This window comes from Xenopus laevis, chromosome 4S (assembly GCF_017654675.1).
Source record: "Xenopus laevis strain J_2021 chromosome 4S, Xenopus_laevis_v10.1, whole genome shotgun sequence".
Lineage (NCBI taxonomy): Eukaryota > Metazoa > Chordata > Amphibia > Anura > Pipidae > Xenopus > Xenopus laevis.
In genome coordinates, this window is record NC_054378.1 from 110664062 (window position 1) to 110808240 (window position 144179).

The following is a 144179-nucleotide window of genomic DNA, read 5'->3' on the forward strand; positions in this document are numbered from 1 at the left end:
CTTCTAAGAGACCAAAATGGAGCCCATGACTTTTACAAAATCAAAATTGAGTTGATGACTTGTAGAAAAATAAAATGGAGTTGATGACTTTTATAAGAAACCAAAATGGAGTTCATGACTATGTTAGATCAGGTGTCCATAATCAACAGATTCAAAAGGCCTCAAATGCACCATTTCTTATAAAAAAAACCTTTTGGTGCTCTTACACTTCCCTAGGTCACAGTAATAGAAGTACTAGCTCTTAGGAAACCAAAATGGACTTGATGACAATTAAGAAAACCACAATTGAGTTGATCACTCTTAGGAAACTAAAATGGAGTTGATGACTCTTATAAAACCAAAATGGAGTGGATGACAATTAGGAAACCACAATGGAGTTGACTACATTTTAGATCAGTTTTCTATAATCAACAGACACAGAAGGTCCACCATGCACCTTTTCATAGAAGTGACGGCAACTCAAAAATGACAGCACAAACATCCTAAAAATGTTTCCATTTATTTAATATTCCAGTCATATTTTTCTACATGGGATTCATTAGCATATAATTAGCATATTGCATCAGACACACGGCTGGAGCAGTCTCCATACACAACATTGACAATATTTATAGGATACAATTATTATTATGCAGGGACAGCCAATTAGTGGTTCCTCTACTGTTAACTGGCAACACCATTGAAATAGAAACAGCCAATCAGAAGTGGCTGAAAGACATGTGCTTTTCTGTGGCGACCTGACAAGTCATTATAGAAGAGTCTGTACAGCTGCGTTATAGGCCAGAGAGTGGCATAAGGGAACAGCACATGAGTATCTTGTCAGAGAGGATGCAGAGCCATAAGCACAGTTTGTGTACATACAGATAAGGTATATTGGACTACAGTACCCAGAATTCATTGCAGACAGTGCTACATACACATGACTTTTAGATTGCTAATGGAAGGATAAATACTATAGTATAAATAGCAAAGGTAAGTAGTTCCAGCTGCATAACAAGAAATATATAGCAGTAGTCAGCCCTTCTACAGCATTTCATTTGAAACGGGCCCCAAGTGCCTTTGGATATGAAGCTTTAAACTGAACATGCTGTAATATACAGTACTAAGGCTGGTCAAATCAATCCAAGTTGACGTTCAATTTGTAGTCCTTATAATGCTAAGTGGACAACTCCTTGCCCGTATTCACTGGAAGTGGCAGAGCCCTAATACAGTGTGGTCAATTTAATGTTTCCTAGCTACATTTTAACCAATATGTTCTATGCAACAGCTAATTAAACTTTCTTCTCATTTATATTTAGCTGTGACGGCCCAGCACATTCCTAACACAAAATCAAATGGATCCCTTTTGACAAAGCAAAAGATTGGCTGGAGCCTACGAACCCTCTTAGTGGTATGGTTAGACAGGCGGACTATCAGCCTACCCTGTATCCAATAACCTGCAACAAAGGTGGGTTGTCACAAGTAGTGAGGGGTGAATCTGATGCGTTATGCTTCGCTGAAAATTCGTGAAATGGCAAAAAGTTTGCCAAATGCATTGAAATCAATGGGCGTCATATTTATAACGCTCAACTTTATTTTTACTGTACATTAAAGTCTATAGGCATTTTTCACAGTGAAACACATGAAAAAGTTTGCTCATCCCTAGTCGCAAGCATGTCTTGGTTCTGCTTCATGAGAATATTAAGGACTAAGCGGGTCCCTTTAAGTAACTGAGCCCCAATGTGCCTGCCAATCAGCTGCAACAATGGCAGCTTCGTTCCAGAAGAAAAAACAAATTTGCCCCTTAAGATAAAACTCTCAGTTCATGAGCCTAAAAGCACTGGAAAATCTAGCCGGCAAGAGCACCTTGTCAGCTGAACTAACCAGATGGATGGAGAGATGTTGAATTAGGTGGGGTAATTTAGGCTGGTTTATGCAGCAAGGTATCCAGATAGAGCACCACTTTGGTTTATTATGGCTGCTGTGGCCATAATATGTGTAGGTATTTGTATGGTGACTATACAAACTTATTATCTGCTTTTTCTTCTTCCGGCTTCAGACCGACTGTAATTAGACATGATGTGATGATGGCACCCTGCCAGATCTACATGCCACCCACAAGAAGGGCACAGAAGGGAAAAGGCTGCTCGTACTTTGTTTACTCGTGGCTTCAAGAGCAGGAGTGACAATTATAATAATCATCACAGTGGAGACAATATAGTTCAACCAATCCCAGGTGGCCCATCCAATGTGGACATTTCATTTTAGAGGCAAAAAACAAGTGGGATGGTGCTAGATAGATGATGGATAAAATCACTCACATGTCACAGGGTTAAACATTGTGCTTTGGCACTCAGTCCCCCCCCCCAGCCATAACCTCTGTATAGCAACGGCTGGTTCATTACTCTGATTAATTAACACTTTCACTTCCAGGAGGGATTTGCAGCAAAGACCTGTTGGGCATTTCAGAATTAACCAAAGCAGCCCAGGTCTGAGGGCACTTGTGGAATTTGCCGATCTGCTTGAGATATTACTGGTTTTTGTGCTTTTAATAAGCATTTTTGGCTTCAGTCTGGGTATGGCATGTGCACATATATTGTCTATGTGTGACCCTCCTGTTTAACTCCCAGCACTTTAATTTCTGCTGGGAAGTGAAGTTCAAAACAGCTAGAGGGACACAGGGTAGACATAGATGATATACCCCAAGCGTCACATCCCTACATATATATATATATAATATATACATACATATATATGATGTCACACAGAAATAAAACCCTAGCATTCTGGTATCTGAATCTACAGGTGTGAGCACCATTTGTATTTATGGCACAGATAGGCATGATGTAGAACAACAACTTCACGGCTAAAGATGTTCTGAGAGGTATAGTTCAATAACATCTGGAAGGCCACAAGTTGCCCAAACATGATTTAAGAGGCCCCTGGTTCATCAACTACAAATTCTAAACATGTTTTATTTGCAGCATTTATTAAGTCAATTAAATGCATGCTTTGTATATGCTAATTGCTACATCCATATGCTAGCTTGATAGTTTGAACTTGATGAACACATGTCATTGTTCAACCTGTGTTACTATGTAAACTCTAAATCATTCTCAGTGTGTTTCTTTTGCCAAAAATAAAAACATGCAAGTAAGTGAGGGGCAGTGCATGGAGCAAGGCCTCATGCACAGAAAACGTGCATTTTGCACTAGATATATGGAGTGCAAAGACGGTCTGCATCCCCACCCAGGCCTCCTACGCAGAACTTAACGTGCAACATTGGGACCTGAGCCAGATCACGCAATGCAAAGCACAGAAGTAGTATCAGGTATCAGTTAGGAAGCAAATCCAGGCCAGGCCTTGGGGATCTTACAGGATTTTATAGATTTTATCTGCGGCTTAGCACAACATGCCCCTGAATGATGTGGTTATTAGCAGTGCCAACCCCTCAACAGTCTTGGAGTTGGAGGAAAGTTCTGCTGATTGATTTGTAAGTTATCACTAGAATGCAGCTAATCAATGTGATTCAGTAACTTACAACACACCATAATAATCTATACAAATAACCTTGTAAATAATGCCTAGTGATGTCATCAGTTATGAACGTTGCTCGGTGATGTCACTTGTATCAAAAGACACTCTCTACTTATTAACGTTTTAGTTATTTTTTGATTTCAGATTTCAGAGCTGTTTAAGTTTTTAAAATCTGCCAATATAATGAATTTATTAACAACATCGCCATTTTTTGATTTCAGATTTCAGAGCTGTTTAAGTTTTTAAAATCTGCCAATATAATGAATTTATTAACAACATTGCCACCAGCTGGTCAGTTCTTCTAATTATACAGTCAGAGAGAGATAGGCGATCAGAATACAGAGAAGTGTTCTGATGTTGCTCTGCTTAGGAAAGAGATTAGAAATCCCAAGACCTTTCACATCTCCTTCCTGAGCAAAATCTATTAAACTGGCAGTTAATAAAAAGCTTAGCTCTGAAACTGAAAAAAGAATTCACGTAAATTGCAAAAGTGCCTAGAAAAAGCGCCCTGAGCAATTTGACATAATTTTTTATGGTTTACTTATCCTTTAAAATATGAGAATTCTGTATACAAGAACTTTATTCTTTTATATGCCTGTGGATTTCGTTGGTGATTCCAGTTTTATTATGGAGGGAGGCGCATTATTCCCTATACAGTATATCTGTAGGTTTGTCTACTTGTCTGTATTTACCAGCCTGGTGGGTAAACACTTCCTGGATGTCAAGGTTATCAACAGAGAAGAAGGATAACAGAGACAGTTGGTATTTCTTTCGAAAAAAGAAGCTAACTAACTTATCTGTTGGCCTGTAAGGGTGCCCTGTTGTGGAGGGCTGGCTCAGAGACAGGCGCTAGTATACACTCCAGTGTTGTATCTATAGCAGTGACTCTCAACCTTTCTTCTCAAGGTCCCACTAGCCCATTAGAGTCAACACCTGGCCCTCACCCATGTCACAAGCAAAACTCAGATTAGATTGAGTGTACAATACCAGAACAATCAGAGCAGTGGTTTGGCACTTTAAACAGGAATTATACACAAGTTACACAAGCTACAGACAACCATGAAGAGCAAGGAGACCACATGGACCTCACCGTTTTAGTCCTCACCAGCTTAGTGTGTGTCTCAAGTGGTGTTTCTGCACAGCAGTGTGTTATGGGTAGATTTGCGTGTGCCCCTTATGCTTCCTCCAGAACTGTGGTCCCAAGCTTTATACACCAACGCCTCACATGATCATCGTAGTCAACACCCAATGAACTATATTATACATTTCTTACACAGAACTAGTTATAAGTAGAAGTGCAATGGAATTGGTTCTTTGTAGCAGTAGTGGCCGTCGTGTATAATAATCTAGAAAAGTTCCAGACTGTGCTTCACCTCCCATCCTGGGAAACAAAAGGCTTAAAGGGTAGTTCATCTTAAAAGTGGCCTTTCATTTGTTGCAAACAGTGATATTCTATGACTGCAGTCTTTGTGGTTTTCTTTTTTTTGCTCTGCAGTATTCAGGCTTGAAATTTAACTATCGGGTGGGCTACGGCTTGATTACCCTAGCAACCAGGCTTCAGATTGGAGGTTCAACTCCAAATGGAAGCAGGAATAGTAGTAGGCCTGTATAGAAAGTTCAGCAATAAAACAAATAATAATAAAATACAGTCAATCTTTTTTTTTTTTTTTGTTTAAGTCAGTGACCCTAATAACCAGGGAGCATTTCAGTAGACTGCCAGAACACGATGGCTAACGGTTCATAAAAAATACATAATAATAAAATGAAGACCAAATGAAAAGTTGCTAAGAATAGGTCCGCCTATAACATACTACAAATTTATTCAAAGGTGAATTTCCCCTTTAAATATTCATCTAGCTATAGTATCTTGAATGTCTTGAAATGTTATTTGGAAATGAAGCCCATTGCCTATAAACAAGGCAAGAACATCAAGTCTAATAATGTGTCTCATTGCAAAGAGCATCACAAGGCATCGAAACCAAGGTCGGGCCACATTCTGATGCATTTTGTACTCATTGGCACCCATTGCCTGAACCAGGTTAATGGAACAGCTGTTCAAGTGCCCTTGTCATTCATATAAATAGGAAACACTCTACTTATGGCAGATATTGGTGATGGTGCCCAGTAACTGCCTTATGTGCCATAGGCCTACACCTGTTCAGACTTTAGGGTGCTTTGCAAACAAACAACGGCATAATGCAATGATAGGTTCAAAGTTCTGCATCTTGTAACCCATAGCAACCAGCTGTTTGCTTTTAAACAGCAGACCGGCAAATTCTACCTATAGATTAGTTGCTGTGGGTTAATTGACCTGAAGCAAACTATGCACTCACATTTAGGAGAAACAAGGTTTCGTTAACCAAACTCAAGTCCCAGACGCATTAGGAAGGTGTTATTGGATTACAATTAGGAGGAATTGATAAGGTAGATTTACACTATATATATATATATATATATATATATATATATATATATATAATTACTTGGTGAGGGCAGCACTCCGCCTTTGCAGCATTCCTCGGGTGCACGGTAATATATAGTATAAGCAAAAGGAAGACCAGCAACACCGAGATCTCTTGTGATATAGTCAATTTATGTTGTGAAATCACATGCAAGCCGACGTGACGTTTCGGTCCACACAGGGACCTTTATCAAGGTCCCTGTGTGGACCGAAACGTCACGTCGGCTTGCATGTGATTTCACAACATAAATTGACTATATCACAAGAGATCTCGGTGTTGCTGGTCTTCCTTTTGCTTATATATATATATATATATATATATATATATATATATATATATATCTACACATATACAGTATATTACCTTTCCAGTGGCAGCACAAACAGCCTTTTTTGGAACTCAGTTCAAGCATAACTCAAATTATCCTACGTTCAACTACTATACATATATGTGTTTATATCTGTGTTTATATATATATATATATATATATATATATATATATATATATATATATATATATATATATATATATATATATATATATATATATATAGCCTCTGGCCTACACATGGTTAATAAGAGAACTAATACATAAGAGTAAATCTGTACAAAGTTACAGGCAGAGGGGGCAGCAGGAGCCTCTAACCCTCTCATGACAGCCACAGTCCAGAGAACAACATACAGATGGGCAATTTATTGGGAAACCCACAAGGCCAGGCTGAAAAAAAAGGCATTTGTGTGACCCAGTTGAATAAGAGCAAGGTAAAAGAGGTATAAACAAGATAAATCAAGAAGAAATATGCCATTCCACAGGTACTTCTCATTTGTTACATTCATTGCCATTCTCTTAGTGATAATCCATGGTGTCCAGGAACAGTCCAGAGGGAAAAAATAGCCTAGACTGGACCACTCCCTCCAAAATTCTCCAGCATATCCAAGCAAACACACGCACAAAATGCAGCGTCATAGAGTAAAAATTGTACTGAGTCTTAGTGCATCTTAAGGCCAACTAAAGATTTAAGAATCACTATGGTACAATTCTTTGAGATGAAGAGGAGATGATGGTTCATGAGATGAGTCCACGGAGAAAAGTTCTGCGGAAAGATGCGTACGAGATCCAGTGTGGTACATATATTTGTAATGAGAAAACGCTGCTTAGATTTGTATATGAACTATGCACAACTGAAGGAAACAGGGCAACCCAGCTGACATACATCTATATGAATTTATCATAGTGGTAACAAGGGTGAGATAAACATTGTACAATGCGTGCGTGGTCTTCTGTGGCTGGTTGTATGGAGCAAGGTCGTGTGAGACTGGGTGCGTGGCATAGTATCCTGTGTGATTGGGTGCATGGAGTAAGATTTTATATGATTAGGTGCGTTGTATAATCTTGTGTGATTGGGATGTGTGTCGTAAGATCTTGTGCGGTTGGGTGCGTGGATTAAGATACTGTGTGATGGGTGCATAGCACAGGATCCTGTGTTAGAGATCTTGTGTTATTGAGTGTGTGACGTAAGATCCTGTGTGATTAGGTTTGTGGCATAAGATCTTGTGTGATTGGGTGCGTGGCTTAAAGGAGAAGGAAAGCTACAGAGGCATTTTATTGCCAACAGATTAGCTGCAATAGTGCAAGCTAGAATGCTATATTTATTCCGTAGAATATTTTACCATACCTGAGTAAAAAGCTCTAGAAACTCTCTGTTTGTTTAGAATAGGAGCTGCAGTATTAATGTGGTGTGACATCACTTCCTGCCTGAGTCTCTCCCTGCTCTGGACTCAGATTACAGTAGAGAAGGGAGGGGTGGGGAGAGAGGAGCAAACTGAGCATGCTCTTGCCCAGGGTAATGAGGTTTAAGCTGAAGGCAGGAAGTCTGAGACAGAAGCCCATGAGTACACAATAGAAGGAAAGAAATGTGGTGTTTCTTTTGACAGAGGACTCAGAGCAGCATTACTTTGGGGGTTTACTGGTATATTTAAATGGACCTTTCTGATAAGGCTTACTTTGTTTTAACCTTTCCTTCTCCTTTAAGATCTTGTGTGATTGGGTGCGTGGTGTAAGATCTTGTGTTATTGGGTGTGTGGCGTAAGATCTTGTGTGATTGGGTGCGTGGTGTAAGATCTTGTGTTATTGGGTGCGTGGCTTAAGATCTTGTGTGATTGGATGCATAGCATAGGATCATGTGTTTGAGATCTTGTGTTATTGGGAGCATGGCATAAGATCTTGTGTGATTGTTTTGGGAAAGACATGGATATTGTTTTATTAAGGGCATAATCGTTAGTTATGTGGAGTGCTGATAACGCACCTATCTAATGAAGCCATGGAAAAAGGTTGGCACAAGAAGTGACCCTTTATGGATGGTTCCATGTTACTGGGCACATGGACAAATCCTGAGTGATGTGGTTATAAGTGCATGAAGAGACTATGAGATATGTACATGGGATTGGGTGTCTAAGGATCCATATGCCTGGGTGCAAGAACAGAGAGTGGAGGTATTAGCAATAGACTCTGAGACTGGGGGGAGTCACATGTAGGAAATTTATGAGTACAGTATGTACATAGGTACAGGAATTCTATCTATCACTACTGGAACTGGCTTGAACTGAAGTTCTTTCGGTTTCTGTGTCTCCTGACCCAGTTCTCATTTATACTATCCAGAGTATACCACAGATCACACAGGAGGATCCACGATATTGGGGTCTGGAGGCATTTACATGGTTCCTGACTTCTCAGATGGGTTGCTGGGGAACACCTTTTCTGTTGGTGTTAGTGCCGGGCTTCCGACACCAGAGCTGCTGCTGCTACTAGACCTGTGTTGGACCATGGGCCGTGCCGGCCTTACAGGTGGAGGACGCAGCTGAGACCCTGCAAGACGTGCCGACAGAGCAGGCTTAAATGTAGTCATCATCTCTGTAGTAGTGGAGTTACTCCTCCTCATGGCAGCATCAGGGTCACGGATCATAATGGTGTGCAAAGGACTAACCGGTTCAGAATTGGGAGTGCCCAGTGCAGGGTGTTTCATGGGTTCCAGTGTGTCCAGAACCACATCAGGGGCCTGCTTGGCCGTGTTTTGCCTCTCCAGCTCACGCAGCTCATTCAGGGCTGTGTTCATTGTCTTTTCAATGTCCTGAACACAATACGATTATATGAGAAAATCAAGAAAAATAAGACCACCCAAGAGACATACAAAACAAATGGGGTTATGTAATTAAAGGCACTAATTTTGCCCAGGGGCAGTAACCTATAGCAACCAATCAGCAGGTAGAATTTCCTGGCCACATGTTTAAAACATCTTATTGGTTGCTACTGGTTACTGCTCCTGGGCAAACTTAGTGCCTTTTATTACATGTGGGGGATGGACTCACCCAAGTCATGTTCATATTCAGTATATGCAAGTATGGGATCCGTTATCCAGAAACCCATTATCCAGAAAGCTCCGAATTACAGAAAGACCTTCTCCCATAGACTCTATTTTATCCAAATTTTTAAAAATTATTTTCTTTTTCTCTGTAGTAATAATAAAACAGTAGCTTGTACTTGATCGCAATGCAGATATAATTAATCCTTATTGGAGGCAAAACCAGTCTGTTGGGTTTATTTAATGTTTACATGATTTTCTAGTGGACTTAAGGTATGATGATCCAACTTACTGAAAGATCTGTTATCCGGAAACCCCCAGGTCCTGAGCATTCTGGATAACAGGTCCCATACCTGTTTCAGAAACAGTGCATTCTAAGCCTAACAATAACATTCATGATTAATGCAGCTTTTTACACTAGGGGGCACACAAACCGAATACCAGAGCTTATGCTGGAAATATTTATTGCCTATTAAATATTATTATTATTATTATTTGGGTATGGGTTATTATCCTACCTCAGCTAGAGCTTCAGCTTCTAAAGACTTGTGGTCTCCAAGACTGCTGTGTCTGGTACCTCCTGTTACTGATCGCAGGGAGATTCCGTCAGTCAGACCCTTCCTCTCAGGATAATTGATACTCCCGGCACTGCCAAAAGTTGCCATCCGGCGCTTCTCTGGACTATCCACCCTTCCTCTATTTAGCGACAGTTTGTGTGGGCTGCTGGGGCAGGCGGCGGCTCTGGGAGGGGTATCTATACAAGGACCTAGAGGTCTGGGGGGACTGTGGTTGTCACCACCACTTCTTCTTCGTGGTATGGCAGCTCCATCAGATCTTAGTCTCACCCTGACATAGAAAAGGGTGCAAAAATAGGTTAATGGAATGGGTATATGCAACTGGCACAGCATGAATGGGCGAGTTATATTTGTCTTAAAGGAGAACTAAACCCTAGAAATGAATAAAGGCAAAGATACCATATTTTATATACTGAACTTATTGCACCAGCCTAAAGTTTCAGCTTGTCAATAGCAGCAATGATCCAGGACTTCAAACTTGTCACAGGGTCACCATCTTGGAAAGTGTCTGTGACACTCACATGCTCAGTGGGCTCTGAGCAGCTGTTGAGAAGTTTAGCTTTGGGGTTGTCACAAATGATCAAGCAGAAAATTGGTTGGCCTGTAATATAAGCTGATGCTACAAGGCTGATTATTACATTCTGATGCTAATTGCACTGGTTTCTGTGCTGCCATGTAGTAAGTATCTGTATGAATTACTAATCAGCCTTATATTGTGACATTTCTATTCTATGTGTACTGTATATTGTGAGTGGCTCCCTAAGCTCAGTAAGCGACAGCAGCACAGAGCATGTGCAGTGAATCAGCAGAAAAGAAGATGGGGAGCTACTGGGGCATCTTTGGAGACACAGATCTTTACTGCTAAAGGGCTGTGGTTGCCTTGGGCTGGTACAGAAGCCCAAAACATAATGTACAACATTTCTAGCCTAATTCTTTAGTTGAGCTTTACTTCTCCTTTAAAGGGTCAGGAGCATGAACAAGCAAGATTGCCCTCAAACCGACTCAATTATCACCAGTAATTGGTGAGAAATACCTGGCTGTGATAAACATTGATCAGAAATGTTTGCTTTATCATTTCTTAACATAGGCCCCTAGTGCCTGCTATAGGCAGAGTGCACGCCAAGGACAATTTATAACTTTCTGACATTCAAACAGATGCCTAGTTGGTGTGGGCCCCTGCCTAGCAACCCAATAGCAATTTATAACTGCTTAGCTGCAGTACATCACGTTATTCTGAGAGTACCTGCCCAACACTCCAGAGAAGCTGTATTCCTGCAGGTGCTCAGTAGGCGAGTGGATATCATTTTTGGAGGAGGCCTTATCATCCAGTAGGGGTCCACTGCTGGCCTCGCTGTCTGCCTTCTGGCTTAGGCTGTCTGAAAATGCATCATCCCTACAAGAAAAAAGGATCAGGGTTGATGGCAGAATGCCTGTAAAATATGCAGCTGCAGAAACACATGGAACAGTCAACACCAGCACACGCTGTCCTCTCTTCCATGAATGCCCAATGCACAGTATACCTGAAGGATCAGCACCCTCTGCAAATAACCATATCTAAGGAATAGATACTGGCACAAGCTGGCTAATACAAGCGGGGTATCATCTGTATTGCATTAGCCATGTTGTTCCGACATCTGTTCCTCTTACAGACTATAACTCACATAACAAATAGACAAGCAGGTACTCACAGATCCTGCACCACGATATACTGATGAGGTATAAGCCCATCTACCCCATTGTGTCGCCCTTCCCACCAGTCTTCAGAAGCGCGATGGTAAAGAAGCAGGGATGCCCCCTTTTTAAAGGACAACTCTCGGGGCGTCCGTCCCATGTAGTCAAACTTAGCGATGGCCTCAATCTGCTCCACCTCTGAGGATAAACCAAAAGCAAAGGTGATTATAAAGAACATGAAGACATAATGCAATATAATGAGTGAGATGACTGTCATTTATTCAATCCAAGTAACATTGTCATATGTACCTTTGAAAGCAAATCACGCACATTTAGCATTTAAAAAAAGTAACACCAAGACAGTTTGTTAAAGTAATGAAACTATAAGTTACTGCTGCCCTGCACTGGTAAAACTGGTGAGTTTGATTCAGAAACTCTACTATAGTTTATATAAATAAAGTTCTGTGTAGCCATGGGGGCAGCCATTCAGTCTGTAAAAAGGCACAGGTTATATAGTAGATATCAGAAAATATCTGTAGAATACAATGGGACTCTATCTGCTTATCTGTTCTCTGCCTATATCTTTTCTCCTTGAATGGCTGCCCCCATAGCTACACAGCAGCTTGTTCATATAAACTATAGTAGTGTTTCTGAATCAAACTCACCAGTTATACCAGTACAGAGCAACAGTACTGTATATTTTTAATACTTTAAAATACTTTTATTTGTTGATGTTACTGTTCCTTAACAGTAGTGGTGTCCAGGAGACAGAGACATTGCTACATTATACTATGCAGAGGAAATAAAATCACCTTTAATTTATTATATATTGATATTACAGGTATAGGACCTATTATCTGGTATTTTTCTGTAAATTGGGTTACCATACTTAAGATTACTGGGTTAAAGGAACAGTAACATCTAAAAATGAAAGGAATGACAATATATGTATTGATGCCCCACACTGGTAAAACTGGTGTGTTTGTTTCAGAAACACTACTATAGTTTATAAAACAAGCTGCTGTGTAGTCATGGGGGGCAGCCATTCAAGCACAAGTTACATAGTAGATAACTGATATGCACTGTAGACTCCCATTGTATATTACAGAGCTTATCTGTTATCTGCTGTGTATCCTGTGCCTTTTCTCCCTTTTCAGCTTTGAATAGCTGCCCCCATGGCTACACAGCAGCTTGTTTATGTAAACTTGTTTATATAAACTATAGTAGAGTTTATAAAGCAAACACACCAGTTTTACCTGTCAGGGCAACACTACGTAATATTTCCATTCCATTAAAACACTTTAATTTTTTGGTGTTACTGTTCCTTTAAGATATAAAATAGGTGATATCCTCCCTGTTATGTCTGTATTAGGGTCCTTCATACAGAGTAGAGGATCCGTCAAGCCTTCCCAACTTTATACGTCAATAACAAATCTCACTTCTGGAAAACCTGTCAGTCATACAGTCATCCGTTTATTGCGCAGTGCACGACATGTTTCAGATCCAAAGATCCTTCATCAGGTGCTCAGGGTAAGTCTTATCAGATTCCTGCACTTTCTGATACTCATCAAGAAAAGGAGAAACTGACCAGCTTATAATAAACATTTCCTAGAAAACAAAGGGAGTCTATATATATATATATATATATATATATATATATATATATATATATATATATATATATATATATATATATATATATATATACAGGTATATGATCCCTTATCCAGAAACCAGATATCCAGAAAGCTCCGAATTACGGAATGGCTGTCTCCCATAGACTCTATTTTATCCAAATAATCCAAATTTTTAAAAATGATTTCCTTTTTCTGTGTAATAATAAAACAGTAGCTTGTACTTGATCCCAACTAACATATAATTAATCCTTATTGGAAGCAAAACCAGCCTATTGGGTTTATTTAATGTTTAAATGAATTTCTAGTAGACTTAAGGCACAAAGACCCAAATTACGGAAAGATCCGTTATCCAGAAAACCCAAGGTCCCGAGCATTCTGAATAACAGGTCCCATACCTGTATATATAAAGGGAGTCAATTGTAAGCTCTTACCTTCATCACTAGTGTGAGGCTCTGTACCATTGTCGTGATCACCCTCATCAATAGCACCCGGCTCACTGTGGGGGCTGTCACTGTAATAAAACATAAGCTCTATTACATCCAATATCCTCTGGCATCTCACTGGTTAATAAGCTGCTAGCAATCATACGAGAGACAGCATTGTACACACAGTGCCCTCTAATTATACCGTTCGTCAGACACTATTAATTAATTAACTGCAATATATGATTTGTCATTTGCTCATCTAAAAATAACTCTATTTCCAGCCATACACTGTAGCAAATGAGAAGAAACACATTTAACGGAATATTCTGCTCTATAAACACAACGATAACCTAATACATTTCTCAATAGGGCACACTGGAAATAATAACCATATAAATTGCATGTTTTTACATCAAAGCACATTGTTATAGCACTAAAGGGCTGTCAGCACAGTTTCTCCTATGAGTAGGATTCATGATATATATGGTTTTATTTTACACTGCTGATATAATAAATGTGTAACAGCAGCGCCTCCGACTGTGTAGTCTGGGCAGGGGCCAAACAGAAGTTTCTGATGCAGGAGATGTCTTTTGATGCTTTTCTGCTCGGTTTAAAAATATCATGTTGATATCACGAAATCTAAAAAATAAAAAAGTGCTAGCAATCTGACACTACAAGATATAAATTGTGCGCAAGAGCAAAGCACAGTATGTAATAACACAAAGGAACCCCAGATTTATCCAATCGAAGATGAGTTCTGTTCTGAGATTTCTTTGTTTAGAAAGGACATCAGAAACCACAGTATCACATCTTTCCTAACAGGGGAACATCAAAAACGTCCTTTTTGTTTCTTCTGACAAGTTATTCAATTGAATTATGGTCAGAAACTGACCAGCAGGTGGCGCTGTTGTAAGAAAATTCATTATTTAAGCAGCACATATTGTTCTTATTATCTTGCAATCTAAAAAAATGTGAACAATCCAGGGTACAATTAAAATAAAGTGCTCACCAGTAATCCTCTCCTCCGGTCATGCATTTTTCATACACTGGCCCATCCAGCTCACGATGACTTGGGTAAATGGATTCTTGGCTGATGATGATGGTTTTGATGACCTCGTTGACATGCGCTTGGCAAGACACAGGATCTTGCCCATCTGGGATGGGCATCAAAGTTGGTCCAAAACAGATGGCTAGGTTGTATGGATCCATCATGTTCTCATCGCTGTACTGTGATAAACTGTGGCACATTTAATTGAGATACCAGTCACTGAGCTGCTGAAATATCAACTTTTTATATCAGCCAAAAACAGATCACTTTATTTAGCTGCTCAGCTATGGGCAAGCAATAAGGACTGTTGGCATGAGTTAATAAGTCATGAACATACAGTAGGTCACATTAGAGGGTTTTCTGCACCCATCTATGAGGTTAAATTCCACACTATACCTGACATACAACATTTAACCACAATATATTGACCATATACATAATATGCATATGATCTGGCCATCTGGCATGAGTTTCTGAGAATTACATATGTACAGGATCTATTATCCAGAATGCAAGGGACCTGAGGTCCTTTGAGACAAAGCTATACAAAATGTGTTACTCTGCCCACTTATTAAAGCACACGTTACTTCATTTATGGTAGAAGCAAATACCCTCCTAAACCACTTCGTACACAGAACAGACAGCTAAAAAGGAACCGAAAAATCCTACACAAAAATGTCTTCCTGAAATCTCCCATAAATTGGTGTCACAGTATGGAAACATTTACACTATTATGGCTGAGTGGGATTATAATAACGCAAGCAATCTGGTATCTCCTTAATAGCAAAATGTGAGAAGCATGGCATTCCTGGAGATGCTGTATGAATAGCACTAAACAGATTGTAGACTGAATTTCGAGACTAAAAATAACCCTGGAAACAGCTCAATATGTTGTTCTGAGCTCAGGGAAATATTATATCTACAAGCGTAGGCCGACATGGCAGTGTATATATTGTCGCTATCAATTGTACATAGAAATTCACTAGAAGAACCTGCCATTCAAGGTAATGCTAGAAATGTATAAATAGGACGGTATTTTAATCTCTAAAGCTGAAAATGTCAACTTTTAATAAATAAGAGTGGATTTACGTCAAGCGCTATCAAATCTGTCACTTGCAACTGAATGTTTAAGCTTTGAGGGTGAGACCACCTGAGATGAAACATTGGCCCATTACCATTACATACACTATCCACACTATAGAAGTGACTGTGCTCTGGGAGAGTGGTTTAATAGGCTTCTTTTATCTCAGTGTACACCCCCACCTCAGGTGTAGAGTAAATCAATTGAAATTGGAGTTACTGAGAGAAACAGCCAAGAATGCAGTGCTTGCTGCTAATTGTGCTTTATTGCCACGACATGTTTTGGGCTCAAGGCCCTTTATCAAGTGTGAACACTTGATAAAGGGCCTTGAGCCCGAAACATGTCGTGGCAATAAAGCACAATTAGCAGCAAGCACTGCATTCTTGGCTGTTTCTCTCAGTAACTCCAATTTCAATTGCATTACATACACTATGTACTCCCTTCCCTGGGGTGAATAAATCAATTGTTACCCCAGGGGTAGAGCTGGGTTTCTCTGTACTGCCTGCTCTAGACCTTTTCTCTTACATATAGTTAGGCTTGGGGTGCAGGGTTTGTATATACATGGAGTTAAGGGAGGTCTTACCACTGCGAATATCTCTATGGGCCTGTAAAAACATGCCCCCTTTTTTTCCCGGTATCCCGCCGTCCCAGTCCAACCCTGTTCAGAAACTCTACTATAGTTTATATAAACAAGCCGCTGTGTAGCCATGGGGGCAGCCATTTAAAGGAAAACTATACCCCCAAAATGAACACTTAAGCAACAGATAGTTTATATCAAATTGAATGACATATTAAAGAATCTTACCAAACTGGAATATATATTTACATAAATATTGCCCTTTTACATCTCTTGCCTTGAACCACCATTTCGTGACTCTATCTGTGCTGCCTCAGAGATCACCTGACCAGAAATACTACAACACTAACTGTAACAGGAAGAAGTGAGGAAGCAAAAGACACAACTCTGTCTGTTAATTGGCTCACTTACATGTGGTTTGTATGTGTACACAGTGAATCTTACGATCTCAGGGGGCGGCCCTTATTTTTTAAAATGGCAATTTTCTATTTATGATTACCCAATGGCACATACTACTAAAAAAGTATATTATTATGATAATGGTTCATTTACATGAAGCAGGGTTTTACACATGAGCTGTTTTACTCAGTATCTTTTAATAGAGACCTACATTGTTTGGGGGGGTATAGTTTTCCTTTAACCACAGGATACACAGTAGATATGAGATACATTTTGAAGGATCCCATTGTATACTACAGAGTTTATATGCTATCTGTTGAGTATCCTGTGCCTTTTCAGGTTTAAATGGCTGCCCCCATGGCTACAGAGCTGCTTGTTTACAGTATATAAACTATAATAGAGTTTATAAAGCAAAAACACCAGTTTTACTAGTACATCGCAACACTACAATATAATTGATTTATTTTAAAATACTTTACTTTTTTACTACTACTAGAGTAAAGTAGGACATTGTTTCAACCTATGTGGATATGCTCTTTAAAGTTTAATATCTATATAATGAAGGAAACGATAAAAGTACAAGTACTGGAGACCAATAGAGGACCATACAACATCTAACTTCAGCTGTCAAGGAGGAAACTGGGAGACGTAGAACAATAAAATCTGGAGACTTACAGGTAGCTAATGATATTGAACGGTCAGCTGATGTTCATGATCACCCCATTTGTGTAGAGATCAGCACAAGGCATTACTCAACCCATATCTGGAAACTCTGGATCTTTAGGGTAGGAAACTTTGGGCGACTTCGGAATACGAAGCGCCGTGTATGCTTTAGCGCATGCGATTTTAGCCGGTGCAAGACAGAGGCAAGGCGTTCAGGGAGATTGGTCACCGCAAAGACGGGGGCGATTAGTCGCCAGGCGACTAAATCTCCCTGAATCGCCCATTGTGCCCCTACCCTTAATGTTAAAAAATCTACATTGTGTCAAATCTAGTAGCAACTGGAATGAAGATAAACACTTACTGGTTGAGGAAGGCAAAGAGGTATCTCATGACCACCAGGACGGACCTGGGCAACGTGATGAGGATCTGACGGATATGATGTGCCCTCTCTGAAGGGTTCTCTATCTCTGATACAAGCAAGTCACAGAAAGACACTTGTTATGACAATGAGGCAGCACTGGCTGAACAGTTCCACCTGAGTCACAGTAACGCTGAGCAAACATATTGACCAAAGGGTTTATACTGAGAAACAGGACAAATACTGAGATGCTAAACAGACCGAATATTTCTCACATAGCTGTCAGGTTCACTATCACTGTCATACACTGTCTTATGTTTATACAACAATGCTTAGGTATAGGATCGTCTTAAACACATTAAGTTGACTGCGGTAACTAGATACAGTGAGCTATAGAGCTTCTAACTCAGGGATCCCCAACCTTTTGAACCCTTGAGCAACATTCAGAAGTAAAAGGAGTTGGGGAGCAACACTAGCATGAAAAATGTTCTTGGGGTGCCAAATAATTGCTGTGATTGGCCATTTGGTAGCCCCTATGTGGATTGTCAACCTATATTGAGACTCTGTTTGGCAGTACATCTGGTTTTTATACAACCAACACTTGCCTCTAAGCCTGGAATTCAAAAATAAGCTCCTGCTTTGAGGCCACTGGGAGCAACATCCAAGGGGTTGGAGAGCAACATGTTGCTTGTGAGCTACTGGTTGGGGATCACTGTTCTAACTCAACCTAATCTAGACATGTCGCAAAGAAATACTAATAATGACCAATGTAACGCTAACTGATATTTGGATAAATAAATTTTAAATAGATGAGGCCTGAGCCTTGCTATACTATACTCTATATACTACTATACTATAGAGATTTGGCAGGGGGTACCTCTGCCTTTTACATATTGTTATATCCAACTGGGAGCACTCAGACCTAGTTTTATGTGGACAGTGAGCACATAAAATGAGCAACGTTTTTCAAGTAGACAGAGTATTTGACTTTACAGATACTTACTGATTGTTGACATCAAGTCTTGAAACCTTTCCTTAGGAAAGAGTGGGTTTTCCAGGCCTCGGAAGTACAGCTTCAACACACCTGCCACCGAATTAATGTCACGCTCACTGTGATCTTCCACAAGTGGGTCTTCACCTGATCAGAAGACAACAGCATAAGTCTAAAGCTGGCCATAGATGTTGAGATTTTTAAAAGATCAGATCCTGATCGTGAGACCACGATCTTCTCAGAACGATCGTACGAATTGACCATCAACTAAAAAGACCAATTTGGCAGGAAAACAAAGGGGAGCTGCCTGCTTGGCCCTGCAAACATAGAGAGATTGCACTGGGACCGACAAAGATTTTTTGACCTGGCCGATCAATTTCCCGACAGATGTCGGCCGAAAAATCATAAGATGTACGATCGTTCGAATACCACTAACCGCACGATAATTTCGAAGGATTGGTCGGACTTCCCTAAAATCGGTCGTTCGGCAAGAAGAATCGTCGCGTCTATGGGGAGCATTACTGACACCTTCCTAATCTCAGCACTCCCTGTGCTTAACCCAGAGAAAGTATTTTACACACACTGATTAATTAAACCATTCCTTTTACACACAGTGCACTTCAGATTTACATATAACAGCATGATATGGCTACAGACAAGGACACAGTCACCTCAATTAATTACAATCAGTGTACTTATAATCACCTTTGTTCATTATTACAAAAAGAAAGTGACTCCAGCTGGAAGATAAAAGTCATCTCTAACTCTCTAATCTAATTGGATATATATAGGGCGGTTATCACTATAAAAAAGTGTCCATTTTAATGTTCTGTCACTGGTCCAGCCTTGGCAAACACCTGGCCAACTCAATGGTGTGACCCCCAAAGAGCGAATTGTGGGAGTCAGAAATAGTTTTGCCAAGGCTTTCAGACAATATTAGATCCTGTTAATATTTTAATCATCACCCCAATCTATTTCTTTCATTGTAGCAGGTTCTCATAAAAAATCAAGTGTTCAAAGTAGAGTTCCCCCAACTATAGTCCAAACGTAATATTATCTATATTTATATGTATTCAATAAACTGCTTGGCAGAAGCTTGCTGTACTAGTAGGACTGATGCCTAATTAGGCTGTTTTAGCCTCCCAGCAAGTACTTTGTGCCATCTTTGGAAACAGTACTTACAGATAGTGTTGGCAGCTTTAATGGGCATCTGGGGACCTTATGTCTTACCTCTTTCAAATGAATTCTTGATGTCATTAACTTCAACCTGAGAGCCTGGAACTCGAAAAATCCCCTGTTGCTGGAGACCTGCAAGAATATGAGGGTATCATTCAGAGGTACAGAGCTTGCACTCGGTATAACCTAGAGCAGTGCTGTCCAACTTCTGTGGTACCAAGGGCCGGGATTTTTCTAGCCATTTTTCTAGCCTACGTGGTGGAGGGCCAATAATGGAAGCCAGTGTTGATGACTCCCCCTTTTAAACCACACCCATTTAAACCACACCCTTGTTATCTCAAGAGCTTTTAAGACCATGTCCACATTAATGGCGGTAGCACATCAAAAAAAAACAATTGGCTGGTGCTCACTGTAGTCATATGTGAAAAGATGAAGTCATACCCTTAAATATACCATAAACATACCTTAAATCCATATGCAGCATCCTCCCCTGTTGATAACACAGCAACCCCCCCCCCCACCCCAGCACATGATAAAACTCCTTAGGGGCACCTAACAACAATTTCCAAATGCTAACAAACCCTACCAGGCTTACATCCCACAGGTAGTGTAGGGCAAGCACAATAGGGCACACACGTGAAGCATAGGGCAGGCAGAGTATGGCACACACAGGTATTCGTTCATATTAACATTACATTTATCCCTATTAACTTGGAATAATAAAAAAAACAATAATGAATGTACATTTAAAGTTGATAAGAATAGCACTCTCGTCAATTTTCACTTATTTTAAAGACTTACTTTATCAACATTATGGGTATTCTTCTAGAGCTCAAATAATTAGCATATAATGCTCAAAAGCCATGAACGACCAATTAAAAATATATTCTTATAAATCATGCTTAGTAAGTTTGTAAGAAATCTGGAATATCCAGCTGCAAACGGCACAACGGAGTTATCTGCAACAGCAGTAGGCTGGGAAAGTTTAATATTTAAACATTTTTATCTCAGGAATGACCCTTATCATTTCATCAACTTGAATCTGATTATAAATATTGTCTAGACACTGACAGTGTGCTCTGTCAACACTGCTAAAGTTACTGAGCCCCAAAACACTGATTTGTGCCCCCAAAACTACAGCAAGATGACCTTATATGCACAGATATTTTAGAGCTGCAGATGTCAAGGTATCAGTGGCCCTCTATATTCTTGCCAACACCTCCATGCTCTCCCAGCAGTGACAGGGTAAGTTTCCTCTATTGTTACATCTCAGCCTACTTGTCAGAAGCAGACGCACAACAATCTTTTTAACTTATAAGACTGGAAACACATCAAACACAGACGTTGGGGGGTTCGCCTTATAGTATATTTCATAGAGCAGGAGATCTAAAATGCAGAACTCACCATATAAGTTGATGTACCGAATGCAGCTCTCCACCACCAAAGGAATTGCCTGCCCAGAGTCCTAGCAGAAATACAACATGGATAATAATAACTCTCAGCTGCCAATGGTGAATACCCACATGTGTATGCAAATTCTATGTTCAAGTGAATATGTGCTTAAGCGAACCCTAAAACAGGTTTAAACCATTGGGAAAACTGCTCTGTTTGATAGGGCCAGTGGGGGTTAAACTTTGGAATATAACTTTTGTAAAGCACAGTTTGGCGTTTTACTACCTTTGTATATGTCATGGAAGGTGAATGGTGGGAACTAGGGGGCTATATGGGGTCTTCGGAGTTATTCAACAAGATCGGAAGCCTTTCTGGTTGAAGGCCTTCTACAAAACTTCAACTGCTTCATTTAATGGTGAACCAATCTAACTGGATTTGAGTATTGTGACCAAACAATGGTTATGTGGACCACCATAAAGTAAGCTAGTGGCCCTATGAATTGTTATAGTACCTGCATTCTGCTCCGGGCATTCCTTCTTCCTCTGATGAAACCAACATACACAAACACACAGCAGCAGCAGCGCAGAGACATAGATAAGAAAGGAAGCGAGAGTCAGAGAAAAGCTCTAAGACACAGAAATAGACAGGAGAAATCTGGGGCGGGTGTTGCCCCACCAGCAGAGATCCATCGGGTAAGAAAGAACCAGCAGAACATAAAATGTGTTTATGCTGCCCCAGTACAGAAGAACTGTCATACTTGCAAAGGCTACACTATGGAATGAAACAATAAATCTATATATGGTCATATCCTAGAAGAGACATGATGTTGCTTTTATTTGTATTTAGAAATGCTCCCATTAAAAAAAAAAAAAAAGGAAAATTCAAAATACTCATAAACTCGGGGTTAGGAAGGGGTGGATTCAAAATGGCACTAGCAAAATAGAATTTTAATTTAAGAGAAACTTAATTTTGGAGATTGACGAAATCTCAAACGAAGCAACTAATCAATCAGCCCCGGTGTTCTTACCATCAAGACAATTTTAGAGGGAATCAGTGAGGTGCTGATTGGGTTGTAAATAATAATTTCCATCACCATTTAATCATTAATTGTATCTAATGATAATCTTTAGTATCTGTGTGTTTATTTAATAAATGCTTGCATATTGGTGCCTCCATGACAGGTAGGTAGTGTACAATATGAGCAGGGGCCAAATATAGGCCACTGTATGAGTTAACTTGCCTTCAACATAACTATTGACTTTACCCTGTAAATGCTAGCAAGCCTTGGTAAAATAAACAACAAGATTACTGCTGACAATGTACAGGGTAAAGTCAGTGGTTTACCTGAAGGGAGGTGACAATAAGTGAGAGCTGACTCATACAGCCTGCCTAGATTTAGAACTCTTCAGCTCCCAGCAGATGTCACTGGGAAAGCTATATGTAATTAGGCATAAAATAAATATACACAGACACTAAACTGAGAATTTACTTTATTTAAAGGGGTTGTTCACCTTTTAAATGCTTTTCAGTTCATATTTTTCGCCGGAAAGTCTTTTTTTTGGGTTGCATCCATTTTTTTAACTTTTACCTTTTTTCCCAAATTGAAGTTTAAAGTTTAATCTTCCTGCCTCTGGTGTTTTAGTCTGGCAGCTCAATAATCCAGGCTCAGATTCAATTTACTACATTAGTTGATACATTTCTCAGCAGCATCTGTCGAATATCAGCAACTATTGTATCAATTCTAACAGCTGCCTTTAATGAAACTCCGGGATTCTGGGCAAAGATAACAAATGCACTAACTAATGTATCAATGTAGAACAGTTATACCCCCCCCCATTGGAAAGACACAAGAAAATGAAAATTTAAACTTTAAATAAATAAAATAAAAAAGGTTGCCAGTAATAGTAAATTGAAGAAAAGTCTTTATTTCTGATAAAAACAGCTGAACTGAAAAAAGTGCTGGAAGGTGAGCAACCCATTTAAACAGCATTTAATTGGACACACATTTCAATGTGGTAAAAAAATATTTGCATACAATAGGCACATGATAGATCTGTAAAAAATCTGGAGAGCTCAGAGATATTTAAAGGGGACCCGTCACCCAAAAAAAATATTCAAAATCCTATTTTATCACATTAGTCAAGCAAAATTAACTTTAATTACTCTATATAAATTATTTGAATCTTGTTTCCTTCAGTCTGGGAATTCATAATTATAACAAGCAGGCAGGAGCCATTTTGTGGACACTGTTATTAAGACAAGCCTTGTATCATCTCAGAATCTTGTTTGTGCACCAGAATGGGGGACCTAATGTCCATCCCCATGCCCTGGTTACACAATTAACGGGGGAATGTGGGGAGAGCAGTGACATCTAGGAAGTACTGAATGGAAAGTGAAAGTAATTGTCTGCCTAAGGCATAGAGGAGGGGCAGGCAATATTTGATTGACAGCTGAGATTTTTAAATGATCTTACAACAGCTATGAATGCTTTAATAAAAAACAGAAATTGGATTTCATGTTTAATTTGAAAAGGACTTTTATTATACAGATTTTTGTGACAGATCCACTTTAAGAGAAGTCTCTAGGATTTTAGAATATAATGAATCATTTAAAGGCATATATCTAGGTACTAATGTTCCCTGCGCTGTCCTAAGTCAGTCATAGTGCTGTTACCCTTACATCCCAGCATAACTTTGCCTGGTGCAAATCATCTAAAATATACTGAAAGCATTGAGGCCGTTTATGAGAACCCTGGTGTACAAACGATAGCTCAGGGCTTGGGGCACAGAAGTGAACAATCCATAATTAAGCACAAGGAAAATGTTGTGCCAGACTCGGGGAGAGTACAACTAGGCAAAAGGAGGATGTCAAAACTTTGTTAGGAGAGGGCTGTTGTATGTGTTAATTAGTCCCAAGCCTTGCATACAATTACTGATCGTTTTATACATAGTAAGTAAGGTTGAAAACAGACACATGTCCATGAAGCTCAACCTTTTAGGTTTATATATAACCTGCCTAACTGCTAACAAAAAAACCCCTGTTTGAAGCAGGGTGGGGCAAGCAACTCCCCCCGCCGCGTTGAGAAGGGAGGGTGGAGCACAGGCAGCAAGCGAACCCAGACTAGGGCTAGGCAGAAGTCTTCAAAAGTTACCTGCCCAGCACCTCCAACCTTTGTTGTGCCCTAGGCAGGTGCCTCTACTGCCTACCACTAGTTCAGGTCCTGGTTTGAAGCCTCTCCAATTTGCCTCAGAGGGGGAAAAAATTCCTTCTTGACTCCAAGATTGCAATCGGAAAAGTCCCTGGATCAACTTGAGCTATGAGCTACAGGGTCACCATCAGGGGGGGACAGGGGGGAGAGTTGTAGGGGGCCCGAGGGTAAGGGGGCCCGGCCACGCCACACTTACTTGATTAGTCTGGCCACCCATCTTTCTGAGAGCTGCTGACTTCGGGAAGGCATTGGATGTTTAAGGGGCCCTGGCCACCAATTTTCTTATAATGTGGGGGGGGGGGCTGGCCACCAATTTTTTTTCTCATGTGGGGTCCTAGCCACCAATATTTTTTAATGGGGGGGTCCTGGACACAAATGTATTTTTATGGGGGGCCCAGACCACCAATATCTTTTTATCTTTTATTAACATGTGGGAACCCTAGCCACCAATATTTTTTTTTACTGTGTGGTGGGGGGTGGACCTATGGGGTGGGGAAGGCGGACCTGTAAGTGGGGCTTGCGGTGGGCTCAGCCCAGGAAATTTTGTCGTATGGGGCCCTGTGATTTCTGATGTCGGTCCTGAAGAGCTTTCTTCCATAACCCTGTATGCTAGTGATGTGTGGGTCGGGTGGGTTCGGGCCAACTCCTGCACAAAATCTTCAGGACACAGTTCCAGCTCAACCCGCACATCACTACGGTATTCCCTCACTTGCTAAAAAGTCATCCAACCCCTTTTTAAAGCCATTTAATGTATCTGCCTGTACAACTGATTTAGGGAGAGAATTCCACATCTTCAAAGCCCTCACTGTAAAAAAAAACCATTGAATATTTATAGCATATCTATTGTACATAGGGTTGCTAGCTTTTAGCCTGGGGGCAGGGCCGGAACTAGGGGTAGGCAGAAGAGGCAGCTGCCTAGGGCGCAAAAGGGAGGGGCGCCAGGCAGGTACCTCTTCTGCCGCTTTTCCCTAGCTCAGCCTCCGACCCTTGTGTCTTTCTTCTCCGGCAGCGCCTCTGGTCTCTTTAGTGTGTGCGGCTGCGCTCTTCCTTGCATACGCACGCGCACATGTCCTCTGGCTCGCCGGCAGCCTCTATGATATACTTTGTGTGCGCATGCGCCTCCGCGTCTGCGCGTATGCACGCATGCATGTGCTTGAGAAGGGGGAGAAATAGCCGGCCGGGTTGCCTAGGGTGCCCTGCAGGCTTGGCCCGCCACTGCCTGGGGGAGACCGGGCAGGGGGCGGAGTCGTGACAATTTGTGGGTGGGCAGTGATGTTGGGGGCGGGACTATGAGGTTTGTGATTGAACAATCATCGTATCAATTATAGGGAATCCTGCCAGTTTTTTCTAATTTGGAAAGCCAGGCAGGCAGTTTTGACACCGGCTGCCCTTCAATATACCGGCTGTTCTGGTCAAAACCGGACAGGTGGCACCCTAATTGTACAGCACCAATATGGATGACATGAAATATGGACAAATATATTTACTGGGAATATTTTTCATGAGACTTCCTTTAAGCCTGCTCCAAATATTTATTTTTCCAGTGTCCCTCTCTTTTTTTTATCTCTGGCCACTACTGGGGGGTGCCACTAGCTGACACACAGGCGCGTAGAGGAGAATCCACAGGACAGAAGAAGATACATAAAGACTGAGCTCAACACACAGGGCCAGCAGTGAGAAGGGAGCGGTGCATAGAAAGTCAGAGGCAGCAGAGCAGACTCAGTCCTCACACAGCACCTTCTGCTGGTACCTTAATGAACAGCTCCATGTCTCCATGAAAGAGCTTAAGGCTATAGGATGACCGAGGCCGGGGTTTCCTCATTTTCTGGGGTTTAGGGGGAAGTAATGGGGGCCTGGTGGAAAGGGAACAACGTATCAAATACATCAGAGACAACATATGGAAATGTCAGCAGCTTTCAGTTCTGCATTCTAAATACGAACCAGGACTTAATACCATACGTATGGCCTACGTAAAGGGTTGGATCACCTTTAAGTAGTGATGAGTGAATCTGTCCCATTTCTCTTCGCTAAAAAAATCTCGAAAAAAACTCATGAAATAGCGAAAAGTCAATGCTTTTTCTTATGACAACTTTTTTGTCTCTGCAACAATTTTGTCGCTGCAAATTTATTGTCGCATCAAATTTTGCCGCTGCAAAATTTTGCCACAGTTTTTGCAAAAAAAATTTCGCCACGAATCCATGCCTGCTAAATAAATGTGCTCATCACTATCTTTAGGGTAATATTTAGAATGACTAATTCTAAGCAACTTTGGTCTTAATTTTTTAAATTGTTTTTGTGATGTATTTGCCTTCTTCTTCTGACTCTTGCCAGCTTTCAAATAGGGGGTCACTGACCCCATCTAAACAAAACAAATGTTCTGTAAGGCTAGAAAATGTATTGTCATTGTTACTTTTTATTACTAATCTTTCTGTTCAGGCCTCTCATTCATTTTCTAGTCTCTTATTCAAATCAATGCATTTCAAACTGCAGAGCTGTTAAATAACTCAAAAACCATAAATAATGAAAACCAGTTGAAAATTGTTTCAGAATATCACTCTCTACATCAGTGATCCCCAACCAGTAGCTCGTGAGTAACATGTTGCTCTCCAACCCCTTGGATGTTGCTCTCTGTGTCCTCAAAGCTGGTGCTTATTTTTTAATTCCAGGCTTGGAGGCAAGTTTTAATTGCATAAAAACGAAGTATAGTGCCAAGCAGAGCCTTCTATAGGCTGCCAGTCCACATAGGGGATACTAAATAACCAATCGCAGCCCTTATTTGGCACCCCACGGGACTTGTTCATGCTTGTGTTGCTCCCCAACTCTTTTTACATTTGAATGTGGCTCACGGGTAAAAAAAAGGTTGGGGGTCCCTGCTCTACATCATACTAAAAGTTAATTTAAAGGTGAACAACCCCTTTAATGGGCCAGGTGTCGGTGGGCAAAAATGACACATGTGTAACACACACTTTAGTGTCTAGGATTTCTTACCACTTCCAAGGCGTAACCAACTTCTAACCAGTAACTAACAATAAGTAACCAGTAATGTATCAGGTAAATGGTCAGAAAGTATAACAGACTTGTAGCAGTGATAAAGCATTACATGTGTTCAGATCTGCTTCCCAGGTTCTAGAAAGTAACACTTGATAACAGGCTTACCTAGTGGTTCCATAGTCTGCTCGTTCTCCTGGAATGAAAGCAGATGTACATTTATCAATAATTACAGGTGTTAAAATCATACAGGCCATTAAAAAGTACGACCACGAGGCTAATACATCTTCCCAAGGATCAATATATTCTAGCACCATTTGTACACTATCAAACATTATAACCCTGTCCAGGCAGTCCAGAGCCAGAAAATGTGCATTTGCTATTGAGTCTCTCACCTTCTCCTAGAGTCTGTTTCAGAAGGTCGTGTTTGGCCTGAAGCTTTGTGATGAGGTTACTTCCATTCAAGTACTCTTTAAACTTCTAGAGGTGAGAAGAGACGCGATGGGTGAGTGATGCATGAAATGACAAGTCAGGCAAACGGGATTTATAGAACGGATAGGGGCAGTTAAGTGAGATCAATGTTCTCTATGTTATTCTGCATCAATGGATACATTTCTATTGCAGAGTTGCTGATCATTCACATTTGTAGGTCACAAGGCTATTTTGCGCTCAGAGAAAGTTATCTTCCCCTTTGCATAAACTAACTTTTAGTCTGTTATAGGAGGGGTAATGCTAAGCAACTTTTCAATTGGTCATTATTTATTTTTAACAGTTTTTTTTAATTATTTGCCTTCTTCTAGCTTTCCCCACTTACCCCATCTAAAAACAAATGCTCTGTAAGTCTACAAATGTATTGTTATTGCTACCTTTTATTACAAATCTTTCTTATTGGGCCCTCTCCTATTCATATTCCAGTCTCTTATTCAAATCATTCTATGGTTGCTAGGGTAATTTGGGCCCTAGCAACCAGATTTCTGAAACAGCAAACTGGAGAGCTGCTGAATTAAAAAACGAAATAACTCAAAACCCACAAATAATAAAAATCAATTCCAAAGTGTCTCAGAATATCACTCTCTACATCATATTTAGGGGCAGATTTACTAAGGTTCGAGTGAATTTTCGAAGTACAAAAAGTTCGAATTTTGAAGTATTTTCCACTTCGATATTCGACCCTTGATAAATCTGCCCCTAAAAGTTAACTCAAAGGTGAACAACCCCTTTAATTCAGATCTTCCAACTGTCATATAAAGACAAGATGATTTTCTATATAATACATGGTATCCATGCCAAAATGTAATGATTTCAAATACATGATTACAACATCAAACTAATGGAAAATATACTTATATATATACTTTAACGAATTCGATCAAATTTGATTTCTCCGAAAAAAACTTGAATGTCAAGAAGGCTGCAAACATCAAAATGATCCCTGACCTCTCCCTTTGACTTAAGCAGCACCTCAGCAGGTTTTAAGTGGCGAATAGTCAAATTTGTATTCTTAAAGGGCCAGAGTATGATAAATCTCGAAAATCAAATAAATTTTTTTTTAAAAACTCAAATCGAATTTGGATAACTCCCTAGTCGAATTTGATCTTTTTGACCATAAAAAAAATTAGAAAATTCAAATTTGAATTTTCAATTCGACCCTTAATAAATCTGCCCCTTGGATTCAGCTGAATCTGAATCCTGCTAAAAATTACCGAACTCTGGCCAAATTCCTGAATCCTGGATTCAATGCGTCCCTTGGATTAACAAGTCCTTATGTTTGTGGCCTAAGCAAAAGATGTTACATTTCCTGTGCCTTACATTCTAAAACTCTTTGGAGGAAATGTAATAAAATTTGCAAAGAGCAAAACTTTGTGAATAAAAATGTGCCTGTTGCCATGTAATTTTCTTCGCTAGGCTTTTATTGCATTGCGAATCTTAATTGCCCATTGCGAACCTTTAACACATGCTCTGGAGTTTTATTAAAGCAGAAGGAAAGTCATAGTCGTTGAGGTCTTTAATCTGTCACAAATGAAGCAAACATGGTCACTAACGTTCGCAAAGGTGCTTGCAAACTTTTTTTGCTCTAACCAAACATATTTAATTTCACCATTAGGGCTCTTACAGGTGAGCGTTTTTACCTGCGCTCCCCTGCGTTCCGGTTTCATGCGTTCAGCTGCAGGGGAGCGCAGGAGTAGACGCACTGAATTCTTTTCAATGGGGCTGAACTCACACAGACGCATGTAAGTGCCGGACGCAGGTTGAGACGAAGCATGTTGCATTTTTCCTGTGTTCGGCGCTTACATGCGACTGTGTGAGTACAGCCCCATTGAAAAGAATTCAGTGCGTCTACTCCTGCGCTCCCCTGCAGCTGAACGCATGAAACTGGAGCGCAGGTTAAAACGATCATCTGTAAGAGCCCTTAGAGTATAATAAGTGGAGAGCACACCACCAGGCCTATTTTTATATTGAACTGAATAGTTATGCGCAGCATCTAAGCCAAACAAAATAAACTGTCCAGGTCAATAGACAAAGATACCTATATCTTTACCCTCAGTATTTAATTTCTGATCTCTACCAATCGGATGCAATGTGTAACACCTGGCTGTAATATTCATAACCTGACTGCAATATATCATTTGTAAGTGCAAAAGTTTCCTCACAGAAAAGTAAAAGCTCTCAGTCTCTTGCTGGTTGGCCCTCCTCTTGGAGATGTTGAGTTTACTCATATAGGTCTCAGAGGCAGCCGATTTGATGGATTCTGTAGAGCGGCTGTGATGAAAGGCATCTGACACATCAAAGTCCTCCACCGTCAGCATGTCCTGCAGGGTCTGCATGGTGGCATCCAAAGTCTTCCGCACCTACCAAGACAAGCAATAAACTGATCTTTGTGGAGAGTAAAAACTTTTAGGAAGAAGTCAGAATCAATACAAATTAACTCCTAAGAAAGGTCCACTCTAAATAGCACCTAGAGACACAAATTAGTTACAGAAGTTGACAAATAGAAGGAACCAGACTCACTTCTTCATTTTCTATCTTCAGGGTGGTGAGACGAGACTGTAGCTGGTGGTATCGCATGAGGAGCTCCATCTGTACTGGCTGCTGGGCACTCACCTGGAAAACCTGGAGTGGAAGACCCAACAAGGATATCAGTAGCCATTATACAGAGGAACAAGTGGACCTTTGGGCCCCAGGTTCAACAAAGTAAGATGTTTTTAGGTATGGTGGATTATTGATATAGTACTAATGATAACCTTGGGATTCCTGAGACACCATAACAATTCCTAAAACTCTGCCTTGGAACTAAATATGAAGAAAGAACCACTTGGTGGTTAACACATACTTTGAAACCAAGATTTAACTACTTTTTGTTGGCTACAGCAAAGTCATTCTCTATACCAAGATGCATGAAAAAGTAAAGATTATAACCCAATATGCTGTCATAATGATTTCAGAATCACAGTATACACTATAGCAGGAGCTTTCAACAAATAACTTTCTGATTGTTGCTGAAGTTATGTAGGATTTACTTGAGAAAAGCGAAACTCTGTGGACAAGTCTTCTTCAGCCTTACATCCTACTGCTTTAAAAGCTTTAGGTAAGACACTTTCTAGCACAGTGCTCTTCTTTTTAGGGTTGCACTAAATATGAGAAATGCCAAGTCAGATGTTAAACATACCTCGTCTCCCATATGAGGCTGATAGTCAAATTTGAGTGGGGGGCAAAAGACCTGGTTGTACAAGTCCATGATTTTGTGCTTATCACTGCGGGCGTCGAGATTATCCACGGCATTCTCGATGATGTCGAGGCCTTCGTGCCGCGAGGTCTCCAGGTTATACTCAGCAGAGAGGTATGTGCGAAAGGTGCGGGCAAGGCTTGCATGGAAGCCAAGGTCAGAGCACTGCATGGAGGAAAAGGAGAAGAGTCATAGGGTCCTTCACTTTCCACTATCAGTAATAAAAATAAATATTACAGTATACAGAGTTAGTAAAACATGACGAGATGACTTATGAACCATAGATACATATGCTAAGAGTAATTCTTCATGTTAATACCCATACTCCATTACGCAATAATGAACACATGGAAGAGCTTGGAATGGAAACTATGGAATATCTGAAAGTCCAAATGCTCTGTCAGTGCATCAGTGTAAGCACTTTCCAGGCCACCATAAACTCTATGCCAGTGATCTTCAACCAGTAGCTCACAAGCAACATGTTGATCTCCAACCCCCTTGGATGTTGCTCCCAGTGGCCTCAAAGCAGGTGCTTATTTTTGAATTCCTGGCTTGGAGGCAAGTTTTGGTTGTATAAAAAAGCTCCAACAAGTAAGGCCTCCTACATATTAAAGTGGACCTGTCACCCAGAAACAAAAAGCTGTATAATAAAAGTCCTTTTCAAATTAAACATGAAACCCAATTTCTATTTTTTATTAAAGCATTCATATCGGTTGTAAACTCATTTAAACATCTCAGCTGTCAATCAAATATTGTCTGCCCCTCCTCTATGCCATGGGCATAGAGGCGGGGCAGACAATTACTTTCACTTTCCATTCAGCACTTCCTAGAAATTGTTGCTCTCCACACGTTCTCTGGTTCTTTTCACCGTTTAATTGTGTAGCCAGGGCATGGGGATGGACATCGGGTCCCCTATTCTGGTGCACAAAAAAGATTCTGAGATGATGCAAGACTTGTTTTAATAACAGTGTCCACAAAATGGCTCCTGTCTGCTTGCTGTAATTTTGAATTCCCAGACTGAAGGAAACAATTCAAATAATTTATACAGTGTAATTAAAGTTCATTTTGCTTGACTGGTGTGATAAAATAGGATTATGAATAATTTTTTGGGGTGACAGGTCCCTTTTAACATGTCTTTGTAATCACACTACAAGCAGTTTTCTTTTATTTTTTTAATCCCTTTTGTGCAGCTCTGTGGAATTCAAATATATACATCTGCAATACACAACTATTTATTTAATATAGAAGATTTGTACCTGTAAATCTCAAATGCTCTCTGCAGGTTTCGCTCTGGCTCAGCTTGACTGGCAGTTGTCCTTTCTACAATCTGCTCATTTCTATTCCTTCTTTGCCTCCTACTACCAGCGCTCTTACTACCAGTCTCTATTTATGTTGCTTGTGCAAGTGCTTATAAATAGGAAGGGTTTAAGCAGAGGCAGCCAGATAGCCAAGCTGAGCTGGCAGAAGAGTGAAGACTGAGGGAAATAGTCTATGGAACTGCAAGTATTCTGTTGCCCAGTGATATGTAGCTCAATGGGGGGAGGCAACATTTTCACATTCACTTTTATGATAATCACCTGTAAGCTTGAGTATAATCACTTGTCCACTGAGAAAGTGCACTAGTGCATGTAGGAATTCACCACACAAGTAAATGGAGAGATTTCTGTTGTTCTGGTCCCATGCAAAACCCACACACAATCTATGATGCCCTGTGAATGTACGCTACACTACCCGGGCCCAGACAGGGGGATCAGGAGCTTACTACTCATCTAAAGGATAATTTTTAAGTGGAGTTGGGCAAGCCAGCCATTCTGAAATGGCATCAGTGTCGGACTGGTCCACCAGGAATCTCCCGGTGGGCCCGGGTGTTAGTGGGCCCTCTTGTTTCTAACCATTTGGCCTATTTCATGGTCATTCCCTATTTCTTTAAGAGGCTAAATAATGGAAGAACAGGGTATAGTATGAAGAGATAAAAGACTAGAAAAACATAGAGGTTGAGTAAGAAGCGAAGTAATAATAGTTTGGAAAGTGGGCCGACGGGCTAAGGTTTTCTGGTGGGCCCCTGGCATCCCAGTCCAACACTGATGGCAACTATAACAATAGGAAAACTGAGCTACCGACCACCAAACTGGAGAGAAAGCCATTGTGGGGAGAAAATGTGCCACCCCAGTTGATTCCCCTATCATAGCCTAACACAGCCACACCTCAAGCTGCTTTGCTCTGCACGCAAATGTTCCTGTAATAATTTTAGTAAAATTATAGGCACTTAAAGGTTTACTTTGATGACAGTGCACCTCTATGCATTAAGAGTGTATAATTTATAGTAGTCCCTAACTTTAACTCAACCTCTTACTTATTTTCCATTCAACACACACATTCCCCCATCCAATCACCTTCCCCCCATCCCCATCTATTAGTTCCAAACAAGTCGGCAAAGAGAAAGCCACTGTGCTCACCAGGAATTACTGATGCATGTATTGTTATCTAGAATGGAAAAAAAGAACAATGAGCTGGTCAAATGACTTTTCATTTCCTTCATACATCACATGCATTCCTGGCATCCTGCCCATTCGTCTCTCACATCAATATAACTGAGAGCGAGTCTGCTTCAGCTGATCAACATCTCTGGCATAAACAGACCAACCGCCTGATGTAATGCTTTCAACATGGCATATGCAATGTGTAATTAACAAACACACTGCAAGCTATTTCCCAACCAACCCCCTGAAAAATAAACGTCATCTGCCTTTCACAAGCCTTTCTAGAAAGCAGCATGTTTATTTGAGAAAAATGCCCTGGCTTTCCCATTGCAGGGCTCTTTGGTCCAAGCTATGAATAAGAATGATTTGAAGTTCAACTGGAAACAATGGCTAAAGGTGGCCATACTCAGGGAGAACCCCTCGTTGTGCGGTATCCCGAGGAGAACCATCGGGATACCGCACAACGAGATCCAAGGGTTACAACCGGAGGACACGGTGGTAACTCAAAATCTATCTATTGGGTCTATTTCTGTTGATCTGGGTAATCGAGGAACTGGCGATGAAACGGTAACACTCTCTATTCCTAAAACTGATAATGTTATTAATTTGTCCTCGTATACTCTATCGGATGATGAACGGTCCCTATTGGCCCGAGGGCTGAATTTTGTTCCAAGGATACACTGTGACTCTTTTTCTACTATTTTGGACCTTAACAAATTTATTAGAACTCTAACCCTTAAAAGGCACTTTTCTCTCATTAATGATAATAAGGCTGATGTATTAACTCAGAGCCCTAATGAGACTGGTGTAGATGCAACTTCAATTGATATAGAGGATTTGGGGGGCTTAGATGTGAATAAGGAAATAGAAAGTGTTTCTGTTGTTTCAAATGATTTTGATTTTAGGGATTTTGTAACGTTACAAACCCTTGATGATTTGAAACAGGAGAATTTTCTGAGTGACAGTGTTGATTTGCCAGTAAGACATACAGTTTTAAAAAAGGGTTCGAATTTTTATCCAATGCAATCCAAAAGTTACCATATTGAAATGTTTTATAAATTGGTACAAAGAGATATTGAAGCTTTGGACTGGAAAAATAAAAATTCTGTGAAAAATCGATATAGGCAAGGTAACAATTTGAGCCCTGGTGAACAAAAAGCTTTAAAGAATTTGGGTAAGAATAAAGATTTAATTGTGAAAAATGCCGATAAAGGGGGGGAAGTAGTCGTCCTCGATTCTACTACCTATGAATCAGAAATTTTGCGACAACTGTCAGACAAAGACACTTATAAGATTTTGGATAATGATCCTACTTTGTTTTTTCAGTCCAAATTAAGAACTTTACTTTTGTCGGCGCTGGATGATGGTGTTATAGATCAGAGAGAATTTGACTTTATCTTTTGTGAGAATCCGATTTTACCAATTTTTCATGTCCTTCCTAAGGTGCATAAAACACTGGTAAATGTGAAACGGCGTCCAATAGTAGCTGGTATTGGATCCCTTTTGGAAGGTTTATCCAAATATATAGATCAATTATTATTACCTTTGGTGTTACAGTTACCCACATATTTGAGAGATACCACTATGTGTCTCAATAAAATGTCAAGTTTGGTTTGGGATTCAAAGTACAGATGGTTCTCAATGTATGTAGTATCCCTATATTCGTCAATTGAGCATGAGGTGGGAATCCACGCAATACAATTTTGGTTGCAGTTGACTAACATGTTCCCGCAGAGACAAATAGATTTCATCTTAGAGGCAGTCAAATTTTTATTATTTTCAAACTATTTTATGTTTGATGGCCGCTTCTTCCTTCAATGTAGGGGGGCTGCGATGGGTGCCTATTTCTCTCCCACATATGCTAATTTGGTAATGGGCTGGTGGGAACGTGTTTTTGTTTTTAGTGAACATAATCCATTTAAGAGGCATATTGTCCAATTCTATAGATACATCGATGATTGCATAGGGATTTGGGAGGGAGATGAGTTATCCCTAGCCCTGTTTGTTAATTATTGTAACCACACCCTGAGGGGTATTCAATTTACCCATGAGACCAATTCTGTTGAATTACCTTTCCTTGATGTTACATACAGGATGGTAAGGTGGAAACCAATCTTTACCGAAAACCAATCACACGCAATACCCTTTTGCATGCCGACAGTGGGCATCCAGCATCTTGTCTGAGAGGGATCCCAGTGGGACAATTTATGCGTTTTAGACGTATTTGTTCCTCCTGGGATGCTTTTCAGGATCAGGCCATGATCCTTTGGGATAGATTCCTAGAGAGGGGCTACGCTTTTAAAGATATTAAAAATGCCTATGACAGAGCAGTAAGTTTAGATAGGGAAACCCTTCTACACTATAAGCCCAAAACCAAATCCAAAAAAGGACATGACGAAACAAAGGTGCGTTTTTGCACCACTTTCAGCAAGGATGCCAATTCAATTAAGAGTAGTGTGCGTAAACATTGGGGGATCTTATTACAAGACCCAGTTCTGAGAAAAACTTTGGACAAAACTCCTAGTTTTGTCTTCAGAAAGGGCAAAAGTATAGCCACGCATATATCTAAAAGCTTATATTCTTCCAAAACCAGGGAAACTGAACCTTCTTGGATTAAATTTAAAGGTGTATATAAGTGTGGAAGAACGAGGTGTAAAACCTGTTTGAGTGTGACACCATCTAAAATATTTTCAAGTTCCGTGACAGGGGCTAATTATACGATAAAAAAGATATTTCAACTGTATGTCTAAGGGAGTTATATATTTAATTACATGTGAGTGCAAATCCCAATATGTGGGTAAGACTACCTGTATGGCAAGCACCCGTTTCTTGGAACATCTGTCGGCGGTGGATAGAAAGGATTTTAGATCCGCAGTGGCTAAACATATAGTTGAGAAACATGATGGTTATGCAAGGGTTAATTTCCAAGTCATAGATAAGCCAGTGCGAGATGTTAGAGGGGGAAACTATGAAACCAAATTAAGTAGGCTGGAGACCTTCTGGATATATAATTTGAAAACCACTGAGGATTATGGGGGCCTGAATAGGGAGTGTGAGCTCTCGTGCTTTTGTATTTAATGTTATTAATGGCATATTTATATATCCTTAGAATATTTGGCATTATTTAAATTAATATTTTATCTAATCATATATTGCCTTATTATAGTACTTATATTTGCACTTTCTCTCCCTCCCTTTTATTCTAACTGTAGGAGGTAGTGATACGTTTTGTCATGTTTAACCCCTTTTGTGGATTTTTGTAAAAAAAAAAAACAAAAAAAAAACAAAACAATTTTTCATTTAGTGCATTTTCCTAGAATGTTTTTAACTTGTGGGTGTCTTTTTAAGAGTTAATTCAATTGATGATTCTAATTAGCCTAAAGGGGTTTGCACTATTTAAGGGTATTATGGGAAGTTGTTCGTTTATGCTTCTGATGAAGTAGCGTTGAAGCTACGAAATGCGTTAAGCATGGACTGCGTTTGATGCACTGTTGGTGTTTTACTATCATGTATAATATTTAATCCTCAATAAAATGAAAATTTATTAATCTTCGACCTGGCTTGGTGCTCCGTGGATCCAAGACTTTTTTATTGATACAAATTGTTACGCTCTATCCGGAGGCGTGTCGGCGTTGTTAGCACAGCCTAATCTGGTGGTCGGAGCCTGTTCTCTGGAGTTCGGGTGAGTGCTCTCCTTACGTGCTACTAATTTAAAAAAAAAGAAAACCAATTGCAAATTATCTCAGAAAATCACTCTCTGCATCATACTAAAAGTTAATTTAAAGATTAACAACTCCTTTAAACTGACCTATATGATATTGAAAAGCCCTTTGCTAACACATACAATCAGCAGATTGGGTTCCTAAGTGGCCTTTCAGGTGAAAATACCAAATAGCAACAACATTAGGAGTCAGATTTGCCTTAAGTGGAAAAGTATAAAAAAAAAATATGTGTTTCATTATCAGTCTACAATGCTCAGCTCAGTTCCAATGAAATATTTCTTCATTTACCGAGTGCTGCTGAACAGGGACAGACTGACAGGGTCAATTGTTTTCTCTGCATGAGCAATGAATGCAAAATAAGCAGTCACATCTGATCTCAGTGGCCCATACAGCACATGTAGGCACATGTATATAAGCAGCTCCATGCCCCACAAGGGAATCAGACACCTGGGCTCCAGACTTCTCTGACAGCAAAACTCAGTCAGAGATAGGAGGTAATTAGAGCAGCAAAAAGGAGCAAGATGAGGCTCCACCAGGCATCTGAAGGGCTGAAAAATGAAGCCATCTGCTTCACCCCTGCAGGGACAGAGCAGCCGAGAGAAAGTAATATAGGTATGTTCTTTCAAACATCTGTACTGAACCCGCAAGTATCCTTTTAGTACCGAGATAAAAAAGAAAAAATATAAAATCACTGGAAGACAACAAGGAAAGATATATGGGGCAGGGCAACCTGCAGTTTTCCCACATGTTTCAAACTACAACTCCCAGTCCCCTATAGGGTCCCCAACCTTTTTTATCTGTGAGCCACATTTAAATGCAAAAAAAGTTGGAGAGCAACATAATCATGCAAAATGTTCCTAGGGGTGCAAAATATGGGATATGTTTGGCAATTTATAGCGCTTATGTGGGCTGGCAGCCAACAGGAAACTGTTTAACAGTACACCTGGTTTTTATACAACCAAAACTTGCCTCCAAGCCTGGAATTCAAAAATAAGCACCTGCTTTGAGGTCACTGGGAGCAACATCCAAAAGGTCGGAGAACAATGTGTTGCTCACGAGCTACTGGTTGGGGATCACTGCCATGGAATAACTTTCATTAACAACATAGGAGAAAACTGGAGGTTTCCCACTCCTGAGAGGCAGTTAAATCAAACAAGAGAAAAGGGAGTAAAAAGGAATACAGGGGTGTGACACAATGGCATCAGGAAAGAGGGAGAAATATGCTCACATCTATCAGATCAGACACATCGTGGATGTAGTATTTGCTGATGCACCCATTGGTAGCAGCCAAGTTGAGGAGATACTCGTTTCTGGCTTTTGTACACTTCAGTTTGTTTTCCGAGTACTTGGCTTGTCTCTAAATGCAAAAGTAAACCAAACAATGGTTAGTGAGCAAAATGCCCTAAACCTGTTCCCTAGGATGGCTGTGCTCTTACATGGGCTCTGCCAGAATTGTGTTTGCAGTAATCTTTATGGAACTGTTCACACTACTAATTGCAGAAATTTGGGCCAACATTGTTACCAATGGAAAATAATAAATACACCACTAGCTGCTGCTACAATTCCAATTCCTAATATAAATATTGGTTTGATTCCATTGCTGCAAGTCTGCAACACACCTTCTCCTTCATTTTTTCAATCTTCTTGACCGAGCTGCGTCTCTGTGGTCTCTCCTCGAGCCGCAGGGCATTGGAGCCGAGCTCCACCGCTTTGCTAAATTGCTTCTCCTCCTGCTTCTCTGCATCCTTGAGTTTGCTCTCTGCACTGATGCTCTCTGCATGGTACATGTGATATGTCTTCATCACCTGCACAAGAACACAAAAACACAGAGTTGTGCTTAGCAATACTATGCATGCATAGTATAATATTATGCAGACACAGTAGTATACTACAGGTATGCGACCTATTATCCAGAATGCTCGGGACCTGGGGTTTTCCAGGTGAGGGTTCTTTAAGTTTAAAAATTTTAATTATTTGATTAAAATGGAGTTTATGGGAGATGGCCTTCCCGTAATTCAGCTTTCTGGATAACGAGTTTCCTGATAATGGATCCTATACCTGTATAAATAAATATCTATTTCCCGTACAGGCTAAGAGGAACTCATTTCTGCTAATGCTATGCCTGAAGTATTTCAGTATTTCATTTGCAGCTGACAATGCCAAAGTACACTATGTAGGCCATATCCTTGCTGAATTCTTGGCAGGCAAACTATAAAAGGCCTTTAGGGGAGATAATGAAAGGATGGGCTAGGCAGGACAATCAGTGAAAGTTTAAGCAAGTTACACATCCAGAGAAGCTAGAGAATACAAAACAAAAAGAATTATACATTCAGCCGCAGTATATTTTACATCATATTGGGACAGGGTGGGCAAATTTATCCAAAGTGTTTCTATTTCACTATGCAGTATATTTCACATTGAAAATTCTCACATTTAAAGGGGACCTGTCACCCTATGAATTGATTCCAATTTCTTTTCTATTGGGTTAGTCAAGCAAAGTAAATTTAACTTACACTATATAAATTATGTAAATCTTGTTTTTTTTCTATACTTGGCATTACACAATCACAGCCATCAGGCTGGGGATATTTTGTGAACATTGTTATTAAAGGAAAGGAAAGTCTGTTTGCACTTGGGGGTGCTAAATGTTAGGCACCCCAAGTGATTGTATTTACTTACCTGAAACCCCAGCCGGTGCTCCTATCAGCAGAAAACTGCATCAGTCCGGGGTTATACCAGCGAGCACCACAGAAAACTTCTCTTCTGGCTTTTTCTTTATTCAAATTTCCCAGGGCAGTTGAACGAAATAGCCGACTTTTTAGTAGAGTTCGACTTTTCGCGAAGAAAGAGGAAGACGGAAGAGGATTGCTCCGTGGTGCTCACTGGTATAACCCCGGGCCGTTTTCATCCTGATAGGAGCACCAGCCCGAGGTTTCAGGTAAGTAAATACAATACCTTGGGGGTGCCTAACATTTGGAACCCCCAAGTGCAAGACGACTTTCCTTCTCCTTTAAGGCAAGCTTTGCATAATGCCAAAATTTTGTTTATGTACCAGAATGAGGGACCTGACACCCATGCACTGGCTACACAATTAGGTGGCGAGGAGGGAGGGGGAGTCTGAGAGTACAGTGACATCTTGGAATTGCAGAATAGAAATTCAAAGTTATTGCCTGCACCTCCTCTATGCGATATATGAATGACAGCTGGTATTTTGTGTTTAAATGTTTTTCATATTAAACAAGCAGGATTTCAAACCAAAACACAGCTGATATTTCTAAATACTTTTATAACAAGTATGGATGTTTTTTTTTTAAAAAAAACAAAACAAAACACAATTTAGGCTTTGTGTTTAATTTGAATAGGAATAGCATTTGGTATCTTTTTATACCTGGATGACAGGTCCCCTTAAAGACCTGAATCTCACAAATAGCGAAAGCAAGAAGCATTGCCCAGCCAAATACAGAAAGCAAATATATATTAACCAACACAAGTTATTGTGTATAAAATACCCCTGTGCCCTCCTTATAATTACATTGTACAACGACTCTACTGACATCAGTGGCATCAACATATCAGGGACCCCAGCTAAACCTTCAGCAGCAGACAGGTACAGAATGGACACCTTTGGGGGCACTGGATTCTCTATAACATGGATGTTGTACGTAAGACTTGTACAACAGCCTTTGAAAATAAATATACTAAGTGGTCATTCTTACAGGGGCTAGTTAGTAGGACTTCATAAGAATAAAGATGGTACTACAGGGAAAGGTGTATCAGTAGAAGAGCACTAAGCAGTTAAAGGGAATTAAACAGGTGTAGAGGGGCTCTCGCACTGGCCCTGGCATTATGGTTTCCCATCTCTTTTACTACTAATTTGCTCTGTTTGTGTTATGTTTGCTCCATGTGACTCACCGTATACAGCTCATTCGTGACCTTTGCCAGTTCTTCGTGCATCTGTTGTCCAATCTCTTTGCTCTGCCACAGACACAAAATAGAAATTTCAAACAGGTAAAAAGTGACTGCTGAAAAGATGGCCAGAAATCCCAGTGGCCGTTCCTATCCCTCATATCTAGGACAGACCCAGTAAAGGCTGCTTGTGCTGACCGATGTGGGCACAGAATAGAAATAAAACTGTCAAAGCTAAGACAAACCCTCCCAGCTAATTTAGGTTCATAGTCAGGCAAACCTGGGGGGAAAGCTACTACCTCAATCATTTACATTCTGAGCAGGAATGTTATATGCACCTGAATATATATTACGGTACATAGAAAAAGGGAGAAAACTACCGTTATACTACAGGAAATGGAAAATAGAAGCTTTTAAGAGCTGGGGAGTTTTATAGGAACCAGATTTAGCAATGATGAGGAGCCTTTTTATAGATTATTCTAAATGTATTGTGCAGAATCGAGAGCATTAGATGCTATTTTGGGCTGTGTTTTATTATTTCCTGGATGTAGTTTTTCATTCTCAGAAAGTTTTTAGGGCACTTGAGAGCCTCCTAGGGGATGCTGGGAATTTTAACTCCACTATAGAACCACCCAGTTATCTTGATCTGTTCCCTGACTTTCAGGATCCATTGTTTCCAGTAAAGATTCACATATAATACCCCATATGTAATGAAAGGTATTTGCCCAGTTGCAGTAATCCACAGCAACCAATGAGATAATCTTATTCTTGAGACTCTCTCCCTTCTATAAATGCTTGAAGCCTTAGAATAAAGACTAACTGTTACCCCAGCTATATTTTCCTTTTATTCTATAAGATATGTTAAACCTTCTATAGAAATCCCTGTTGCTTCTGGGTCCCCCCCTCACCTTTTTGAAGAGGCGCATGACATCTTCACTGATGTGCGAGAGCCTGACAATCACATTATTCAGGAATATATCATTCAGAGTGGCGTGGTCCTTACTCTCCCGTCGCGTCTGAGTCAGAACCAAATACCAGCAATTCACAGGGGAGAGAAGATGCTGATCCTTCCTGTGAAAAGATAAAATGTATAAATCCCCTGTGCCTTATTTTCAGGGAAAATACAGATTGCTGAATTCTACTGAAAATAAAAAGAGTTAACAGCTGTAGGTTCCGAGAGTCATATACAGTGGATATAAGAATAACACAGGAAATCAGAAGTTTAATTATAAGGATCCAAGTTTTCCAATATAGGCCACAGAAAATGACTCTATGATTCATCAGGCAATAAGAAGCCTCATCAGAAAAGAAATAGGTGCACAGGGATCAAAAATTGCTGTTTATGACCTTGAGCAACAGAGTGCTTATAAGCAGCAAGAACCCATCATATTTATTGGAAAGCACAAGGCGTAAAGGGGAAAGCGGGTTATAAGGTCTGTATGTGAGAGATGAAGATATGGAAGAGCATTAGAAGATGCATCACTTACCATGTATAAAGGAAATAAAAAACTATAGGGTAAATGTCCCAGTGATCCAATGGAGAATGTAAGAATTTTGACCAATTAGCCTATTGCTTAAAACTGATCTAAATAAGACTCATTCAGAAGGTTTTGTTCTGAATTCATCTAATTCAGGGTTCCCCAACCAGTAGCTCGCGAGCAACATGTTACTCACCAACCCCTTGGTGTTGCTCTCAGTGGCAGGTGCTTATTTTTGAATTCCTGGCTTAGAGGCAAGTTTTGGTTGCATAAAAAATAGGTGTACTGCCAAACAGAGCCTCCTGTAGGCTACCAGTCCATATTTAGGCTACCAAACAGCCAATCACAGCTCTTATTTGACATCCCCATGGACTTTTTCATGTTTGTGTTGCTCTCCAACTCTTTTTTACATTTAAATGTGACTCACGAGTAAAAAAGGTTGGGGACCCCTGATCTAATTCAATCAAATTTGTCACTCCAGATAATAAATTCAAAACTCATTACAGATTAATGGAATATGATTGACCCCATAATTATCTTTAAATTTGGACTTTTTTTTTGGAAGATAATAGGCAAGATTCTGGTAACAAGAATTTTGTTAATTAAAACTAAATAAACAAAACTTTAGGGGTAATGCAATAACAGGTACAGAATTTGCTGTAATGGAACTATAGCAACTTGTTATTAAATAAGATTTTAAGGAGTTTTAGAGTACTGTTATATGGTCTGTGCCCCCCTAGGGATAACGGCATATGGGTCACTTTGAGTTGACTTTTACATCTTGTTTTTGAGTAGTCCAAAGTAGTGATGGGTGAATTTGTGCCATTTGGCTTTGCTGAAAAATTTGCGAATTTACCAAAAAATTTGCGAAACAGCGAAAAATTTGTGAAACGCACTGAAGTCAATGGCCGTCAAAAAGAATTTTGACGCGCAACAATTTTGATGCAAGTGACAATTTTTATTTGCGCGACTATTTTGTCTAAATTCATTGTAGTAAAGGGCGTCTGAATAATTTTGACGCTCGACAATTTTATGCACGTGACTATTCCGATTTTTTTTGTCACAGCATACTTTTTCCGGGAAAATTAATTCACTGGTGGTGAAACGCAGAAATTCGACGCAAATTCGTGCCTGCCAAATTCATTCGCCCATCACTAGTCCAAAGTTCTTTAAACCATGCCCTATGGATTTGCCTGGTACAGAGTACTAATGCATTTCCAGGTTACTATCACATGATGAGCACTAGTACAAACAGTGAAAGTCTATTGGGGGTGGTTTTGGCCACTTCAACGCTCCATTTTTGGCTTTCTTAAAATGCACCCACAAGTGATCCATAATCCTAAGGGACACTGTAGCTGTAGGGGCCAATACCAAAGACAGGGGAAATTCATTTATGATGTCCTCAATATTCTTGGAACTATAGTATATCAGGGTGACTGTTACAGCACTGTATACATTGTATATGTGACCTTGACCAAAGAGGGGTATTTGGAACCCAAGAAGTATGAAAATGATATAGCAACCAGTCCAAAAATACAGAATTATCTCTTCCACTTACTTGAAATGATGTTGCTCGCGGGCACTGCGCACCTTGGAAGAGAATCTCTCCGCCAGTTTGTCCAGGCTCCGCGAGTATTCCAGCTCAATCTCTGCCTTCCTGCGGAAGAATTCCTGTAGATCCTGGAGGAGAGCCAGACGGGACTCAGACTGCTGCTCCAGGCACTTCAACTGCTCCACCAGCTGGCTACGGATCTCTGCAACGGAACAGAATAAAGGTCACCCTATAACACTAGAGCTCCTCAAAAACACCATTAATGCCCTTCCTAAAGCAGAAGAGAAATCATATGTTATAACATGACGCAGAGCTTGGCTTGTGCACTGATTAAATATAAGGGAGCTGATAGGTACAGAACCACAGTTTCACCCTGACAAGTAATACAGTTGAAAGGTGCAATACTAACGGAACACGTTATTCCAGAATAAATGTCTCCTTGTGAGTGCTGGATTACACATTCGTTAATGTAGTGCCAACAGTGCCTGCGGCACTTCACAGCTGGTAATACTATACAAGAGGACAGCACAATAAATACTGGAGATTTGATACCCGTATCTTGTTCATACTAAAAGATTTAATGAAACCCAAGACAATATGTAACCAGGCCTTGTGGCTTTAAATCTGCTGTAGAGAAAATACACAGATCCACCCAGAAAATAATAAAATGTATTTATGACATGTTGGGATCATTAATGTGCTCAATGTATCATTCGACACCAGGACCAAGCACATCGGACCAGCCAACAGAGCAATTTGCAAGGGCACAATACACTTGCCACTAGGGGGCCAACAATAACTCCAAGTTCAGCGGAAGAAAGCAGAGAGAATGTCGGTAACTTAACAATATCCCAATCAATTCGCAAAGTTGGCTCTTGGCCGGATGGAATGAATTAAATCTGGAGGAAATCCAGGCCCCACCATCCCTGCTGTCAAACATGGTGCTGTCATTATAATAATATGGGTCTGCTTTTCATCAGCCGGGACTGGGAATCTTGTCAGGACAGGGAGGGAAATGGGAGGGGCAAAGAAATGGGAAATCTAGTTTAAATGGCTAAATATGTACAGCTGAAATAAAAGGTACCTTTCCGGAGCACATACTCAAAAAGACATTTAAGGATGTTATAGAGATACCATCACTGCAAAAAAAAATAACCCTTTGGATTAGTGGACTTTATTCATTGTAAGGTCCCACCGAATCATTTAGTCATGGCAGAAAAAAACAGCTAAGCTAAGGTCTCCAACAATATAAGATTTATATGTTAGATATAAAAAATAATATCAACCGAACTGAAGAAACCAAACCTACAGTATGCTAGACAATATCCAAAGGTAAAGCAATGGCAAAGTATTTAAAGTATATAACTTTAATATACATTTTATACAAATGCGTATTGATTTGCAACTCAAACCATTCTCTACAGCCCCCTCCCATCATGTAAATCATGCCTAACTAGTGCCAGACTGAGCCCATCAGAGAATTTGACTCCAAGAGCCCACTTGTACAAGAATTAAAAGAAAACAGCATCAACTGGAATAAAAGTTATATTTCGGGGCCTAGCAAGATTGATTGAAAGATTGGAGTCAGAACCAAGGAGGAAGCTGGTGTACAGGCTTGACAGGAAATAATCCAATTTGCGGTATCCAAGGGGTTAAAAAAGTTTGTGGTCATATCCAGGTAAAAGATCAGGGCAGGCAGCTGTCAGTTGTAATCAGGAGTCAAAGCAGGAAGGTCAAGAGTCAGAAAACAGTCAATCAATAGAACCTATATTCCGGCATTGAACCCAAGAACCGCAGCAAGATGACAACACTAAACCAAAACACACATGGACACAGTGGGCACCTCCATCTTGGATTCGCCACTGGACCGTCCTGACACTAAAATGGAATAAAAGTTATATTGTTAGGGCCTAGCTGCTTAAAAGGCTGGAGTCAGGACTGAAGAGGAAGCTGGAGTACAGGTTTGACAGGAAATAATCAGATTCACATTAACCAAGGCAAAAGATCAGGGAAGGCAGCGGTCAGTCGTAATCAGGAGTCAAAGCAGGAGGGTCAAGAGTCAGTCAATCAAGAAATATAGCGCACCCAGGAACACTCGAAAATAGAACCTATATTTAGGCATTGAAACCAAGAACTTTAGCATCTTTTATTTGAATTTGGTGCCAACCACGGAAAGATGACAACACTACGTCGATACACACGTGGACGCCACAGGTGCCTCCATATTGGTTTCACCACTGTAGGATATATATGCTTCTGACATATATACATTTATGGTGGAAATAAGAACGGCTGATTGGAACTGTCCCAGTATAGGGTCCAATAGGGCCTGGGTCCACTTGGAGATCCTCTAGTACTCTGGCAGGCCAAGCTCTGTGCCGAAAGCTGCCCATGCATTGAAATATACACTTGTTTTAGTGAACGGATCTTTCCGATATGCTCATCTTGAAATGGGTAATGGCCATCATGGACTGATGGGCAAACGATTGGATTACACTTGTGAAATGCAGGCCATTGTTAATACGCAGATGCAATCCTCCTTATCCCAACACGACTTTTAATCCTGCTCGATCAATATATGGCTGATTTTTGGCCAGACATCAGCTGTCAAGGCGCAGCTAATGGGCCCCATACACTGTCAGGTAAGACTTAGACTGAAGGGAAAGCTTAGAACTGCCCCTGTATGGCCACCGTAACACACAGCAGTGGATATAGTAGACTAGCTTAAATATTCTCCCTCTGAATATACCATGAGTCAAAAAAGTTACTTTTGTCTGTCTGTCATTCCAACTTCTTTCTTCTATTGCTGATGCTCTTGTTCTGCCCACGCCCATTCTACCATTAGTCCCATATGTCAATACCCTTTACCCTATTTCATTCAATAGGCAAGTCAGCAAGCATCTGAAATGCCTTTGTAGCAGAAAAAGAAAGCTTGACAATAGGAATATCAGAATGCATTATTCGCTTACAATTGATATAAACATAAATATATAAATAATAATGTAATGACTAAGTGGTTACAAAAAAAATAATAATAAGACGATACATGCTAACATATTTCTTGCACCCGAAGAAATACATTCAAGTTTATGGAATTTCAGCCAGCTCAGTCTGCCTGGACTGAAAGCAAATAAATTAGTTATGAGCAACATGCAGCTCTCCAGATGTTGCTAACATCCAACACCTCCCGACAGCCTTCAGCCACAAGAAGCAAGCACAGTTCTCCAATGTTTCATCCTATACGAGGTTAAATTGTTTCCATTACCTACAAATAATGTCTCAGTAAGCAGCAGTTGCACTGTACTCCATATGTTAGGCTAAAAGAACATTTAAGAGCCTTTTACAAACTTAATTTAAGGAAACATTTTCTAAGCCAAAAGGCAGCAATATTACTTTCAACCATCCTCTGTATGTTTTATATTGTGTATGTTCTAAGCCCATGATTCTCATGTGTTTGTATATTGTATCAACGTCACCCATTAGATATCTGCCTCATTTTTTGGGAAGACCCCCAAGGAAAAACCTACATATCACTCTGAAGCCCAATCATCCCACACCTATGTGTCTACATTCTGCTTTTATACAATGAACCTGCCATCTGGCAAAGACCATAAAACTCCGGTCTTCTGACAAACCAATAGCCCTGCATTTGTGGGTCTGCAAGTACAAACAGATATAGGAATAAAGATAAGTTTTCTTTTAGAGCAAATTAAACACAAAACAACAATACCAAGAATGGGAGCTCTAATGACTCAACTTTTAGGGGATTATTTATTAAAGTCTGAATGCTTCAAACTCAAAAAGCCTGCAAAAAGCCAAATCCGAAAATCCGGCATCTCAGGCATGTCAAGGTCATAGGAGATGTCCCTATCCTATTTGGAAGTTTCTGTGGTCTGCGCTGGAATTAGCCAAAAATCCAACTACTGTATTTTGGACTTTTCAGGCAAAATCCAGAAAAACCCAACAAAAATGTAATGATTTGGAAAAAAAATCCCATGATTCGGGTTTTCGTCCAATTTTATCTAATTTTTCCCTGATCCGATTAAATCATACCTTTTTTTTAACAATAAATAAAGGTCAAATCATGGATTCTAGTTTAGTCAGACTTTTTTATTTTAAAAAAATCTGATAAATTCAGATTTTAATAAATAACCCCCTTAATATTGGTATCATTTAGGATGAGTGAAGAGCAGGCAAACTTCGGGAAAGGAAATGTGGTATTGAGAGAGCTAAATGTTTCCATCCATGACCATCCCATGGAAGGAACCAAGACATACTGTATGATATTGTATACACTGAATGAACTGGTTTTCCTACAATGCCCTGTTGCATTCTCCTGGCTACACAGTGCACTTCAGCATTGATCTCCCAGCACAATTTATAGCAGGGATGTCCAAAAGGTAGATAGGGATCTACCAGTAGACCTTTAGTTGGTGATCAGAAGATCTCAAGACATTGTCAACAAACAGCTTGTCTAAATCACCCTCCTATTTCATGCTTTTCATTCAGATATTTATTATGTTAGGGTAACAAATAGTTGTTTGTTAAATATAACATTTATACTAGGGATGCACAGAATCCAGGATTTGGTTCGGGATTCAGGCAGGATGCCCAGCAGAACAGAATCCAAATCCTAATTTGCATATGCAAATTAGGGGCAGGAGGGAAATCATATGATGAAGGAAGTAAAAAAAATTCCCCTTCCCACCCCTAATTTGCACATGCAAATTAGGATTTGGTTCAGTATTCGGCCGAATCTTTCGAGAAGGATTCGGGGGTTCGGCCTTGCATTGGGTACATCCCTTATATATACACATTTTCTCATAAATCAATAATTAAGTAATATTTTCCATAGAACAGAATGCTAACAATGCTTTTATGGATGTAGATCATAATGGGACATCATCACTATAAGTAGACCTCGCATTAGTAAAGTATGGGTGATCCTGGTCTATAGTGACTTCATATTGTACTGCCAGCTACCTCCCCAAAGTGTCAACATCTTTATCAATCCAAAAGATTCCAACAGTCTTTGCTGAGTCTTTTCCAGGCTTATAGATTCTATGACTTGACTACAGAAGACAAATCTGTTTGGGTGAAAAAAGCTCAAAGGCAGCAATCTCTGGAACGTTGCTGCTCTTGTAAGATTTATTTCTCTGTAAGATTGTTGTTTTTTTTAGACTAGACGCTTACAGACGGAATTTATTTTATAAATTATTGTGTGATTAAAGGAATGGTTACATTATTGAAACCAACCCAGTTGATTCATACTACTTGACTTCCATCATATTATTCTTTACTCAATGACCAATCATTTTTCAAGATGGCATAAAGCCAAGAAGGTATGCTACACAGCCTAAAGCTGGCCATAGATTTTCAAAAGATCTTTTTGGTATGGGGAGACCATGATTATCTCGATTTTTTTTAATGTATGATTTGTCCATCAACTAAAAAGGCCATTTCAAGCGATATTGCCAGGAAAACTGAGGGTAGCTGCCTGCTTGGCTCTGCAAACATAGATAGATTGCACTGGGACCGATAAAATTTTCTTTAACCTGGCCAATCAATTTTCTGACAGATCGTAAGATGCACAAACGTTTGATTCCCACTAACCTCGCGATAATTTGACGGATTGGTCGGATTGCACTGAAATCGATTGTTTATGCTTTAAGGGGACCTTAAAGGAGAAGGAAAGCTACAGAGGCATTTTATTGCCAATAGATTAGCTGCAATAGTGCAAGCTAAAACACTATATTTATTCTGTAGAATGTTTTACCATACCTGAGTAAAAAGCTCTAGAAACTCTCTGTTTGTTTAGGATAGGAGCTGCAGTATTAATGTGGTGTGACATCACTTCCTGCCTGAGTCTCTCCCTGCTCTGGGCTCAGATTACAGTAGAGAAGGGAAGAGGAGCAAACTGAGCATGCTCTTGCCCAGGGCAATGAGGTTTAAGCTGAAAACAGGAAGTCTGATACAGAAGCCCATGAGTACACAATAGCAGGAAAGAAATGTGGTGTTTCTTTTGACAGAGGACTCAGAGCAGCATTACTTTGAGGGTTTACTGGTATATTTAGGTGGACCTTTCTGATAAGGCTTACTTAGTTTTAACCTTTCCTTCTCCTTTAAAGCATGTAGCAGCTACAATGTTGCAGCTATGGTAATACACCTCCTTCCACCAAATAATACCTTGTTGCATATGGAGCAGTCAGACCCTGATTTGGTAACAGAATAAGGGATGGGACACCTTGCTTTCTGTTTATATATTCTACATGCATTCATCGTCCCTCAGAATCCAATTGGGCATTTTGTTTAATTAATCTATCATTACTAGACTGATCAAAGCTAAATGTGGATTGGTTACAATTGGCTACTGCAATGATAGTGAAACACCATTTAGTATGAGCCCTTACATATCCTATGCTATGTGGTTTTAGAGAATATTTCATTAAGCTACATATAAACCTTATATTTATCATTTCAATATATGCAGTATATATGCACACATATAGGGGCACATTTACTATTGGTCGAATATCGAGGGTTAATTAACCCTCGAAATTCGACCGTCGAAGTAAAATCCTTCGACTTCGAAGTCGAAGGATTTACCGCATTTCCTTCGATCGAATGATCGAAGGAAAAATCGTTCGAACGATTCTAAGGATTTTAATCCATCGATCGAACGATTTTCCTTCAATCAAAAAAAGCTAGGAAAGCCAATGGGGACCTTCCCCATAGGCTAACATTGGTGTGCGGTAGGTTTTAGGTGGCGAAGTAGGTGGTCGAAGTTTTTTTTAAAAAGACAGTACTTAGACTATGAAATGGTCAAATAGTCGAACGATTTTTTTCGAAGTCGTAGTCGAAGGTCGAAGTAGCCAATTCGATGGTCGAAGTAGCCAAAAAAATACTTCGAAATTCAAAGTATTTTTTATTCTAATCCTTCACTCGAGCTAAGTAAATGTGCCCCATAGTGTAGTAGGTTAAAAAAAATATACAAGCTTTGCAGTACACTTCCAGAGTGCACCCTGCAGGGAAATGTTACTTAAAAGATTAGTTGACGGTTGACCTTCCTTGGAGTATTTTGCCTCTTGTTAAAGGGAGATATGGAAATTCTTTTGGAAGGGTCCCCACGCAGAATGCCACTATTAATATGCATAGGTTCTATTTAAAGTGACAGCGACAAAAAAAATCATGGTTCTTTTTTTAGTCACCACAATTTCTATATCAGTCAACAAGGAAGAAGCAGAATAAATGAACAGGATACCAATTTAAACACCCCAAGTCGCTGTCACACTTACTGGATTTGCCAATTGACATGTACAATTTCTACAGCACCTACCTCTCCACCTTTCTCTTTTAAAAGCCTGGCTGTGATCAGGACCTTGGACAGCTGCCCTTACAGCTCCTCATGGGATTCTTGCTGTACCCCACTGAAATCCACGCTGAGCTCATTATAGCAGACTTAAAGAAGTTTAAAGGAGTAAACCTTATAAAAAGGGTTGATTCTGAATGTATTTTTGTATGTGTGGGACTCATTTAGCAATTTAGGTGTCAGAATTGCACAACTGCATTATTGTGATCTATGTATTAAGCTGGTCAAACACAGGCCGAAATAAGCTGCCGACAGACCAAGTCTTTTGAGAAGTGTATGGGGCCCTCTGTCCTGGCTTCCAGATCCATATCTGGCCGAAAATCGAACAGATATCAATCAGGTTTAAAAATCCCATTGGACCCCTTATATTTCCTGGGTTGTGATCCGATCATTTGGCCCAAGGGCCCACGATCGGACCATCCAAATATCTCCCACCTCAAAGTGAGCATATTGTGGAGAGATTTGATTGTCTGGCAACCTCGCCAAAAAAGCAGATCTCTACGTGTATGGCCAGCTTTAGAAAATAATGCAAAGGTCTGATGGGTTGTGACTGGTCAGTGCCTTGTTGCAAACTAGCACCTATATTAGAAAATGAGCCCTGCAATATTTGCATACGAATAGGAGCTGCCATACTGCTTGTTTGAGCTGAGGCCACATATATGGCACACATGGGGGAAAATTTAGTAAAGGGTGAATTGGTCGTTGCTAGCGAAAACTCACCAGAAATCCATTCCGCAGGGACACTAATTTCCTAACAGGCATAGAGGACAATTTTGACCTTTCGCCAGGCGCATTTTCGCTCAGTGCGAATTTTCCATTTCGCCAGATTTTACCCGCCCTTTTCAAATTGACCTAAGCGCAAGTATACTAACGAAGACAGGACAATTCCGGGACAGGCAGCATCGCAGCAGAAGAGGAACAGCGAGCAACAGATTGGTCTGCGGAGAAAGGCAGGCCAAGAATCTCTTGCCCGCTGCTCCTCTTCTACTGCGCTGCCCTAGTGTGGCCATAAAGGGGGCCATAATATGATGTTGCTGTAAGGTTTTGTAACTGACTGTGTGAACTTAAAGGGCCACCCTACTCTTGATAAAAGGCAACTACTAGTAACCTTCAATACAGTGCCACAGGAAAGTCAGAACTAAGCACCTTTTCCAACCTGCTATATACTCAAAGTATTTGCAGCTACCAGCAATAGATTCCACTGCCTCCTCCTTGCTAGTACTGGCTAATCCAATAAGAAATGTACACTGCTCCAGCTGCAATAATCATTTAAGTGTTGGGTTCTTTAGGGCTCTTACTGACGAACGTTTTTACCTGTGCTCCACTGCGTTCCGTTTTTCTGCGTTCAGCCGCAGGGGAGCGCAGGAATAGACGCATTACATTTTTCCCAATGGGGCTGTACTCACACAGGCTGGTGTAGGCACCGAACGCAGGAAAAATGCAGCATGTTGCGTCTCAACCTGTGTTCGGCGCCTACACGCACCTGTGTGAGTACACCCCATTGGAAAAAATGTAATGCGTCTATTCCTACGCTCCCCTGTGGCTGAACGCAGAAAAACGGAACGCAGGGGAGCGCAGGTAAAAACGCTCGTCAGTAAGAGCCCTAAGTCAGAAAAATACAATTCAGCCAGCACTCACCAGGAACTCAAATCTCCCATTTAGTAGTTAGGTGCACGTCATTTGGTGTCCACTCCAACCGACTTTGAATATCCACACACACACTGTAGCAGACAGCACCAACAGGAATATCTGTTTAAAAAGCCTTTATTTTGCTTTTCTTAGGACAGTTACAACGTTTCAAGCCAAACAATGGCCCTTTATCAAGCTAAAATAGATAATTGATAAAGGGCCATTGTTTGGCTTGAAACATTGTAACTGTCCTGATCATTAAGCCTAACAAAAGCGAAATAAAGGCTTTTTAAACAGATATTCCTGTTGGTGCTGTCTGCTACAGTGTGTGTGGATTCTTAAGTCAGAACTCCAAGATGACACGTTCATGACTTTGCACACTGGCTTCCAAAAAAATTCCTGGAAACAGGCACACTTTCTATTTTTCTTGCAATGCATCATCATTTCCTTGAGCAAAAAGATTGGTTATATTTAGGAGGCTAATTGCTAGCTTCAATATCAAACTGGAAGCCATGTTGGCAGGGTGGCATGCATGAGACCAGGTGGGCACATAGACAAACGTGTTTTCATCAGAACATGCAGGGGAGGACTGTAGATTTTAGTATGGTACCAGAAAGGAAATGGATCATCTTAAGTGTAGCCTTCTGGGTCTCTGCAAGTAAATTATACTTTTCTGCATCTGTATAGGGTTACTGCCCTGATTACCAGAACTCATTTTACTCCTGCGCTTTTGAGATCTGTAATAAGCAGCAGTGTGGCAGCACCCGCAATGAGAAGTGGTTTGTGTGTGGCAAGAGCGTGGCTAAGGAGGAACAGAGTGTCTAATACAGGAGACCACAAACAAGAAACTGCCTCCTTACATTGTGCCGCTTCTGAAAGACAGCACTCTAAAAGCAATTTAAACTCAATTCTAGAAAACGACTGTCGGCTGAAGAATTAAAGGATAATTATAGTTAAAGTGCATTCACTTCTATGTGAACTTTGTAATACAAGGTCCTTATGTAATGTATTTGCATTATTTCTTGCTTACACTCGGCTGCCCTTAACAGGCCCTTAACCCTCACAGCCATTAAATGGCAAATATATACATATAAACAATGGATAAAACAATACAGTCTTTGTGTGTTTTAGAAAATAAGCGGAAACAAATAAAAGTTTTACATGTATGCTTGGCTTTTCTGAGCAGTGTCCCCTGATATATCTCTCAGGCTTGTTTACTCAGCAACAAAAGCCATAATAAAAGGTTACTGCATTCTGAATCCATAACTGGTCAATATTATGTCCTTAAGTTAAATTTATGTCTGTGGATGTTGCTTATAATTCACATGGTCTTCCAGACGATGTAGCAAATTTAAAAGCCGCTTTCACAATTAATTGGAGGAAGTGCTGCTTTGTATAACACAGACGATGTAGTAGAACTAGCAGAGCTGTTTCAAAGTAGGGCAAAGAGTGAGTTTGCTCTGGTTCACTAGCACCACTGGGGCTATTGAGGGCAAAAAGCGCAGAGGATATATGATATTGTCTATATATTTCGGGAATTCGTTCAAATTGAAGTTTTCAAGAAGACACAGCAGAAACCAAGGTAACTTTGTGCAGGTAACAGTCTGTGTTTTTTTCACAGCAGGGTTTTGTTTTTAGCACACAAAGTTTCAGTGGTACAAAACATATACAACGAATTCTGCACACTAGTTACCAGATCCTTAGAAAGTCAGGGAACTGCACCGATTGCATTTGCATTAAATGGCAATTGCTGCAACTTTGTAGTTCTAGATGTATCCCTGAGTTTTTAAGTGATCTGGTAACCCAATATTAGGTCAAATTATTACAAAATAAAGAACTATTGATCAGGTGTGTCTCATTAATTCTCATTAATGTCTTATTAATTCCTGTGCTTGGCTTTTTCTGCCTGAATAAACACAGCCCTGGTTATTCTCCACATCTGCTGGGTCTCATAGAGCATTCTGGGAAACACAGACCTACCCTGTAGGTTTTTCCAGTCACTATGCCACAATCTATACATCAGGGATATCCAGTGGCCATTGCAGAATGCAATCTTCAGTATGTCAAAGACCGCAAAAAGTTCAACACTATATAGAAGGCTGCAGTTTAGACTAGGGATGCACTGAATCCAGTATTCGGTTCGGTATTTGCCCAGGATTCGGCCATTTTCAGCAGGATTCGGATTCGGCTGAATCCTTGTGTCTGGCCGAACCGAATCCTTAAAATCATGTGACTTTTTGTCACAAAACAAGGAAGTAAAATTGTTCTTAGCTGTGCATAAAGTGCGCGGCTCTATTTTTCCCTCCCCCTCGCTGATTTGTATGTGCAAATTAGGGTTCGGTTTCAGTTCGGTATTCGGCCAAATCTTTCTTTAAGGATTCGGGGGTTCGGCTGAATCCAAAAAACTGGAATCGGTGCATCCCTAGTTTAGACATACCTGATCTATGTAATTCACCTTAGGCAGGGGCCCCGTGCACTGATAAGGATACTTTGCCTCCGATTACTACTGATTGTTCATATTCGCCATAAGGCCTGTTTTATATTTAGTTCCCCAGTCATATTGCTGCCATCTGATTAATCTGTACACAGACCAGATTGCTTCCCTAAGGCAAACATACATACATCTGTGTATCTTTCAGACGGAGCGTGAATCCAGCTAATAATCCTGATGCACTGGATACAAACCTTTTCTCCATTAACCAATTAGGGGGTAATGTTAATCAATAGCCAATCCAAGCCCAACGAACATATTGATCTTTCCGGATTTACTTAGTGAGCAGAAAACGTAATTTAATAGCTCATCTGCTGAATCAGAACATTCCAGGGACTGACATAGCCCAACCCAGACCCATTCAGTGCTAAAAAGAATGCAAGTAGCGCTATTGATCCCAGAAAGCAACATGGTGCTACTGGTTCCTCTTGCAGGGAAAGAGTAAAGTCATTGTGTGACCTATGGCCACCAACATTACACCATGGGTGGGGAGGGGTGTTATTTCTTACATAACATAATGTCTATAAGAACTAATGTTTAGGAAAATATTCTCTAGTTTTGGTTCAGCTCAGAAGGAGAATTTTAACCTCCTGTGTTTTTCTGGAACAGGCAGAAAGGGCAATGACATTTTTCATGTATTATTATGGGGATACTGACACTTAACTAATAACTAGCATCTGAAACCTGTATACTCAGATTCTGCTGGGTGTGGTGCTAGGCTGTGACACATAAAATATGTAGTACTTACAGTGAAATGCTTCCAGCTTCATAGTCCAGTAACACGCCTGTCCAAAACGCAGAAAGGGGGAAACCAACCCCAGACTATTATTCACTAATACTCATGTACAGTGCTGGCATCTTGTATAAGCAGGTTAGTGTAGGGTTTTTGTCTTTCAACTTTAGGCTTTATTGACAGAAGGAGAGGTCTTTTTACTTGGGGGTGCCAAAAGTTAGGCACCCCCAAGTGATCACATGTACTTACCTGTAACCCCGGGACAGTGTACCTATTAAGAAAAAACTGCACTGTCCGGGATTCTTCCAGCGAGCACCATGGAGCGATCATCTCCTGGCTTCTTATTTTTTCTTGCGGCTGCGCATGCACAGTAGCGCAAAAAGCCGAACTTTAACGAGAAAGACACCTATTTCGTTCTACTGCGCAAACATCTGCCTTGGGAAATTTGCTGAAAGAAGAAGCCGATCGCTCCGTAGTGCTCACTGGAAGAATCCCCAGACTGGTGACGTTTTCTTCCAATAGGTACACCGGCCCGGGGTTTCAGGTAAGTACATGTGATCACTTGGGTGTGCTTAACTTTTGCCCCCTCCAAGTAAAAAAGACCATTCCTTCTCCTTTAAGGTGCAGGGCTAGAGGGAACATTTTAACTATAGTAGAACCCCACTTTTATGTTTTTCAAGGAGCAGAGTGCAGCAAATATAAAATCCTGGGGAAAAAATGGATGCATCATACAAGCTCAGAACCCAAAATAAACAGAGAATAATCTAGGAAAACATAAATTCAGAGGACATAATCGGGTTCACCTGTATTACCCCAGGCAGAGGTGCAAGAGTAACCCCCTTAGTGCACATGCAAAAAAAGAACTTCTGTCGGATTTGGCTGCACATAAGAGTGATATCAATAAGATCTTTAATTTCAATAAGATGCTGAAAATAAAAGCAATTGCAAAGTGCAATAAGAATAATACAGCAAACACAAGGAAGAATGATCCCCAGGGGCCCAGTACTACTTAGGCCTACTTAGCATGTTTTGTTTGCCTCTTTGACAGCCAGGACTACCCATTACAGACAGAACATAAAAATAAATTCATTCCTTGTACCAAAAGCTACGGGCAGCAAAAAGGTGTAAAATCGAAGGTCAACTCATAATGTGCCACAGCTGGGCCCCTGATTCCCCCGTTGGCTCATTATGTTCAGATTCATAGCTAAAGCCAGTATGTATCCAACCTCCCATAAATATGGAATTCCCAGTGCGCATAGCAGGGCAGAAGCTGACACCAACATGCAACAGAACTTAGTTAAGCCTCACCCTGGACCTCTAGGTGACTACTTATATATACAGGTATAGGATCCGTTATCCTGAAACCCGTTATCCAGAAAGCTCTGAATTACGGAAAGGCCGTCTCCCATAGACTCCATTTTATCCAAATAATCCACAAGTAGCTTGTACTTGATCCAAACTAAGATATGATAAATCCTTATTGGAAGCAAAACCAGCCTATTGGGTTTATTTAATGTTTACATGGCTTTCTAGTAGACTTAGGGCATGAAGATTCAAATTACCGACAGATCCAGAAAGCCCCCATGTCCTGAGCATTCTGGATAATAGGTCCCATACCTGTACTGCCAATGATGCACACGCAATGATTAGCACTAGGGATGGGCGAATTTTTATGCCTTGTTTCGCCAAAAAATTACGCCCATAGACTTGTATAGCGTCGTGCGTCAAAAAAAAAAAAAAGACGCACGTCGAAAAAAAAATTCGCCACAAAACATTTTTTTTACGCCCTTAGAATTTAATTCCGGCGGCGGATTTCTGGCGAAACGAAATGGATCGAATTCACCCATCCCTAATTAGCACCTGAAAGAGAATCACAACAGGATGGCATGGATTTAAAGGGGATTAAAAGCCCTCGACTTAAAGATGCTATGTTTCTAATTTGAGAATCAGCATTTCTAAACAAGGCCAAGGAACCCAGGAATTGAGGTCACGTCGAAAACCCTCCTCTAATCTAATTTTCCATAAGAAAAGGGTATTTAGATCAGACCGGTGTTTGGAATAGACAAGCTATTATGTTTATGAGAGTGCAGCCGTTGTGCAGCTCATCTGTATGTGTTCTGGTATTTCTTGGCTGATTCTAGGGATGTGATGCACCTATTCCATTGTGTAGCTCCCACAATCATTGAAATTCCATTTCCGGGCAAGCAAGTTAAAGCGCTCAATGGCTAGCAGACACAAATTAGAAACAGTCTTTATCCAAAATCTGCCTCCAACACACTTCCCGCCACGTTCCACTCATCTTCCATTACTGCACTGCAATCCCACTGGGACCAAATAAATTGGAGGTAGCTTTGGGAGCAGGGATTTGTTTTCATGCTGCGCTGATAGGGTTAACGTTGGACTTATCGAATGACATGTGCTCGGTAACATGCGCAGGGAGAGTCAGAGGCCAGTTAGCTGGAGGTGTCTGGAGGATTGGGAAACAGGATCTCTGGCACCTATTGCAGTTTTGTGCAGCCAAAGCAGGGACTGGGCGGGAGAGGTGGGGGAGAGAGAATGGGAGATTAGAGGAAACAACAGTTACAACAAAGCTACAAAATATACAGAATATCTAAAATGCAGGGTGCACAGTGAATGAATAAAATGTAACAGAAGCCAGTGATTGGCAGAACTGGGGGGAACTGAGTTGTAGAAAAAAATCCTGCTTTCAATTTGGAAATACAACTTTAAAACTGTTGCCTTGTTAAATTGCATTTCCTGTCATTGTGCAAGAATGGGATTGGGGTTAAGTTACCCTTTATTTTATCATCTTGGATACATTTCTTCACTCCTAGCCCTGGTAAAATGCAAGGGTTACTGTCATTCTCGATTATCACAGGATATTAGTGTTCTCTTATAGCCTGTCACAATAGAGGTTAAGCTTTTATATATTTATGGAGTTTATGGGGGGGGGTAATGTAATAATAGTTGCAGCATTTGCACCAGGTCTAGTAACCTATAGTAACCAATCAGCAGGAAGCATTTAATGACCATCTGCTTGAAGCAAATATCTGATTGGTATGCTATGGCTTTCTAAACCTGCTGCAATCATTACTTTGCCGCCTACTTCTGACAGCATTGCACAATGCATACCTCCCAACATTTTGGAAATAGAAAGAGGGACAAAAAGATGTGCCGCCCAGAATGTGGCAATTTTTTTTTTGACCATGCCCATTATTGTGGCCACACACCCTAATAACCATGTTCATTTTAAAAAATTTGGCAGGTAGGAAGGTGAATTGCCCCTTAAGCTGCAAGTCAGTTTTCCCAAGAGACCTGCTTATCTTAAATTGTTACAATTGTTTCTTTGCTTATCTTAAATTGTAATAAATGTATCTAAGTGCACCTGCCATGTATTCTGGGCGCTCTGCCAAAAAGCCAAATAAGTTTTAGAAACTTTGTATCTTTTTTCTGACTGTTCAGTGCAGGAGATCAAAGAGAAAGTCAGGACATTTCAGTAACAATTCGGAACTACGGTTGAGCTGTCAAAATCGGGACTGTCTTGCGAAAAACGGTACAGGTGGGAGGTATAGACGTTTTCAGTAACAACAAAGAACAAAGGGGGAAATGAATGAGAAATTATATAATTAATGGTTCCACCAACTGATAGTTGGCAAACATTATTTGGGTGAAGGTCAGGTGCCAGGCAATTGCAGCATGGGAATGTGAACCATTGAACAGCTGCAGGGGAAGTAAATAATAGCTGCCTTAATAAAATTAACTTATAAGCAGATGAACTGGTAATGCAACTAGTTATTGGGTATGGGCATGGGTTATAAGTAACAGCCTGAGCCTCCCACCAACAAACAATAAAATTATTCGAATGCAGGTATGGGACCTATTATCCAGAATGATCTGGACCTGGAGTTTTCCGGATAATGAATTTTTCCGTAATTTGGAAATTCATACTTTAAGTCTAATAGAAAAAAACATTAAATAAACCTAATAAGCTAGTTTTGCTTCCAATAAGGATTAATTATATCTTAGTTGGGATCAAGTACAAGCTACTGTTTTATTATTACAGAGAAAACAGAATAATTTTTGGATAACTGAATTAAAATTTGGATTATTTGATTATAATGGAGTCTATGGGAGATGGCTTTTACAAAATACGGAGCTTTCTGGATAATAGCGATACACCGAATCCAGGATTCAGTTCGGGATTTCGGTCTTTTTCAGCAGGATTCGGATTCGTCTGAATCCTTCTTCCCGGCCAAACCGAATCCGAATTGCATATGCAAATTAGGAATGGGGAGGTAAATCATGCGACTTTTTGTCACAAAACAAGGAAGTAAAAAATGTTTTCCCCTTCCCATCCCTAATTTGCATATGCCAATTAGGAGTCAGATTCAGACTAAGCTTTCGCAAAGGATTCGGGGGTTCGGTCAAATCCAAAATAGTGGATTTGTTGCATCCATACTGGATAATGGGTTTTCATATAGCGGATCCTATACCTGTATTAGAGAGCCAACTTCAATACAGACCATAGGGGTCATTTAAGGATATAAAAATGCAATTTCAGGCACAAATCATCAGAACAAGTCAATAGAACCAAGAACAGAGTACTGAAGAAGTGCTTGGTAGGATAAAGCTGTACATAGAAATGAATTTGGCAAGAGTTGCACATAGGGGAAAACAAGCCTACAGATCTGAAAACAAAGATGAGATGAGTAAAGCTACAGTAGGAGGGGGAAGATGATAAACTGACATGAAATTGATATAAAGGCTTCCAACTGTCAGGCAAATGAGCTTTGGGATAGGAAAGATCCAAGGGTGTGAAGGGTTAGGCAACAGCTCACTGGGGTCGATCAAATGTTAAAGTGAAACAAGTGGCCCATCAGGTGCCAACTTCATGCCAGCTGTACAAAAGAAATTGTGTTCTTTGTTCAAATGATTTGTCTTGTAAGACGTGAAATCAAAGGTGCAGTGCTTTTGAGTAACCAGGGGCCACATGTGGGTCCTCCAAAATGTTCCCATAACCGCTCTAAAAACAAAGGATAAACCAGTGATCTTTCCATAAGTAGCGCTCCTGACAATGACCATCAGAAGTCCCAACTGAACATAGGATTGATACCTTTTTGATTGATACAGGGGTGGGACCCACGAGGGGGTGGATCAGTTAGGTGATGATGTAGGAGAGGGACGATGATGCAAGAGGAAGTAGAGGAGTGACATACGTGAGTGAATTAGAGTTGAAATGTCATGAGAATGGGTGATACACCACAGAAGAAAGCAGGAATTAGTGGTTGGCCAAAAAGACAGATACTTACACAGTAAAAGGAATTGCTTTTCTTCTGACTTATAGCAGTGACCTTCAGAGGCGATGACCTTTGCATTGAAAATACACTCCTACAAAAACCAGATTATCATATTCCCCTGAACCCAGCTATGTGCCCACTGTGAGCCCTGCAGGAATATCTGTCATTAAAGAACTCTATCAGGATCCCACAGATCAGCTTTAAGCGCCAGGCTGCACGGCACATCTGATCTGCACTCATTAACATTCGCTAATTATTCACAGGGATAATTGCCCGACACTGTTTCGCATTCATTTAGATTCATTTTCAAAAGCAATTATGAATGCAAGGGGAGGTAAAACTTCAAAAGGAACGGGATGGCCTCCAAGCTCCCAATTTTCCATAAAACACTTTCTCTGCTTTCGACCATTAGCAAGTTCAACTCCAATGCAGAGGGAACTAAACGTTTCCATCCTGGAGGGGCATCACATCCCCCCAAATCTTGATTGTATTTGTTTTGTATATTCAATTATATTTGTTTTTCTTTCAATTTGTCCCTCCAGGATAAAAACCCACATCAAAATAAACATAAAACATGGAAAACAGTATAGAAGAGGTTATGAGATTTAAATGTCTGCTGTACCTCACATTTTTCTGGCAGAATTATGCCTAGTATGGAGGGCGGATGCTTTTCTGCTGTATGTTTTCTGGAAAAATCACAACAAGCCCCTGGAGCATGCCTTCTTCATGGTGGTGTATGGGAGGTAATAAAGAACATGTGGTTAGCTTGCCAGGGAGACATTGTTTCCACGGCAGCATGCAAGGAAAACTGGACTTCAGAAACTGAACTCAGAAACCATCAGTCTTGCAGTTTCCAAGTTCCTTATACATCAAATTAACTGTCCATTTGATATAAAAATAAATTTTTCCTCTCTCTCAGTCCCAGAGGGGTAGGGCCAGTTCTGGATTTGTACCTGGCACTGGCACGACCCTCTGTCCACCCTTTCCCTGTCAGATTGGTGCATGTGCCTACAATATTTACAGGTGCGCAAATCTCATACAGGAGTCGAAAGCTGTGTTTGTGGACCAGGAGCATGGGCACTGAAATCCAGGATTTTCATTAAGTACAGTTCATAAAAAAGGCAGCTCGAGACCCACCTTCCATGCGTCCTGCCTTAGAGCTCCTCCATATTTTATGTGCCGCAATCTTTCCAGGTGCTCAAACACCAGCGTCCCGACTGTTTGGGGGTAATGCCCTTAAGGGATAAAGTACCTATTACAAAAGCCAGCGCTAAAGGCACAGGACCAAACAAAAAATATATTGGGTAATATTGTTTTAAATATGTCACCCCTTTTTGTGCTCAAATGATTTGGTTAACTCCACCACAAAGCCTGACGCATTTCAGGCATAATGCCTTTAAAGGGCATTACGCCCGAAAGGCGTCAGGCCTTGTTATCCAGCAGCCTGTTGCAATAAATTACCACTTTTATTTAGCCAGATCGCTGCCTTGTGTATATAAAGTGTTGGTTTTCAATAAGAATGCTCCACTTCAGCTCAACATAGTAGTCACCAACCTCTGGTGGCCTTCGGAGTGGCTGCTTTATATCTATATATGTACTTTTCCTTTAAAAACAGAATAAAAAAGTACTACTTATAGGCTCCACCACTGCTTATGACCTGCAGTGGTATTTTATATTTTAAAGGCATCAACACTAACTACAATTGTAAGCATTCCACCAACATAGGGGGCCATACGTTGCCCAACACCCTGCTTTAGCGTATGCAACAGTCACTCTCCTGAGCATTCTTGATAAACAATATAAAATCGAGCCCATTTCTGCCAGACAGGCCCATCCGATTGGTGTTGGCCCCATGGGGAGCCAACTGATTAATTAAAGGTAATCTGTAAACAAAACATTTGCTAATGCTGTTTGCCTTTAAACAAAGAGAGAGCTGTGTAGTGCAGTCGTCTGCTTCTTAGGAGTGGCATTTTGCATAAAATTATATGTTTTGATGGCTGCATCCTTGACATAAACACAGGGTTGGTTTCTTACTAATCTCAGGAGTATCATAACACTGTGATACAACAGAACGTCGATGGGAATAAAGCCGTGTGATTCTACTGAAACGGTGCCAGCATAAAGCCAGAGACTCGCGTTATTAAAAAAGGAAAGAACTCCCTTTTGTCAAACACACAAAAAAGGCTTATTTACAAATGGATGCAACATGCAAAAAAAACTAATTAGCATGTTTCTTTTACCCACAATACAGTATTTTTGTGCTCTATGGTGTGCCCCACAAACGGCATTCATAGATGAAGGAGGATTTTTGCATTTGAGCCAGTTAAAGTGGACCTGTCACCCAGACACAAAAATCTGTATAATAAAAGTCCTTTTCAAATTAAACATAAAATCCAATTTCTATTTTTTATTAAAGCATTCATAGCTGTAGTAAGCTCATTTAAAAATCTCAGATGTCAATCAAATATTGTCTGCCCCTCCTTTATGCCATGGGCATAGAGGCGGGGCAGACAATTACTTTCACTTTCCATTCAGCACTTCCTAGATGTCACTGCTCTCCCCACATTCCCCCAGTTCTCTTCACCATTTAATTGTGTAGCCAGGGCATGGGGATGGACATCAGGTCCCCCATTCTGCTGCACAAACAAGATTCTGAGATGATGCAAGTCTTGCCTTAAAAACAGTGTCCACAAAATGGCTGCTGCCTGCTTGCTATCATTTTGAATTCCCAGACTGAAGGAAACACAATTCAAATAATTTATACGCTGTAATTAAAGTTCATTTTGCTTAACTAATGTGATAAAATAGGATTTTGAATAATTTTTTTGGGTGACGGGTCCCCTTTAAGACATTTTCTACAGTGGTTTTTTTATACCATCACAGAGTAAGTTCTATGTATAATACCCCAGTCCTCATGACAGGAAAATACCATGACAATGTCATCCATAATAACACTTGGTAGCATAAATCCAGTGGTAGAGCAGTTCCATGTAAAACACCTTCAAATTGTTTGTTCTTGGAAATTCATTGGTGTTGGTCTGGGGAGGCTCAGTCACCCCAAGCCTTCACTAAAATCCTCCAGTGATTGCATGTGAATTAGCAAGAAGGGTTAATAGGCAATACAGGCATGGGACCTGTTATCCAGAATGCTCGGGACCTGATCTTTCAGTAATTTGGATCTTTACACCTACTAGAAAATCATGGAAACATTAAATAAACCCAAAAGACTGGTTTTTCTTCAAATAAGGATGAATTCTATCTTGGTTTGGATCAAGTACACCATACCATTTTATTATTACAGAGAAAAGGGAAATAACGTTTTAAAATTGGATTATTTGGATAAAATGGAGTTTATGGGATATGACCTTTCCGTAATTCTAAATTTTCTGGATAACATATTTCTGGATAATGGATCCCATTGTACAATGATTTAAGGCAAGGACATCAAGACTGCGGCTTGAGAGTACAAATAGCTCAGGAACCCAGGGTGGCAGTTTCATGTGGGCAACCCTCTGCTGCTTATATAGAAGAAAAACAATTCTGATTTTTTTTTTTTTTTTTAAATCTCCCTACTATTGATGAGGGAAATTTTTTGCCAAGTTTTGCCCAAAAATGACTCCCATAGATTGTATTGGGTGACAAAAACTCTACTGCAATTTGTCACACGTCCAAAAAAAATGTTGCCCATAGACTTCAATGCATTTTTGCAAATGTTTTCTTTTTCTCAAATTTTCGGCAAAGGAAACGAGTCAGATTTGCCGATCACTACTCCCCACAGTAAGGAGTTCTGAGGTGGCAGCCCTCTCCTATGCACAGTGTTGTAACTTCTGGGGCTGGGCAAGGTGTGTGACTCTACCCTGGAAAGGTCTCCGTTCAAGGAAAAAGATGCTAGGTACAAGTTGGGGGCTGGTTGCAAATTTAGCACCCTTGCCCAGGCTGCTGTAGGTACATCGCTGCTGGCAAAGACGATGCATAGACTGTCCTGTGAATATGCAGGACAGTCTATGATTGTATATCTAATTGCATATAATATATGGAATTTTTTTTTTTCAGCGGGTAGGAAGGCGTTTTGGGTGACAATTAGAAAGGGAAAGGAGCAAAACCGGTGCATCTGTAATCCAAATTACTATGAATATCCGTGCTAATCATTCAGGCCACTTCTACAAAGCAGACTTTATTCCTCAGCTGGTTAGTAGCCTCAGTGGCCTTTCCCATGGTCTAGTAAAGGATATCACCAAAACAAATACAATGATTTAAGGCAGTGATCCCCAACCAGTAGCTCACGAGCAACATGTTGCTCCCCAAACCCTTGGATGTTGCTCCCAGTGGCTTCAAAGCAGGTGCTTATATTTGAATTCTTGGTTGCACAAAAACCAGGTGTACTACCAAACAGAGCCTCCTGTAGCTGCCAGTCCACGTAGGGGCTACCAATAGCCAATCACTGACCTTATTTTGTACCTCCCAGGAACATTTTCAATGCTTGTGTTGCTCCCCAAATCTTTTTACAATTGAATGTGGCTCACGGGTGAAAAGGGTTGGGGACCCCTGATTTAAGGCAAGGGCATTTAGATGGAGGCTTGAGAGTGCAAACACTGAAAATCATTTCATCAGGGAAGGGAAAAGCACACTAACCAGGATTAAGACACATATACACCAAGAAGACATACAGTGCTTTTAAGTAAAGCTGGACCCCCTTAATAAAAGACCCTTCTAGCTATTTTAATCCATTCTTGCAAAATAACAGCCATCTGTATTTTAAACCATTTTCTGTGCCTGGGTTACAATGCTGGAGTTCTTCTTCAACATTATATTGAGTTGAAAGTCAAGGTCTGCTTTCTCCCACTGTATATTGTTAGTGTGAGGCCTCTTTGTCTGCTTGCTGTGTGTATATGTAGTGTCTCTGTACATGCTGTGTGCAAAGTGCTTCCTCTGTCAGACGGCCCAGGCCTCAGCTGTCCTATTCCTGTCCAGCCATAAATCTCACAGCTCAATGACTGAATCTCCATCCATCTCCCTAAGCCTGTGCTTCCCACATAAACACAATATACTAATTTACTGGGTTAATGGCTTTCATATAACACATATTCATTGCCTAGCAGAATTTATCATGACCCCACATCTGCTCCTGATACCAAAGGAGGAAGGAAGGGGATGCAGACCCATGAGGTAGGGACCAGTAACTGCACAATTCAGCACTATCTTTAGAGTACGTACATGTTATATATGCAGAGAAAAAGAAAATTAAATGTACCATATAATTATATATAATATATTATTTTATATATATATATATATATATATATAACCTGTTTCAATTCAATTGCATCCCTCCACTGATGCGAACTACAACCCCAGCAATACAGAAGTGCTAGAATAAAAGCAGCTAAAGAGCTAGGATTTAGGTTAAAAGGGCACTTTGCTCCTGGCACCACCACCACGGGTCTCTGCTTTGCTATCCCCCAAAAAAAAGAGAGCTTATTTAATATGTGTAAAGTGCAAAATAAAGGTTTTTAAGCGTTTTCTGCATCTCATGAGACTATGCAATGCAAGCATCTATGGGACCACCATACAAATCCCTGGATCACCGTACCAGAGGCCACTAGAGGAAAAGAACTTTAAATTGAAGCAACCTGGTGGTTCTTCACAGTGAGGGCAGTGACATTGGGGAATACCCTGATGCAATGTTGTTGTGATGGCTGATGGCTTTATGAGGAATCATTTCTTGTACAGATATAGGACCTGTTAACCAGGATGCTGAAGACCTAGTTTATACAGGAGCAGTGACCAGCTCCATGTTGTAGCTCCCACCCTTCCCAGCTATAGTCAGGTGATCCCACTGGTGTCTAATAAAAGGGCAGCCAAGTATGGAGGTTTACTTTAAAGCAGCAAGTTTAAGTTGCAGGTAATACCTAGTCCCTTTGTAAAATGTATAATGAAGCAATAGAATTCTTAATGAATCAGATAAAATTGAGCATAGACTGGCCAGATATGGGATGACTTTGACGTAGTGGCCAGCTTGAATATATTGCAATATATGGACAAACAATCCCTGTTTTGTTTAAAGGGTAAGGCATTTTTTAGTAGCAGTATGCACAAAATGTCGCTGTCTTAAATATATTGATAATGGGTTGAGTGCAGAGGACTCTTGTATTTGACTATATGTATTTTGTGGTCACAGCCTCATTGCACCCCCGCCTAATGGTTTTAAAAAAATAGTGGTGAGGCACAACTTTCCCTTGTTTGTTATAGTTTATACAGGAGCAGTGACCAGCTCCATGTTGTAGCTCCCACCCTTCCAGCTATAGTCAGTGATCCACTGGTGTCTAATAAAAGGGCAGCCAAGTATGGAGGTTTACTTGAAAGCGCAAGTTAAGTTGCAGGTAATACCTAGTCCCTTTGTAAAATGTATAATGAAGCAATAGAATTCTTAATGAATCAGAAAAATTGAGCATAGACTGGCCAGATATGGGATGACTTTGACGTAGTTGCCAGCTGAATATATTGCAATATATGGACAAACAATCCCTGTTTTGTTTAAAGGGTAAGGCATTTTTTAGTAGCAGTATGCACAAAATGTCGCTGTCTTAAATATATTGATAATGGGTTGAGTGCAAGGACTCTTGTATTTGACTATATGTATTTTGTGGTCACAGCCTCATTGCACCCCCGCCTAATGGTTTTAAAAAATAGTGGTGACACAACTTTCCCTTGTTTGTTATAGTTTATACAGGAGCAGTGACCAGCTCCATGTTGTAGCTCCCACCCTTCCCAGCTATAGTCAGGTGATCCCACTGGTGTCTAATAAAAGGGCAGCCAAGTATGGAGGTTTACTTTGAAAGCAGCAAGTTAAGTTGCAGGTAATACCTAGTCCCTTTGAAAAATGTATAATGAAGCAATAGAATTCTTAATGAATCAGATAAAATTGAGCATAGGACTGGCCAGATATGGGATGACTTTGACGTAGTTGGCCAGCTGAATATATTGCAATATATGGACAAACAATCCCTGTTTTGTTTAAAGGGTAAGGCATTTTTAGTAGCAGTATGCACAAAATGTCGCTGTCTTAAATATATGATAATGGGTTGAGTGCAGAGGACTCTTGTATTTGACTATATGTATTTTGTGGTCACACCTCATTGCACCCCCGCCTAATGGTTTTAAAAAAATAGTGGTGAGCACAACTTTCCCTTGTTTGTTATAGTTTATACAGGAGCAGTGACCAGCTCCATGTTGTAGCTCCCACCCTTCCCAGCTATAGTCAGGTGATCCCACTGGTGTCTAATAAAAGGGCAGCCAAGTATGGAGGTTTACTTTGAAAGCAGCAAGTTAAGTTGCAGGTAATACCTAGTCCCTTTGTAAAATGTATAATGAAGCAATAGAATTCTTAATGAATCAGATAAAATTGAGCATAGGACTGGCAGATATGGGATGACTTTGACGTAGTTGGCCAGCTTGAATATATTGCAATATATGGACAAACAATCCCTGTTTTTGTTTAAAGGGTAAGGCATTTTTTAGTAGCAGTATGCACAAAATGTCGCTGTCTTAAATATATTGATAATGGGTTGAGTGCAGAGGACTCTTGTATTTGACTATATGTATTTTGTGGTCACAGCCTCATTGCACCCCCGCTATGGTTTTAAAAAATAGTGGTGAGCACAACTTTCCCTTGTTTGTTATAGTTTATACAGGAGCAGTGACCAGCTCCATGTTGTAGTCCCACCCTTCCCAGCTATAGTCAGGTGATCCCCCTGGTGTCTAATAAAAGGGCAGCCAATAAAGGAGGTTTACTTTTAAAGCACAAGTTAAGTTGCAGGTAATACCTAGTCCCTTTGTAAAATGTATAATGAAGCAATAGAATTCTTAATGAATCAGATAAAATTGAGCATAGGACTGGCCAGATATGGGATGACTTTGACGTAGTTGGCCAGCTTGAATATATTGCAATATATGGACAAACAATCCCTGTTTTGTTTAAAGGGTAAGGCATTTTCTAGTAGCAGTATGCACAAAATGTCGCTGTCTTAAATATATTGATAATGGGTTGAGTGCAGAGGACTCTTGTATTTGACTATATGTATTTTGTGGTCACAGCCTCATTGCACCCCCGCCTAATGGTTTTAAAAAATAGTGGTGAGCACAACTTTCCCTTGTTTGTTATAGTTTATACAGGAGCAGTGACCAGCTCCATGTTGTAGCTCCCACCCTTCCAGCTATAGTCAGGTGATCCCACTGGTGTCTAATAAAAGGGCAGCCAAGTATGGAGGTTTACTTTGAAAGCAGCAAGTTAAGTTGCAGGTAATACCTAGTCCCTTTGTAAAATGTATAATGAAGCAATAGAATTCTTAATGAATCAGATAAAATTGAGCATAGGACTGGCCAGATATGGGATGACTTTGACGTAGTTGGCCAGCTTGAATATATTGCAATATATGGACAAACAATCCCTGTTTTGTTTAAAGGGTAAGGCATTTTTTAGTAGCAGTATGCACAAAATGTCGCTGTCTTAAATATATTTGATAATGGGTTGAGTGCAGAGGACTCTTGTATTTGACTATATGTATTTTGTGGTCACAGCCTCATTGCACCCCCGCCTAATGGTTTTAAAAAATAGTGGTGAGCACAACTTTCCCTTGTTTGTTATAGTTTATACAGGAGCAGTGACCAGCTCCATGTTGTAGCTCCCACCCTTCCCAGCTATAGTCAGGTGATCCCACTGGTGTCTAATAAAAGGGCAGCCAAGTATGGAGGTTTACTTTGAAAGCAGCAAGTTAAGTTGCAGGTAATACCTAGTCCCTTTGTAAAATGTATAATGAAGCAATAGAATTCTTAATGAATCAGATAAAATTGAGCATAGGACTGGCCAGATATGGGATGACTTTGACGTAGTTGGCCAGCTTGAATATATTGCAATATATGGACAAACAATCCCTGTTTTGTTTAAAGGGTAAGGCATTTTTTAGTAGCAGTATGCACAAAATGTCGCTGTCTTAAATATATTGATAATGGGTTGAGTGCAGAGGACTCTTGTATTTGACTATATGTATTTTGTGGTCACAGCCTCATTGCACCCCCGCCTAATGGTTTTAAAAAATAGTGGTGAGCACAACTTTCCCTTGTTTGTTATAGTTTATACAGGAGCAGTGACCAGCTCCATGTTGTAGCTCCCACCCTTCCCAGCTATAGTCAGGTGATCCCACTGGTGTCTAATAAAAGGGCAGCCAAGTATGGAGGTTTACTTTGAAAGCAGCAAGTTAAGTTGCAGGTAATACCTAGTCCCTTTGTAAAATGTATAATGAAGCAATAGAATTCTTAATGAATCAGATAAAATTGAGCATAGGACTGGCCAGATATGGGATGACTTTGACGTAGTTGGCCAGCTTGAATATATTGCAATATATGGACAAACAATCCCTGTTTTGTTTAAAGGGTAAGGCATCTTTTAGTAGCAGTATGCACAAAATGTCGCTGTCTTAAATATATTGATAATGGGTTGAGTGCAGAGGACTCTTGTATTTGACTATATGTATTTTGTGGTCACAGCCTCATTGCACCCCCGCCTAATGGTTTTAAAAAATAGTGGTGAGCACAACTTTCCCTTGTTTGTTATAGTTTATACAGGAGCAGTGACCAGCTCCATGTTGTAGCTCCCACCCTTCCCAGCTATAGTCAGGTGATCCCACTGGTGTCTAATAAAAGGGCAGCCAAGTATGGAGGTTTACTTTGAAAGCAGCAAGTTAAGTTGCAGGTAATACCTAGTCCCTTTGTAAAATGTATAATGAAGCAATAGAATTCTTAATGAATCAGATAAAATTGAGCATAGGACTGGCCAGATATGGGATGACTTTGACGTAGTTGGCCAGCTTGAATATATTGCAATATATGGACAAACAATCCCTGTTTTGTTTAAAGGGTAAGGCATTTTCTAGTAGCAGTATGCACAAAATGTCGCTGTCTTAAATATATTGATAATGGGTTGAGTGCAGAGGACTCTTGTATTTGACTATATGTATTTTGTGGTCACAGCCTCATTGCACCCCCGCCTAATGGTTTTAAAAAATAGTGGTGAGCACAACTTTCCCTTGTTTGTTATAGTTTATACAGGAGCAGTGACCAGCTCCATGTTGTAGCTCCCACCCTTCCCAGCTATAGTCAGGTGATCCCACTGGTGTCTAATAAAAGGGCAGCCAAGTATGGAGGTTTACTTTGAAAGCAGCAAGTTAAGTTGCAGGTAATACCTAGTCCCTTTGTAAAATGTATAATGAAGCAATAGAATTCTTAATGAATCAGATAAAATTGAGCATAGGACTGGCCAGATATGGGATGACTTTGACGTAGTTGGCCAGCTTGAATATATTGCAATATATGGACAAACAATCCCTGTTTTGTTTAAAGGGTAAGGCATTTTTTAGTAGCAGTATGCACAAAATGTCGCTGTCTTAAATATATTGATAATGGGTTGAGTGCAGAGGACTCTTGTATTTGACTATATGTATTTTGTGGTCACAGCCTCATTGCACCCCCGCCTAATGGTTTTAAAAAATAGTGGTGAGCACAACTTTCCCTTGTTTGTTATATATATATATATATATATAAACTGTTTCAATTCAATTGCATCCCTCCACTGATGCTGAACTACAACCCCAGCAATAACAGAGTGCTAGAATAAAAGCAGCTAAAGAGCTAGGATTATGGTAGAAAGGGCACTTTGCTCCTGGCACCACCACCACGGATCTCTGCTTTGCTATCCCCCAAAAAACAAGAGAGCTTATTTAATATGTGTAAAGTGCAAAATAAAGGTTTCAAGCGTTTTTCTGCATCTCATGAGACTATGCAATGCAAGCATCTATGGCACCACCATACAAATCCCTGGATCCCCGTACCAGAGGCCACTAGAGGAAAAGAACTTTAAATTGAAGCAACCTGGGTGGTTCTTCACAGTGAGGGCAGTGACATTGGGGAATACCCTGATGCAATGTTGTTGTGATGGCTGATGGCTTTATGAGGAATCATTTCTTGTACAGATATAGGACCTGTTAACCAGGATGCTGAAGACCTGGGGTTTTCAAGATAATGAATCTTTCTGTAATTTGGATCTTCATACATTAGGGGGCCGATTCATCAAGAGTCGAATATCGAGGGTTAATTAACCCTCGATATTCGACTGGGAACTAAAATCGTTCGACTTCGAATATCGAAGTCGAACGATTTTGCGCAAATCCTGCGATCGATCGATCGAAGGATTTTTCGTTCGATCGAACGATTAAATCCTTCGAATCGAACGATTCGAAGGATTTTAATCCAACGATCGAAGGAAAATCCTTCGATCAAAAAATCACAGGCAAGCCTATGGGGACCTTCCCCATAGGCTAACATTGACTTCGGTAGGTTTTATCTACCGAAGTAGGTGGTCGAAGTATTTTTTAACGAGACAGTACTTCGATTATCGAATGGTCGAATAGTCGAACGATTTTTACTTCGAATCGTTCGAATCGTTCGACTTCGATCGAATTTAACCAATTCGATGGTCGAAGTACCCAAAAAATACTTCGAAATTCGAAGTTTTTTACATTCGAATTCTTCACTCGAATTTTGTAAATCTGCCCCTAAGTCTACTAGGAAATCATGTAATCATTAAATACACCCAATAGGCTGGTTTTGCCTCCAATAAGGATTAATAATATCATAGTTTGGATCAAGTATAAGATACTGTTTTATTATTACAGAGAAAAAGGAAATCATAAGTCTATGGAAGTCTATGAGTCTATGGAAGATGTTTTTTGGATAACGGATCCCTTCCATGTACAAGCATAATATCACAGGCTATGAATCCTACACAACAGATTCGCCTTAAAACAAAATATTCAAATTTGAGGGAATTAAAATTAATAACATTTTTGGTAAATGTGACATTGTTGCATTGGTTGTCAAGAGCTTGGCACACAGATTAAGTTACAATGAACCAGTTTGGGCATCCATGTGTTGAGCCAAATCAGGCTAAAAACGATAGGATCATAATGCGGGATTATGCACACCCGTTGGAATAAAACCACATCAATGTGGCTGGGAGGGATTTGCCTGATAGACAGTCAGGAAAGACAGATAGATCTTGTATTTGCTGGGCTACAACAATGTCAGGAAGCCATAAATACAACATAAAAAGCCAATTTTTTGGAAGAGGCTGTTTCTCTGACAATCACATTTTCCAGAGTCCCTTCCCAAAATACATTTTCTTTTATCACAGAGAATGCATTTTCTTTTAATCACCAGAAAGAGATAAATTAGGATATCAGAACGTATAGTACATATAGGGGCAGGTTTATCAAGGGTTGAATTTCAAGTTCATGAACTCCCATGAACTTGAAATTCAAAATAATTTTTTTTTATTTTCGGGCGAATAGGATCGACCCGCAAACTCGAATCGAATTTGAATCAAATTCGATTTGAGGGTTTTTCGCCAAAAAAAAAGGAAGGCTGCAAACAACCCCAAATTGATCCCAGCAATTTGGAAGGTTTGAGGTGGCAAATAGTTGAATTTGAGTTCTTAAAAGACCAGTATATGATACATTTTCGAAAATGTAATTACTTTTAAAACTCAAATCGAACTTTAATATTTCCCTAGTCAAATTTCACAGTTTTGGCCATAAAAAAAAAACTCAATTCAACCCTTGATAAATCTGCCCCATAATGTGCCATTCCAGCAGTATTTTTCTTTTCTCTAAAGGACATATACATTATTCTTCATTTTGCATTTAAAATTCTTCTTTATTAATAAATCTTTGCATTAAGTAGGATGTCATAGACTTCTGATGCTTTTTTGATCTCTCTCCTTAAATGTATGTTATGCAGAAATACTTTGCTTACATACAGGACAAAACAAACTAGTGTTGCTCTAGGACAGAGCTCTGCAGACATTCTGGTTTCAGGTACCCCTCTGTGGTTCAACATATAATCAATCTCTCCTCGAACCAATGCAACAGCCATATGAAAACATGGCAGTTAGAGATACTCTCCTGGGTCCCCCCTTGCATTGCTTTGGGACCTCAGCTTAGGAGCCACTGCTCTTGGGGATCACTAAATCCAAGATTTAGATCTCAGCACTCTCCTAAAGATTTCAATTCAGCAACAGAAGATAACTTTGTTTCTGAGTTGGCAGCAGGGCTACAATGAAGCCCTGCACCTACTTCTTGCTACCCGGGGTTGAAAGGGCTGCCGTTTGCCTGCTGGAGCTGCAATCTGCACAGTGCTTGCTTTCTAAACCAAGGAATACCAAAGAACACAACTAATACACCGGACGGCCTGATTTTAGGATGAGCACAAACGGGCAATATAATATACAAAAGATACTAAAAAGAGTAAGAAAATCACAACATGATTATCTGCACTCACTGAAGCTGTGTGGCCACCTCAGACAGTGATACATCAACCAAATGTGCACCAGTCAATATCTGAATAAATCTACAAGTTGACGGCTTGTCAGGGCGTACGTCTCTGGTCAATAATGTGAAGAAGATGAACTGCCACAATGTCTAGAGCTCTGATACCTCATTTATCTAAAGCCACAACAGTTTATAAATATGAACCAGCGAGGAAGAACGGAAATTGGGAACTGGCTGAGAGTGGACTACAAAATATCTAGGTATCCATTCCATTTTGAAACTCTTTTGTCTACACCACAGAGCTTTACATCTAGATGTTATAAATATGTGGCTATAGAAGAATAATGTGACATTGCTCCACAATGTGTACAAAAGCTTGATAAGTACTTGCTTACCACTAACAAGCCATAGTCCAAAAAGATTTAGACAAATGTGCACAAAGCAATAAAGTCAACTACAAGAGGTCCTCTGCACTCAACCCATTATCAATATATTTAAGACAGAGACATTTTGTGCATACTGCTACTGAAAAATGCCTTACCCTTTAAACAAAACAGGGATTGTTTGTCCATATATTGCAATATATTTAAGCTGGCCAACTACGTCAAAGTCATCCCATATCTGGCCAGTTCTATGCTCAATTTTCTTCTGATTCATTAAGAATTCTATTGCTTCATTATACATTTTACAAAGGGACTACGTTTTACCTGCAACATACTAGCTGCTAGAATTCTTAATGAATCAGATGAAAATTAAGCGATCCTCTTCTGGCTTCTTCTTTCTTTAAATCTCCTGGGGGAGATGGATGGGCAGTAGAATGAAACAGCCAACTTTTTAGTTAAAGTTCGGCCTATTCGCTCTACTGTGCATGCGCAACCGCGAGAGGAAAGATGAAGCCTGCCCGGGGTTTCAGGTAAGTATATACAATCACTTGGGGTGCATAACATTTGGCACCCCCAAGTGGAAGTTCCTTCTCCTTTAAACCAACTCCAAATTGTTTTATGAAAAAAAATTGTGATCAGAGGCTATATCTGATTTATCTTGTGAATGTCCTTACAGCGGGGTCCTGCCTATAAAAGTCACAGAAGTAGTTGACTTAAGCATCGGGTCTATGCAGAAAACAAAAAGCTATGCAGTGTCTATACAGTGTCAATGCAGGGGGTACTGAACAGATTGGAAGCCTAAGTGGGAGACGGCAATGAAAGCAGATAATTGGAAGTTTATGCATTTGAAATTATTTTATTCAATTATACAGAGTGGGACTTAGCTAAAAGAAGTCTTAATGGAGCTAAATGTACAAGTACTTACAAAATAATAGACTTGACAGTAACATGTGGTCTCAATTATAGGGCCACTGACACCGGAAAACCAAAAATGCCCTAAATGCATTTAGACATTCTGTTCACTCTGTCTGCACTTGAACATTCCAGAAACCTTCCTAGAAAGCAAATGGCATCTGTAATACTTATAGCAGAGCTGTTATGGGCAGTATATGACATTGAATTATCAAAGGCGGTGTTTTTAGACAACCGATAAAAGATGGCTGAACATATACAGAAGAGATACAACCTATTTTAATATATGGTACTACAGGTCATTAAGCTTTAGGAAAGGCAGTAATTCAGTTATATTCAGTCATTCTCCCAATTTCTCTATTTTGGAAAAAAACAACATCTATAATCTAATATAACCTTTATATTTATGTCTGTATATTAAAGCTACCTTCCAGACATAATAAATAGTATATTGAACTAACTGGCTAACCAGAGTCTGAATTGTCCAATGGGACAGTTGGGTGGACCAGCCAATCCGGACCCACTCTCTGCTCTGATCCAGGACATTGTGCATCCCTCCCCCACCTCCAGATCGCAACCACAAAAGCGGCACACAGGAATTGGGGAGTGTAGGCCTGCTCCAAGTTTCGTAACTGGGGTGGGGGCAATGAGATGACAGCCCTGGAGAGATCCGCATACCTCAGTTCTACACTTTGGATACCAGTGCTGGACTGGGATGATTGAGGACCATAGTGTCCAGAGGCAGGGGGTGAGGACAAGGGCATTGGGTGCCTATACATTAATACTGCCCTGCCACAGGTCCACTCTTCAAGCTATTTTTACTCCTATATGATATGATATTCTCCTAGTCTTTTATTATCTATCATTCCTTCTATTTCCTCTTAGCCCTTATGTAGAAATAAGGAATGACCATGGTAATGGTTGGGTGAGCCACTGGCACCTAGGACCACAGGGAGTATTCCTGGTACCTGGATGGTCCAGTTAAACACCGGTGGCTAAAGTCGTACAAGAAGAAATAGAGTTATATAGCTCAGCCAAACATAAAAAGCTACCTTTCATCAGGAGTGTAGCACCCAATATAAGCAAAGTCAATACATCACACCCATGGTAAACAACCAATAAAAACAACACAGAGACAGCCCTACTGGTAACATTACTGAATGAAGAGAACAGGACAGAAGCCTGATCAAGCTAAGTTTCTGAACACTGGAAAAAAAGTAGCATAGAAGCCTCAAACAAAATGGAAGGAGGGATGTGTTTCAAGTGAAGTAGAAAAAAGAAAGTTATTGACAATATTATTGTACATTACTGAGAAATATACATTATACATATTCTATTTATAAATATCATTTATTTACCTCTAGTATATAACCCTTAAAAGCCAAGCTAAAACATGTTTTATCATTATACAGAAGGTCAATGTTGTTTTCATATGAATCGCCTTCCTAATTCGCTGATGCCAACAGTCCAGCCATTCTGAGTTACATTTTGGTCAGAAATAGAGGTAGGTAGGTAGAAGAGGTAAGTGCCTCCCTACCATTGCACCCTAGGTACACGCACTTTCTGCCTACCCCTAGTTCCAGGTCTGATATAACCATTTTGTAATGCTTCTGGTACTTTAAATGTCTGCCAGCTTTTCTTATCTTGTCTCTGGGTTTATTCTAATAGCTTGCAATAATGTCTGACATACAATAGTTTAAGCCATTATGAGAACATGGAAGAACTATATTAGGTAATTGCATTTATGGTCCTAGATATTGATCCCTCCACCACTGGTATATTGACCCTAGGGTATGAATTATCTGGTCTCTTACATTAAAACCAAAATCTCCTTTACAGGTTAACTATATAAATTGCAATGTCCATACGAAATGTCTTTCTCCCCAAATTTCCTTCGTAAAATATCTTGAGTTCCAGCCATTTCAGGCTATAACCTGATCCACATGGACTTTATTGTGTTATACCCAATGGCAACTCTGGTTTGTTCCCAAACCCTAACGTTATCATAAGCCCCACCCCTTTTTCAGATTCACAACAATTCTGTGAAAATACTGACATTTTGCAAATGTTACCCATTTAAGTTTTAACTACAAATGGGTAACAAAAAAATATACCTAGATAAAGCAAATGGGCAAGGAATAAAGAGCTGAACAGTAAGCATAGAGAACATTAGTGGAAAAAGAGGGAGAAAGAGGGAAATAAAAGAGAAATTACTAGAATATTAAAATGGAAACAAATAGAGTCATTGGGTTCCCCAGCAAAAATATATATTCCTAGTCCTCACCAACCTGTAGTTTAGTTCCGCCCTGCATGTCTTTACACTTACAGCATGGCATTGAAATGGGAAAAAATCCAATGCTATAATAAACATGCTTTCTGGGCCCTTATTAGGCCTCAACTCCCCCCTGGAACTGCAGCTCAGCTTCCTCTACCCTTACGCCATGGGGAATAGAGAAAATAAAATAAAAATGAAAATAACTTGAAACCTACAAAAAAATCCAATTTTATTAGCATATTCTTTGTTTAACTTAATGGGTCACATTTGCAAGTAGAGAAGCAGATTTAATTTAAAGGTAACTTTGCTTGCACGGAGACCTGTATTTCCTCTTTGACATATGACTTGTGTCTAATTGTCCCCGTGTTAGACAGCAGAAGTCGTGTCTTATGAAAGAGTCCACACATACAGAATTACTACTGAGTACAGACACAATCAATAATTTAAGCAAGATCAATTACCCTCTGTCAGGGAAATCCCGGTATTCTATTATTAGCGACAGAGGCACCTAAAGCTGAACACAAACAGCCATGAGGTTGACCAATACATTTATATTCCACCATTGACCTGAGAGACGAGGAAACTTCGGATGACTTCGGAAAACGAAGGGCCGCATGTGCATTGCCGCAGACAATTTTAATTTTAGCCGGCAGAGGGCAGGAGGAAGGCAGTTCGGGGAGATTGTCACTCCGAAGAAGAGGAGATTTGTCGATGGGGCGACTAATCTCCCAGAATCTGCTCGTGTGGCCAGACCCTTACCTTCAACTTAAACAATAAAAATCCAGTGTTGAGACACCAATGAGAAAATCATAGTATATATGCTATCAATGAGCATGCGGGAGCACTGACCATCTCAGAAGTGTTGATGATCACATTTTTATTGAGACCCAATCATCTTAACTACCATCTGCCCGTACTTCATGTAATCTGAATGTTTGATGGTAGGGGAAATGGGAGATGCCCTCTTAGTTATGTCAGAAAGAGAGGAATGGATGGGCCTGCAAACAAATCACTATACATCAAGCTTAATTCTGATAGGGAAATAGTTGCCAGACTTTAAAGTTGAATCTCCTTTGAGATCCAACCTTTGGTCAGGGCCCCCTTTAGTTCATAATAGAATTTCATAGAAATTATAAAAACATATTGGTGTATCACCCAGTAAGCCATAGTTCCAAAATATATAGGGAAGCAAAGTTTTACCCCTCCCCCGAAACTCATACTAGATGACCTTCATGATGAAATGCAGGTATAGCTGGGAATGCAGGCCTGATCTCTATTCTCTAGTATTCACCCTCTGCCGCTGTTCAAGCCACTCCTGGGGGGATAGGTCCACAGTTAAGAAACAACTGTGATAGAATTACCAGAAATACTCACAGGATAACACAGTACTATGACACAAGGGTCAAGTCTTAAAAAATCTCCAACCAGTTCATGAGTAAAGGTGGCCATACACTGTAAGATTTGACAAGATCACAAACGAGCTAATCTTTCCCCCGACAGGCCCAACTTGGGTGGCGATATCGTTGTAATGCGTTCATTTGACCAGATATTAATTGGGGAGGCCTGCAGGAGGGCCCCAATACAGATAAGCTTCTGAATCGGTCTAAAGGTGGTCATAGACGCACAGATAATATATAGTACAAAACAAATTTTCGTACAATATTTGTTGCGTGTATGGTGGGAGCCAAGCCGACTGATATTGGCAGAAGACTTGGATATCGGTCGGCTCGTCATTCAGGCTGCCCAGGGAAAATTGGGGCCTTTGAGTGTACCCAAACATCGGCCATTGTTTTCACGAAAGATTGTAATTGTAACGGCTATGGCCACCTTTAGGCTACGGGCACACAGGCTGTTGGTTTCGGCTGTTGTCAGCCTATGTATTTCTGCAGGCTGAGAGAAGCAGTTCTGATAGGTGCCCCTGCCCCATTGATTTGAATCTGAATAGCATTTGTGCACAAAAATACGCAGGCTGACAAAAGCCAGAGCAAACAGCCCACAACCTAAAGGACCTGAATTGGCAGCCTGTGTATGGCCATCTTAAAGAGATACTGACACCAGAAAATAACCTTTTTTATATCCATCATAACATTGTCTTTGAATGCTATTTATAATCTTGCCATATGCTTTTACATTACCTTTCTTACCCCCATGTTCCTCTATGAGGGGGCTGCCGTATTTGTGCAGCAGGAGTTCGTTAGCATTAGAATGCTTCGCTTTTAGATAAATTGTTCTGGAACATTGAAAATGTTCTGGTGCAATGAAATGGAAAAATCTGTAATCACAAAAAATAAATGTATCCTTGGAACTGTAGAATCAAGTAGCATCTCCTTCAACCATCTCGATGTCCCTCCCGTTCCGCTAGACTCAATCCCCGCCCTGCCCGAGCTCCCTGGCGCTCACTACTGCCTTGATGGTTTGAAGGAAACGCACATAATAAAAAAAAAGATGTATCGCTCGCAGTTGCAGAACAGTCTGCCATTTACCCACAGCCAGATGGGAATTTGCTAATGAGATAAATCAGTTTTGTCAGATTCTAATTGGTTTTCCTCTTGCCGACTCAGAGATTATAAACAATGAGCGAAGCAGTGAAAGGGTCAGTGTGCGGAACAGCAAACTGATGGGGACGGGTAATTCTCTGGGCAGAATATCTTACAGATGGAGCAGTGTGCAGCCAAGGAGGCTCTCCAATACACAATGAATACACAATGAATACACAATGAATACACAATGAATACACCATGAAGCAGTGCTAACTAATGACACGGTATTTTTATGTAGTGTCTGTCTTTCCTAAAATAGACAGGTAAGTATAGAGTACTGCTGTCAAACTTTTTCCATGTCATGAGCCAATTATCCACTACACTGCTAGTTTGAGGGCCAGTCTATCATAAAATGATGAAGTCATGCACAAAAGTAATTGGAGCCCTTGAGGGCCAGATGAATAGACCTAGTATAGAGCTTTCATTGTGTGCAGAATATTTCTTAACAGCATATTTGCAATGATCTGTATTAGTTATACAGTAGAACCCCCATTTTAAGTTTTTCAGGGGACCAGGAAAAAATTATGTAATCAGGGAAAATGTAAAATTAGGGAAATGTGTTAAAGTTACTTTTTCTTCACGTACTGAAAGGATATAAGCACCAGAGTCTGTTTTACTTTGAGATACAATATTTACTGTGTTAATAACACACAGCCTAAAGCAATAAGTGATTGGTGCAGGACTGTATAAGGGGCAGACTAATTGGATTTGACCATTCACAGGCAGAACTATGGCAAAACAAACATCTGGTTAGTATTTTAAAGGGAAAAGGGTTATTTTTGGGTACATCAGGACAAAATGTTGATGTAAAATCCTGGAAAACATTACTTAAAACCGGGGAAATGCACCCATTATATTATAAATTGGTGGGACCACAAAAACAAAATGTAAAATGCGGGAAAACTTTAAATCAGGACACTTAAAATCGAGTTTTCACTGTAGTTGCCACCTGGTCTGTATTTTATTGGGCCTGCAGTTAAAAACGTTACTTGAAACCAAAGAGATAAGAAGGTGGATAGATATTTAAGAAAATATGTCAACCCTAGTATCAGTGGAGCAGCCATGGTGCTTATGCACTAGAAAGTTTCAGTCATGAGACCCCCAGTGTTTTAAATTTTACTTCCCCTTTAAGTCAAGACGAGCCTCAACTTTTTTCTCTCTTAAATACAGGTAGGGGGCCTGTTATCCAGAATGCTCGGGGCCTGGGGTTTTCAAGATAATGTAGCTTTCCATAATTTGGATCTTTATACTATAAATCTATTAGAAAATCAATTAGACATTAAATAAACCCAATGGGCTGGTTTTGCTTCCAATAAGGATTAATTATATCTTAGTTTGGATGAAGTACAAGGTACTGTTTTATTATTACGGAGAAAAAGAAAATAATTTTTTAAAATTTAGATTTGATTATAATGGAGTCTGTGGGAGACAACCTTTTCTGTAATTTGGAGCTTTCTGCATTTCAGGATAATGGATCCCTCACCTGTTGTAGGTAAAGAGAGACAAAGGTGTGTCTTGGGGATTTGTACACTTACAATGACATTCTGTGGCTGAATGTCTTTTCTTTGTTAGGGCTCTTACAGACAAGCGTTTGAAGCTGCGCTCCCCTGAGTTCTGTTTTTATGCGTTCAGCCGCAGGAGAGCGCAGGAGTAGACGCATTCAGTTTTTTTCAATGGGGCTGTACTCACACAGGCGCATGTAGGCGCCGAACGCAGGTTGAGACGCAACATGCTGCATTTTTCCTGCGTTCGACGCCTACATGCGCCTGTGTGAGCCCATTGAAAAAATACGTCTACTCCTGCGCTCCCCTGTGGCTGAACGCATAAAAACGGAACGCAGGGGAGCGCAGCTTCAAACGCTGGTCTGTAAGAGCCCTTACCAGAATCATAAAAACAATTTGAGGACAGATCACGGAAAATTGTGACTCCTTTAATTAACCTTTCCAGCTCCAGGTACTTGTTAACCCAATGGCCTGGTAAGGGAAAGTTTAAAATCAATGTTTGACAGCTGAGCTCAGAGCTAATTCCACATCCTGGAGCTGGTTAGTGACCCATGTTCTGTACACTCTCTACTCAAGGGCTTATGCACTGCAGGCTGGCTGTGCAACACAGGGTGTGGCGCGCTTCGGTGAAAGCGAGGATGAGGAGGGTGATGCTAGACTGCTTGCTCATAAACAGAACGCAGTTGGCTGCAATTTGCTATCTACACTATTATTAGTAATACTAAAAAAATCCGGAGTCTTCCTGAAATGTTCTCGATGCACTCCTATCAGTGGCATAACTAGATATTAATGGGCCCCACAGCAAATTATTTTTCAGGCCCCCAAAATGTTTAGAGGTTGACTTGTTTCTCCAATATTTATTGAAATTGTATATGAATTAGGGCCTCGTGGGGCCCCTATACCTCCTGGGCCCCCCTGCAGCCACAGGGTCTGCTTCCTCTATAGTTACGCCCCTGACTCCTATGAAAGCAAACCAATCAAGCTGAGAGAGAGGCTGCATCACGCTTTCTACATATAACTCCTGCCATTTGCAACAAATTTGGGCTTTTACACAATGCTCAACATGTACAAACAGAACTGCCACCAACCCCCACCCCACTGATTTTGGGCAATTTCCCCCTGATTCCCACTGAAATCAGTAGTTGAAAAGTTGGAGAATTTTAAGCATGGCAACAAGTGTGGTGCTGAAAGGAGCAAACCCTATGTGCCAAAACTGTAAGGAGAGCCAAAAACTGCTACTTTAGCTTCCAGCGAGGCACATCTGGAATTTTAATTTAAAGGAAAAATCTGGTAATCCTTTTTACTTATGTGATTGGACATGCAAATGTAATTAACACTGTAGTTTTCTTGGCTCCTTTATTGACCAGTTATTATTATATTGTGGCATATTTGCATGGAGCAATTATATATATATATATATATATATATATATATATATATATATATATATATATATATATATATATATATATATATATATATATATAGTGACAAACTGGCAGCTTGTACCCGTAACTTTTGGGTGAATTAGTCAATGGTAGGCAGGCAGCATAAATCATAAAACAAAAACCTTGCCCACTGGGCACTACCGTCACACGTTTGAAGCGGTCTCTGACTAGACTGGGCCCCTTGTGGACGACCAGCCAAACAAAACACTTGGCATCACCCCTGTACTCACAAGACTCCATTTGGGAAAGCCCTCAGCCTCCAGGCTTCCCTCACTCTTTTGTCCGGACTCCAGACTCTTGCCAGAGTCACAACCTCAACCAGCTCATGGCCCCGGTCTGCTTCATGCAGCACTCCCAGCTCCTCTGGGGTCCTTAAAGGAAGAGTCCAGTGTAAAAATAAAAACTGAGTAAATAGATAGGCTGTGCAAAATAAAAAAAAATTCTAATATAGTTAGCCAAAAATATAATCTATAAAGGCTGGAGTGACTGGATGTCTAACATAACAGAACAGAACACTACTTCCTGCTTTTCAGCTCTATAACTCTGAGTTAGTCAGCGACTTGAAGGGGGCCCACATGGGACATAACTGTTCAGTGAGTTTGCAATTGATCCTCAGCATTCAGCTCAGATTCAAAAGCAACAGTTATGGCCCATGTGCCCCCCCCCCAAGTTACTGATTGGTTACTGCCTGGTAACCTGCCTTTATACATTACATTTTTTCCAAACTAACTATATTAGATATTTTGCACAGCCTATTTATTTACCCAGTTTTTATTTTTACACTGAACAATTCCTTTAACACAGTCGGGTCTCCTACCTGCTGTGCCCTGCTGAGAGACACACTCCAATACTCCAAGTTTAAATACCTTTTCCACAGGACAGCTTTCCTGTGGAAAGTGAGCGCCAATATCCGGACTGGATCTGGGAATGGAGTGCCTGGCTACTACCATCTTTAAACAGAGAACAGATTTTTGTTTAAAAACTCCCTTCCTTGAGCATCTCAGTCCCTGAGGAGAAATTAAAGACTAGAGTCTTGGTCACTCTACCACAATATATATATAAAGGAATACATATATTATGAATACATTCTGTATCATATAATCATATATAAGAATTGCTTTGTTGTATTGATATCCAGCGTATCTTCCTGCAACATGGCAGCTGTACAATTCTCAGATTTCTTCTTTTTAAGGAGCAGTGACTGAAAGTCTGTGCAGAACTAGAGCTCTGCTATAAGGAGACACAGACAGTGGTATTTTGGTCAGTGGCACCACTAACTTCCGCTCAGTAGTTCTATGTCTAGAAACCTTCTGACTGCTACTGTTTAAAAGGGGCCCTTTCACACTTCCATTTTTAGTAAGAAATCCCAACCACTTAGTTCATACTCGCCCCCGATAATAGTCCATAAATTGGGAACATATCAATTATGGTCCAACCACTCATGCCCCCATTTGGATGAATAAGAATCAAATTTGCACTGTTAACATTAGTATTAGTCATTAAAGGCATATAAATAACACTAAACACTCAGTACAGGATCCATGTGTTAATTGAATGCATATTTATTACATATGGGAGCCTCCATGAAATGTATTTTACAATATGGGCTACACTATGTTCCAAAGCAAAGAAGGCTGATAGAGCTGGTTCTCATTCATAGCATCCTGCCTTCAGTAGAACTACTGACTTGGTCCTGTTAGTGCCGTTAAGGCTGGAGTGGAGATAGAGAAGGGAATTAGTATTTCCTCCATGCACAAAGACTAGGAATGCACCAAAACCAGGATTCATCCAAATCGGGAGTCTTTTTCAGCAGGGTACAGATTCGGCTAAATTCAAGAGCCTGGCCAAACCGAATCTGAATCCTATAACCTTCAGCAATTGTACCCGAATGTGCACCAGTTCGGGCACAGTTCTTTGGCACAGAACACATAATTTTGCCCACTGGTAGGGATTCAAATTCGATTCAGGATTCAACATGATCCTGAAAAGTAGGATTCGGCCAAATACCGAGAAGTAGGATTCTATGCATCCCTAAAAAAGACTGAGCTGCACATGTGCTAATCTGAAGGAGTAGGGGGCCATATTTAGAGCAGCACCAGATACAAATTCAGTGCTAATTGCACACCTGTAAACCCTTCTGAATTTTTCAAGTCACCTTGACTGGGATGAAGCAAGAGGCATGATTGGGTATCATGGGGCATGGCATGAGCATGATGTGGGCATGGCCAAGAACCCTCTCTTCTATTTGGGCCTGTATCCACTGATTTGGTCTGCCCATCAGATATAAAACTACAATTCCTATCATGCTATTAACAGGAGATGAGACAGGCAAACACGGAGACAGCCCCAATGCACAGCTTTGTAGTTTTATATATATATATATATATATATATATATATATATATATTTATATATATATTTATATATATATATATATAGACACACAAGCACACATTAAAACATTTAACATTTGCAAAAAATTCAAGACAGTCCTTCCTTCCTTCCTTTTTTCTATTTAGACCTTACTTCTCCTTTAATGAAAAATCAGACAGACCCAGTCTTTCGTTTTTTACGGACAGAAGTTGCAACAAATGAAACTTCATGAATATTTATTTCATCTTGGGCGCAGAGAGAAGGGATGCCCTTTATCTCCCTTGTACAAGTCCCACAGCCATTTGCCTGCCTCTCGTGGATATATTTAGATCGGAGAGCTCAGCACATCTCACACGTCAGCCTGTGTTTCCAACTTATAACAACTTCATTGTGTAACCTTCTGGGGATGGACACTGGTTTTGATTTTAACAACCTCTATCTTCAGACACTCAGGGTGTGTTTCTAAAGGGGCTGATGACTTTAAAGGGGAACTATCTCATCCCCAAGGATTTTCAAAGGGGTTGTTCATCTTAAAATTAACTTGTAATATGCAATTTGTCTTCATTTTAATTATTTATAATGTTTTAATGTTTTTTAGCTTCTTGTTCAACTCTCCAGTTTAAAATGTCCACACCTATCTGGTTGCTAGGGTCTAAGCTACCCTAGCAACCAATAAGTAGTTTGAATGAATAGTAGAGGGCCTGATTAGAATGATAAGTAATAAAAAAAATAACAATAACAATAGTTTTTTGGCTGCTAGGGCCCGTGACCACCATTTGAAAGCAAGAAAAAGTAAGCGCAAGAAAGCAAATTGTTCAGACAAACTGAAAAGCCGCTAAGAACTGGCCATTATATAACATACTAGAAGTTAACTAAAGGGTGAACTACCCCTTTAACTGTTAGCTCCAATGCACTGTTGACTCTGCCCCATAAACAACTTTATCATCTATACAATAATGAAAAAAATGAAAACGAATACAATATGAATTTGCCCTTTTTTGAAGTTGTTTTTGTGAATTTGCCTCTTAAAGGGGAAAATATCCCCACGATGGATTTAATTTTTAGCCCCACTGCCCAGTGTCTTGCCCAACTGCATCACCTCCACTGCCCATAAGTGTGTAATATGGCGGTACAGGGATCACTTAGGAGCAGATGCGAAGTGAGCACTGGGGCTAACAATTAAAAAAATCATAGAGGTGTTAGTTCCTGATGAAAGGGAAAGTTCGTTTTTAAATAAATGTACTTAGTATGATGCACATGGAGCCCACTTTGCATAGCAGCTAACACATTTGGGGGAAACGGGAGCCTGTGAAGCTGATTGGCTGTTGGAGGGATGCTGGGAGTCTGACACGCCATGATTTTCATTATCAAGCTCAGGCACAAATTACATGACTATCCTGTACTTTTCATGCAATTCCTGTAGGCAGCAAAGGTGAGTTGGCGTGGGTTTTAAAGTATTTTTTAGTATTCGAAAACATGAGTGAGGCAGAACTACGCACTATTGGAGCAACGATTTGATGCTTATATTTATGACCATGCTTTTGAAAACTAAAGGCAAAAAATGACCAATTATAAAATCTCAGAAAGTAAGGGGGTTAATTAATAACTTCATAGGTTATTCATTTTATTGAACCAAGCTCGAGCAAACTCCCATCCATGATTTTTTAAAATAACTCGGGTCTGGAAAAAACTCGATAAAATAAAGAGAAAACTCAAATCATACAAATGTTTCGGATTTGACTCCCTAATCGCTCTATTTTTCAGCTTATCCTATATTTTTTTCATCAAGTTTTTGGCCAAAAAACCTCCACCAGAAAAAATTGAGGTTTAGTAAATAACCCTCCAAATAAGTTGAATTTGGCCTTTGATTGGATTCTTCAGCAAAAAAAAAGCCAGATGCAGGCTACCGTGTCTCTGTATCTATTAGTGGAGACTATTTGCCGCTCAGCAACATTCTAATGAACTAGGAGAGCAGCTGCTTTGTTTGTACATGTCAGTTAGGTGCCTCATGGCCATTAATGGAAAATTCATAAAATAGGATTCCTTCCAGCAACACAAATAGCAACACAAAGGCATTCATTCACCTGGGCTTCGCTACAGTCACATTTACTGGGATCTGCACCTACTGTACAATCGCTTGTTAAATTTCAAAACACAATACAGAACAGTCAGATGTCATTATTACTATTATTATCCTTAATTAGTATATAATCATGCAGGGTGAACAGATATAAAATATGACCGTATAAATTAGATGCAATTTGGGCGTGAAAGTAGTCTGCACACTGTTCCTCTGAAAGATGAGTTTGTTCAGACCCAAACAAGAGCACTGCTCATCATGCAGAACACACAGGGCCTTCAAATTGTTCTTATTTATACCCCTACGCCATGTGTGGGGGGCACACTGACAATTCATTGTGTGACAGAGGTAATTTCTTCCAACAGTTTTGCTTCTAAAGTGGCAGAGGTTTCTCGGTGCAGTGGCATTTGCATGTACAGGTATGGGAATCTGTTATCCGGAAACCCGATAGCTCAGAAAGACCGTCTCCCATAGACTCCATTTTATCCAAAGGATCCATATTTTTAAAATTGATTTCCTTTTTCGCTGTAACAATAAAACACTACCTTGTACTTCCAAACTAAGATATTATGAATCCTTATTGAAAGCAAAACCAGGCTATTGGGTTTATGTAATGTTTACATGATTTTCTGGTAGATTTAAAGGGATACTGTCATGGGAAAAAACATTTTTTTTCAAAATGAATCAGTTAATAATGCTACTCCAGCAGAATTCTGCACTGAAATCCATTTCTCAAAAGAGCAAACAGATTTTTTTATATTCAATTTTGAAATCTGACGTGGGGCTAGACATTTTGTCAATTTCCCAGCTGCCCCAAGTCATGTGACTTGTGCTCTGATAAACTTCAATCACTCTTTACTGCTGTACTGCAAGTTGGAGTGATATCACCCCCTCCCTTTTCCCCCCCAGCAGCCAAACAAAAGAACAATGGGAAGGTAACCAGATAGCAGCTCCCTAACACAAGATATCAGCTGCCTGGTAGATCTAAGAACAGCACTCAATAGTAAAAACCCATGTCCCACTGAGACACATTCAGTTACATTGAGAAGGGAAAACAGCAGCCTGCCAGAAAGCATTTCTCTCCTAAAGTGCAGGCACAAGTCACATGACTGGGGCAGCTGGGAAATTGACAAAATGTCTAGCCCCATGTCAGATTTCAAAATTGAATATAAGAAAATCTGTTTGCTCTTTTGAGAAATGGATTTTAGTGCAGAATTCTGCTGGAGTAGCACTATTAACTGATTCATTTTGAAAAAAATGTTTTTTCCCATGACAGTATCCCTTTAAGGTCCATTATTCGGAAAAGCCCAGGCCTTGAGCATTCTGATAACAGGTCCCATACCTGTACTTGAAAGTTATCTGATCAGGGACACTTCCAAAAAAAACCCAGCTAGCAAGGCTGACTCTATATAATTGAAATGCAATCTATGTGCAATTAATGCAACCCAGCCTCTTGCATTTACAAAAAGTGTCGCCGGTTTTTTTAATCTAGTGACCTTATTGTGCATTGCATGTGGACAGTCAAACAGTTACAGACGCTGTGCTCCCCTCTCACTGCAACCAAAATGGAACTCCCACCCCCACCCCATCTATCATTAAGTTATATGAGTCATGAGTCTCTATCTTCAGCCTTTCTAAGCACGGCGGGCTGCAGAGCCATAAATAAAAGGTTACCAGACATCAGGGACACTAGAAAATTCAGCTCCAAAAACTGCACTGACTCCATATAATGTCAATCTGCGGTCCAGCAACTTGCTTTGATTAGCAGTGTCTCTGGTTTTAAAAAGAATTGGCAACCTGATATTAATAGGATCACTTGGCTGTGATGTGGAGGAAGTTAAGCAAAGCCAGAGGAACCAAAGCCAAAGGGATTGTATTTAATCTTAAATTGATACTGACACACTCAATAGGAACATGTCAGTATTATGAAGTAAATGTAGGCATACAAACTTCTTTCTAACAGCCACCCTCTCCACAGTGGTGCCTGTCGTAACTTGAAAGGTCAATAACAAGTAAGCATTGCTAAACCTAAACTATAATGTTAAGGGAGAACTAAATCCCCCATCCTCTGTTTTTAGCCAACAGATCACCAGATATGATGAGGCCGGAATGGCAGCTGGCAATCCTGCTGCACAGTTACAGCCATCCATTGCACTGCCTTTCCTCTGATGAGGTCTTTAAGTGCCTCATCCATTGCACTGTCTTTCCTCCAGTGTGGTCTTCAATTGCCCCATCCATTGCACTGCTTTTCCTCCAGTGTGGTCTTCATGTGGCCCATCCATTGCACTGCCTTTCCTCCAGTGTGGTCTTCATGTTCATGCTTGACAAAGGGGTTACGCCCCGAAACAGTGCAACCGCAATAAATGAGCAAGGGGTTTCCCTGCTAGAAGCAACCCATGCTGTGCCAGTGTTTTCTTGTTTTTCATGTGGATCTTGAGGTTGCCAAACGCCTCCTTCACTGAGCACCTGGGATTCGTTTTGATTAGGAAGGCCAGGGTGTGCTAGGGTAATTTCTTTTCTGACTTCATGTGGCCCATCCATTGCACTGCCTTTCCTCCAGTGTGGTCTTCATGTGCCCCATCCATTACACTGCCTTTCCTCCAGTGTGGTCTTCAAGTGCCCCATCTATTGCACTGGCTTTCCTCCAGTGTGGTCTTCAAGTGCCCCATTCGTTACACTGCCTTTCCTCCAGTGTGGTCTTCAAGTGCCCTATCTATTGCACTGGCTTTCCTCCAGTGTGGTCTTCAAGTGCCCCATTCGTTACATTGCCTTTTCTCTAGTGTGGTCTTCAAGTGCCCCATCCATTGCACTGCCTTTCCTCCAGTGTGGTCTTCAAGTGCCCCATCTATACTGGCTTTCCTCTGGCCCCTTCCTTTGACTTTACTAGGCCCAAGCTGGCCCTTAGTGCAAGTATTCAATGATAGCTAACCTTTTCTTTGCAAACATCTTACTGCAGAGTTTGAAAGAAGGGTAGCAACAAGCACCTGTGGGCAAGGCCATCTTCAGCCTGAGCCCCATTTTTACTATAAGGCTTTTTGACTTGCTGTTAAATTACACTCCTCATACAGAACCAATTTAGGTCAAAGATCGCAAAGATGGGATTGCTTTAAGCCCAGGCATCCATGTAATGCTCTTTTTCATCACATTATTTGAAACGTCATTAGTTCCCATTTAACTATGACTTAATTGATTTTCCTACCCCGGTAACCCAGTGTCATTACAGACACATCTAATTCCTCTGACTAAGAATAGGTTTTCTCTTCCAAGTCCGTATTATGGGTAAGACAGACTCACACCCAAGCCCATTATGGCTTTTCTTCCTCATGTTTTTTTGCACCCCCGCACAAGGTTAGTCCCCCGCGTGCTGCAGTCAGTACATAAGGATATTCATGAGCACATTGATGCCAGGCCTGAGATATGAGCAGAGAAAGAGACGGATGTGGCAGCTCCAGCCTCCTCTGTCTAATCTTCATTGCCAGGCTGAGAAATCCTTTCCAGGCACAGCTTTCCCTTCCTGCAGATCTTTAAGGGAACAGATTTGCATATTTAGTGGCAGCGTTGAAACCCATCAAGACATTGATTCAGATCTGGTATAAATTCTGCAGCTTCATTTGAAAACGAGCTTGACTCCTCCAGCAGCAATTACTAGAAATGTGCGGATATCTCAGGCAGGATCTGTCTGTGAGATTATTTTCGGCTAGAAATGAAATAAACAAGGATTTTGACGAGTCTTCTTTTCGAGGGGTAATGATGTCAGGGTCTTCTAAGAGTTAAAGGCAGAAAGGATTTGTGCCGCTTGCCTTGGCATTAAGGTTTAACTCTCTCAGTAAGCTGGTGACCTCGCCTGCACTCAAATCAGAATAACAGCTACAAATTCCTTCCAATAGCTGTTTATTTAAAATGGTTTTCAAAAGTGGCGATAATTTTGCTTTTATTTCCCTATGGAATTCTATAATGGAAACATTAAAGGAAAACTATACCCCCAAAATTAATACTAAAGCAACAAATAGTTATTATCAAATTAAGTAGCATATTAAAGAATCTCACCAAACTGGAATATATATATATATATATATATATATATATATATATATATATATATATATATATATATATATATATATATATATATATATATATATATATTTTTTTTTTTTTTTTTTTTTTTAATATATATCTTTTTATTTCAGTTTTCATTCTTATAATACAGTATAATACAATTATTTTGCACTGGAATATATATTTAAGTAAATCTTGCCCTTTTACCTCTCTTGCCTTGAACTACCATTTCATGATGGTCTCTGTGCTGCCTCAGAGATCACCTGACCAGAAATACTACAACTCTAACTGTAACAGGAAGAAGCGTGGAAGCAAAAGACACAACTCTGTCTGTTAATTGGCTCATGTGACCTAACATGTATGGTTTGTTTGGTTTGTTTGTGTGCACCGTGAATCCTACAAACCCAGGGGGTGGCCCTTATTTTTTAAAATGGCTATTTTCTATTAAGGATTACCCGATGGCACATACTACTAAAAAGTATTTTATTATGAAAATGGTTTATTTACATGATGTAGGGTTTTACATATGAGCTGTTTTATGCAATATCTTTTATAGAGACCTACATTGTTCAGGGGTATTTTCCTTTTATACCTTAACTTACATTTCATTTTTTTCTTCTTTATTTACCCAAACTACTATGAAGTTGTTACTAGATCAGCTTTCAGTTTTAGCCTACCCTAAACAGCCATTGTCTCAGTGACAGACTGGCTACAAACTTCCTTGTTACCAACCATGTGCCTCCTGATATTTATAATTCCATTAGTAGTGGAAGGGGGTAGGGTCAGGCAATCTAAGTGGGCATGACATTAAAGTACAAAGGAACGGGTTATTCAAGAATGGTCCATAAATAGGCAATCCTCTGTATTAGAAGATATTAGTACTACTGTATTAGCAATTTATTACTAACAAAAAGGCACAAGTTCATTTAAAATAGGGATGCACCGAATCCAGGATTCGGTTCGGGATTCGGCCAGGATTCTGCCTTTTTCAGCAGGATTCGGATTCGGCCGAATCCTTCTACCCGGCCGAACCGAATCCGAATCCTAATTTGCATATGCAAATTAGGGGCGGGCGGGAAATTGCGTGACTTTTTGCCAGAAAACAAGGAAATGAAAAATCTTTCCCCTTCCATCCCTAATTTGCATATGCAAATTAGGGTTCGGATTCGGTTCGGTGTTCGGCCGAATCTTTCACCAAGGATTCGGGGGTTCGGCCGAATCCAAAAAAGTGGATTCGGTGCATCCCTAATTTAAAATACAGTGATTTTAGTCACTTACTTCAGACCTTAGGCCAGCGATCGGTTCAGTCTGACCTCGCACCCCCATTTGCGGGGTCCGGGTTGAGCTCTTCTTCCTGATCCCCCAGCCCACCACTTAGCACTGCCGGCTTCCGGCTTCCTTTTTTATAGACGCGTGCCGGCTAGCCTGACCTGCCAGTGATGAAACAAAAGGGGTGGGGCGAGCAGGCGTGCGTCAATAAAAAAGGAAGTCAAAAGCCAGGAGTGCAAGGTGGCAGTGGAGAGAGTAGGAAGAAGAGCTCAACCTGGAAGTCGGGAGCGGCGGGTGGAGGGCGGTTTGGATGCGGGTCGGATTTTTCCCGACCCGCACATCACTACAGCCTATGGTCCAAAGTAAATGACTGGGGGGGGGGGGTTGCCTAAAAATATGATACCCCCAGAGATCCTATCTTTCCATGTCTTTTAAAATAAACTATAATATAAAACAAAAAACACAATAGGACTTAATCCCCCAAAAGTCAGATAATAAGATACTTATGGGGGAATGTAATAAAAGTCGCAAAGTGCAAAACATTTAGCACAAATAAGAATAAAAATTCTCATTTTGCAATGTAATACTCTTCCTCAAACTGTTATTACATTGCGATTTAATTGCACATTGCAAATTTTAATTGTGCATTGCCCACTTTTAAGAAGGTGCTTGAAGGTGTCATAATCTTCTGGAGCAAACATGACAACTTTTTCAGTAAGAAGTTTTATTACATTCACTGCACAAAGTTGCTAACTATAAAATTCCATCTATTGTCGGAAGTGGTCGCTAAACAGTTTCCGCAAAAAGCTATATTAAATTCGCACAAAGGCAAATTTGTTCACACAGAGGCATAACTTTTCGCGCTGCAAATATTTTTTCCATACTTTTATTACATTCTCCCGAATATTGGTAATACTGAAGATATTTAAAATAAACTGCCTTTTTTAGCAGAGCATTTTAGAAGGAAGTGTGTAACACACTAGTGTAACACCCCCTGTACAGTCAGTTATCCCCGACTGGCAGCTATGAATGACAGCGCCTGACCTGAAGACCTGAGATTTTTTTGTCAAAAAAACACATATATCAAAGGAAAACCCCTAAAAAATGAATAGAAAAATGTTTAGAAAAGCACTCTGAGAAAGTTTGCCCATGCACAGTTGGTACAGTAAGTGCAAGAACAGAATCGAGATCACTCTAGCCAATCTATTGTGAGCCTTAAATGAACAGTTCAGTGTACAAATAAAACTGGGTAAATAGATAGGCTGTGCAAAATAAAAAATGTCTCTAATATAGTTAGTTAGCCAAAAATTTAATCCATAGAGGCTGAACGGAACAGAACAGATCACAACTTCCTGCTTTTCAGATCTCTAAATCTGAGTTAAGGTGGACAGACTGAGTCGGCAGCTTATTGGCCCGTGTATGGGGCCGCCCCGACGGGCTTCCGCCATCGAGCCAGATCTCGATCGGATGGGACTAAAAATCCCGTTGGATCGCGGCTGCATCTGTTCGTTGATGCAGTCCCGCAATCCGACCACCCGTTACCATTCGTTAGGATCCGATCGTTGGGCCCTAGGGCCCACGATCGGATCAGCCCGATATTGCCCACCTCAAGGTGGGCATATCGCGGAGAGATCCGCTCATTTGGCGACATCGCCAAACGAGCGGATCTCTCCGTGTATGGCCACCCTAAATCAGTGACTATACATTTGTACACATGGGACATATCTGTTCAGTGAGTTTGCAATTGATCCATGTGGCTCCCTTCAAGTCACTGATTGGTTACTGCCTGTTAACCAGTCAGTGTAAACCAAGAGAGCTGCAAACCAGGAAGTAGTGTTCTGGCTATTATGTTAGACATCCAGTCACTCCAGCCTTTATACATTAGATTTTTGGCTAACTAACTATATTAGAAACATTTTTTATTTTACACAGCCTATTTACCCTGTTTTTATTTTTACACTGAACTGTTCCTTTAAATCAAATTCATAGATTAGAAATCCATGTGACTGGCCCCTTCCCTACTTAAAAACGGAATGATAATCTGTTGAGTACAAACAGCTCATTAATAACTCGCCCTGTTCTGTGTACATAACCTACGGCACCTGCTACAAGACACTTCACTTCCCCTTCTACTCTGCACATTGCTGCTCTGACCCCTGACTGTAAAGCTACTGAACAACAGGGTAGGACATTACACTTCCAGCTTGTAAAGAGAGGCCCTGCTCTAACAGTTCAACCACATGGAGACTGATACATTCTGCCGCTGTAATGCAGTAGTGGCAATCCCAACATTTAGCCCATTTTGCAACAATAGCTGAAGGCTGCAGACTGGACTAAATCAAAGCTGACCCTTTATGTACCTTTTGTGATATTCTCACATATACAGTCTCTTCCCTTTTACTATCCTGCCTTATTGTAGTCACCATCCCACATTTACTCCCCCTTTTTCTGACACCGTCTAATCTTAAAGTATGAATCACCCTATAGTTTCACCACCAAAATGATGGCCATACACTCTAATGGGTGACAAAAATTGTTGCATGCGTAAAAAATGTGTATTTTATTGTACATTAAAAGAAATTTTGTCGCCCATAGACCAATACATTTTAGCGAAGTTTTGAAAATTCGCCCATCACTAGATATATCCTCTTCCCCTTACAAAAGCTTGCTTTACTAAACACACAATCCTAAATTTACAGGCCTACCCCCATCACCATCTTACCTTACTGTATATACAGTTAAGGCCCCTTTCCCTTACAACACTTTGCCTTCCTATACACACAGTCCTAAACTGATAGTCCTTTCCCATGACACCATCTTGCCTTACCCCTGCACAGTTACAGCACCTACCCAGAAATGAGATACCTCTGTAGAGCACTAGGCAGTTCCCTTTCTCACAAATCACAAATGTCTTTTACATACACAATAAATAGAAAATACTTTTTTAAAGCTGAGAAACTTGATATTAGCTGCTGGGGAAACGCAGTATCAGATATATATCCTGTTCTGTTACTGTGTCCTGCGTATTGGGCAAGTCAGATTTCTCAGCTGATATTTTGTTTTATATTCACAGATCTCTGGCCAAACTAGTTGTACCGGTATGTGGTAATCCTCTGATCCAGGCACACTTGGCCATTGTTTATTCACTTATTCATGTGATGCCCCAAACCTGCACTGAAATGGGCAAAGGCTGCAAAATAAGATATGGGCAGACCTGTTGAATGAAGGGCCACGCTTCACATTCACTACAGACATGCAAACTGTCACTTTTCCATGCTTTATCCCCTCATCCCTATAATTAATCTATTATGCAGAAATTGGATTAATAACAAAATAGTAATTTGCATTACACCCAAGAACAATGCTTTTACTATTATGTAATAACCTTTAAAATTACAGACTGGCTCTTCCCATCGTCTTTGAGTCAAACATTATGCCCTTTGGCTTCTTGGCTGTTCGTTGGCATCATATACAAGCCTGGACTAGCACATGAGAATATGCACTGTGCAGTACTCAGGAGAAGCTATTTCAAGACAATAACATATAGCCTAAAGACTGGTAAAGCAGCTTCACTATAATACTATGGCAATAACTTAAAAGTAAGGTTTTTTATTGTATATCCATTAAAAATACATTGCTTCCCAAACTGTGGGGTGGGAGGCTTGGAGCAGCAAGGACGACTTAAGGTGGCCATACACAGGCAGATAAAGCTGCAGATATTGGTCGTTTAGACCAATTTGACAGCTTATCTGCCCGTATATGGGGGCTTCCGACGGGTCTTCCTGATCGATATCTGGCCACCATTAGATCGAGAAGGTTTGATTTTTAACCGACCAACCCATCGGAGACCCTTGGCGTATCGTAATTCGATCGTTCGAATTACTCCCGATATAGCCATGCCGTTAGTGGCATATCGGGGAAAGATCCGCTCGTTGGGCGATGTCGCCAAACGAGCGGATCTTTGAGTCTATGGCCAGCTTAAGGCTGAATGCAATTAAGGAGAAATGGGTTGAGAAATTGTGTATTGCTCGTCTAGATACACCTGAAAGCCCACCTTTAATTATGATTATATTCTTAGCCCTAATCACATTAGGCTTGATAAAGGGTCCAGTAGGGCCCGAAACGTTGCCCTTGTTTGTTCATATATGGGCTAAATAAATCATTACGGATTTTGCATCAATTAAAGTGTGTTACTGGATTTCTTACTTTGGATATATTCTTAGCCCTAGTGACTAATCAGAAACCAACTGATTAATATCATGTTTCATGAGTCGGAACCACAGAAACACATATGAACAGACAGCAAATAATGCTGTCAGCTGCAATAACTTTTAAAAATGCCCTTTTAAACGATTAAACACGTTGAAAGAATGTATACTGGATAGTTGCTTAGAACTGTAATTTTTTTTTTGACAATGCCAAATCCAGTTTTTGGGTGGGAATACCCTTGAATACTTCTTTGCCACCTAAACACGGAGAAAAAGCCAAGAAAATCTGCTCTAGGGAAGCAGAAAACAATGAGGAAATGAATCTACTCAGACCAGAAAGGGAAGCTGCATTGAAACGAGGGAGATCTTCAAATGAAGCGTTCAAGAGTCTCTTAATAATGAAAGCAGCCGAGCCCATGGGGGGAAATATAACCTCTGAACTCTAGTAACAAAACAGAAAGTGTCTAGTAAAGGATAGTGTCAATCTGGTGCCAAGAAAAAGTTAATCTTCTGGCTGGGACACTACTTCTAAACATCAGAGAAGCCAAACATGGAAATTAATAATAATTTTTATCTGGTACTTATGTTCTTTACATTTTGCAGCTTCAGTGGGGAGCCAAGGGATCCTACCGGGAAATTTGCATCAGACTCTAATTCATACGGTTGCCAAGTCAACCAAAAGAACGTTCTGTCACCATAGTGACCTCATAATGAAGGATCAAGGAACTCTCCGAAGATGCACAGGGTACAATGCTTAGTATTATTGATACTCCCATGGCCACCAAAAGATTGAAAGCTCTCTTTATTGTGGTGTGCACATGTTGCCTCCAGTAAAAAAAATTAATTAAAACACAGTATCATTAAGTTAAATTTTCCATATGCAGAAGCTGCTGATTGGGTCAAGCGAAAATGCAGGATTACTGTATATGTATATAAAGGCTCCTCTGTATATGGGCATGTGCAGCACTGATTTTGTATATGGGCATGTGTTGCACTGATTCTGCATATAAGCATGTGTCGCACTGATTCTGTATATGGGCATGTGTTGCAAGCAGCTCTGTATATGGGCATGTGTTGCACAGATTCTGTATATGGGCGTGTGTTTCAGGGATTCTTTATATGGGCATGTGTTGCAGGCATCTCTGTATATGGGCATGTGTTGCAGGCAGCTCTGTATATGGGCATGCGTTGCACTGATTCTGTATATGGGCGTGTGTTTCATGGATTCTTTATATGGGCATGTGTTGCAGGCAACTCTGTATATAGGCATGTGTTGCACTGATTCTGTAAATGGGCATGTGTTTCAGGGACTCTTTATATGGGCGTTTGTTGCAGGCAGCTCTGTATATAGGCATGTGTTGCACTGATACAGTATATGGGCATGTATTTCAGGGATTCTGTATATGGGCATGTATTTCAGACAGCTCTGTATATGGGCATGTGTTTTAGGGATTCTGTATATGGGAATGTATTTCATGAATTCTGTATATGGGCATGTGTTGCACTGATTCTGTATATGGCATCTGTTTCAGGGATTGTGTATATGGGAATGTATTTCAGGGATTCTGTATATGGGCAAATGTTTCAGGGATCCTGTATATGGGCATGTGTTTTAGGGATTCTGTATATGGGAATGTATTTCATGAATTCTGTATATGGGCATGTGTTGCACTGATTCTGTATATTGGCATGTGTTGCACTTATTCTGTATATGGCATCTGTTTCAGGGATTCTGTATATGGGTAAATGTTTCAGGGATCCTGTATATGGGCATGTGTTTAAGGGATTCTATATATGGGCATGTATTTCAGGGATTCTGTATATGGAAATGTATTTCAGGGATTCTGTATATGGGAATGTATTTCAGGGATTCTGTATATGTGCATGTGTTGCACTGATTCTGTATATGGGCATGCTTTGCAGGATCCTCTGTATATGAAGACATTGCAGGTTATTGTGGGTATGGATATGTTACAAAAACACAGGCTGAATTACTGTACTTATGAGCAAAAATGGGAAAGAATAAACTCATTCCCTAACATATTGCCTTGATAGGCTGCAGTTTTGAGAACCACATACAATACACAGGTAAAAGGAGCTTTTGGCTGTGAATACACTACACAGAAGAATTCACTATGGGCTTGAATTTGAATGCAAACAAATCTAATGGGTAGAGGCACTTTCTTTTGTTTTTATTAGAAAAAGAAATCATTTTACAGAAATTAATCAAGAACATGAAGGTACAACAAATGCCACAGAGTATACAATACAAATACAGTGAAGTCACCGCACACTTGCATCAAGATTCCAGTGTAGCTGAAAGAGATAAACGTATGAATGAACACTGCTGAATTATTACTGCTTCTCGTAGCAAGACTTGGACAGGATCAAATAGCTCAAGTACATTCATAAACTGGAAAACCTCTCCAAGGTAATAAGATGTACAGTCGGAGAACACTGTGCTCTGCAATTCTGGAAAGGAAATAAGACATTTCTACTATGTAATAGTAGATACTGAGTAATCCTGAGTAGATGAGGTTAATTACCCAATAGATTGTAAGCTCTCAAGGGTAGGGCCCTATAACCTCATGTCTTGATTTATGTCTCCCCCATCTATGTAACGGTTTTTATCATACAGGTGTGGGATCTGTTATCCAGAATGCTCGGGACCTGGAGTTTTCCAGATGATAGATCATTTTGTGATTTGGATCTTCAAACCTTAAAGGGGTTGTTCAGCTTCAAAACACTTTTTTTCAGTTCAGTTCTTTTCAGATTGTTCACCATAAACAAATATTTTTTTTTCAATTGCTTTCCATCTTTTATTTTTTACCATTTTCCTAAAATTTAAGTCTGGCAGCTCAGTGATCCAGGACCATTTGCTACATTTAATTGATAGAATTAGTTGATACATTTCTTAGCAGTATCTGTGGAATATTAGCAACTATTGTATCAATTCTAACAGCTGCCTTTTCATAAAATTCTGCTCAGCAGGGACAGAGATAAAAGAGAAAAGTAAAGAGTTGGGGACTCCCACCCCCATCCCCAAAGCTGCTTTAGGGTAAGGTCACACTGGGAGATTCGGGGAGATTTAGTCGCCCGGAGACTAATCGCCTCTTCTTTGGGGCGATTAATCTGCTTCCCCCTGTCTTTCGCCTGCGGCATAGCACTCACTGCGCTTCATTTTCCGAAGTCACCCGAAGTTGCCTCACGAAGAAACTTCGAGCAACTTCGGAAAACGAAGCAAGGCGAGTGCCATGCCGCAGGTGCTTTTTCATTCTAGCAGGCGGAAGATAAGGGGAGGCAGTTCAAAGAGATTAGTCGCCCCAAAGAAGAGGCGATTAGTCGCCGGGAGACTAAATCTCCCCGAATCGCCCAGTGTGACCTTATCCTTAGAAGGTGAAAAGTGAAACTTTACACTTCAATATTAGAAAAATTATCAAACGGAAAATAGAAAGTTACTGGAATAATTCTTTATTTCAGGTGATCTTTCTGAAACCAACTGAACTGTTTGAAGGTGAACACCTCCTTTAACTCTACTAAAATAAACCCAATAGGTTGGTTTTGCTTCCAGTAATAATTAATTATATCTTGGATCAAGTACATTTTACTGTTTTATTATTACAGAGAAAAAGGAAAAAAATTGGATAAAACTGAGTCTATGGGGTAAATTTATCAAAGAGTGAAGTTCCGCCACTAGAGTGAAATTCCGCAGCTCTCAATTCATTTCTATGGGATTTTAAAAGGCGTATTTATCAATGGGTGAAGTGAAAGTTCACCCTTTGATAAATACGCCTATTAACTTCACTCTTTGATAAATATACCCCTATGGGAGAACACCTTTCCATAACTCTGAGCTTTCTGGATATTGGGCTTCCAGGTAACGGATCCCATACCTGTACTGTGTGTGTTCTCCACAAAACACACACTGCTGTGGAAGATGTTGACGCTTTATAAATAAACTATAACAATAACACTAGAAAAATGTCATAGCTCATGTGTATGAAGTAAAGGAATCTAAAGATAAATAAATAGGAAGGCCAGTATTTTTTTACAGAAAAGGTGGCAACCCTAGTTGTACCATGGGGCAATATGAACAAAGTGTCCTTGATAAGACCTACCGACGAACCATGGAACAGTAATAGTTCAGAAAAATTAAGCTCCAAGGGCTGAACAATCAAGACCATCAGCACTTTATATGCAGGTGACCTAAAGTCAGCCTCAACAAGGGCAGTTGATTGTCAGAGGATGCTGGGAGGTTTATTTCAAAGCTGGAGAGTCACAAGTTTAAGTTCAAGTATCCCTTACAAGTCATCTAACAAAGGATCTCCACAGGACTTTCTTTGAGGATCATACAATTTTTTGCTTCCTTTGCTGAAACTTTCTTATTTTCAAGGCTGACAGATCACACTATGATTTATTTTATTCTTGCAGCTCTATCCAATGTTTAAAGCTTGCCAATTAGGCCTCTCTCATCTGATCTGCTTTCTGCAGAAGATTAAATTACCATGGGCCTGGCACAGACTAATGAGAGCAAATATAAAACGCTTAAACCAAAAGTTCTTTTCAACCTTCCATAATCTAGGCTGTAGGGAACCCCTCCAATTCTTTACACGGCTCCAAGAAGCCCCTCTCCACGCTTGTTTATGTGATTTATGGTACTTTACCACGGAACACCTACAGTATTCTGAAATATGTAATGATTTATATATATGGGCAGGTCTGTCTTTAGTAATGTGGGGCCCAGGAATAGACTTTGCAGAGGAATAATTTGTCCATTCTGTGGTATGCCTTCTGCTACTATTGACACTAACTGTCCCTGCTATCCCACACCCTCGGTACATTCCTAGAGACTAGTATCCCCACTGTTACTATAGGCACCATCTCCCCCTTCTAAACCTGCTTTCCCACAGCCACAGTCCCTTCCCAAAGACTATTATCCCACTGCTACTATAGGCACCATCTCTCCCTACTATACCTGCTATCCCACAGTCACACTCCCTTCCCAGAGACTATTATCCCACTGTTACTATAGGCACCATTTCTCCCTACTATACCTGCTATCCCACAGTCACACTCCCTTCCCAGAGACTATTATCCCACTGTTACTATAGGCACCATCTCTCCCTACTATACCTGCTATCCCACAGTCACACTCCCTTCCCAGAGACTATTATCCCACTGTTACTATAGACACCATCTCTCCCTACTATACCTGCTATCCCACAGCCACAGTCCTTTCCCAAAGACTATTATTCCACTGCTACTATAGGCACCATCTCTCCCTTCTATACCTGCTATCCCAGTCACACTCCCTTCCAAGAGACTATTATCCCACTGTTACTATAGACACCATCTCTCCCTACTATACCTGCTATCCCACAGCCACAGTCCCTTCCTAGAGACTCTTATCCCACTGCTACTATAGGCACCATCTCTCCCTACTATACCTGCTATCCCACAGTCACAGTCCTTTCCTAGAGACTATTATCCCACTGTTACTATAGACACCATCTCTCCCTACTATACCTGCTATCCCACAGTCACGGTCCTTTTCTAGAGACTATTATCCCACTGTTACTATAGGCGCCATCTCTCCTTACTATACCCGATATCCCACAGCCACAGTTCCTTCACAGAGGCAATTAAATTACCTACAGTGGAGCATTACTGAGCTATTCTTGTTATCCTTACCTATATCTTCTATAGACGCCAAGATCAACTGCTCCTCTCTGGGTTCCTCTAATGACAATTTTATTATGGATAAAGCCTTTTTTAAACCATAGCAAAAAAAAAGAAAAAAACACAAGACAGAGACATTTTGGTTTCCCAAACCAAATCGAGAATTAATAGTAAAGACTCAAGAAACAAGCCAGGCCAGACCAGACTCAAGGGCTTCCCTGAGGAATTTTGAAACCACTAAAGCACTCAAAAATATGATGCAATGCTCTCAGCAAGTCCAACTAAGGGACGCATATTCTATATCATGTTTACAAGCGGTTACTCAACAAAATGCTGTGAGATACTGCACGCACCCACAGAGGCATCTCATTAGTTTATATATAGTGCACTGCCTGGAGATTCCCTGGAGCACACTTCCCTCTAAGGAATGGATCAAGTCATTGTTGCAATATATAAGAGATGCTGTGCTCAGCATGGCATAATGATGTGAATATGTCAGCAGGTACAGCTACTGTAGAAATAAAGATGCCCTACCAGATTAGCCAGCAGATAAAGAGTGTGATAATATGGCTGGTTGAATCCTGGGTGCATAAACTTAATATGACTTTTATCCAAAATGTAAGATTTTAGTACATCCCTAATCCTTTACCCAAATTATCTAGGTATCAGGTAAATATCAGTTATTGCCTAAGTGCTAAAAGCACATTGGGGGAAAATAGTAATGAATAATCACTTTAGTGGAAGAGAATAGGAAGCAGCCATAGGGCATAATGCTGAGAATAAAGGATGCACAGATATGGAAAATAAATATTACTGGAACTGAAAGATGTACAGATACTGTGCTCACATACTGCCAGGGGGTATGGATATTTACACACATCCTAATGGGAAGGGAAGATGCATTGACAAAGAACATAAATATTGCTGGCAAGGAAAGAAAAGTAGAATAGAAATATGGATTAATAGTAGACTATTACTGGAATGAAGGGAGGGAGAAGATGTGCAGTTCTAGAGGACTGACTTAGGGGTATATTTATCAAAGAGTGAAGTTAATAGTGAAGTTCCGCCACTAGAGTGAAATTCCGCCACTCTCCATTCATTTCTATGGGATTTTTATAGGCGTATTTATCAAAGGTTGAACTTTCACTTTCACCCATTGATGAATACGCCTTTTAAAATCCCATAGAAATTAATTGAAAGCTGCGGAATTTCACTCTAGTGGCGGAACTTCACTCCTTAGTAAGAAGCAGCAGAGCAGTTAGGGCCAAGCAATATCAGTAGGAAGTACCTAGGTAATGCATGTATATTAAAGAGAAGAAAGGAAGTATATCACTGAGAAAGACACAAGTACATGTGGATTTCTGGTACAGAAGGGCACACAGTATATATATACTGTATATGACAGGGAAGGAGGGAAGCATGCAGCTCTTGGAAAATAAATATGGACAGACTGAATATATCAAGCAAGAAAGGAGGTACAGACAGGGCACATTTCTATTACCTGGATTAAATTAAGGACACATCACATATTACTAGGAAGCATGAATCTAAAGACATAACATATAAATATATCATGGGTACAGTTCCATCCAACATATAGATATGAATTGGAAGAAATTCCCAATTTATTGCTGGATGTGTCCTACGTATCACCAGAGATAAAGGGACAATTCTTCTCCTTATGGGGATGGAATGGGGGGGGGGGTTTAGTATTTCGAGGATTTAGGAACCTTCTCTAAATGAAAATGATGGAGCAACAGACGTCATGGAGCAAGACTATAAGGTCCCTTGCTCATACTGCAAGTGATGGAGCTGTAGTAACTTTTCCTGACAAGGGATGGATTTATCACTCTCATCTTTATACCAGTAAAGATTTCACAAGACAATGAACCCAGCCAGTCCTATTTTATAAATACCTCCATTATCCACCTGCAGCCCACTGGGATACTCACACATGCTAACACTGTTATTCCAGCACTAACATATCTGTCAATCAAACTGAACAGGGGGCGGTCCAATCCTCCAAAAATGCCAGAATTCAAATGTAAACAGCACCGCAGCCTGTCAGGGGATTGCACTGCCCCAGCCCAGCATGACTGACACAATCCCTGATCCTAAAACTTCATGTCAAGAGCCAAAAAATGCAACAAAGCTGGGAGGGGGGGGGTTATATTTTATATGTATATTTCTAGAAATTCCTAATTATAGGGAAACCTTTTTTTTTTTTTTTACTTGTTGTTAGATTTTCCTGTTCTTTAGACCATCGGAACAGAATAATCCGACCTGTTATGATGTTGCTCAGCATTTGTAAATAGGAAATGATCAATACCTAATTGGAGTTGGCAGATGCTGCAGATTAATATTATGAGACAATACTTTACAGGGATAAGGGATGGAGGGACACAAGTTATTAGCAGGCAACAGCCTGGCTGGAAGGAAGCACAGAAATAGAACATTATTGACTGTCAGAAATGAAGCCTGCACATATTAATAGGAGCAGACAGACAGTGCATCTGCTATCTCCTACTAGGACATACTAACATGCCAATCCCTGGGAATAAGATGTACCAGTGAATGCCAAATGGACACCGCAGCCTTATGGCATCACTGAGTAAGGCTGGACGGAGCCAGGAGGTACATGCATGTGAATTGAGTGAATAAGAGATACTGCCTCATACCTCCCAACTGTCCCGTTTTTCGAAGCACAGTCCCGATTTTGACAACTCAGACCGCAGTCCCGGGTTTGTTACTGGAATGTCCCGATTTTCTCTTTGATTTCCTGCACTGAACAGCCAGAAAAAAATACAAAGTTTCTAACTTAATTGGCTTTTGGCAGAGAGCCCAAAATAGATACTTTTGTAACAGTTTAAGATAAGGAGGTCTCTTGGGAGAACTTAAAGGAGAAATCAACCTGTGGGGAAAAAAACCCTACCCCCCACCCCAGGTAGCCCTCCCTCCCTCCTCCCCCAGGCTAACTACTCCCCCCCCCCGGGAGATGCCCCATACTCCCCGGGAGATGCCCCATACTCCATACTACCCCTCGGCGCAGATTCTTCCAGCGAAGTTCTTCTGGCTCCTCTGTAAACTGACTGAGAGATCGGCAATTTCTGTGTAATTCCGCGCATGCACAGTTACGCAAACCAGCAAACTGCTCCAACTGCGCATGCGCAGAAATATGATCTCTCACTCTCAGCTTACAGAGGAGCCGGAAGATGGGCGCTTGGAACTTTGCTGGAAGAATCTGCGCCGAGAGGTAAGTATGGAGTATCTCCCCAGGGGGTAGTTAGCCTGGGGGGAGGAGGGAGGGCTACCTGGGGTGGGGGGTAGGGGGGTTTTTTCCCCACAGGTTGATTTCTCCTTTAAGCTGGCCATAGACGCAAAGATCCTCGATTTGTACGATACTCGGATTGTGTGTGGAGTGTGGCGTGTATAATGAACATAGTAATTAGGGGGCGTGGTCAAAAATTTCACCGCGCAGAGCACGGCAAATCTTTTAATCCCTCTTTCTGTTTCGAAAATGTTGGGAGGTATGCTGCCTAAAAGAGGAACAAGAGGTACAAATTATTGGGTCAAACTACAAACAAATGAAGGGATTTTAAAAGCTGTAGTTCTGCAACATCTGGAACAGCAAAGGCTGCATCCAAATACTCAAGTAGCAGAGCAGGCAACTCCAAGTAAAAACCGACATTGGATCTCCATCCAAAAACTCTTTTGGCATAATGAAAGAAAAATGTTATTCTAAGCAACTTTCCAAGATACATTCATTCGACATTTTCAATTCCATTCCATTTCATTATGCAAAAGAAAAAATCGTTTTCGGTGGAAATCCCATTTAAAGGGCAAAAGTCCAACTCTGTGCTCTACCTGGAGAGTAAAAGGCAAAGCAACAGCCACTAGAAGGAACAAAAGGAAAGTGTGGCTCATATACTGATGTTTCTTTGCCTAGACGATACAGGCGTTAGACTACATCCCGCAGATCTGGGAAGGCAGAGACTGTGCAGCGCAGACGTGTCGGTATCAATGGCCAAATATCCATTTGTTTTCATGCTAATTGATTAGCCAGATGTGCCTCTGCATTACTGAAGCATGGCAGGATTTTTATGGCCTTTGTGACTTTCCCCTGGTCTTAAAAGGAACCTTCAGGGCCCAGATAAAACAAAGTTTTATTTTTCCTTAGAGATTATGTTAAAAGACTGCTTGGCTTCTTATGCTGGCAATACACGGGCCAACTTTGATTGCTTAATTGGTCTGGACTGGCCACAAATGGAGCTAAAACAACAGCAACTGACATTGTGGGTGAATCACATTTTTATCAGACAGGTTTGGGTAATCCCAAAAGCTGCACATGATCTGTGCTGCTGTCATTTACTGAGCTTAGGGACCCACTCACAATATACAGTACACATAGAATAGAAATGTCACACTATAAGGCTGATTAGTCATTAATACAGAAAATTACTACATGGCAGCACAGAAACCAGTGCAATTAGCATCAGAATTTAATAATCAGCCCTGTAGCATCAGCTTATATTACAGACCAACCTCATTTTCTGCTGGATAATTAGTGACGACCCCTAAGCTTAGCTTCTCAACAGCTGCTCAGAGCCCACTGAGCATGTGAGTATCTCAGACACTTTCCAAGATGGTGACCCCCTGTGACAAGTTTGAAGTCCTGGATCCAGTAACGTAACTGGAGGGGGACAGACCCTGGTGCGGGACGTGCAGCCAGGCCCCCCTCCATACATTACATTTTTTCTCACTGTAATCAACGGCACACTTACTGCCGGGAAGTCCTAAAAGGGGTGCGGGCCCTGGCCAAATCGCACCCCCTGCTCCCCCGGTAGTTACGCCACTGCCTGGATCATTGCTGCTATCGAGAAGCTGAAACTTTAGGCTGGTGCAAAGTTCAGTATATAAAATATGGCAGTTTTAGCCATATTCATTTTTATGGTTAAGTTCATCTTTAAGAGACAAGTAAAGCTTATGCAAACTCATAGGTTATGGTTACCGGATCATTTTAAATATCAGGAAAACTTCTTATAAATGAAAGTTTATTACAACTGACTTTAATTGTATTCAATTAGTACATAATTTGGATGCTGAGGGTGTTGGCCCATTGCTTTATGTTCATCCCTTGCCATACAGCAGATGCTCAATACCTAATGGGCTGGCAATGTCTCTTTTTTTCTACATCTGATGCAAACTGTGACAACCCCTGCTATAGGCGGTTCCTATTTTGCATATCCAAATGAGGGGGTAGAGCTTCAGAGACTTTGTGCTCTCCCTGTTTTATTTTAAGTTTGAGTGAGATCATGCTTTACCTGTCTTTGCATTGGTGAAGGTGCCCAGAGCTTCTGGTGACTGTCTAACTAGTGATTGTTGAGCAGACTGGCAGCAGTTTATCCAATACTACTTTAAAGTGTTGCTGTACCATCTTGACTTACTGTATATATGATGCAGTACTAATATCTGCTGCCCTACAACCACTTTTCATTTACTGGAGACCATTATCCTATAGTGGTTCCAGCACAACCAGTGTGGTTTTATTGAGTTTTCCATACTCTTGTTACCTATACCTGCAGTTCTGCAGGACCCAAGGCATTTGCCCTTGTTTGACCCAGTCTCTTTATTGGAGTGATTTATTCTAATGGTATGGGGGGAGCCTTGTACTGGTTCCTGGGGGGATAATAATAACACCGCACCTCCCTGGGAAGGAGCAGCTCTGCCGATAGTTCAGAGCCATGAACACTGCACGGCTAGAACTAAAGCAGACAGGCCCTGCACATTAATAAGGAGCAGATTGATTCACTGCATGATAATGAAGACACCCAGACAGAGAAATTTATAATGGGGCAGGCAGAAACTCCTTCTCATAGTGGGGAATGAAGAAATGTATTAACCATATTGGCAGGGCCATATTAACACAGTTCTTTGCACCAGGAGAAGTAGGAGTGGATAGAGCACATGCCTATATAGATGTATACATAGGAAAATGAACCATTGGATAACTGGTCTGTATATATTATTACAAATACTGTATATGTCAACCACCGGATCTGTCGAGGAATCTCACTTTTGTCTGTGAATGAGGAGCCTGGCATTAACATGATACCAGTATGCCCTGGTCCAGTTATTGCTCAAGCCCCAACATTCCTACAGAGCCAGTGCTAGGAGAAGGTGGCAATACAGGGGCCGAAAAAAAGCTGCAGACAGACCGAGTCGGCAGCTTATTGGCCCGTGTATGGGGCCCTCTAACGGGCTTCTCCGATCAATATCTGGACAAAAGTCGGCCAGATGTAGATTGGACAGGACTAAAAATCCCGTTGGATCGCGGACGGCCCGTTTACCCATCGTTATGATAAGCCGGATATTGCTCACCTCAAGGTGGGCATATCGGGGAGAGATCCGCTCGTTTGGCAACATTGCCAAACGAGCAGATCTCTCAATGTATGGCCACCTTTAGGGCTCTTACTCACGAGCGTTTTTACCTGCGCTCCCCTGCGTTCCGTTTTTCGGCGTTCAGCCGCAGGGGAGCGCAGGAATAGACGCATTTCATTATTTCAAATGGGGCTGTACTCACACAGGCGCATGTAGGCGCCAAACGCAGGTTGAGACGCAACATGCTGCATTTTTCCTGCGTTCAACGCCTACATGCGCCTGTGTGAGTACAGGCCCATTTGAAATAATGAAATGCGTCTATTCCTGCGCTCCCCTGCGGCTGAACGCTGAAAAACGGAACGCAGGGGATCGCAGGTAAAAACGCTCGTGAGTAAGAGCCCTTAGGGTCTGGCCACACAGGCAGATTCGGGGAGATTAGTCACCAGGCGACAAATCTCCTCTTCTTCGCTCTGACTAATCTCCCCGATCTGCCTTCCGCCAGCTGAAATGTAAATCGCCTGGGGACAAGCACACGGAGCGCTTTATTTTCTAAACGCGCCCGTAATTGCCTCACAAGGAAACTTCGGGTGACTTCGCCCCCAGGTGATTTACATTTTAGCCGGCAGAAGGCAGGGGAAGGCAGATCGGGGAGATTAGTCGCTGCGAAGAAGAGGAGATTTGTCGCCTGGCGACTAGTCTCCCCGAATCTGCCCGTGTGGCCAGACCCTTAGGGTGCAGGCCTCCTTTATCATCATAACGGCAAAACTAAAGATCAGGATCTGCAGACCTAAAAAAATAAAACCACACAGCCGTCTCCACCCTCCCCACCCTAAGCCCTAATCAAGAATAATACTTTGGGTATGAAGGCAGCCCATTGAAGCAAAACCTATAGCATTCCCCTGATCTTTCCTGTAAATGACATCTGTGAAAGCAGAAAATCTCCTAGCAGCTCATATGTCTTCAATAAAGGTGAAAAGCAGCGCACACGGAGAAAGGGAGGAGTGAGGCGAGTTCCTTCTGGATAGGGGCCAAGCAAAAGAAAAGCCCTGAATGGATGTTCCATTAGGCAGGAGAATGAAGAATAAGGAATTACAAGTATCCAGGGCATATTATATCGATCTGCACAAGCAGACCCACAAACTCACATTATAATCCAATAAAAGCACCCGCATAGGCTGCGGCCAAGTAAGGGGCTATAAACCCAGGCACATACAGACCAGAGTTCTGATTGGTTGTTAAAATGTATTAGAAGAATAAACCACATTTAAAGGCACACACACAGGGCCAGGGGCAGGATGAATCACAATAGCTACACAAAGCAGCCTTTGCCTTTATCAAGGACCAGTGTTGGACTGTGACGGGGAGTATTGTCAGCCCTTTGTGGCCCCACTTCTATTGAACCTGTGTACTTCCCTGAATGCACCGATACATGGAAGCACATTAGCATACTGAACACCAGTGATGTGCGCCCAAGCTTAAAAAAAGGAGGAGGTCGCAGAGGCCAGGATGTACACTCACACAAGAAAGAAGGTGGAGCACGCGTGTTAAAAATGCATGGCGTATAAGTGGATAAGGGCTTAGCATGCAGTGAAAGGCTTTTTTTTTTACAACAGAAGGCATTCATGTTACCCACTTAGGGGCAGATTTATCAAAGGTCAACCTCGAAAGACCTCGAAATTCAAATAGTATCTTATTTACGAAAAAACTCAAATATCTTAAACTCGACGAATATTACCAACCCGAAAACTCGAATTGGATTTGAATCGAATTCGACTAAACTCGAATTTTTGTTTTTTCTCTGAAAATAACTCGAATGTCAGGAAGGCTATTAACATCTTCAAATGGATCATTGAAACCCCTCCCATTGACTTGCACATGAACTCAACAGCTTTTTAGGTGGGAATAGTCGAATTCGAATTGTTCCCAGGTCCAGGTATGATAAATCTCGAATTTCGAGTTTGGATTATTATTGTGAGTTTTGACCAAAAATCCAACTCGAAAATTCGAATTTGAAGCTTAATAAATCTTCCCCTTAATGCTCAAACCAAAAAATGAGGGGTTCTAACTTGGACTCAAGAAGCCATGGGACGAGACATGGCAATTAAAGGGATACTGTCATGGGAAAAAAAAATTTTTTCAAAATGAATCAGTTAATAGTGCTGCTCCAGCAGAATTCTGCACTGAAATCCATTTCTCAGAAGAACAAACAGATTTTTTTATATTCAAATTTGAAATCTGACATGGGGCTAGACATTTTGTCAATTTCCCAGCTGCCCCAAGTCATGTAACTTGTGCTCTGATAAACTTCAATCACTCTTTACTGCAAATAAAAGAACAATGGGAAGGTAACCAGATAACAGCTCCCTAAAGCTGGCCATAGACGCAAAGATCCGATCGTACGAATCAACGTACGATCGGACTTTCCCATCTCCCGACCCTCCACTAACCATTCAGATCAAAGTCTTACCATTCCGATCAAATAAGAACAGATCACCCAATGCTCTGCCCCTGACAGCAATCGTACGATACTTATGTCTGACAACACTAGTGACAGTCTCCCTCTGAAAATCGTACAATCGGCAATATACGCAGAGATATTATCGGCAGGCGACAGAAATTTTCTAACCTGTCCGATCGACCAAACGACCGATCTCCGACGGACGAAAAATGTCGGGACTCTCCACACACGGTCCGAAAATCGTACGAATCCACGATTCGTACGATCGGATCTTTGCGTCTATGGCCAGCTTTACACAAGATAAAAGCTCCCTGGTAGATCTAAGAACAACACTCAATAGTAAAAACCCATGTCTCACTGAGACACATTCAGTTACATTGAGAAGGAAAAACAGCAGCCTGCCAGAAAGCATTTCTCTCCTAAAGTGCAGGCACAAGTCACATGATTGGGGCAGCTGGGAAATTGACAAAATGTCTAGCCCCATGTCAGATTTTAAAATTGAATATAAAAAAATCTGTTTGCTCTTTTGAGAAATGGATTTCAGCACAGAATTCTGCTGGAGCAGCACTATTAACCGATGCGTTTTGGAAAAAAAATTTTTTCCCATGACAGCATCCCTTTAAGGAAATAAGAAGCCTTTGCCGCGTTTACTGCACATTGGAAGGGTTTTTTGGCCCGTTTAAGCGCTCAACCGTTGGTGCTTTCATGCAGAAGTGCAAACACACATCTTACAAATTAGGAATGCACCGGCAATCATTGTTAGCCCCGATGAAGGTGCACATGGTATTCACTGAAAAGCAGGTAGGTGCACACACATAGTGGCGTCTGGAAATTGCACTTGTTATGATGCAGCAAGAAAATATAAATGCACACCCTGGCAATGAGGAGGCACACACACTGGCAGCAGGGAGATGCAAGAACACCAGCCAAAGGGGGGGGGGGGTACAATAACAATCACACACCCTGGCAAAAAAGGAGATCCGCACAAAGAGATGTAAGCACAATGCCAGCAGGGAGGAACACACACTGTGGGGAGCACACATATTCAGCAGGCATTAGGAGAGTGAACACACACATTGTGGCAGTAGGAATGTGCACACACACTGACTGCAGGGAAATGGAAGTAAGGACAGCTGACAGCTAGAAAATGCACACACGCCAGTTGGAAAGAGGGAACACACAGACACTGTGGCAGTGGGCATATAAATAAATAACCATGTACACTAACAGGACTGGGGTGCACACACACTGGCAGCAAGGTGGGTATGAGTACACAGATCTGGCATGGGGAGATGCACACAAACATACTACAGGTATGGGACCTGTTATCAAGAATGCTCAGGACCTGGGGTTTTCAGGATAACAGATCTTTCCGTAATTTGGATCTTCATGCCTTAAGTCTACTGGAAAATCATGTTAACATTAAATAACCCTAATAAGCTGGTTCTGCTTCCAAAAAAGGATTAAGTATATATTAGTTTGGCTCAAGTACAAGGTACTGTTTTATTATTACAGAGAAAAAGAAAATTATTTTTAAAATATTGGATTAGTTGGATCAGATGGAGTCTATGGGAGACACTACTAAGTGATTGCACATAGGAAAGTTCACTCTCGCTACCAACACTGAAGTGCAAAGCCTTACACGAGACACACATCTTGCAGGGAGGAGCAAATACTGACTGCTGTGACATGCAATAACACGTAGCAGAGAAATGCACACACACAACATACACTGGCCACACAGGCAAGGGAGAAAGGTACAGGGTAGGACCTCGGGTATCTAACCAGAGCGGCTGCTGCATTACTACAACTCCCAGCATCGACTGGCAGCTGTTGGTGGAATACTGGGAGGGTAGCAGGTTTGGTAGTGCTGAACTTGATGAGGAGGGGGTTGGCATGAATGGGTGCAGAGACTGGCACACCCAAGCACCATACACACACACACAAATATATATATATATATATTTGTTACAGGAGAGCACAGTGAAGCAGCCAGGGGATGCCCAGTGTGTGGCTATTACTAACAGGGATATAACAATGAGTATAACAGGGGTATAACAATGAGTATAACAGGGGTATAACAATGAGTATAACAGGGGTATAACAGGGGTATAACAGGGATATAACAGGGGTATAACAGGGATATAACAGGGGTATAACAGGGATATAACAATGAGTATAACAGGGATATAACAGGGATATAACAATGAGTATAACAGAGGTATAACAGGGGTATAAGGGAGCCCAGTTGCAAGGAGGACCATCTGGCAGCAGCAGCAGCAGATCATGTGGCTTATTCATCAATAACTAAAAATCACATCACCCACTGGCAGCAGCACAGGAGAGCCTGGCACTAACCTTTCACTTGGTTCTCATAGTCAGAGATGATCTCCTTGTCCTTCTTAAACCTGGACATGATTGCTAGCTCCTGTGCGCTCCCTCTGCTCCTCACTTGTTTGTGTCCCGGCAGGGATTCCCCTTCATCAGGATCAGCACATCACCTGCACATCAGCCTCGCCCTGAGCCGCGCTGCCGCACACACGGGCCACTGCATTGCTCTGCCAGCTCCTCACACTGCTCCGCGCACAGCAGATTGTTTTCCTTTTTCTCCTTCTTTCTTTTCTTGCTGCAGGGCTGAATTGAGGCGCAACGTCACCCTGGCTCCTCCCAGCTCCTATTACACGAGCTACACTGGAGCTTCATGTTGCTGCTGCTGCTGCCGTTGATGCTGCCGGACACCTTCACTTGCAGCTCCCACTGCAACCGAGCCCTGATGTTCCTCCTCAGATGATAGATCTCTCCTGCTCTATAGCAATATCACTGCAACAACTCCCTGCTCAATATCACTGCAACAACTCTGCTCAATATCACTGCAACAACTCCCTGCTCAATAGCAATATCACTGCAACAACTCCCTGCTCAATTGTAATATCACTGCAACATCTCCCTGCTCAATTGTAATATCACTGCAACAACTCCCTACTCAATTGCAATATCACTGCAACAACTCCCTGCTCAATTGTAATATCACTGCAACAACTCCCTACTCAATTGTAATATCACTGCAACAACTCCCTACTCAATTGCAATATCACTGTAACTCCCTGCTCAATTGTAATATCACTGCAACATCTCCCTGCTCAATTGTAATATCACTGCAACAACTCCCTGCTCAATTGCAATATCACTGTAACTCCTTGCTCAATTGCAATATCACTGCAACAACTCCCTGCTCAATTGTAATATCACTGCAACAACTCCCTGCTCAATAGCAATATCACTGCAACAACTCCCTGCTCAATTGTAATATCACTGCAACAACTCCCTACTCAATTGCAATATCACTGTAACTCCCTGCTCAATTGTAATATCACTGCAACAACTCCCTGCTCAATTGTAATGTCACTGCAACAACTCCCTGCTCAATTGCAATATTACTGTAACTCCCTGCTCAATTGCAATATCACTGCAACAACTCCCTGCTCAATTGTAATATCACTGCAACTCCCTGCTCAATTGCAATATTCACTGCAACAACTCCCCGCTCAATAGCAATATCACTGCAACTTGCAAATGCACCTTTCACACTATTTAGTTTTACTGCAAGGAAAATGACACATTTGGGATTTGTGATCGTGCAGGATGCCCCTTTGTTAGAAAAGAACTGTGTTACAGAACCATAACACTACTTTTTAACAGTTGGAAGAAAGACTGCCAGCTATTTTATTGAACAACTGTCTTCAGGATCACACACAAACTATGTACGGCTGCTGGAGCTGTTGGGAGTTGTGCAACCATACGTGAAGATAATTGGCATTAGAACACACAAATTTAGAGAACCCAAAAACTTTTGACAGACAACATGTTTAGCAGCGTATACTGAAATTGCCCATCATTTAGGGCCCTGCTGCGGCCTTTGCACCCTGGGTTCCAGCAGTCACAGTTTCTGTGCAAAGTGTGTGCTTTCCCATCCAAGTAAATGGGAGGTAGAAGGGGGCAATTTGGACACTTTTCAGTCACCCCAAAATGTGCCTCTAAGGCCATGTTCAAATTTCACAGTGTCCGGCTGTACAGAGGGATAAGGGCAATGGCCAGTGGTGGATGGAGATCCTGATACCCTGGACCAACAGTCACAACATTTAGATAGAGACTGACAAATGGTATAGATTTCTGTCTGTCACTCTGGTCCAACAACTCCAGTGGCACAAGAAGCACTTTTAGGATTTGCCTGTAGTGTTTTTAAAAAATAAAAGAATATTTTGCTTGGCTTCGTTATGTGTATTTAATGCAGATGTATTTTAACCAATGATGTGTAAAACAATGCTTTTGATATGATATGGAAGATGATAAATATGTGTGTACGGGTAGGCTTGGGCAGAACGTTCTCTCTGAGCTACTGAATTTTTTTTATTCTGTGCTTGAATAAACTTTCTTCTCTGATTGAAACTTTGAAAGGGCGTTGGCTGCAATCAATGGGATATACACTCACCGAGATCCAGACCCAACTGTAGAAAACGTCACCATTTGAGACTCACATAAAACCCCAGTGTAGACCAGATATAATAAACTATCACCCCAAACCATCCATGTATGCATTTTCTGATGGGGATTGTATGCAAACGAGTTTTAGCGAGTTAAAAAACAGAAAGTAAACCCCTGAATCCACTTTGTGTGCCATTAACCAAAGGTAAAAAGAGAGTGATATAATACTAATTTTATATTATTTCCATTAAACCCAAAAGAACTACAAGTGCTTGGTGTTAAATGAGTTTTCCATGTGCCCTTTAATGGAATAAGGCCTGGTGCCAACACCCAGCATCCTACGGATGAGAATATCCTATAAGATGTAGTTCAACCAAGTCAGCAGACATTTGTACAGATCTTATAAGAATAAATTAACACCCTGGATCAGAATCAACCCCCGTGTGTACTGATTCAAACACAGGGGAACTAATGCTTCCTTTTTGGGCAATGGTATCCATGGTAACAGGCACACCAATGAGTCTTTGTGTTAAGCCATGGTTGTTGCTCATCCAAGACCAAAAGGAAGATGTAGGGCAGAAGTGCAGTCCATGAGCCATGTGCTAAGCAGACCATGCAGCTGGGCCCCTCAACCCCCTCCAGAAGTGGATATTGCAGAGGATTTTCATTTGTGCGGGCCCCGAGGGGGTGCGGACCCTGGTGCACTCGCATCCCTGGTAGTTCCCCCACTGGTGCTGAGGCCCCTGGCTGTATATAAGAAGATCAGTGACCTGTACATGTACAGTGACCTTAACACCAGCTGCTGGAGAAAGTCTGTATTCTATGTAAGAACCAAAGAGCTACACTGCTTGCAGAGGCTTTCTGTTGCAGGCCCATTATATATAAACAAAGCTGAAGTCACAGAGCAGAATGCGGTGTCTGACCAAAGGCCATGAACTATGTAGACACCCTACTGAGTGTAAAGTATCTGATATCTTACACCAGGCTCATGCACCATGTTTGATGGTTTGAATGTGATACCCATCCATCTATCAGTTCTGACTGTATGCATTAAAATGAGAGTTTGCAAGTATTCAGACCAGGTTAGATACCCAAACCATACAACACATGTAATGGATGCAAGATGTGCCCCCCCAAATGCTAATTTATTCACCCTTTTTAGGCAGCCTTGTCATCAGTACCCCATTTAAGCCCCTTACTGATCCCTGAGCACCTCTGCTTTTTCTTTAATTGGGTTCACCAACGACTTTGTTGGAGTAAAGGGGAAGCTGACTATGCCAAGGGTATAGTACTAAACAGGATTGCCTCACCGAGCCATTCACATGGTTTCAAACTTAATTTCCAGCTCAGGAGCCCAACAGTGAGAGCATTACGTAATGTGAAAGAGGGGTGATGACCCTGCGTGGGGTCCGAAGCCAATTCTCTTTTGTTTAGCAGCTTCTTTGCCTGCCCTCTCCCTCCTATTGCTAGGTTTTTTCTTTCTGTGATCCTTTCATTGATTCCGAGAGGCAAGGATGCATTGCTATGCAGGAGAACAGCTTTAATTCAGCATTTGTTTCCTGCCCACAAGCCGCAGCTCTTCCTTTTACTCACACAAAACTACATGGAATGATCCATTGCTTTCGCTGCTAGCAGAGCTGTGCGTTTCATTGCTGTGGGTTGGACTCCATTGTTATATGTTTGACTAGTGAGGACATCCATGCACCTGATCAAGATCCAAGTGCTTCTATTGAGAGGAAGTCAAGGCAGTAGACTGCAACTTGGTCCAACTGTTACAGTATTACCAGATCCTGACTATTAGAACCAGCTTAGTAAGATCTAAAAACAAGTGTAAAGATATTTCCTAGAGCTCAGAAATGGCCCTGAAGAATGTTGGTGCAATTGTATTCTCTATGTCACTGTTTACTGCACTTTTCTGCCCTGCCTCCTAATTATAGAACAGGAGGGTGTAGCTATACAACCAGCGGCTGCTTGGAAGGACCAGAGCGCCCAGTTTTATGTGCACTTAGGTGTGTGTGTGTAAAACAGCATACACAAGATTTGGGGAATGGAAGGGCATTAAAAAGAATTCTAGAGGTGAATCACTTGCTATACTTTGTTTTTCACTGCCACAGACTATTTAATACATCGGCTACCTATCAGGATCCACCTGCAACTGAGCTTTATATCATATTGCCCAAGGCAAATCCTAGCTTTTAGGGCTTAAACATACAAACCCAGGCTACCCCTCAACCAGCTGCACTGGGATCACAAAGTGAACTCTACAGCCAACATTTTACTTAGAGACAAATTGATCATTGACTCCAAGAACCAGCCCAACCCATTCCTCACCCATTCTATGTAATTTTTCAGAAATTACAGTAAATATAGACTTGCACTTCCACTTCTATGTTAAAGGTTTAATGACTCACGCTTTGATGGTGCAGCTGAAACTGGGAAGAGTGGACGAGGGGCAAATGCCACCCCTGCCTACAGTTCTGATTACAACCAGAAGCCCAGTTTTTGGTAAATACCTTAAACCACAGGCACAGTTATTCTATCTCCTCTGTGAAGCTGTGGGCAGTTGTAGCACTAGTTAGTAAATGCAGCCCAGAAAATCTTATGTCAGGTGTTGCCAGTGCACCTGGGACAGATTTCATACATTTTTTTCTTAGCAGCAGTTTGACCCCTCCACCCCTTTTGCTCATAGCCATAACCCCCCTCTCCCTCCTCTGCTCCTCATTGATATGCCTCCAGGGCACAAAACAGGTCCTGGGAAGCTGTGACTCTGCAGCAATAAGCACAGAGCAGCTCTATTGTCTGTTCAGCAGCAGTAATTCATTGTGGGTGTTACACTCCCCCCCCCTCCAGGAACGGGCATTCACAGAAAAGGGTCCCATTAGACAGGCCTGAAGTAGACAGGGACTCATTCTGTATATAGAGGAAAGGAGGGCTGGGGTAGGGAAATGATCTACAGAGCAGTGCAGGCAAAGCTGTGTCATTAATGTAGTGGGGCCTAAGCATAACAGACTGTGGATCCTTATTATTTAAAATAGGGTTGTTCTCTCTGCGCCCCCCCCCCATCTGAACTCCTAACATTGTCTGACAGCTTTTTTTATCAATTATCATTTTTATTGAAAATGATTGGCATGAATGTCTAACAATATCGGTCTCGGAGGACCTGAAAAGTATAACATTATATCAAGTACATCTCATAGTTGGTCACGAGAGTGACAATTATCAATTATCATTGGGGAGGGTTGGTTGGGGTTAAAGGGGGAGAGGACAATTAAGAAGGTAGCAAGGTAAACATGAATAAAATAGTAAAAATAGTAAGAAGAAAGAAGAAGAAGAAGTAGAAGAGAGAAAAAAAGGGGGGGATATATAGATGATACTGTAACCCTTTTGACACCCCTTTGTCGGTGTTACACTCCATGTGTAGTGCTTACCTGATGAGACGGGACAAACCTGAGCCACTCCGCAGTGGTATTGTGAGAGACTGGGTACCTGGTACTTACTAGCGCAGTGCCTTCACCTAGTGGGATCCGGTAATGCACCTACGGGTGGCCCCACTAGGAATACAGTAATAACACACACACAGTATTGGTTAAACTGAATAACGATTTATCTAAAATAAATGGGCACCTAATACAGGCAGCACTCCTAACTGGTGGCAATAGGGCCTCACTAACTAACTTGCTAGCGCAAAGCTGTCTAGCTAACTAAAACGGCAAAGTCCTTTAATGTCCCTTTAAACAGGATACTCACAAATCCCCTTTGGATACTTTAGAGTTCTCTTAAGGTGAATCCAACACAGTCAGGCATGTAGTGCGACTACCAGCCCCTTTGGATGCTCAGATAGAAATCTCCTGCTGGTTGTTCCTCCAGTCTGTCTCTCCAGGCACAGTATCTGGCTTCCCTGTGCCAGCCCGATCCAAATGAATGCTTTTGGTGCAGCCTCTCAGCTCTCTGGGCTCACCAGCAGCTCTCTGGCCTCTTTCTCTGCCCACCATGCGGCTTTCTATACCAGGCTCTCTTCTTTTGCCAGTCTCTGTGACTTCCTTTTCCTGCCAGCTAGCTACTGTGTCACTTCCTGTTGCACTAAGATCACGGAATGGTTGGTTGCTAGGTAACAGCTTACAGCACACAGACACAGGCCCTTACAGGGATAAGTGCAATGATTTTGCACTGATTCCTTACAATACCTTTATTGGAACAGAGCTATATACGGTCCAGTTTCCAGCCACCTCCACCAAGTTGCAGTAAAAGTGACATTTTGTTCTTCCATGTGTGTGGAAAGTTCCTCAAACACATAAAGCTCCTCTATTTTTGTGAGCCAATCCTCGATTGTTGGCACATGTTGTGTTTTCCAATGTAAAGGAAAAAGACACTTTGCAGCGTTTAATAGGAAAAGGTTCAAGTGAATTTTTGAAGGCAGAGATAGGACTCCAAAATTGTGTAAATTTTTAGCAGTCCCTTAAAATAGGGGTCCCCAACCTTCTTTACTCGTGAGCCACATTTAAATGTAAAAAGACTTGCAACACAAGCATGAAAAAGTCCATGAGGGTGCCAAAAAAGGGCTGTTTGGTAGCCTCTATATGGACTGGTAGCCTACAGGAGACTCTGTTTGGGAGTACATCTGGTTTTTATGCAACCAAAACTTGCCTTCTAGCCAGGAATTCAAAAATAAGCACTTGCTTTGAGGCTACTGGGAGCAATATTCAAGGGGTTGGTGAGCAACATGTTGTTCGCGAGTTACTGGTTGGGGATCACTGCCTCAGAAAGATAAAAGCGGGGTCTACTGTATTGTGGTTACCATTAGGCCCTACTGCCACCATCTTCCACTACAATATCTGCTACCTTTAAACCACAACTTCCAGCATGGGATTCTGGGTACTGTAGTTTCACCCACTGCTGGAAGGCTAACTATATCTAATATAAAATGTAAGTTTATGTCACTTCTAAATTTACTAAGGCCAATTTCTGTGAGGAGGCCCAATGTTGCTGGAGGCCCATGTAAAAAATTCTACCTCCCCTCTGTCCTTATGCTGATACTATTTAGAGGAAATTTTATGGTGCATTTTTTTTTTTTTTTTGTAGTTCCTCGGTTTAAACTTGTGATTTATTGGGAATTGATCAGATTACCTTTCAGCAGGGTGGAAGATACATGGCAGCCACAGCACCGAGACAAATTGCTTAGCCTTGGCTATGGAATGGTTAGTGCATTACTAGAGAGGGCTCCGTCTTCAGCCAACCATACAGAATGAACATTTAGCTGCTGGCAATTGGCTTCCTCTGTCCTACATTCCCATTATTTCAAATAAAAGGAGATTTCAAATTTACAGTTTCCATACTGTTTTTCTTTATTGCCTATGCTGTGGAAGAAAGTAGGGCTGGAGTAGAGAAATGGGGGGTGTTATGAGTGGTGCAATCTAAGGGGCAAACCCTCCAGTTGCTGTACTACAACTCCCAAATTCACCCATAATCCTTTGGCTGTTTTATATACATAGATACTTTACAATTATTAGACAATAAGTCTTTATGCATTTAATAACATTTTCCACATAATGTGGGGACAGTGACAAAGGCTGTAAGGGCAGGTACCTACATGTGTTTTTACTTCTGCTTGACATTAGGTAGATGCTAAATGCAATTTTGTTGGTTATGGCATTTCTCTTCTCTTTCATGGGTACAAAAAGAACCATCATTGGGGAGTACGGGTTGAAATGCTGTGAGGGACTTTATGGCAGAAGGGGGCCAAAGTGATGAAAGAATACTATTTGAGGGTCACAGCAGGGGTGGAGCTTGGGAAGAACATCAGTGGAGCATCACTGGGGTAGTACAGAAGATTGTTTTTTAAAGTGGACCTTTCACCCAGACACAAAAATCTGTATAAAAGTCCTTTTCAAATTAAACATGAAATCCAATTTCTATTTTTTATTAAAGCATTTATAGCTGTTGTAAGCTCAGCTATCAATCAAATATTGTCTGCCCCTCCTCTATGCCTAGGCATAGAGGCGGGGCAGACAATTACTTTCACTTTTCATTCAGCACTTCCTAGATGTCACTGCTCTCCCTACATTCCCCTGTTCTCTTCACTGTTTAATTGTGTAGCCAGGGCATGGGGATGGACATCAGGTCCCCCATTCTGGTGCACAAACAAGATTCTGAGATGATACAAGGCTTGTCTTAATAACAGTGTCCACAAATTGGCTCCTGCCTGCTTGCTACAATTATGAATTCCTAGACTGAAGGAAACAAGATTCAAATAATTGATATAGTGTAATTAAAGTTAATTTTGCTTGAAAATAGGATTTTGAATAACTTATTTGGGTGACGGGTCCGCTTTAATGCATGGGGCTATTTTTCCAATAAGGTTTATTGTACTTGTTGGTAGGGTTGTCGTCCTAGGGGCCCAGGTGACAATAGGTTAATAACTGTACCCTGTTAACTTAATAGTATGGGGCTCTGTCATTCCTTATGGTAGCCCTGGTTTCAAGCCCACAGAACAGACTGAAAAAACACTTGTGCTATTGTACAGTGGAATGCTTGAAAGCCCATTAAATCACTTGCGTTATGTACCTTTTTACCACCCTTGGTTGAAAGTGCACTTTTTTTATTATACAAGTGATTCAAGCTGGCCAAGTTTCCAGGATATTTCATGGATGATACAATTTCCAGATGTGAAGCTGATTGGGCAGATTGCTACACTTAAAGGACAACTATACCCCCAAAATGAATATTTAAGCAACAGATAGTTTATAACAAATTACCGTAAGTGGCATATTAAAGAATCTTATCAAACTAAAATATCTATTTAAGTAAATATTGCCCTTTTATGTCTTGTCTTGAACCACCATTTTGTGATGGTCTGTGTGGTGCCTCAGAGATCACCTGACCAGAAATACTGCAGCTCTAACTGTAACACGAAGAAGTGTGGAAACAAAAGACAGAACTCTGTTAATTGGCTCATGTGACCTAACATGTATGGTTTGTTTGGTTTGTTTGTGTGCACCATGAATCCTATGAACCCACAGGGGTGGCCCTTATTTTTTAAAATGGCAGTTTTCTATTTAGGATTGACCAATGGCACACACTACTAAAAAAGTATATTATTATGAAAATGGTTTATTTACATGAAGCAGGGTTTTACATGTGAGCAGTTTTCATGCAATATCTTTGCATACCTCCCAACTGTCCCTTTTTCGGAGGGACAGTCCCTCTTTTGACAGCTCAACCCGCAGTCCCTCATTTGTACTGAAAAGTCCCTCTTTTCTCTGCACTGAACAACCAGAAAAAGAAACAAAGTTTCTCACTTAATTGGTTTTTAGCAGAGAGCCCAGAACAGCCACAGGTGCAAATAAGATACTTTGTAACAATTTTGAGACACAAAAACACAGTTTAGATAAAATATTTTCAAAGTTTCATAACCTGCCAAATTTTGTAAAACAAACATGGTAATTAGGGGGTGTGGCCACATAAAGGGGTGTGGTCAAAAAAATTGCTGCGCTAAGTGCGGGAAAAAAATTTTTGTCCCTCTTTTTACTTCCAAAATGTTGGGAGGTATGTCTTTGACCTACATTGTTTGAGGGGTATAGTTTTCCTTTAAGGGCCTCTGCAGTTCCAGACTCAGATTTGTGGAAAGGCCAACAAGGCTCGGGTGTAGGGCATTAGGATTTTAGGGGATGGAACGCCAACCAACCAAATCCACATTGGTTCGGAAGCTCTGGGGCTGCTCATGAGACTCACTTGTTCCCGTGCGTCAATCCCCAGTGCTCCTGACCTGATGATGAAAATGTGTGCATGTGCGCAAATGAAGGGGACAGGGGTGATGAGTGGCAGTGGGCCTAGGGGTGCCCGCTATGTAAATTTGTCCCTGTCCAGACTGACCAGTGACCCCAATACAAAGGGCAATATCAACACAAATTTGGACAAAGTAGGGGACATTAGCAAGACAGATAATCATTTGTTCCTGTGTAAGTCTCCTAATGACTATCCTGTAATTGTTCAATTGATATATGTCACAGTTAACCAAATATTATGTCCATGAGCATCACCTTGGGACCAGTAACAGGCTGACGGACGTTTTGTCAACAGCTGTTTTCTGTTGAAAGTTAACGTCTGACAAATAAGCCAAAAAACGTCTTCCAAATGACATTTTGTTAAACTGGCGTTTGTATAAATCACCCCTCTGTTCCAAGTCTATGTTGTTTCTCAGGTACACATGCTTAGCTGCCTTGAAACTTATTTCTCTGCTTCCTCCCTTCGCAGTCAGAGATGGTGATAGGACTACAATCATATTATTCTGCATTCTGGGCCTATGTGCCGCAGGCAGGGTAAATAAGACTGTCAGGCCTTCAAGCAGGAGGTACATGAAACAGAGAAATAATATTTCGATGCACATGAGCTTTTTTTCTTCTGCTTCAGGGCATTCTTTAGCAGCCAGGGATTTTCAGAGCAAGAGAGAGCGACACTGGTTGTGCAGAAATGCCTTCTACGGTCGCTGTGATTGTGCCAACATTTAAAGGGGAAGAGTAACTAAAGCACAAACCTCTACTGAAATTAATAGGGTGGTATATCTGAAGCCAATGGCATAGCTGTCTGTGCTGTTGTCTAATACTGGTGTATTTTTAAAGGGATACTCCTCCATGCCTCCTCCAGAAAAAAGCAAAAGATTTTACTATATCAGACGTGAAGGATTGCAGTATTGTGCCAAGGGCCATTGTCGGGTTTGTCTATGACAAACCAAAGCGGCGGCTGACACATATTCTCAGATGGCTGTTTGAGACGCTACTATATGGAACAGATCACCTTTTCTTTAATTATGCCCTTCACAATGTTAGCAGAACATTTATATGTACAGGGTCTTCTTGTGCACAGAGCAATGTCATTTGCGCCTCATACTGGATGCTGTATGTATTGCACCTCTCTCCATTCACAATTTGTGCGGTGAAAGTAAATGGGTCCCGGATGTGTTAGAACAGAAATCCATGGTGGATCTCTGGGTTAATAAACATTCCTTTCATAATCTGAGACCCTCTCTTTCCTCATGACGTCCTTAATCTGCATGCAGTAGCAGCAGGAATAATGGTGGCATTGTGGCATCCAAAGGTCGGCCATGGCTTATTATCACATTCCAGAAGATGTATTCGCTGAATCATATAAAACAGGCTGTACAGTGGGGAGTCCTTACCTAATCCATGACCTCTGCCCCCAACACAGAACATATTTTCTGTTATTGCTGCAACAGTAACTATCAGGCAATGGTTGATTCCCACTCTCTAATTGTAGTCACTCATTTGTGCCAACAGGATGCAACTGTATCCTTTGGAATTTGCTGGATGCTGGGAGTTGTCATTTGGTAAGAACTGAATTAATTCAGGACAGGCCTGATGTGAAGTATAACATATACTGAGTAACATAACGTTGCTATATATACCTACAAGCCTGTGAGCAAGATTTGCAATGCCCCCCCCTCCCATGGTCCTTACCTTACCTTTCCAATGACAAATTGGAACTTGATACCGTTTAATTACCTTTACTCTGCATACACCTACTGTTCTGCCCCACATGCACCCTCTGCATAAGGCTCTGGGTGCTACCACACTAGGTTTCCCTAATCTCTGCAACACAGGTAGATTTTAATGAAAACTAGAAGATACATTAAGATCAGCGGATCTTTCTCCCAATATGCGCAGTAAAGTCAGGGCAACATCGGGATAATGTGATCAATCGGCCCAAGGGCCAAACGATCAGATTACAGCAATGGAAATGGGCAGAGCCGGACCAGGCCAGCAAGGCTCCCTAGGCAACCTGGCCGGCCGCTGGCTGAGCGCGTACATGCGCAAATTGCTGCTCGTGCGCATATGCGTGGATTAGCGCTCGTGTGCACATGCGTGGATTAGCACTCGTGCGTGCATGCGCAAAAACGGAGCGCATGCATGCACATGAGCACAATAGACGAAGAGAAAGAAGCGACAGTCGGGGAGAGAGACCGGACATGGGGTAGGCGACAGAGAAAGTACGTGCCTGCCGCTCCCCCAGCTTTGCACCCGAGGCAGGTGCCTACTCTGCCTACCCCTAGTTCCGGCCCTGGGAATGGGAGCCGATGGGATGAGGACTGCATCAACCAGCCCATACGGTCCTCGATTGTGGGGAAGATCAAACTGCCCAATCGATCGGCCAGATCGACAGGTCTCATACATGGGCAGTCAAGCTGCCAAATCGGTGTAAAGGACCCAAATTGGCACCTTTTAACATGCCTCCCCAACCAACATCTGGCCAAAAATTGGCCAGATATAGATTGGGCAGGTGTGGCCACCTTAATTCTCTCCAAACCAAGAAGAATCAACAAACAGGATAGAGGTATTATACACCGGCACTGCAATTATCCTACCATATGTTCTGAGGTTATTATACATGAAATGGACACTATTTATACTACCATGTGTTCTTGGGACATTATATATAGAATTGGCACTATATTTATCCTACCATGTGTTCTGGATTATCATACATAGATTTAGCCCTGGGATAATATGAAGGAATTTATGTAGAAAATAGGGCCCATTTGATTTGCTGAGATTGCACAAAAATGGCTGCATAGTTTTTAAAACAATTCATTATCAGCACTTATGCCTTCATAAATGTTCTTGCATCAGTGTTTCAGTCCTTCCTCCAGGGTCCGACTACTGGTAGCATCAATAGGCACAGCTCACTCACACCTAAAGAACATTATTTTGATGACGAGCACCGGCAATGATGCTATCCCAATTAGAAATCTGCAGTGTTACCATAATTGCATCTGACATAAGAGCAATTTTGGCAGATGCAACACTCAACATAGCTGCAATTATGCTTGAATTATAAGGAAATTGCTTGGGGATAAAACTTAAACTCGCACTTTGCATGCTGCACCTGCGTTCATAAAACCGCTAACAAGCCACCATAAAACATAAAAATTACCCATCACCCATGCTCATCAACACTGTATAAGGTCTGTGTGGTTACTTTTAAATGCTCCATGATATGGCCTGTATCCCATAATGTAATTATAATCATCAGTCCCATGTATATCCCGTATTAACCCCTTGTCAGTAGAATGCTAAACATAGATCCTGAGCATAGAGTGATGCTCTCTCTGTGACTCGATTCGTTACTGGTTCTATTGGGGTCGCTTTGTGTTGCAGCAGCAGCATTGTTACTGTATCTATGGAATTAGGAATTACTGGAGAGCTGGAGCAGCAGGAAAGCATTTTCAGTCTTTGGTTGGCATGGGAACCACAAGATGCTTCATATTCATTAGCTTTGTCAGATCTCACCTTTAGGTATCACATACGATGTATATTCTCAGTGTGATAGTAGCAAACAGTGATACTGCAAAGATCATCTTGTCATCTCTCTTCAGGAAACCTTTTAGGAATTAGTCCCTTAAGCCTTCCACCAGTTGCCTTCTTATTCTGGGTCACTCTGATGCCAGCCTTATGCAACAGAGTCCTAACCTACTGAAATCCTGCCGGATCTTAATTCAGCTCAGTGTCGGACTGACCCACCAGGATACCAGGAAAACTCCCTGTGGGCCCAGGTGTCAGTGGACCCTCTTGCTTCTAATCATTTGGCCTATTTCATGGTCATTCCCTATTTCTTTAAGGGGCTTAATAATGGAAGAATATAGTATAGTATATAGAGATAACAGACTAGAAAAAAAAATAGGTTGAGTGAGGAGAGGAGGAAAGATAGTTTGGAAAGTGTCAAGGTCTAAGGTTTTCTGGTGGGGCCCTGGCATCCCAGTCTGACATTGATTCAGCTTACTGATCTGCTACTTGTAAGACGCACCATGAGAATTAATAATTTACTTACCTCCCAGTGCGCCTCTCTTCGTGTGTGCAAGCGCGCACTTCCTGCTTGATGTCATTGTTGCTGGCGCCCAACACTGGCGCTTGACGCTGGGAGCTCTGACGCTGGGCATCATGACATCATTAATCAGCGCCAAATTCAAACTTTGGCGCCAAACATCCTCATAAAAGCCTGATTCGCCAGTGCCCAAGCTAGGCTTCAGTTTACTGTTCCTGCTCAAGCTTATATATATATATATATATATATATATATATATATATATATATATATATATATATATATATATATATATATATATATATATATATATATAGACAAATACAAGATTCCTCTGCACTCAACCCATTATCAATATATTTAAGACAGCGACATTTTGTGCATACTGCTACTGAAAAATGCCTTACCCTTTAAACAAAACAGGGATTGTTTGTCCATATATTGCAATATATTTAAGCTGGCCAACTACGTCAAAGTCATCCCATATCTGGCCAGTCCTATGCTCAATTTTCATCTGATTCATTAAGAATTCTATGGTTTAATTATACATTTTATAAAAGGGACGAATACGTTTTACCTGCAACTTACTAGCTGCTTTCAAAGTAAAACTCCCAAACTTGGCTGCCCTTTTATTAGACACCAGTGGGATCACCTGACTATAGTTGGAGGGGGTGGGAGCTACAACATGGAGCTGGTCACTGCTCCTGCATAACTATAACAAACAGGGGAAAGTTGTGCTCACCACTAGTTTTTAAAACCATTAGGCGGGGGTGCAATGAGGGTGTGACCACAAAAAACATATAGACAAATACAAGATTCCTCTGCACTCAACCCATTATCAATATATTTAAGACAGCGACATTTTGTGCATACTGCTACTGAAAAATGCCTTACCCTTTAAACAAAACAGGGATTGTTTGTCCATATATTGCAATATATTTAAGCTGGCCAACTACGTCAAAGTCATCCCATATCTGGCCAGTCCTATGCTCAATTTCCATCTGATTCATTAAGAATTCTATGGTTTAATTATACATTTTATAAAATTTGTATTTGTCTATATGTTTTTTGTGGTCACACCCTCATTGCCTAATGATTTTAAAAACTAGTGGTGAGCACAACTTTCCCCTGTTTGTTATAGTTATGCAGGAGCAGTGACCAGCTCCATGTTGTAGCTCCCACCCCCTCCAACTATAGTCAGGTGATCCCACTGGTGTCTAATAAAAGGGCAGCCAAGTTTGGGAGTTTTACTTTGAAAGCAGCTAGTAAGTTGCAGGTAAAATGTATTCGTCCCTTTTATAAAATGTATAATTAAACCATAGAATTCTTAATGAATCAGATGAAAATTGAGCATAGGACTGGCCAGATATGGGATATATATATATAATCCTCCCCTGAAGAAGCCGCACAACTCAGGACTTATTGAACGCACTAACGTTTCGGCTGCCACACCAGCCTTTGTCAAAGTAACAAATATTAAAAAATTTACCCTTAAATACCCAACATATGGCGCGAAGATATCCCAAACCCTCCCATTCTGACGTATACACTTGTAATCATACTAATTGGATACTTCCCACACCCGTAAGGCTCAATGAAGTTTCAATGCACCATTGTAACAAATATATCATTTTAGTCATTCAGGTGAAATCGTGTACGGTAACAAAAGTGTCAAATAAGAATCACATCCGTCGTTCACATAGTAGCCCTCCGATACAGTGTTGCGATAAGGACAAGAGGACTCCCAATAGTAATGTGTAGTATCAGCTATAGTCATAATATACACTGGCAGAAAGAACACCGTTTGAGCTTTCAAACGACCACCTATAGAAAATCCACAGATCGCAACACTATATTATTGTATACGTCCTGTCATCCACCACATACATTGAGGAGTATCCCTTTCTCACAAATGATCCGGATGGTCAGAAACAACACTGAACGTACCACGCTGAATGAACAACTAGATGATTTGATTGAACGTTTTGTCCAAAGGGGCTATAATCGACAGGTTCTACTTGAGTGTAAAGATCAAGCATTGGAGCGGACTCAAGAAGACTTACTGGAGAAAGCATCCACTGAGGCGAATGAGGAGGTCGAGAAGCGGTTGACCTTCGTAACTACCTACACTCCTGATAATAAACCGCTGGTAGATGCCATACATACACATTGGTCCGTTCTTGAGAGAGACAGAACTCTACCTCCTATCTTTAGATGTAAACCGCGGATTTCATACAAAAGGGGACGAAACTTACGGGACTTTCTCGTAAAAACGGACCCTATACATTGCTATCAGAGTGGTGGCACAAGTACGTGGCTTTCTGCGGCCAAGAATGGATGTTATAGATGTCCTTCGTGTATCACTTGCAGTCACTTGATAGTGGGTTCCTCCTTCAACCATCCACATACAGGGAAGAAGATTGAGATCAAATATAGGCTTACCTGTACATCTAAATTTTTGATTTATTTTATTAAATGCCCCTGCGGACTATTTTATGTGGGGAAAACAATCACTAATTTACGAGATCGGATGGCCAACCATAGAAGCTCAATACGACAGGCATTGGAGACTGGCAAGGCAGAAACCCCTGTGGCATCTCATTTCTTGAAATATAAGCATACCCTGGCGAGTTTTCGGTGTATGATTATTGACCACATTCCGACACCGACTAGAGGTGGCGATCGTGAAAAACTATTATTGCAAGCCGAACTGAGATGGATTCACAGGTTAAATACGATCAGCCCGGGAGGACTTAATGAGATGGTGTCTTATTCACCTTTCTACTAGGGGGTGTTAGATACAATATGTTGTGAGAAATAAATGACTGGAGCTTAACTTCGAATGGAAAAATGATAATCTATGATTCAGCGTTTAAGTAGATAGTTGATAATTATGTTATTTGTCTTTATTAACTCATTCCTTCACCAATTAGGTACAATGACAACTGTGGTTCGCGGGACATTAGAGAACTCGGGTAACATGGGAATGCAGTTATTGTTTTTAATTGTAATATGGGGAATGGTGCTGTCCTATGTAGAGACGTATATGAGCAGTACAATACTTTCTTGATTGGTCAGAGTACTTGACAAGTACAGGTCTGTACGCAGGGACAGCGACAGACTGGACATTGGGGTTACACTAATGTGGAATACTAATCCTTCACCCCACCTGGATAGAGTAGAAGTATGGCAGAGAGTGTACTCCCTACTCCCTTTGAGGGCACCTCCTGTGGTGTTTTAAGTTTGGGATGACCCTGGGTGTCAGCAAGAATTTAGGATCCCTTAGTCTGATTGAGTACTTTTATGCATTAGGTAATTTATTAGGTTCTTTCGTTTGTTTTTTGTTACTTTATATTTGCTCTTTTTCAGTGACCTCCCTCGATGGGGTTTTATGGTGATACGGCAGTATTGGGTGATTTCGGACACATACACGCACGAGACGCTGAACCAGTTCATGCATTGATCTGACAGATCTACCAGCTTTGAGCGCTACAAGAAACTACATTCAATGATCTGACAGGAGACTGTTAGCGCCTACAGAGCGTGGGATACATCTGCATTAGTTCGCGTGATCAGCTGACTGATTTGCAACCCCACACAGGACGGGGTTAATGCTTGCACAGATTGCGATGAATGAATGAATCCGGTTTCCCAGTGCAAGTCAACACGGGAGCGACGCACACACTGCGCGCGCAACATTTCACTTAACAGTTTCGGTAGGCACAGAAAGCACGGGGTAAGGCAACCGGACACTGGGCGATCGGATTAATTTTGGCTCAACAGGGATCGCAGAGGTGATGGATTGGACTTTATACCCTTTGACTCAGCAGTGCTAGGCAGTGGGAGCACGAGGGTGACACGATAGCGGATCGCCACGGGGGTGAGATGGTGGTGGTTACACAGGAGCGGTAAGCTTCTACGATTATTTTACCATTAGATTTTTTAATGATGTGTATTTAACGGTGTTCTTTCTGCCAGTGTATATTATGACTATAGCTGATACTACACATTACTATTGGGAGTCCTCTTGTCCTTATCGCAACACTGTATCGGAGGGCTACTATGTGAACGACGGATGTGATTCTTATTTGACACTTTTGTTACCGTACACGATTTCACCTGAATGACTAAAATGATATATTTGTTACAATGGTGCATTGAAACTTCATTGAGCCTTACGGGTGTGGGAAGTATCCAATTAGTATGATTACAAGTGTATACGTCAGAATGGGAGGGTTTGGGATATCTTCGCGCCATATGTTGGGTATTTAAGGGTAAATTTTTTAATATTTGTTACTTTGACAAAGGCTGGTGTGGCAGCCGAAACGTTAGTGCGTTCAATAAATTTACTTCTTTACAATAAGTCCTGAGTTGTGCGGCTTCTTCAGGGGAGGATCGTATGCAACGCTATGAGGCATGCACCCAGGCTATGAAAGGACATTTATCGTGAGTGCTGGGATTTTGGGGAAGTATATATATATATATATATATTGATTATCTGGTTTTGACTCCTGCCTGACTTTTGATTACAAATTCCTGCCGCCTGCCTTTAACTCTTCACCTGTTTTTGACTACGCTACCTGGTTGTTAGGGTAAATAAGACCCTAGCAACCAGACACCTGCTGAAATGCCACACCGGAGAGCTGCTGAACAAAAGCTAAATAACTGGAAAACCACAACAAGATAAGACCAATTGTGAATTGTCAGAATAGCAAATCTGAAGGTGAACTATATCTTTAAAATAAGAGTTGCACTTGACTTACAAAAGAAATCGTTTTAAGGTCACTGCATGGCTTTTCACATAAAACCAGTTTATCCCTTAAGGGGCTTGTTTAAAAATACCACTGCATACCTAGTTCCAGTTTAACCTGAAATCAGTGAAAAAGCAAAGCTATTTAATGGACAGTTTGTGGCGGAAAGAATATTGTCTCACCATACACAGGCTGACACTGACTGCCGACTAGAGTCCTGCAGTGGGTCGGGTACCTGTAAAAAACGTTGGTACCCTGCGGGTTGCGGGTAGAAGTTCCGGGTGCGGGTATAGACGCTGGGTCGTGGTTCTGCGGGGTCACGGGTCGGGCTGCAGGTGTTCTCAATAGTGATTTTTACTCCTTTTTTCTGATGACGCCCTCCTTCCGATGGTGTCACTTCCAGTTTACGATGACAGCACTTCTTAATTCTTGATGGTCAGCGGGTCCGGGTTGCGGATAAGTTACTTGCGGGTCGGGTAGCGGGTCCAAGCGGGTAAGAATGCAGGTTGCGGGACTTGGCTGCGGATTGCAGGTTGCGGGTACGGGTCGGGTACGGGTTCCAAAAAATGGACCCGCGTAGGACTCTATTGCCAACTCCACTGCTGCAGGGGCTTAGGGGCCAAACAACCGGAGAAGCCTAATTTGACTCCCCACCTTGTTGGCCAGACCAGTTAAAGACTCTTGACTCTTCCCATAGTCACAACGCACAGTGTGAGATATAAAGCTGGAGGTTTGTACATTTATTTGTATGTTTGTATGTTTCTGCACACATAGGACAACCAAATGCTAATATTCTCGATGACCATGATTGTCATCCCCAGGGCATTGACAGAAACTTTTGGCTGAAACAGACATGGGCCCAAAGGCCAACATCAGAAAATGCAGGGCCCCATATGACAACATTTTTTGGGCCTCCTGAGCCCTGCTCACCCCAGGACCCACACCACTGTGGTCAGGGCCCCCATACAAGTAAAAAAAAAAAATATTGGTGGTCAGGGCCCCTGTACAAGTTTAAAGCAACCATTTGTGGTCAGGGCCAGAGGATACCTACTGGGTTAATTGGTGGCCAGGGGGTTAAAAACAAAGAACATTGGTGTTTAGTAGAACTAACCCTTTAAAGTTCCTCCTCAATAAGGTCTTCTTCTTTCTTTTCCTTTGTGGGCTTCTTCGTTCTTTTCTGTCGTGGCTTCTTTGTTCTTTTCCATTGCGGCTTATTCGTTCTTTTTCACAGCAGCTACTTCTGCTACACAGCTGGGCCCCCCTGAGAACCAGAAATCGCCTAGGCCCAGAATGACAGTCACCCCTGTCCCCCTAATGGCAGCCCTGAATGGCCCTGCATATCTTAGGGCCCAATCTGATGTGTTTATCCTAAGTTACTACAATTAATGAATTTAGACACATCTGGGAGAAGGCCAATGACTACGTTTGGATCACAAAACAGCATACCCCCACCTCCCACACACACACACAGTCCCTATTCTATCTAATCAATTAGATTAATTTTTTACATCGAATTTTTAAAGGCAATGACCCAGATTCTTTCAAACACTTTTCAAACATTTACCCCAACATTTTGGACTAATGCAGCTGTGCATTCTGGCAAAGGAGAAAGCATTCTATTCCATAGTACTTTCATCGAGCTTCCGTCTACCACCCATTCACCCCAAAATCACATGCCTGTGATTTGACCAATCCGACTGAACCACTCCATAGTGCCATAAGCAACGGGGAAGGTTTACAAGGGTGCTGAGCTTTGTTATGCAGTCTATTTGCCTACAAGTCAGATTGGTTTCCTAGGGAATGCTTGGTATAGGCTCACCTACTTATCTGACCAATGAAATTACAGCATTCTACTGCATTACAGAATTATTATCTAATGGGCTCAGTATTGGGTCCACTTTTATTTAACTTGCTTATGGGGAGAGTGTTGTAAGTAATGTATCAGTGTTTGCAGATGACACAAAATTATCCAGCCCAATTAATTCCATCCAGGATGTGGCATCCTTGTAACATGATCTTGACAGACTGGCAATCTGGGCAGCTAAGTGGCAAATGAGATTCAATGTTGATAAATGTAAAGTCATGCACCTGGGATGTAAAAATATCCACTTATACCCTTAATGGGACTGCACTAGGCAAATCCATTATGGAAAAGGACCTTGGAGTCCTTGTAGATGATAAACTTGGCTGTAGCAAGCAATGCCAGTCAGCAGCATCAAGGGCAAATAAGGTCTTGAGTTGTATTAAAAGGAGCATAGAGTCAAGGGAGGAGGGGGTCATTCTTCCACTGTATAGAGCACTGGTAAGGCCCCATCTAGAATATGCCGTACAGTTTTGGTCTCCAACACTCAAACAGGACATTATTGAATTAGAGAGGGTACAGAGAAGGGCAACTAAGCTGGTAAAAGGTATGGAAAATCTTAGCTATGAGGAAAGACTGGACAAATTGGGGTTGTTCACGCTGGAGAAGAGGCGCTTAAGGGGTGATGTGATAACTATGTATAAATATATAAGGGGATCATATAATAATCTCTCTAATGCTTTATTTACCAGTAGGTCTTTTCAGCTGACACAAGGTCACCCATTCCGATTAGAAGAAAAGAGGTTCCGCCTAAATATTCGGAAGGGGTTTTTTACAGTGAGAGCTGTGAAGATGTGGAATTCTCTCCCTGAATCAGTGGTACAGGCTGATACATTAGATAGCTTTAAGAAGGGTTGGATGGTGTTTAGCAAGTGAGGGAATACAGGGTTATGGAAGCTCATAGTACAAGTTGATCCAGGGACTGGGACTGGTCCAATTGCCATTTTTCCCCCTCTGAGGCAAATTGGGGGGCTTCAGATGTTTTTTTTTGCCTTCCTCTGGATCAACTGGCAGTTAGGCATGTCAAAAAAAGTTAAAAGGTTGAACTTGATGGACGTGTGTCTTTTTTCAACCTTACTATGTTTTCAAACTTACTATGTTACTATGTGTATAATGTGTGTGTTATTTTTTTTAGATTGTGGTTCACATTTATGTTAACTTTTAGTATTCAGATCCTCTCCTATTCATATGCCAGTCTCTTATTCAAATTAATGCAAGATTGCTAGGGTAATTTGCCCCATAGCAACCAGATTGCTGAAATTGCAAACTAGAGAGCTGCTGAATAAAAAGCTAAATACAGTAACTCAAAAACCAGAAATAAAAAAAATGAAAACCAATTGTAAATTGTCTCACAATATCACTCTCTACGTCATACTAAAAGTTACATCAAAGATGAACAACCCCTTTAATGTGTTATATTATATAACATTAGAATTTCCCAGGCAGCGCCAAGTACTTCAGACAGCATTAAACAGAGAAATGGTTTGTGGCCAGGGTCCTTTATAGTGCAGGTGGCCCATACAACATACATAAAGCAGAGGAGCTATGATTTATGTGCAAAACGACCCACAGGGATCTGCCCCTCTCTTCCTTTCTCCCCATGTTTTTAGAGCAGCCCCCCGACAATCTGCTTCCTGGAAATATTGACAGAACACAAGCTGCAGTCTTTCCAGCCAAGCGGATGTAGAAAAGCTCTTTTTCCTGCCATTCCTTCCACTGCCAACTTGGTTGTAACAAATTTCATCAAAAGAATGAATCAGTTCCAAACCAGCCGTGTGAATCTTTCTCTCCCCCCTGCCCACAGGCTCACTATTCAGCAAACACACCAATTAGAAAAATAAAGATTGTAATTAGTCCAGCAGCAAAATGACGGAGGATTAGTCAGATGAGCCTACCAAGTAAACAGAGAGAGTAATCATCACCTGCTGCCTTCTGTGTGTCAGACTGGCCCAATGGGAGACAAGGAGAACTCAGTGGGCCCTCTTGCTTGTGCTCGCACGCATGCAAGGAAGCGGAAAAAGACGAGGAAAGAGCACACACTTTTGGGGAGAGAGGGGACCGAACATGGGGCAGGCAACAGAGCAGGTACTTTCCTGGCGCCCCCCCAGCTTTGCGCCCTAGGCACGTGCCTACTCTGCTTACCCCTAGTTCCGGCCCTGAAAAAGAGGCTTAATAATGGAAGAATATAGTATAGTAAGTAGGGATAACAGACTAGGAGAATAAAGACATGTTTCGAGTTTATCAACCCTTTATCAAGCTGATAAGCTCAAAACATGCAGCAGAACTATCCTGCGGATTTCCCCAGAGGGTGCCCGTAGGCCAGCATCCTCCAGCACCCCCTCTCTCCTGCAAGGGAGCACTAAGCACCTATCGCTTAGTGCTCCGGGATCGAGGTAATTAACCCCGTGGCTGGGAGGCGTGCTGCCCCTTAATTTTTGCTGCCTTAGACCTGGGCCTATGTGATTACTGATTTATCGCATTGGATGGATGCAAGGGGTTCTGATACCTAGCATCACAAAGTAAGGGTAAATATACCAGTTCAACTTTTGATAGGAGAATAATAAGGTTGAGTGAGGAGAGGAGGAATAATAGTTTGGAAAGTGGGCCCATGGTCTAAGGTTTGGGCCCCTGGCATCCCAGTCCGACACTGTCTGCAATGCTGTAGGGCAGTGGTGGGCATCCAGAGAGCCTTAAGGGACAAAAGCTAGTAGCTGCAACCCAAAATTACCTGGAGCTGCACAGGACTGTGTTAGCCATAGCGTTTTGGGTACCGAAGTGTACCAGAGTGTTAGAGGCTCATTTATCATAAGAATCAGGTAGAATTTCGAGTTCATGTGAGTTTTTAAAAACTCCCATAAACCCCCATGAACTCAGAATACGACCAATCTAATTTTTAGAATAGAATAGAATTTTCAAAACTCGGGAGAATAGGATCGACCCGAAAAACTGGAATCGAATTCGAAATGAATTAGATTCGAATTTAAAAAACTCGAGTTAAGTTTTTCCTTAGAAGGCTTCAAACAACTCCAAATTGATCCCAGGACGTCTTCCAGTGACTAAAACAGCAATTCAGCAGGTTTTAGGTGGCGAATAGTCAAATTTGAATTCTTAAAGGGCCGGTGTATGATAAATCTGGAAAATCTAATTCAAATTTTTAAAAAAAAAATTTGGACCCTAGCAGTCACACTGCTAAAATTGCAAACTGGAGAGCTGCAGAAATAATTTAAAAACCACAAATAATAGCACATAATAACCAATTGCAAATGTTCTCAGTATATCACTTTTACATCATACTAAAAGTTAATTTAAAGGTGAACAATGCCTTTAATAAATGAACCAGATTAAACCCCCTTATACTATAAGCTTGTTCACTTTAGTCCATTACACATCTAAGGGCTGGGGACAGATGCAGGTAGTCCTCTAAGGTGACTTTAGTATATTTATTGGCCCACAGCATGGTAAGGATGGACAGAGATAGGCAATCTTTTCAAACTTCCAAAGAATTTAGCCAGCCGATGTTTATTTATTTGAAGCTAGAAGTTACTAGGCAAAGTAATTTTTGGGCCTTCTTAACTTTGGGAATAAGACATTTATCACAAACATATAGTGAAACTGCTTACTACACAGTGTCCCACTGGGGCTTCTGCCCCCACCACCTAGCAGTCACACCATCACCTTCCTCTATAGTTATACCTCTAAATATATAAAATCAATTAAAAGGTCCAGGGAATCACAGATCCCATGCATTCTGGATAACAGACCCCCTACCTGTATAGTATATAGTGCAGTCATAGGCTCTGCTTGAGAATTGTATGGAAGCCATAATGACAACTATATAATTTACACAAAACATTTAAAAAGGAACTGGATAACCCCGGTCTGGGATCCACCTGTCTGCAGAATGTTCCTGGGTTTTACTCACAAAGTTATATAAAAAACATCTCTTTTAACAGTATTCTGCCAAACCAGGAAAAGTCACGCTCTAAACTATTTAAAGCACAGCTCCATCTGTTTCTTATTGTATTTCAGCTAGAATATAAACATAATTCCTACCTTCTATTCACTGTTATCTTTATTTACTATACTTAAGCTTTTGTTATGCAGAGCATTCATGCCAAAGGAAATGTTATTCTCTGCCGGTGCAATGGAAATGAGTATGTTAATACTGTCCCTCTGGGAAGGCACTGTGACTGTGGGATAGCAGGTATAGTAGGGAAAGATGGTGTCTATAGTAACAGTGGGATAATAGTCTCTGGGAAGGAAGTGTGACTGTGGGATAGCAGGATAGTAACAGTGGGATAATAGTCTCTGGGAAGGGAGTGTGACTGTGGGATAGCAGGTATAGTAGGGAGAGATGGTGCCTATAGTAACAGTGGGATAATAGCCTCTGGGAAGGGAGTGTGACTGTGGTATAGCAGGTATAGTAGGGAGAGATGGTGTCTATAGTTACAGTGGGGATAATAGTCTCTGGGAAGGGAGCGTGACTCTGGGAAGGGACTGTGACTGTGGGATAGTAGGGAGAGATGGTGCCTATAGTAGAAGTGGAATAAAAGTATATGGGAAGGGACTTTGGTTGTGGGATAGCAGGTATAGTATGGAGAGATGGTGCCTATAGTAACAGTGGTATAATAGTCTCTGGGAAGGGACTGTGACTGTGGGATAGCAGCAGGGGCGTAACTATAGAGGAAGCAGACCCTGTGGCTGCAGGGGGGCCCAGGAGGTACAGGGGCCCCATGAGGCCCTAATTCATATACAATTTCAATAAATATTGGAGAAACAAGTCAACCTCTAAACATTTTGGGGGCCTGAAAAATAATTTGCTGTGGGGCCCAGTAATATCTAGTTACGCCACTGGATAGCAGGTATAGTAGGGAGAGATGGTGCCTATAGTTACAGTTGGATAATTGTATCTGGGAAGGGACTGTGACTGTGGGATAGCAGGTATAGTAGGGAGAGATGATGCCTATACTAACAGTGGGATAATAGTCTCTGGGAAGGGAGTGTGACTGTGGGATAACAGGTATAGTAGGGAGAGATGGTGCCTATAGTAATAGTGGTATAATAGTCTCTGGGAAGGGAGTGTGGCTGTGGGATAGCAGGTATAGTAGGGAGAGATGGTGCCTATAGTAACAGTGGGATAATAGTCTCTGGGAAGGGAGTGTGACTGTGGGATAACAGGTATAGTAGGGAGAGATGGTGCCTATAGTAATAGTGGTATAATAGTCTCTGGGAAGGGAGTGTGGCTGTGGGATAGCAGGTATAGTAGGGAGAGATGGTGCCTATAGTAACAGTGGATTATGTCTCTGGGAAGGGAGTGTGACTTTGGGATAGCAGGTATATTTGGAGGAGATTGTAATATTTATAGTAGCAATAAAAATGAAGACACACAGAGCTTCTAGTAGCAACTTGTTATGGCTACAAAATAGCAATTTGCAAAGAGAACAAATTTGAGAATAAAAATGTGCATGTCGCAATGTAACATTCTTCATTAAACTTTTATTGCATTGCAAAGGAGGAAATGTAACAACTTTTTCATTAAGAAGTTTTATTACAAACAACGCACAGTATCGCTAACTATAAAATTCACAGTTGATATCTTGCTGTCGTGTGATGGGCAAAGTGTCCGCAAAGACAATTTTTTTTTTATTTATTCACATTGAGGACAAATTGCGGACGTTTTTTTGCTTTAGAAACTTATATTACGTGTGTGGTTTTTCTTTTAGCAGAAGCAATTCTCAGTATTGGTTATGGCAGGGTATTTGTAGCCACAACAAGTATATGTTACTGGTATCTCAAGCTGCAGCTACTTGTTGTGACTACAAATACCCTGCCATAAACAATACTGAGAATTGCTTCTGCATAAAAAAACTCTGTAATCGCCATTGTCTATTTTGTAGCCATGACAAACTGCTACTAGTAATAAAGAATAAAGGAAAATGAATTCCCTGATAATCAGTGAGTGCTTCAGTTCCACAGGATCACATCATCAGATGGCAGGAGAATGCAAGAGAGCAGGCATATGCACTAAAGTCTAGAACAGCGATCCACAACCAGTAGCTCATGAGCAATATGCTCTCCAACCCCGTGGCCTCAAAGCAGCTGCTTATTTTTGAATTCCAGGCTTGGAGTCAAGTTTTGGTTGTATAAAAACCAGGTGCACTGCCAAAGAGACCCTCAACGTAGGTTGACAATCCACATAGGGGTTACTAAATGGCCAATCACAGCCCTTATTTGGCAGCCCAAGAACATTTTTCATGCTTGATTTGATTTCCTACTCTTTTTACTTCTGAATGTTGCGCACGGGTTCTAAAGGTTGGGGATCCCTGGTCTATAAGATCTCGTAGCGACATCTGCTGGAAAGAATCTGGAAACGCATCCATTGAATAACCAATGGAGTGTCATGTCTGCCCCCGGTGCACATGTTGCCAACTTCTAGCAAGATCCTGACTGATATCTGGTGCAGATGTCTCGGATCCCTGTTGGCAGTTGGATCATATATATTTTATCATTTTTTGCCTTCTCACTCTTTCCAGCTTTGAAATGTGGGTCACTGACCCCATTTAAGAAACAAATGCTCTGTAACAAATTCCTCGAAAGGCGACTTAGAAAAAAACGAAGCAATTCGAGTGCCATCCCGATGGCGATTTACATTCTAGCCGGGGAGATTAGTCGCTCGAAGAAGAGGTGATTTGTCGCTGGGCGACTAATCTCCCAAAGTAGGAGCATATGCCACGACCCTTAGGCTACAAATCTATTGTTATTTTTACTTTTTAATGACTCCTCCTTCTATTCAGGTCTCTCCTTTTTCTATTCCAGTTCCTTATTAAAATCAATGCATGGTTGCTAAGATAATTTGAAACCCAGCAGCCAGGTTGCTGAAATTGCAAGCTGAAGAACTGCCACTGCATTAAAAACTAACTCAATAACCACAAATAATAAAAAATAATTGCTTCCTTGGGGCTCTATTCATCTGTAACATTAGGACTCCTGAGGCACAGCTAACAGTTACAGCGCCCCACAGCATTATTCAGTTTTCATATATATTAGAAATTGTGTTTCAGTCATTATCCCACTGCCTACTGGCATTCACAGAGTCTGCATTTTCTTAAGTTTTGCCCGATCTATGCCATTCCCGACAGGGAAGGGGTTAAACAATAATGGATCCCTCTATAGTTCTGTCCTCTGTGTGCAGGGATGGGACCTGTTATCCAGAATGCTGGCTGGCTGGTTTTGCTTCCAATAAGGATTTATTATCCCTTAGTTGGGATCAAACAAAAGCTCTTCTCATTATTACAGAGAAAAAGGAAATAATTTTCCAAAATGTGATCCGTATAATGGATCCTATACCTGTATTTCAGACTGCAAAGAACAGCTGTTAACCAATAAATTGGGATATTTGCTCAGAGACCCTTTAGAGGCAGTGTAGATAAATAGCCCCAACACTGGTCTAATATGAAGAATAAAGACTGGTATGTATTACTCTGTATTTAGATAATGAATAAATACTTTGTAACTTTTCCATCCCAGTAACATGAGTGACCATGTCCCAAGTTGATGAAGTGGCAGGTGCTGTGTCGGAGGTGAACCTGTCAGACACCAATACAGTGACATGTGCTGATACCAACTCAGAAGATGCCCCTGTTTCTATTGCTGCAATGGTCTCCACTGGATTTGAGTTCACAGCGGCCACAGAAGTAGAGTAAAAGCTGGGTTTTCTCAGCAGAGTCAGCAAGGACAGAGGCAAAATCTATTTAGATATCAGTAAGGACAGCCTAGCCCTGTTAGGTGGAAGGTGTTGGATTGGTGCTGCTGGGAATAATGTAATGTAACTACAGGTCATTCTAGGAGCAGTGATGTTGTTAAACTGCAGATTGTTTTGCTGTTAATGTTTGTGGAATGTTTCACTTAGTGGGAAAACAAGAATTAGTAATATTACATTATGGGTTTGGTTAAAATATAAAATGCCTACATTTGAACCACAATGAATAGAATGGTACAGGTATGGGATCTGCTATCTGGAAACCTGTTATCAAATAAGCTCTGAATTACAAAAAGGTCATCTCCCATAGACTCCATTTTATCCAAATTTTAAAAAATGATAGTTACTTAATTGTACTTGATGCCAACTAGGATATAATTAATCCTTATTGGAAGCAAAAAGAAGCCTGTTGGGTTTAGTTAATGTTTACATGACTTTCTAGCAGACTTACGGTATGAAGATTCAAATTATAGAAAGATCCATTATCCGGAAAACCCCAGGCCCTGAGCATTCTGAATAACAGCTCCCATACCTGTATAAGGGGAAAAAAAATACTGGGAAAAAAAAGTTCAGGCGTTCCTTGCCTGGTGGCAGTAGTTCCAGTGGGCCAGGGCTGGAATCAAGGTTAACCAATAGGAGCTTTG

The 144179-nt window shown here is 41.0% G+C and overlaps 1 protein-coding gene and 1 pseudogene across 2 annotated transcripts; one reads left to right on the forward strand and one right to left on the reverse strand.

The window, feature by feature from the left end:
- Positions 1–8178: 8178 nt before the first annotated feature.
- Positions 8179–115506, reverse strand: LOC108715854 (SLIT-ROBO Rho GTPase-activating protein 3). 2 transcript variants are annotated; one of them, XM_018261351.2, is made up of 22 exons: positions 115209–115506; positions 44395–44590; positions 42267–42429; positions 41365–41427; positions 39072–39257; positions 38681–38809; positions 31194–31415; positions 30536–30637; positions 30178–30375; positions 27922–28006; positions 27695–27722; positions 26289–26391; positions 21343–21403; positions 19993–20070; positions 18775–18909; positions 17775–17880; positions 14655–14882; positions 13652–13731; positions 11601–11781; positions 11156–11305; positions 9856–10183; positions 8179–9106 (listed from the first exon to the last, which is right to left on the reverse strand). In XM_018261351.2, the coding sequence occupies exons 1-22, from the start codon at positions 115264–115266 to the stop codon at positions 8690–8692; spliced, it is 3297 nt and encodes a 1098-aa protein (XP_018116840.1). In that variant the 5' UTR covers positions 115267–115506; the 3' UTR covers positions 8179–8689. The 2 variants fall into 2 exon arrangements, with proteins under 2 accessions (XP_018116840.1, XP_018116841.1); XM_018261352.2 differs by lacking the exon at positions 26289–26391 and adding an exon at positions 21842–21872 and having other exon boundaries at positions 115209–115498.
- Positions 115507–143317: 27811 nt separating this feature from the next.
- Positions 143318–144179, forward strand: part of LOC121403703 — a 2514-nt pseudogene continuing 1652 nt past the window's right edge.

Bases quoted from the DNA above. Each gene is read 5' to 3' on its own strand.
- LOC108715854 (XM_018261351.2), bottom strand. From the start codon at position 115,266: ATGTCCAGGTTTAAGAAGGACAAGGAGATCATCTCTGACTATGAGAAC. The intron at 38,810-39,071 runs GTGTGTTGCAGA...TTTTGCATTTAG, and splicing joins TTGAAAAAATGAAGGAGAAG to AGACAAGCCAAGTACTCGGA. The intron at 9,107-9,855 runs GTAGGATAATAA...TATTGTGTTCAG, and splicing joins AAGCTGAAGCTCTAGCTGAG to GACATTGAAAAGACAATGAA.